This window comes from Microtus oregoni, unplaced genomic scaffold (genome assembly GCF_018167655.1).
Source record: "Microtus oregoni isolate MIOR12 unplaced genomic scaffold, Mior012 000069F_ref0000032, whole genome shotgun sequence".
Taxonomy (NCBI): Eukaryota; Metazoa; Chordata; class Mammalia; order Rodentia; family Cricetidae; genus Microtus; species Microtus oregoni.
The window spans coordinates 3,092,224-3,214,119 of NW_024543976.1; the positions used below are offsets into that span (position 1 = coordinate 3,092,224).

The 121,896-nt window shown below is 45.2% G+C and overlaps 1 protein-coding gene across 1 annotated transcript; it reads right to left on the minus strand.

The window, feature by feature from the left end:
- Positions 1-63,473: 63,473 nt before the first annotated feature.
- Positions 63,474-121,540, minus strand: Sh3tc2 (SH3 domain and tetratricopeptide repeats 2). The gene is made up of 17 exons (XM_041641423.1): positions 121,482-121,540; positions 113,727-113,825; positions 109,331-109,458; positions 106,504-106,609; positions 104,448-104,591; positions 103,214-103,412; positions 102,219-102,292; positions 100,275-100,470; positions 88,263-88,396; positions 85,721-85,762; positions 83,900-85,597; positions 83,626-83,806; positions 71,390-71,540; positions 70,598-70,720; positions 67,565-67,715; positions 65,587-65,783; positions 63,474-64,276 (listed from the first exon to the last, which is right to left on the minus strand). The coding sequence occupies exons 1-17, from the start codon at positions 121,531-121,533 to the stop codon at positions 64,085-64,087; spliced, it is 3,867 nt and encodes a 1,288-aa protein (XP_041497357.1). The 5' UTR covers positions 121,534-121,540; the 3' UTR covers positions 63,474-64,084.
- Positions 121,541-121,896: the final 356 nt, after the last annotated feature.

Below are 121,896 nucleotides of genomic sequence, written 5' to 3' on the forward strand. Positions count from 1 at the left end.
GGCTCATGGGATACTTTGCAATCCTGGAACATGTGAACAGGTCCACTGTGTGTCAGGGCTCACCAGCACAGTCAGGACTGTGTGCTTACTCAGTGCCCTCCAGTCCTGGTTGAAAGTTGAACTGAATTTGACTTTGCCCTCAACCTTACTTTCTTTTTATAAGTTACCCAAGCCAAGGTTGCCACTTATTCGAGAAAACATCTCTTTCTTGGAGCGTGTTGGTAGGACACAGCTCACAGCTGCCAACTGATCCTGCTATGCATGGCATTACAGCTGCCACTCAGCCCATATCCATTCAAGGTAATCTCAGAGCTGTCGACTTGCGTCTCCGTGGAGGACCAGGCTCAGGAGCAGTACAGGGCTGCCGGATCCCCCGGAAGCCATCGGCCAATACAAATTTCCTTAGAAACGCTGAAAATAGCATAAACACCACCATCTTTTCAATTATTTAAACAATAAATTTCATAGAGAGGACAAGGTGTTGGTTGGCCTGTCCCATTGTTTTTCTAAGGCCCTTTATGGAGTCACATGATAAAAGCTGTATATGTATAATGTATCCAGCTTGGGAAGTCTGGAAATGGGCTGTGAGACATAAACCCCTACCTGTGCTGTGCAGCTACCTGCACTAGCTCTGCCACCCCCAAAGCAAAACCTTCTCTCAGTTGATAAGAACCACTCACAAAACAAGCTCCACCATTTGCAAATTTGTTTATCTGTAATAGAGTACTTTTTTCCATCATAATATTTTCATTGGTTTAGGAATTTCACATCATACTCTATGATCACAGTCACTTCCTAGTCCTCCCAGGTCTGCCCCCTATGCTTGTGAACTGCCCTCCCTAAAGAAGAAGAAGAAAGAAAAATAAGTCCAGCTTGTGTTACTCATACACTCACTGGAGCATAATCATAATCCAAGTAGCCAGCCCCTTAAAAAAAAACTGAGTTCTTCCACAACCATACCCTGGACCAGACCCCAACATAAACTATCTCTCTCGACCAGAGTGAAGGTTTGGGAATAAAGACACAACTCACAAGGCTTAATCAGGAGGGAGAGTCTCTGTGATCCCTCATGAAATCCTGAGTTCACATCCTGGAGAATTCCTCTGCTTTATTCTCCAAGCAGCCTTATATATCAAACTATAAACTGAAGGGGAAATTCATTAGCATTCTGTTTCCTAGGTAACCAGGTGACTGGCTTTTAGTCACATGCACATCTACCTGTGTCTCCTCTCTCACATCTTCCTGGTCTGTATGCTAGCTGTCACCTAGGCTGAATTAGCATCTCTATTCAGGCATCCTCCAAATTATAGAGAAAGGAACAGAGCAACATCCTGACCTGTTGTTGGGGTAGCGAAAGCCTATCTGGAAGGTTACCTGACTACTTCAGGTGTTAACCATGGCTTGATAGCCTGGTGGTCACACCTTGTAGAGATATAGGCCTACAATAGCCTCACCATAAGTCATCAGTTCTGGACAGCTATACTTCGGCATCTTTATCATGATATTTAATAGTTCTCTTCAATATAACTATCTAGGCTGTTATTTTTTGGTGGTAGCGGGGAATAGTCAGAAGTTTTCTGTGCCCCTCTTTCTCTAAAGTGAGTCTGCAGTCATTGTTACAATGCAAAAACAGCTTCCTCCTCCTTTACAGTCAGTAGGAGCATGGATCATGGACTTCCATATAGCCTTGGCATCACTGCCTGCCACCAACATCACCATGGTCTCCAGTGGTTGTACAAACATCAAATGGGCCTCTACCACTGCAGGAGTCATGGACACACTCATAGCCCTCAGTGGCATCATAAGCCAAAAGAGTCAACACGTCCTCTGGGGCAACATGGACCATGGGCACCCATATGTTCGCTGGTGGTAGCCTAGCCCACGGACATCAACATGGACTCCAGTGGCAGCATACAACCTGGATAGCCGCATGCTCTTTGGTGGTAACACAGGCCACAAACATCAACATGACCCCCTCTGCAGAAGGACCCTGGACCCAGACATGGGCTTTGGCAGCAGCACAAACCGTAAACATTAACATGGCCTCAGGTGACTGCACAGACCACAGACATCCTCATGACCCTAATAAAGTGCTTTTAATTATAGTCATTCTGCTGGTCCCTAGGGTCATTCATTACTGGTCATCAGCTTACTGTATGCCCCACCAGACACACACACCTGTCCCCACCAACTACTGCTGAGGTCTGTATCCTTCACAGGTTCTTCCTTTGTTGAATCCATTTCTCTCCCTCCCCCGCCATCGTGACTGAGTGTGACTGAACAGACTTCCCTAAGCTTGCAGTCATGTAGAGAGGAAACGTTTCTGAAAACCTTGAAGGCCTCTCCAAAGGCGGGAACTATTTTGGTCATCGTTTAGGAATTTCTCACTGACCAAACCTCACGGAACAGGAGAGGTTGTTGGACTCTCTGCTTCTATGTGCTTGTCAATTTTAGGTGCACAGTGGCATCGTGGGGTATTTGTCTTTCCATCTCTGGCATATTTCACTTTGCCATCATAGAATCCTCCAGCTTCACCCATGGTGTCTCAAGTGAGAAAATCCTTCCTTTAAAAGAATAAGACTTGAGTGTGTGTCTGGGGCAGGGGAGACAGACAGACAGAGGTAGAGAGATTATTACAGTCATCAGGGATGGACATTAGCTTGTTTATGTGTCTTAAATAATGCTACAGTGAATGGAAGAGAGTGCCCATGACTCTTTGAGATCCCAATTTTAATCCTTTTGGATATTGTGATGTTTGGTCTTAACATCAACTTATCACAAATCAGAATCACCTGAGTGTACAGCCTCAGCTGAACTACTGTCTTTAGTGTCTTCACTGATGCGCACAGCACTTCTGGGTCATAGCCCAGATAAAAAGTACGTGGCAGAAGGAAGAGTACTCGCCATCTCTTCAGTTGGCCTTCCTCTCGCCACTGAGTTTCTTTACTCTCTTGCCGCAGCTGCTAATTCCTTTGCTGATCTTAGAACCAGAGTTTCCAGGTTTCCATCATAGACAGAGGGCCAGAAGCTCTCCAGGAAAGTCCCCAGTTTCCACCACTGGGTTGAGACTGCTGAGGCACCCTCCCTGTGAACCGAGAGGCTACCAGGTTCTCAGCATTTCCAGTAAGAGACAGCCACAGTGGGATTATTCTAAATGGCTGAGGCACCCAGCCTCAAGGACTAAGACACTACCAGGTTCTCCGCCTCTCAGGTGAGATCTCACTGCTGATCTCCCCCCCCTCTCTCTCTCTTTCTCTCTCTCTTTCTGACATGACTAATACAGATATATACCCAGAATAGGATTCTTGGATAACACTTTCTATCACTTTCTTTGTACTATATTCTCTACGGACTGTAGCAATATACTCCATCAACAATATACAGAATAAAATAAACAGGGTTTATTTGGGGTTTTAAGGTTTCCCATATATAATATATGTGTGTATGTATGTGTATATACATATATATGTGCATATATATACATATATGTGTATATGCATATTTTTTGAGATGCTGTGTCATACAACCTAGGATGACCTCAACTATAGCCAAGCCAGGCCTTGAACTCCTGATCCTTTAGCTCTACCTCCAATGTTCTAAGACGACAAGGATGCATCACCAAGCTCTTTCTCATTTGGTGGCTGTTTATTGTGCAGAACTGTTTGATATAAATGGTTCTCTTAACGAGTTTTGTTTGGGCTGCCTGTGCTTCTGATGTCATACCTAAAGATTTATTGCCACGTCATTTTTTGTTTGAGACTATTCTTCAGGGAAAACAAGATAATTTAATCAATGTTCAATCGTGAAATTATGATAAATTGACGATTATGAGACAAGAGCAAAGATCCCTGCATCCCCTTCCCATCTCCCACTAGATGAGGCTCAGTTTTCTCAGTAATAAACAACAGTTTGGGGTCCTAACCTTTAGAACCTTTCAAATGACAACATGATTCTGATTTCTAAAATATATAAAGAAGTACTTCAAAAATCAATACTCTAGAAAGCATTGAAAGAACTGCTTTGTAACAAATTTTTCATGGGGAAATACAACATACACATCTACCCACCCCAAAGAGAAACCTAATGACAACCCAAAGTACAGATACCACAAAAGTCCAACTTGGTTTACCCAGCCTATGCCCAAGCATTCCCAGAGACTGAGTAAGCTTTACCTGTTGAACAGCCTGTTCTACTGCTAGATACCCAAAGACAGCATACAACTTTACTCCATTCAAGGAGATAAAATATGCCTTACAGTGATTTCTACAATCAGTGAGCACCGATTCTATCTCCAAGGAACCCAAAATGATGTGAGCAGCTTAGCTCAACTTCAAGCTCTCCACCATGATGCTCTTACTGCAGCCTAAAACCAGTCGGATCCAGCCAAGCATGGACCACCACCACAGTGGGGAGATATTGCAGGCATGTTGTCAGAGCACTGACACCGCGAATATATGTAAAAACCGTCATTATTCAAACCTAGATCTTTGTCTCCAAAGCCTGTATGTTTGACTTCATCACACTACTTCCTGCAGTGGGTTGTGGGAAAGGATGGAGAGGCAGACAACACTTAGGAAGACAAACAGGGGTGTGTATTGGGGGGAACATAAGACAGCTTTGTGAGCTTAAGACTCCCTGCTAAAGCGGCCTGGGAGAGAGAAGGGCCCATTCTGGACCAGCCTACCCAGAGACCTGGCTGCTTGGGGCTCCCTTGTCCATCCCAGGTTTCTTCTCAAACCTGTCACCTTTTACCTGCGACAGGTCTCAGGAATCGAAAAGTGTCTTTGAAACACTAAGAAATTACACTGTCCCAATTCATGGCCCAAATCAGGCCATGGGGTTTTTTGTAAAACAGGTGTCCTAGACTCAGCTTTGTGTTTAACCCCTGGCTTCACAGACAGCTCAGCTGTAACAGAACATCCCTCTACACTTAGACCCTGAACCACAAAAGCCACTTTGGACAGAATAAGGAGCCACTGTCTGTACAAGACCTGAGGTTCCAGCACGTTCTCTTCCACGCAGCCAAAGCGATCTTACTGAAAGGGCAAACCCAATGTCATCACTTCACCTGCTTATATTTGAAACGCTCCTGCTTCTCTCTTAGTCTGTAATTCAATCTAATTCTTTCCATGCACCTCCCCACTTCTTACCAGGCCCTTGGGATCTGCAGCGCTCAGTGCCTCAGTCCCTTGCTCCTGACTTCTTGCCTCGGATTCTACCCAGCACCCATTCTTTCCCCTGGTCCCTGGACTAACTCCTTCTCTTCGTTCAGGTCTCTATCTAAACCCACCAACAGCCCTAAGTCAGGGTGTGCTGCCTTGGTTGAAGTCCCCAAAGCCTCTCCCTTTCTAAACAACACAATTTCACTCATTGATTTCAAGCCAAAATGTTCTGGTTAAGGGTGAGTTCAATCAAAGCAATGGCTGCGTATGTTATGCTCTCCCCAGGACCACAGTCAGCCTGGAGTAATATCTGAGGGCTCTGTAGGCAAGCCTTTCCAGTCAGCCACTCTCTCTAGTTAGCCTATGCTCAGCCTCAGTTCCACGAACGGAAGGGTAAAACGAGGGAGCAGGGCTCAGTAACCTTAGCTGACTCTCAAGCTTCTAATGCTCTAGGTTAAGCTACTCAAGAACATGCACAAAGAGCTTCTGCCTTCAGCAAATACTTCTTAAAGAAATACCCCTGCACAGGAAGACCCTGGGAATAAAACTCCCTCCAGGGGTGTGGGCTGTGTTTACAAAACAAACCAAAGAAATCATCATAAATCATTCCAAGTGGAGCTGCCTGGGTTGAGGCAACAAGACAAAAATACCACTGGGCACAACTCCTCTCGGGGGCCCCCACCCGGCTTAGGAGGAACAAGGCCAGCCAGCACTAGGCAGCTAGCTTCTGTCGCCAAAATGTCCCAGCCTCGCTGAGACCCTCACGGACTCATTTCTATCCCTCAGATTTTTAATTCCTCCTTGGACCTTACTCTTTGCTGGTGTCTTGGGAAGGGGAAATGGCCCACACGGACATGGAAGTTAGTTCCGAGTTGCTGCTTCCTAAGATGCATGTAACCTCTGTAAACGCTTCCCTTGTTCTAATCTGTAGTCTTGTCTCTCCACTACAGGAGTCGAGCATGGACTCCAAAGCACAGAGGTACACGCTTCAAAACTTTAAAGGGCCCTACAGATGTAGGAATCACTTCAGGTCATTGCTTTCAACTTGCTCACTGGCTAGCCTTACTCCCTCAGGTTACTAGAATGGATATCCTAGAGCCTCAGTGTTTTTATTACATTTATATTTATTTATGAGCAGAGTGGTTAATTTCTGTTAACTTGACACAAGCCTGGACTATCTGGGAAGAGGGAACTTCAATTTAGAAAATGCCTCCATTAGATTGGCCTGAAGGTTTGTTTGTGGGGCATTTTCTTGATTAGAGATTGATATAGGAGAACCCAGATGAGTGTGGGCAGTGCCATCACCTGCTGAGGGATGGCTGTTTGTTCGTTCCCAGCTGCTCCAGCCTGAAACAATCATTCAGAAACTATGCTATTTGCAATACTGTTTGGCCAATAGCTTGAGTGTATTGCTAGCTAGCTCTAGAATTAACCCATTTCTATTATTTTATGTTTTACCACAAGGCTCATGACCTACCAGCAAGGTTTTAACTGGCAGCTTGCATCTTTCCCCTCTGGCAGCTACACGGCATCTCTCTGACTCCCCCTACTCTCTCTATATATCTCTTTCAGCCTGGCTTTACTCTGCTAAGCTGTTGGCCGAAAGCAGCCTCTTTATTACCCAATAAAAGCAACACCTATACAGAAGGACTTCCTACACCGACCACCCCTGGGAAGGTGGTCCTTGGTGTAAGGAAACTAAGCTGAGCAATCCATGGACAGCAAGTCAGTAGACAGTGTTCCCTCTGCATCAGTCCCTGACACCAGTTCCTGCCTTGAATTGCTGCCCTGACTTCCCTCAGTAATAGATTGTGACATTAAACTGTAAGCCAAATAAATCCTTTCCTCTTCAAGTTGCTTTTGGTCATGGTGTTTATCACAGCAATAAAAACCAAAGTAGAACTCATAACTTGGGCGAGTCAGTTATCTTCTTCCACCATGTGGTTCCCAGCGATCAAACTCAGGTAGTAGGGCTTGGTGGCACATACCTTAACACACTGAGCCATCTCACCAGCCTGAGCCTTAGTATTCTGTCTCCTGCTAGGGACTGGAAAGCTTGGCACCAGGTCAGAAAATCTCAGACATCTGAGTATGTGGTAGTAGAATCAGCCTAGACTGGCTCAGCTTGCCTTCAAACAGGTGAATTCCATCCTTATATCATCCTTGAGGCAGGACCAGGGGTCTTCACTCTAGAGGAGACCCAAGAGTTGCTGAAGGACAAAAAAAGCCCGGGTATCTGTGACCTCGTGGCTTCCAGTTACGGTGGCTCTAAAGGACTCAGATTTTGTGTTTTATTGCCACATAGGTGTTGGTTTAGATTCTCTTACCAGCTTAACTTTCCTCTCAGAGCTGACCCATTTCAGTATTAAAGATGTTAATGACAGAATATAAAGCTTTTGTCTGTGTAGATGTCACGTGTCACATTGTCTTAGTCACCTCCCTGTTGCTGGGATAAAATGCTACAGCCAGGGCATTGCAGAAGAACGGGTGTGTTTGGGCTGATAGTGTCAGAGGTAAGTGTCCACAATGGCAGAGCAGAGCCAGAGCAGCTGGACCTGGAAGCTGAGAACCTACTTCTGGAACTGCAAGCAGTAAAACAGAGAGAAGGAATTAGGAGTGGCGTGAGTATTTTAAACTCTCAAAGCCCGCCCCCAATGACCTACTTCCTCTAAGGTCACAACTCCCAACCCTCCACAAGTAGCACCACCTACTGGGGACCAAGTATTATCATATCTGAATCTATGGGAGACATTTTCATCTAAAGCACCGCAGGCATTCAAAAACAGTGATGTTGCTACTGTCACTAGTAATGTTGTGTTTTCATTCCAGGGCTAGCATACATCGGCCACATTCTCTAGTCTTGGCCAAATCCCACGAGTTTCTCTCCATATCCCCTTCTGCCTGGCCTTTACCTTTCTTTCATGTCTCTCATTCTTTAGCAACTCCAAGGCAAGTGTGTTCAAATTTACCTTCAACTTGCTTTATTTTATTCAGTATTAATTCAGGACATAACCCTTGGAAACAAAAGCTTTATATTAAAAAAAATGGGGGGCAGAGAGGTAGCCTCTTGATTTAAAAGTATTAGAAACTCGGGTACCATTATGGGGACCCCTGGATATAAAGGCCATGTGGCAAAGGAAATTAATATCTGGGCTATTTGAAATGGAGATTTTCAGCCTTGGCTCCGCTTCTTATATGAGACTGACTTTGAATTATTTAACATTTCCAGATTTTCAGTACTTCTAGCTTTAGAACCAAAACATTGGTTTTGATTTGTAGTCCCTAGGAAAATGCTTTCTTCTACCAATTTTTGCAGAATCCCAATTATACAACATTTAATAGAGTCCTGATATTAGATACAGAAAAGATATAGCAGGCTCTTGGCTGCTTTTCTTCCTAGGATTCAAGAGGTCTTGCCCTGCCCTCTCTCCCTGGGGCAGTCTAGAAGCTTCCATCCACAGATATCCACACATCTTCTTTCCCAGATTCCTCTGTAGACAGGAAAAATAACTAGTCCTTCCTCATGGGCTTAGTTATAAGAATTAGCTGAATCGGCATGGGTAAAGCCCTGGCACAGTGCTTGGGACCTACCAGACATTGCTATTAGGACTTGCAGCCCTGGGTGGAAAGGGATCCCCCAGCAAGGACTCAGATTTCACAGGGGCACCATGGAATGCTCACATATGGAGAGCACACCACACACTGCCAAAGCCTGGTGTGATGTTTTCTCACCAGACAGGCAGATTCTATTGGAAGGGTATGTTTCGTGAAGCAGCACCTCTGAGACTCCTTGATTCAGTTCTGGCAGACCTTTCTAGGAGCTTCCGTTCTCTGTGCCATTGCTGGGTCTGAGAAAGCAAACAGATTGATGCTAGCCTATCGGTCTTTCATGGTTGGTGACCCCATGCATTCATTCTTCCAACTAAAATGTATTACAGACCTACTGTGAACCAGACAACATGCTGAGGACATAGTAACAATCAAGAAGGGCTAGGCTCAGCCCTGGGGACTTTGTCCTCTAGGGGAGTATTGATAAGACACTGTAGTAATAAGAGCGGTGGGGCATGCGTCCCTGGCACCCCATCCGCCTGCTCGGCTAGCTTATGCCCGAAATAACAACACACAAATTGTATTCATTTAATCACTGCTTGGCCCATTTCTATCTAGCCTCTTCTAGGCTAATTCTCACATATTAATTTAGCCCATTTCTAATCATCTGTGTAGCGCCCCTAGGTGCGCTTACCGGGAAGATTCTAGCCTATGTCCACCCTGGGTCAGAGCCTCATCGCGTGCATCTGCCTGGGAGCTAGGCATGGCGTCTCTTTCAGGCATCTGCTCCCGAGAGGAGAGCTGTGGAGTCTGAGCTCACTTCCTCTTCCTCCCAGCATTCTGTTCTGTTTACTCCTCCCACCTATCTTCTAACCAATAAAATGGGCCAAGGCAGTTCCTTTATTAGCCAATGACCTTCCTCCATCGAGACACAATGTACTAATTATACGGAAAGAACGATCCACCGGAGTTGAAGTCGGGAGTTGGAATAGCAAACCAGGACACAGAAAGTAAATACAACCTCTTCAGGACTGGCTTTAAAGACAAGTGAGATCGCCATCCCCGGCACAGTGGGGCCTAAGGGAATGGTATGTTCAGATGTATTTATCTAAGGGATTCCAAAGACACTGCTGTTTGCTTCTATTAATTTGTCCCTGGGAGGGCATGCACTACTCTTTTGGGATCCAACATTTTCCTAAATAGGCTCTTTTATAAACAATTATTATAGGAACATTTGGCATAAGCACATCTTAGACTGATGTTAGCATTAATCTTCTCTTCATGACTAATAGGCCAGCGTCGAGGACTTTTCATTCTGGGAAGTGAATTTGAAAAAAAAAATACTAATTTCACTGGAAAAACATTGAACTCAATTTCCAAAGCTCAGGAAAGAGGTAACAACTGAGGAAGTCCCAAACCAGAACGCTAGGTTCTTACTGATTGAGCTTCTCTCGCTAAGGCACTTTTGCCTTTTTTCCTGAAGCGGAGGCTCCGACACCTACTACAGAACAGGAATACAATGTCAGATGTGACCTGCAGACTTAACATGTACAGGAAGCACTTCTGTTTATATTAATAACTTCCGGACTTTGTTTCTTTCTTTTCCTTGCCCCGAAGCATAATAAAAAGAGAGTCGTTGGATCATTCTCATGGTTCCTGTCTGTTTAGCTGGAAGATGGAAAGACAAATATCTCGCAGTGGCTTTACCGTACTCTCGGAATCACAGTGTCATCAAGGACCCTCTGGAACAATCTGTCTGCAAAGTCCATTCGGACAAACAGCCTTCCCGGCTGCCCCTAAACCCCAAGTGGGCCACTAGTCACTCGTGTCTCCGTCCAGACAGCTTGTTCTACCCCCAGACAGGCAAGAACTTGGAGTGTATGCTGATAGACTCCCTAGGAACTCCCCCAAATCCATCCTTCTTCCCATGCCCTACCTCCTTCCACTCCACCTATCCAGAGCAATGGTTCCTACCCCTCCCCCGCTGCTTTTTCACTTCTGAATCTACGTATCACCTTTGCCGCTTTAGTTTGGTTAAATCTATATGCATTGGGAAATTTTATGTCTATAAAAAGCCCATGAGATGGGTTGGAAAGATGACACAGCAGTTGAGAGCAGGCTTACTGCTCTTGTAGAGGACCTAAGTTCAGTTCAACACCCAGGTCAGTTAGCTCACAACTGCCCGTAACTCCAGCTCTAAGATATCTGATGGCCTCTTCTGGATTCCATGGGTCCCTGCATCCACAGGTACACAAACCCACACATAAACCCATAATTAAAAATAAATAAATCTTTTAAAAACTACCAGAGAACAAATGCCCCATAGGAGATAAAATGAGCCATGTGTATGATTTCAGTATAAAAGGTAACTTTAATATTATATTTAATATTTGATTTATAGTAATAGGAAGAGTTTTTTTAAAGTACTTTTTGGGGGTTTTTTTTGCCCTAATTTTCTTTCTTCCCTCTGCCCTTCCCTCTCTTCTTCTCCTTTCCCTGCCTCTCTTCCTCCTCCTGCCCTTACCTCATCCCTCCCAGCTCCTTCCCTCACCCACATCTCCTTCTTCTCATGCTCCCCTTACCCAGCCCTTCCTGCCCCTCCCTGCAGCTTCTCCAGCCTTGAGTCGTTGCTCCCACCAGAGCCCACATTGGAGAGACGGAGCCAGTGCCAACCAGGTACTTGACTTTAGAGTATTTCTGGGTCTTGAATTTACATTTGTTCAGCCACTAGCCATCGCTTCTGAAGACTGTAAGAGATCCAGAATCCCCAAGGACTAGGAAAAGATAAATGTTTTTCTGACCATCTTTGCTAAAAGGAGAGATAGAATGGCTGTAGGCACGTTAAGCTGTTCTTTTAATATCTGGGCAGTGCTCCACTACATTCCCTCATGGTCTGCATGCACCAGAAGGACTCAGGCAGCCCGCGTTCCTCCCATCCTTCATCTGTCCCAGTCTGAATCTGGCATCGCACCCTAACACTCAATGACTCTCTCCCTCCTGGGATGGGCTCTGAGCCTGTATGGAATACAGACTGGATCCCAATCCTCTCCCCCATCGCAACCCCATGACACAGGGCCAGGAGCAAAGGATTGGGATTCAGACAGAAGCAGGCTTCACTACTGGGCTGGCCACCTTGCTTTTGTTATTTTATGAGGTTGCGCTTTCCCCATGTCCCTCTGCCAGTTCTCAGTTAACAACTCTTCATTGAACACTTGCTATGTTCTGAGTACTGAGGAGGAATTGGGGATGAACTGGTGAAACCTTTACACACTAACAGCTGGGAATATGCATGATGGCTAACAACTGAAATTACCAGAAAACCATACCGATGAGATGGTGAGTCCTGTGAAGACAGCACACAGGAGGTCAGGCGAGCGACAGTCAGAACAGCCCACATCCACACAGAGATTAGAGATGGATTCCCCAGTCTTTCTCAGCCTCCGCACTGTCGTCATGCTAAGGCCAGTATTGTTGCTGAGAAGGACTTCCCTGTGCATTGCATGGTTAACGGCAGTCCTGGTCTCCATCCCCACCCACACTTACTGTGACAACCCAAACGTCTGCAAATATTGTTAATGCTTTCTGGAAGAGGGGGTAAGGGAGCAGGACCACGCCAGGTGAGAGTTGCCATGCTTGAGACTGTGTCTCTCCATGGCTACTTGTTTCCGGTGGTGACTTTGACTACAGTTCCTGAACTTTGGCTTCCGCCAAAGGGGAAGATTGTCTGCAACCTCTTATGGTGTCTTTAAGAGGAATAGGTAAAGACACAATGAGCCACAGTAAGGTGGTCACAGTGCATTTGTTGTCACTGGTCTGTCTTGCTAAAAGGCCCCTTGGTGACAAAAAGGAGCTAAAAGTCACATATCCACCAAATCCAGAGGAGATTCCTTCAAAATTGTTCAACCTCTGAAGTTTAAAAAAAAAAAAAAGTCTAAGAACTCTCTACCACAGAATAACCCAAGGAGATAATAAGTGCCAAAAGAAAGGCTGTGACTTTGAGTTGGCCCCAGAGAGTCCCCATCCAGTCATCCAGTCAGAGTTACCATCTGATTACAACTCGGCTTCTAATGGAGAAGGAAGCAGCCGTTCCCCCGAGCTCAGAGAAGCAGTAGGAAAGCATAGCCCCCGTGGGGTGTGGCTGACGAAAGATGGTATTGCCGATGTCTTCCTCTTTACCCCCTGAACAATTGAAATGGCCTTTCCTTTTCCTGTTTGGCTGGTTTGAAGCCCCCAATTCTCTCTGGCACGTCAGATCTTACCTCCCTGTAGCCTTTGAGGCCCAGCCAATGACTGAAGGACAGTCACTTTCAACGTTCCGTGTCAACCTGGGGTGAGTAGGCTAGTACATGTTGCCTCTTTGGGACTTCCTACGCACCATAGAGGGAATAGTTTCTGTACCTGGACTTAAAGGAAATGACGGTGTCATCCAGCCCCCTTGTCCAACGTTCTCCCTGCCCATCTCTACCTTCTCGCTCTAACGTCCTCACTTATCTTTACAGAGCTCTGAGTAATTCCTCCCTGGAACAGACAAAAACAAATCCAGAAGGGTATCTACGGAGCCGGTTTCCTTTCCTTAGACATTATTTCCAGCGCCTTCTAAGACCTTGCCTGCCCCTGTGCCTGGAATCCCTACCTGCTCAAGTTTCCCCTCTGCTTCCAGATCCTGTGTTGAGCATTTTTTGGCCAGAGCAGATAGGCTTTGATTTAATACAAGATTTTTTTAAAAGTATTTCCTGAGAAAGTGTATGCACGTATGAGAGTCTATTTTGGGGTACCCTGGAGGCTACAAAACAAAACAAGGCACGCAGGCCTACATGACTGACACAGAAGTACCCAGTAAATGTGTGTTGGAGGTGACCATGTCCCAGAAGGACAGGTGAAAGGACAGCCACCTGCTAAACATCTGTCCGATGCCAGGATCTTACACGATAGTCTAGGTGCGAAGGTGGCAAGCAATGAGCCCATGGAAATGCTGAGGTCCAGTGCAAACCGAGAGCTCCAGCCACAGAAGGCTCGATGTCATTTGACAAGGTGGAAAGAGAAGTCATGAAAAAACCAGGGCAGGTAGAAATAGAAAAGAAATCTCAGATACCTGGGGTGAAGGAACGTGTGCATTCTGCCGGAAACCAGAGCAACTGGGCATGGCTTAAATGTCAAAAGGTCAGCAGTGGTGGAGCAGGCAAGATAGAGGGGTGAGGGCTGAAAGTGGGGGGTCTGCACGGTGGACACAGAAAGGAGCTACCCAGCTGCTAGCTCCTCCAGGTCTCCCCAGCTGGAGAGATCTGCCTGCCCTGCCCTGAATCTCTCGGGGGACTGGAGCAAAGGACCCCGTGAATGGCTGGGCCACACTGATCCTTTCCAGTGACAGTAAGGTCTGACCAGGGTGTCTGAGAGCCCATCAGTCCTGCTTGTTCCTTCCAGCCCTGCGTCCTTCCTTTTCCTTTCTTAAATACTTAGCACTGGAAACACCTTACAGCTCCCATTGTAGTGATTGTTTCCAATCCTGCCCACACCAACCTCAGAAAGCAAGCTGCAGACTAGGCTCTGTTCTGTGTCCTGCATAGTTCGGTCCTTTTCCGTCACAACCCAGCCATTCCTGAGGGAGTGTGTCCAGAGTCTAACAGTCTCCGGTACCAGACAGGCTTCCCAGGCCGTGGACCGAGCAGCCACTAGAGAACTGATAAAGCTGCTTCTACTTTTCTCTCCTTGAACTGCTGTTAGGGGAGAACCTTTCTTCAGCTTGCAGATGTTTCTACATCAGCCTTTCTCACCCATTCTAATGCTGTGCCTCTTTAATACAGTTCCCCACGTTGTGGTGACCCCTAACCATAAAATTATTCTATTACTACTTCATAACTGTAATTTTACTACTGTTATGAATCATAATGTAAATATCTGTGTTTTCCAATGGTCTCAGGTGACCCCTGTGAAAGGGTCATGTGATCCCCATTCCCCAAAGGGTTGCCAGCCACAGGTCGAGAACTGTTGTTCCTCATAGAAGAAATCCATCAGGGCTTATTAGGAAAACACGTGATACCTTTCTCCCAGGAGTCCTTCTCAGAGGAGGAAGAGGCCTTATCTGATTGGTCTGTTCAGAACAAGAGGTTCTAGGCTTTCCTTCTCTTCTCCAAGGATGGGCTACCCGAATAAAGGAGGTCACTTCCTTGTCTATGCTCAGAGCCGTGCTGATCAGTTCTGAGCTTGTCTGGAGTTGCCTTCCAGAAGTGGATTAGAACCACTCGCAAACCATTTGACTCCACACTGGGCAGCTTTAATCAGTAATTATGAGAACAAGTTGGCCTTCAACTGACTCCTTTCACTCCTGTTAGTGCAGAGAGAAGGGATTTTACATCTCAAGTCCTCTGAAATGCTCTGGTAGCTTAAAAAGCCTTACTATACCAACTTCTCAGTACTCAAAACCATCTGTTAAATAAATAAATAAATAAATAAATAAATAAATATAAAATGGTCAAGTGAAGGTATATTGTTTTGCCTAAAAGACATAGCCACATGCACAGGAATTTTATCTATATAATTTTACACAGTAATATTTTTCACACAAACTCACATTCAGATGATATACGGAAGCCTTGGGCATGGATCTGTGGACAGAATGATTTAATGGTTGTTTTAAATCATGTGAAAGAATATTGCCTCTGTGGTGAGCCACAGTGTTTTTATGCAGGGGAGAAACCAATGAACCTAACCTCAGGACATCTTACATTAGGAGCTTAGCTGAATAGATTCAGTGCAAGGGCTGTAAGGCTTCTAAAATTAACAAGACGCTTTTTCCCTGTGTACGTGAAGTTGGGAGTTAATAACGAGCTTGGACACTGGAGCTTAGGGCATCACAGAGCTGTTCCTGCCCTGAGAGACCAATAAACTGTCAAAACAACTCTATGATGGCCATTTTAACTGTCCAATGACTCTAGCACCAGGCATGCTGTCCATGGAAGTCTTAGGAGACCTGCTCTGGTTTGCTTTCTTTTTTTTTTTTTAAAGTTAATGAAAATACATTTATTCAAACTTAACTGTAGGAGAGATCCAAACTGAGTTATGTAAATATTAACTGTATGATTATTCAGTTCCTTAGGACTAGATCAGTCATATAAAAATTTCTCAGTATAAATTTATACAGTAAAGTCTAGCAATTAAAGACGTAATTTTTATATTGAAAACTTTTTTGTTATTACAGCGGGATGGATTTATTTGTTAAAGGCCCAGTACAAAAAGTGGTTGAAGAAAGTGACTTTTTAATAAAATATACACTCGTAGGAAAAAAAAAACCTAATATACTGATATTTAGTTAAACAGAAAGGACTTACGAAAACACTTCAATATCTAGGCACAATTGGTCAAGTATTAATGATAATTTCTGTCATTACTTTAAAGTTTAAGCCAGCTTTTCAACTTGACTGTTACTTCTGGTTGGCTTTCTATTGGTGTGTTAAAGACCGTGCCCACAAGCAGCTTGGGATGGGGAAAGGGTTCATTTCACCTTACAGTTTACAGTCCTACATTCAGAGAAATCTGGTGGTTTGGAAGAAAATGGCCCCCAAAGGAATGTCACTGGTAGGACATGTGGCCTTGTGGGAGGGGTGTGGCCTTGTTGGAGGAAGTGTGTCACTGTGGAAGTGGCCTTTGAGGTCTCATACCCAGTGAGACAGACTTCTTCCTGTTGCCTATGGGTCAAGATAGAGATTTCTCAGCTTCTCCTCCAGCACCATGTCTGCCTGCATACCACCATGAAGAAAATGGTCTAAACCTCTGAAAATGTAAGCCACTCCAACTAAATGATTTTCCTGTATAAGAGTTGCTGTGGTCATGGTGTCTTTTCACAGTGATAGAAATTCCAGCTAAGACAAGAAGTTAAGGAAAGAACTCAAGGTAGGAACATGGAGGTAGGAACTGAAGCTGGGGCCATGGAGGAATGCTGCCTACTGGTTTACTCCTCATGGCTTGCTCTGCTTTTTTCTTATACCACACAGACCGCCTGCCAGGCGTGGCTCTGCCCACAGTGTACTGGGCCTTCTCACATCAATCACTAATCGAGAAAACACCCCCAAAGACTTGCCTACAAAACATATGGTGGAAGCAATTTCTCAATTAGACACATGACTCTAGCTTGTGTCAAGTTGGCATAAAAAGCTAACCCGCACATAGATTCGGTATGATATTTTCCTTTAAGTCATGCATCATTGTTTATAAGTATTATTGCCTATAGTAGGAATAAGCATTTTTTATTGTTTCCATATTCCATATTTAATCTAGAGGTGCTATAATTATCCACATTTAAGGATCATGATCCTGAGATCCAGATAGCTTAGGCAATTTTTCCAGGCTTCTACAGCTGGTAAGGGTGGCTTAGAGCTGGATTGCCAACTTTCAACCCAACCCACCTGCCCCACGGTTTTACCAGCTTCTAAGTTTGAATAAGATGAGCTAGGATACTGTGCATTAAGTGCTCTGGTCGGAAACTTCACGTATTTGCTCCATTTCATGGAGCCCTAATTGTCCATCGTAAGACTTAGTGGGAAAAAATGCAAAGGAGTTATGTAAAACTTTTGACCCCTTTAGAAAATACTCGAACACCTTGATCCCAGGTCATGGTCTCTGATCACCAGCATCCTCAATTCTCCTTCAAGTCTCCAGGCCTGCCCAGATGTGATACGTGACCAGTCTTTAGATAAATTAATCACAGAAGTCTACTAAATCTTCTAAAAAGAATGCCACTATTCTTCAAAGTATTTGGTAGAATGGAAGAGGAAGGAACACTGCCACACTTGAGGTTCTATGAGCCCAAGCATAACGCACTGCTGGAGAAAAGAAAAGAGAAAGTGAAATGTCACCCCCACTTCTCTCCCAGCCCTTCCTTCCAGGGCCCCAGCTCCCAGGGCAGATTCCTCCCTTCTGGATTCTGTTCACACATTTGTCCCCGGTCTTCTGGCTGTTCAGGTGTTGCTCCTGTGTTTCATAGTCTCTGGGTTGTATCATTTCCTGTAGGACTTCAATCCCTTGCTGAACACACCCCTGCACTGGTGTCCCTGTTTGAAGGTGTGTTGTGTTTTGCTAAATTATTTCTCATGGCAAACAGTTAGTATAAAATATCCCATGGAGTACTTCAGCTTTCTGTTGCTGTGGCAACACATCTGAAATGATCTACTTAAAAAGAGGAGAATGTTGTGGGAAATCCTGGTTGCTGATAGGATGGGATGTCATGGGGAGGAGGCCTGTTTCCAAAGCATGCAGGATCTCCTACGGCACACCCTTCGTGACTCAGTTTCCTCTTACTAGGCCGCATTCTGGGCTTCCCACTTCCTCCAAAAGGCACAACCCTTTCAAAGCATGGATGCTTGGAAAATACTCAGGCCAGACCCGAACCATAGCATCTTAAATACTCAACATTAAAGAAACTAGTCAGAAAACTATGCAGCCATTTTAAAAATTAATATAAATTAATCTAAATCCATGTATACCAACATGGAAGCTACTTCATGGAAAGAAGTCACAGAAAAATACTACTAAAAAGTTTAACTTGTATTCATTTTTAACCTCAAATACATTCTATGTATTTCTATAGTTTTAGACAACATGCATGTTTCTATAAACTAAGCAAGGGAATATATCACTAGAATTCTAGGACTGTGAAGATAGAGGCAGAAGGATAAGAATTTCAAGGCCAGTGTTTGCTACTCCGTGAAGTTAAGATCAACCTGGCCTATATGAGACTCTGTCTTGAAAAAAATCTAATATATGAATACATATTTCATGGAAAGATTTACAATATGTCAATAGCATCATTACAGAAATGGAATAAGGAGACGATGCTAAAATAAAACATTAAATACTTAAAACCTTTACCATATTATTTTTTAAAAATGCATATTGCATGTATAAGGAAATTAATTTCACAATACAATAAAATAACAACAAAAGAAAATAAGCCTAGAAGTTCGATTGTGACTGCATTGCAAAGCATCAGTCATTCCAAGTTGGGAGTTCATGCTTAAATTGGGGTGTGGGGGCAGCAGGAAGAGTGGGGTGTGTGCATGAGCTGATCTAGACTGTGCTGTGTCCTGGGGTTGCCATGGAGTTAAGTAACCATAGAAACCAGACAGGGAGGTTCAGGATCTGCAGTGGGTGCCATGTGAGACTTGGTGATGGCTGGCATTTCTATCGCTGCTCCAGCCGCACTGACTTTTCCCATCCTCACGGCTGTAGCAGGTTCTCTGCTCCCCAAAGGTTTCACACACACACTTCCTTAGTCCTAGGCCTTCTTTCTCACCCCTCCCATCTTCATGACAATTACAGGTCACCCAGGCCCTCCCTCATCCACCTTTCCCAGTAGATCCTGTCCCCAGTGCACAGCACACTGTTGGTTTTTTGTTTGTTTGTTTGTTTGAACAATACTTGTTAGAGTCTGTAATCACTAAACTTTTTGTCTACTTATTAGTTTTCAAAGTCCAGAAACCTCACGAAGCCAGGGGCCATGTTTGTAGGGTTCAGTGCTCTTTCCTCTAAAACCAGTGGAATTTCTCAACACACAGTAGAGGGGAAAGTAGCAATAGATATAACAGTCATAATAGTCACAGAAATAGTTGCTGCTCACTGTACACATCTTATGCCCATACATGTTTTCATGCACTTCACATATGCTAACACACCCAAACATCCTGAGACCCTTTTAAGTAGGTATAATATTACCCACGGTACAGATGAAGATGCTGAGTCATAAGAGAGATGGAAAAAGCTTGACCAAGGTCACAGGACTGGTAGGTGTCAGAGCTGAGCGGCTGCTTTTAGTATAGCATCAACCCTCGCTGAAGGATTAACGAACTGTTAATGACTTGTAGTATTCCTGTTGTCCTTGCTCAGCTTAATTCCATCAATGGTGCAGTTTGTTTTAGGATAGAGGGGAATGATTAGCCTAATTGATGGTGCCCCGAGGGAGGTACTGGCTTAGGAGGAGAAGGTAGCCATTCTCTTCTGAGAGTCAGAGAGTGGACTTTGTAAGGGAGCTCCTGGCAGAGTGCGCTTGGCACAGATGTGGGGACTCACCCGGCTCCAGTCCACATTACCTGGGCCTTCAGAGACTTTTCTGGGCCAAGACCTATTATAGCCAGGGCTCCAAGTACACATTCTTGGAGCCACAGAGAACTGGCTGCCCCAGGACGGTGCTAAGAAGTAAGCAAAAAACAGCCCCTGACTCAGGCCAGGGCAATTACTGTCCAGTCACTGCCTTTAGAAACAAGAGCTTCCCGGGAGCCACACTGTTCCCTGGGTCCCTGTGAGGTGAGTTACAGCACTGTGTATGGCTGTGTCTACAGCGGTCAGGAGAAAAATATACCAGTGCTCCAAGAGTCAGATTCACCATGTTCTAATCTCTAGCCAGGCACCATGTGAGGGGCTTTTGGTAGACTCTCTCCTGTAATTCTGGCGACAGAATTACAATGATTTTCTTCAACATTGATTCAGCTGATAAATATTTGTTGAGCACCCGCTCTGTGAATGAGGTAAGCACTATTTTTAACTCTGTATTACACATGAGGAAAAAGAAACTCGGAGATTAAGTGACTGTCCAAGCACTTTTCCGATCCTTCCTGCCTCTGTCTGCCCAGTGCTCACATCCCTTCATGGCTACTCACGATTGTCTCCTATGTTGGAGACCACCATTTATCTTTGTTGACTGTTGGCGACTGTATTGTAATTGCAGTTGGAAATTATTCAATAAGAGAATGGTGCCTGGCCTGCAATAAATGCTCCGTAAAATTAATACAAGCTACTCTGTATGTTATACTGTATACTTAGACATTCCAGTAGTTAATTTGTACCTACTAGTCAGGCGTCCATACTCGGTTATTTAGTTAAATGTATCTGGATGCGGTTAGGAAGCTATTTTCTCATAGATAAAATTAAGGTTCAAAAGCAAATTACTATCTGTCCCTACATGTCTGTTTCCAAAACAAAAAAAAATGAAGATGCATTAACATCTCAATTAAACCATTATTTTGTACAATTAAACACACTAATAAAACAATTGACTGAAAAGAAAGTGAGTGTGCTTGGCATTTGCATGATGAATGTCAGATTGAATGGAGATGCCATTGTTGGTCAGAGCCTCCCACGATTGTCCCTTTCTCACAGGCAGCACTGGAAGTGATGAGGAAGGAGTACCTGTTGTGAGCCTATCCCAGGCTCCATCCAACCGCCTGCTGGTTAGAACCGGCCTCGTTCTCGGGCTTCAATTTTATCCTTACGAAAAGGGAAGGCTGTTATCAAAATCAAAATGAAACCCAGGGCACGCTATGGTATTCTGGGTTTTTTTAGCTCTAAGTAAGAGCAGGCCAGGCTGCTGAGTAAACAGAAGCATTTTCTGGGCTCAGAGTCAGAGTAGCGTCAACCCCTGGAGCCAGGATGGCTTAGGATCAGCCCCCATGCACCTCCTGCTGCTGAGAGGGAGCCTGTGATGGCGGAGAGGATGGGATGGCCAGTCCAAGGCCATCTCCTGACCTTCTAAAATGCCTAGTGTTTTTGCTTTCTGAAACAGCCCTGCAAGGCTGGCAGGCTGGGGGCAGTAGTGACGCACACCCCCTGTCACTAAACCCCCCCCACCGCCACCTCAGGGTAAAGTTGAGGCAGAACCCGTCCCAGCTAGAAATCATGTCCTCACACTACTAAGGTCACAGGCGACCACAGCTTAGCTTTGTGATCCAAGGCCAAGAGAGCAAAATGATACTGGCCTCCTCCGTGGCTCAGTCCCTCTCACCGCAGGAGACACAGAAGACTGGAAGGAGAAACTAAGGGAGAAAACAGGAAGTAACAGAGATTCCAGCCCTAGTTACAGCTGCAGGCAGAGCTGTGTGACATTCGTCAGCTATCTTTTGGGTCCCAAGTGTCATGCATCACTTTTCCCATTATCCTACGGTTTGGGGAACAATGAGTGTGTTTTCTATGACTAAACTCAGCCACTAATTCACCCTGTGACAGCCAGCCACTGAGACTTCCAAGTCTCCATTTTTTACCTCTTCCACACTTTGTCAAACACAGGGGTTCCTCAACTCCAATATTAGGCTCCCAGGCTGGTGATTTTGCTACAGGTGAGTCAGCAGCTGCTGGTATCAACTAGAGGCATTTCTTTGCTTCTATTTATTTCAAAACTAAATACTTTATTGCCACATAAATATAAAAAAAAGAAAGAGAGAGAGAAATAAAAAAGACCATAGCCTTTTGTATTCATAGTAAATACATAGGTAAAGTTAGGATAAAACCTCTCAGCCTACAAACTTCCTTCATTCTGTCTTCTGGAAACAGTGTCCAGAGATGATCTTTGAAGACAGCATCCATCTGTTTCACCTACTATGAGCATCCATCTGAATTGCCCTACTGTAAGCATCTTGGCTGGTCTCCAGTAATATGGTTCACTTCTGCAGACTTCCCGTCCCCTGTGTTAAACCAGTTCCCACTACACAATCCCTGGCGGGTTTCTCCATACATCTTGTGAAGTCTGCTTTCCCTGCTGAAGGCAGAGGCTAGGTGTATAGGTCATTACTAAGTTCAAGGATGGCATTCATTCCATAAGGATTACTCTTAACCACGTCTCCTGACCACAACACCTCACCAAGACTCAGACTTTGTACATTCAGAAGGAAATAAATCTTTACCCAGTAAGAAAAAAAAAAGATCTGACCAAAACAATGTTAAAAGAAAAAATGGGAAGGGAAAAGTGGAAGAGATAGAGTGCAGAGTCTCAGAAGGGCTGCGGTGGAAGACTTGGTCAGCTAGAGGGAAGAAAAGAAGCCATCCAACATGGTTTCCACGTGGTTACAGTAACTACTGATGCTTATTTGGAAGCATCATCATGGTGAGCGTTTTTAAGCTCGATTACGTTTAATTCCTACAATCATTATTACTCCCATTTTGCATGTGAAGAAACTGAGACTAAATGACATGACCTCTTCTCTGAAAACACAATTAGAATGTGCAAGACAGGGACTCGAACTGAAGTCTGTCAGGCTCTGATGTGGGAGTCCCCTCTGTATGCTATGAATATGTTTTATTGACATTGGTTAATAAAGAAGCTGTTTTCGGCCAATAGTGTAACAGAATATAACCAGGCTGGAAAAGATAGAGAGAGAGAGTAGGCGGAGTCAGGGAGATGCCATGTAGCCACCAGAGGAGAAAAACGCTAGCTGCCAGGTGTGAGCCTTGCCAATAGGCCACAAGCCTTGTGGTAAAATATGAAATAACAGAAATGGGTAAATTTAAGATGTAAGAGCTAGCTGGAAATATGCATAAGCTAATAGGCCAAGCCGTGATTTAATTAATATAGTTTCTGAATGATTATTTCTCATCTGGGCAGCCGGGAATGAAAAACAGCTTCTGCCAACAAGGCTCCAAGGCCCAGCTTCTCATTCCAAAGATGTGAGATCCCACAGTAACTGCTCTATAGGGCCAGAGCCAACTATCCATTGTCCTCCCCAGGCTCTGTGGCTTGTCCTGTGTCCAGCAGCACCCAACCCTTGATTAGAGTTTTTACAGTCCAGGCCTTATATCTCTTGCAACTGTCAACTTCCTTTTGAGTTTCCCTCTCTTGTGTCTTTCCTGTGCTGATCCTTTTTGTAGGTGCCCCTAGATTAATGACCCCTGAGCCAGGTCTTCATCAGATGCTGCCTCTTCTCCTGCCAAGGAATCGGGAACCTTGGGTGGCCTGTGCCTTAAAGCGCTAACAAACATGGTGATTTTCAATTGGGGTTCTTGTTATGGTTGAGTCTCACAGAGAGATAAACTGAGAAAATAGGTGCCTTATTTTGTTCCTTGTGTAAAATGTCATTTAACAGGACTGACAGTAAGAAACTTACTGACTCAATAGCAGTAAGCACAGAGAGGGGAGGCCCCGACTTTTTTGTGGCCATGCCACTGAGTAGCTCTCTGCAGGACTAATCTCCGGGTTAATATATAAAAACCAGCCTGCCTTGCAGCTCTGATGGAGATCAAAGGAGGGACTCATGTCAACACAGTCAAGAGCATAGGAGAAACTGTATTAAAAGCAATGCTTTCCTCTAAAATTTGTTTATATACTTGTTTTGGATGCCAGGTTTCTTATAGCTCGGTTGGCCTTGAACTCTACATAGTAAAGGATGGCTTGAGTTCCTGGCCTCCCTGCCTCCAGCTCCCAAGCGAATGGATTACAAAGACACATTTCTATGTTAAGTTGTCTCTAGCATTTATAACTTTTTCTCATCTTCTTCCATGGCTGACTTTCACTGGTACCACTCTCCTGTACCTGTTGATTTTTATTGTTATCTTTCTGGTCCCTCCGAACCCCATCTCCTCCCTCCCCACTGATGTGAATTGCATGGAGACTTCAGGTGCTAAATCCGGTTGATTAGTCTCTCTAACGCAGCAGCCTAGACCCCTGATTTGGAGTGACTTCAGGCAACCGCCAGCACACAGACATCTGCCACTTGTTTACCTGGCCTGGTCCTCATCACCCACCTCTCAGAGTTCTGGTTGGCCTAGAAGGAAGAAAGCTGCTGGAACATCTCCATCATTAATCTCTTCCATCCCAGACTTTCACTTGCTGCATGGGAGTGGCTGTGGCTCCGGGAGTCTCTGCCATTTGTCCTGTACTAAATCCGTTGATCTTATAAATGGAAAAAGGATGGGCAAGTCAGGGGCCTGGAGATGAGAGTTCTGAAGGAAATATTTCTCGTCACAATCCAAGTCACTTCGTGATGCAAGATAGCTCTGTCCTAGTCCTCCAGTCCAGGTAGAAGGCATCTTAATCCCATGGGCTCTACTCCCAAGCCAAAGCTACAGTGCAGCCTCTTCAGTAACAATAAATTCAAGGACATCAAACTGTGAGCTACATTCAGGGGACGCTTGGCTAGACTCACCTGTCCCAGGTGATCGGTGACTGTAAATCCAACAACAAATAATGCTTCAGTCTGGAGCAGCTTAAAACTCTTGGCTTTGGAATTTAATTTGTTTTGTCTCCTGCCACAGATCTTTGTCTCCTGCCCAACCCCCGACTTCTGTAGCGATGAAGACTATGAGTCTTTTGCAGAGTTGAGTTCTATGTCCTTTTCGATTCATTTTGGAATGAAGTAGTCTATGAGGCGTGGAGGTGAGTGCTCATTTAAGAACTTTTTGTATTGTTTTGTCTTGTTTTTCTTCTTTTTTTCTAGTTTGTCTGTTTTGATTTTTATGGCTTGTTTGTTTGCTTGTTTGTTTTTTAAGAAAGAGGAAAAAATAAAGGGAGGAAGGAAGGAAAGAGAGAAGCAAGGAAAGAAGGAAGGGAATGGAAAAAAAGGAACACAATGATGTTGGATGGATAGGGAGGTTAGGAAGATCTGAAAGAGTCAGATGGCATAGAGGAAAAAATATATGATCAAATACATATTTTACAAACATGAATACATGTTATCCAGTCTGGGTATCTATAGCAGAAAGCAGAAGGTACTGAAGGCTGGACTCTCATGTCTCCGCTAAGGGGTTGGGGTCTCAGTAGCCTCCCAGCTTTATGACTGTGCATCGCCCTCTAGTGACCAGGATGTGTCACTATAATTTTGTGACATTTCTTGAAAATTGGAGCTCCTTATATTTTCAGGTCAGGCTTGAGTGTAATTAACAAGTATTACAAGCGTCTATGAGCTATATTAAACCCACCAATATCATTTATCATGTTGATGCCTGGCAACTTCATAGACAACATATATCCAAGACAGGACCAGATGAAAGGATGTAGCCATGAGCAGGTCATATATACCCCCTCCCTACCTGAATGCTTGGTAACCACAAGAGGATACTTGGTAACCACACCAAAGGAAGACAAACAGCACTGGGAGGAGTCTGGGGAAGGAAACACACACAACTAATGTGGAATTTAAGAAATGGTGGCTACTATTCAGGGAATGTCTCTGAAAAAAAAAATGCCTCTGGGCAAGCTTGAACTCTATGAGCTTGAGGTATTGAGGGCAGGCCAGGGGTACCTGGAGTAGAGAAAGGTACTTCCTTATTACGTCAGTTTCCCATCTATGTGAAAACAGGCCCGAGAAAAAAATGTGAGTGTGTTACAGTGTCACAGCCTCTGGCGGGGACAGAGATGAGGTCTGGGTGCCCAATGTAGACCCCCCCCCTCAGGACACAAAGAGCAATGGCATGGGAGAGGGTAGCACTGTGGTGGGGGCGTTCATCCAGACTGATACAGGGACAATAGCAACTGGGAGAGACAGGCTATATGGGCCTCCCTGTTCCTTTTGTCAGAAGAGACGACAGTACAGAGAATGGCTGTTTCATAAGCAGTCACTGCTAAGCCCCTTCTCCCACATCTCCTGTGTCCAGGTCCCAAGAGTCAGAACTATGTCTCCTATAGCACCCCACCTGCCCTGGGTTCTCTCAGTCTGTGATGCTTCAGTCCCAGGTCCATCACTGTTACCCAGAAGTTCCAGGACTCACATGTACAAGCTGTGTGTACCCCTCTACTCCTCCCTGCCCCGTGGCTGCCATACTGAGCTTCTGCCTGTGTTCCCTGTCTCCCTGCAGAGCCTGACCACTAACTGTTCTCGTGCCTCCAAATCCTGACGAGGCACCGCTCAGCTCCTACCCTCAGCTTAACACCTTCTCCACCAGATACCCTCCTGACCTTCCCCAGGACCACTGAGAGCACTGAATGCTGGCAGTCTATGTCCCGGTCTTTCTCCGCAACTAGGCTCAAGAGCCCAGAAGCCAAGGTCTGTCTGCCTCACTTTCTCCCAGACAGTTTACGTAGTCCCGATCACTTAGAAGCTGCCCCAAGACCATCTAATCAATGAGTAAGTGAATAAATTGAAGCAAATGGCTCTCCCTTGAGCTGCTGCTTTGTACCATCATGTCTGTGTTTGTCTTTCTAGGTCCCCAACCCCCTTGACTCCTGCCCTCTTGATGTCTAACAGGGGCCTGCTGATTGTTGTAATCTGGCCCAAGAGAAAGAAAACAGTCTGTTCCGGCCCAGACAGTGACTTGTCAAGCTTATTACTTATGGCAGCTGCTGGTGTCTCCTAAACACAGCGGTGGTGGTGGGGGACATGACAGTAAAGAGCTGTTCACATGTAAAAGTTAGATATTCTCCTCTCTGGAATTTATTTTTTGTGAGTAGGAATATAACTGAAATGTTTATAGTGTTCTGAGGCTTGGCTCCTTGAAAAGTATACAAAGTCCCCACAGACCCTAAGACCAAAATGCTCTACAAGGTGTCTCAGGCAAAGTAGCTGCAGGGTAAAGCAACAGGTTTCCTATCCTGCAGCCAAGAAGGATCCTGGCATGCTCATAGATGGCACATATGGATCCTAGAGATGTTTACTGGTGGTACATATGGGTCCTGGAGATGTTCACTGGTGGTACATATGGATTATTATGATGCTCACTGATGGTACATATGGATCCTGGACATACACATTACTGGTACATATGGATCCTGGAGATGCTCACTGATGGTATTAAAGAGTCACTGTGCCTCAGGCTGTCAGATGATTGTGTTGTGAATGGTCAGGCTGTTTCCTGCCCTTCACAGAACTAACAGTCCAGTTTAGAATGTATAATTGTGCAGTTTATTCCAATTGTTCAATGGCATCTGAAATCCAAACCCAGGAGTGGAAAGTCAGAGGGGCAAGAGAACACAGCATGGGCTGCCTGCCCACTCCCAGGAGTCAGGACAGCCAGTGGCTCTGAAGCTAGAATCTCAAGTCTGAGAGCTGAAGAGTGAGCAGTGCTAACTAGAAGTGTGCACACATGTACATGGTGTATGTGAGTTTGGGAGCATCTATCTGCCACCTATATTCTGTGTGAACACACAGTTTTGTATGTGTATATGTGTGTGCACAAGTGTTATGTGTGTTTCTGCAATGTGCTTGCAAAGTCTGTATGTGTAAGGACTCTATATGCCACAAGTATATCACACATAAATATGTGTGCTTGTACACAAACATATGTATAAGCATGTGCATGCAGTTTGCAAGTGCATGTGCCTATGAGTGTCCCAGAACATGAGTGTCTCATGTAGACACTCCTAGATATGATTCATTGTCTCAACCTCCTCAACCTTCTGGCCTCCACCATGACAAGCAGTCAGTCATAAAGCAGACCTCGTGATTTCTCTTCATGGAGCAGTGTTCTCAAACCTCTCTAGCTCACAGATCCTTTCAGTAAGAACAGAGCTACCTAAGCTCCTCCAGGCTGACTGCATGATAGTTATCCTGGCAGACGTGTGATGAAGGGTCCTCCCTTGCTTCTCCTCCAACCCGGGGGAGAAGGGCCCTATCATCCCATTTTGCAGAAGAAACAGGATGGGGGAGGGGGAACCACTCTTTGATGGTTGCAGCTGTGCCTTGAACATAGGTCTGTATGTTCCTGAAGCATGTGCTCTAGCTCACTGAACCATTTCCCATGACTAGTGCAAGGGACAGGGCGGGGACCTCTCCACGATCACTATTCCCGCGACACCCCTAGACCAGTACTCACTGAAAAGGCTCCCGTGAAGTCCCAGCCCCGTCCACCTGTGGACTCACTGTTGCGGGGGGAAGCCCCCCACTTCTTTGTTACCCTGGAGAGTTTCCCACTTCACTGCCCTTATGCATGGACAGCCTAGCTCCACCACCCCCACACTGCAGACAGCTTACATAATCATGCCAAAGCAGTTTCTTCCTCTCTGACATGACTCCCACAGTGGCATACTCCCAAATGCTGCAGAGGGATTAACTGAGCTTGTGACCTCCTGGTGCATGCTCCCATGCCCATGGCTGTCGCCGAGGCTGAGGACAAGGGAGAAGTGCTGAAAAAGCCAGCTGGGGAAGCACTGACTGGCAGAAGTTCTCATGCCCACTCACCTTCTAACTGTGGTGCGACCTTGGCTGAGGTTCACTTAGCTGTCCGACTTTCCTCCACTGAAAATGGGAATTGAAAACATACCCACTTTTTAGGTCTGCTTGAGCGAATAGAGGAAGTGCTCTTAATGCTGTATCACTATTTCTATATATTGATCAAAATTATAAACAAAGATTGGAGTATAGGTTTTTGTTGAGTATTTGGTGTCAACACTCCCATTTAATGTTCCAAAGTGACCCTAGCATATAGGGCTTTATTTATTATCACATGTTACAGAAGAGAATGCCAATGCTCCGAGAGGGAAAGGAATTATCCCAAAGTAACACAGCTAGAAGCAGCAAGCCATGACTGGATTTAACTCTGTCTGACTTCAAGTCCAAAGTAGTGTCTGCCAGGCAATTTTCTTACATCAGGATAGAAGGCATATGTAATCAGACTTCCTACACCCTCTTCCTGAGTTCACCCAGCCTGGCCAAGGTCTGATGTCTGAACCCTAAAGGGAGGAAGCAAGAATAGCAGGTCGTTTGTCAAGGAGCCTTGAAAGCCTCGTGCTAGAACTGAGAACCCGCTAAGATCTGGAAGCAGGCAGGTTGAAGGGGGAGGAGGGCGGACGGCAGAGCAGAGGTTCCAGGGTTGGTCCCATGGCAAATGTGACACAAGAGTCCGTGCCAGCACAGTGCCATGTGACATGGAAAAAGCCATTCTCTTTCTGTTAGGGGACACCAGGTTGCCACTGGGCCCAGAGCCTGGGAATCCAGAAACCCCAGGACTAACTCGTGGTTCTGCATCACGCCAGAGTATGAATTTTCAGAGACTGCATAGAGGAAGTGCCAGTTTCCTCACATCACCATGGAAACTGAATTAATTGGTGCACTTCACTCATAGTAAGAACTAGATGCATCAGTGTTTTCTACTGTGGAAACCGTGAGTGAAAGAAGCTGGATGTTAGGATAAGGATGCCCTCGGCTATGTCAGAACAGCTGGCATAAAGTGCCTTTCCATTTTGCTTCATTCTGTTTTACTTCATTCAGACAAGCTCTCATTATATACCATACAATGGTCTTCAATTTACAATCCTCCTGCCTCAGACTCCAAAATGCTGGGATTACAGGTCTATGCCACCATTCTTCAACCCCTAAGTGACTTCAATAAGCTTTATTAGTTTCCCCATGTGAATAGAGGTGATTCAAGGCTGGAGTATATCCCCCAAGAACCTTTATTTCTTTCGCCCACCTTTTATTTTTTTACATATTACCAGTGTCCCCCTTCATGACTGCAGAAATTCCAGACACCACATCCTAACAGAGTTGCACCCAGAACCAGAAGGGCAAGAACAGAGAACTCTTTCTCACACCTAAATTGCTGTTATAGAAAGGAAGAAAATATCTCCCAGAAGCCTCTGAGAAATCGCCTTTTTCTGCAAGGAGCATCTCTGACCCCTATGGGAAGATGACTAGGAAAGCAAGGTTCTAGCATTTTCCATCATGGTTTGGAGCTGTACTACTTGGCAAGGAAGGGGGAGAAGAAGTGTTGGTGGATGGGCAGCCCTACTTTGCAGGATCATCTTGAGAAGAAAATGTGGGGGGAGTGTGCAGGAGCAGATGGAAGAGAACGACACACATTCCAGACAGCATTAGCGACCTCATGAGGGACAAAGGGGGTAAGCCGATGCCTGCAGGTCAGGCCTAAAGTCAGAAAAATGGAATCCAATAATTTCAGAGAGACCAGGTCTTACTCATGGCTATGGCTGAGTAGAGAGGAACATTTAAAAAAAAAAGTAGCTCATGGCCCTGACCACTAATAGTGACATTATGTGACCTGCTGACAACTCAGGATAGCAAACTTCCCTCTTCATTTTGAGGCTATTTTAATTGATGGCAGAAGTATAAGAAAACACTTGTTCAGAAAATGCCTACATGAGGGCTCGCAATCCTCTCTAACTCCAGTTCCAGGAACTCCAACGCCTTCTTCTGGCCTCCATGGCACCACATGCACGTGACACACAGACAAGGATGCAGGCAAAACTACCGCATACATAAAATACAATTCTTTCTTGAAAGTATTTTAACTCTGGTATAGACCAAATCAAAACCATCTGGTGCCTGGGGCAGCGTGGAGGCAGCCAGTCTGTGACCTCTGGCCTAGAAGAAGATCATCCTTCCTGAGTGACAGGCGAGGGCAACCAAGTACACCCGATCCGTTTGAGTGGCAAGATCCAGGAAACTGAGCGCACTGCCAGTCTGAGCCTTGGCTAATGGAATGTCGAACTGCAATCACACGGCTTTAAATCCAGGCACAGGAGAGGGGCCATTCAACTGTAAGGAGGGTGTTCTCCTGCCTCATTAGTCTCTGCTTTTCCACAGGCAGTGGTGCCTGTGGCTTCAGATGCTGGGTAGCAGCCATCGCACAAACCTTCACCTCCGAAGAGCAATGAGATCACATAAGCTGCAAACCATAATACCACAGAGACAACAACTTTAACCAGTTTCTGGCTTCCTCAGCCCCAAACACAAACTCAAAGGCTCCAATACTGAGTACAGTCATCCTGTGGGTTGTTGGTTCCAGGACCCATGACATATAATAAAATCTGCTGATGCTCAGGTCTCTTCTACAAAATGTAGGATTTGCACATAAACTACAGTTATTCTCTGATATACCTTAAATCACCAAAGCTGAATTCTAATGCCGAATGCTGTCTAAATACTGTGTGAGTGGCTATGTCATCCAGCAAATGACAAGATGCAAGTGTAGGTTCATGCTTAGAATAGACCCAATGCCTTCTCATCTTTTCAAACTGTTCGAGTTCACAGATGCAGAACAGTCAGCCAGGCTGGCTGGGCTGAAGATCAGGACAGTATAGGGGAGAGTCATTCAACTTGGAGGATAGGGACGTGCTGTGCCAGCCTAGCTCAGTTTGAACCAGCACTGTGCCGTGCTGTAGACACAGACAACAGAGAGCCGACAGGGGAAAGACACTTGAGGTGCCAACACCGACCAGTTCTAAACAAGCTAAAATATAACTGATCAGCTAACCCTAGAATCCTCAGGATCAGAACCTCCTGGGAAGAAACCCAGAGGTTCCAGGACTCTGGAGGTCAAGTCCATAGCATAGACCCCGGAGTCAGACACACCTGAACTGGCAGGGTCACAAAAACACTCTAGCTAAAAGTCAATTTACTCTGCTGAAGAGAGGATCATGTGGGGCCTCTCACGAATGGGAAGAGGAGCCTCATGGGAACTGGAAGCAGACTGTAGCAGAAGCTGCTGGGAATCTGGCCCAGACACCTGCAAGGCAGTGACTAAGTTCCCAGGCATTCTTCTGCTCTTGTCTGAGATGCTAAGGACTCCTCGTGCTGGGAGAACAATGCTAATAGGACCTTCCCTCGCACTCTCTAGGTGAAGAAAGTTTCAGGTACCATAGTGGGAGGAGAAGGAATCCTGGTGGTCATACCAGAAAAGCCTTACACGCAGATGATGAGACTGCAGTAGGGAAACCAGAGGCCGTGGGGAGATGAGAACGGCTTCCTGGGACTGTGACTAACAGATGTCTCCTGTTGTGTAACTGCCTTGGGGCTGCCTGGAAGACTGACCATGTCCAAGTATCCAGGCCTTGGCACACTGGCAGTCAAGGGAAGCCCTTAATAAGCATCAGTCTTTTTAACTGTGGCCTCTGATCCTTCACCAAGCAAGAGTCCCCTCTAGAGCATGCCTGCCAAAGCCCTTGCCTCTGAGGCTGTTTCCTTGGGAATCAATACCCGGAATGAGAAGAACAGCTGCCGGGAGATTCAGGAGGTTTTACTAATCACCGATGCATCTCTGCCATCAGAAACCCTGCAGCAAATGCCTGGGGCAGAGCTGATTCCACACAAGATATTGCACAGAATGTATTCAAGTCTCTACCAACATCCTCCATGCCTCTTTACCAGCATCCTCCATGCCTCTGCACCAACATCCTCCATGCCTCTACACCAGCATCCTCCATGCCTCTACACCAGCATCCTCCATGCCTCTACACCAACATCCTCCATGCCTCTACACCAGCATCCTCCATGCCCCTATACCAGCATCCTCCATGCCCCTTTACCAGCATCCTCCATGCCTCTACACCAGCATCCTCCATGCCTCTATACCAGCATCCTCCATGCCTCTTTACCAGCATCCTCCATGCCTCTTTACCAGCATCCTCCATGCCTCTACACCAACATCCTCCATGCCTCTACACCAACATCCTCCATGCCTCTACACCAACATCCTCCATGCCTCTATACCAACATCCTCCATGCCTCTACACCAACATCCTCCATGCCTCTATACCAACATCCTCCATGCCTCTATACCAACATCCTCCATGCCTCTATACCAACATCCTCCATGCCTCTATACCAACATCCTCCATGCCTCTACACCAACATCCTCCATGCCTCTACACCAACATCCTACATGCCTCTACACCAACATCCTACATGCCTCTACACCAACATCCTCCATGCCTCTATACCAGCATCCTCCTTGCTGTCCTCTCTAAGCCCAGCAGACTGAGTGATTTAAGGTTCTGGATTTTCACTCACTCACGCCTTTAGGTGAGGAAAGGAATGGAGGTGCCTCCGTCTCAGACACTTTCTCCCCTCTTAATACTCTACTTGGTCCAGATCAATGTCCTTAAACCCTCACAGCAAACCTAAAAAACTCTAAACTACATCCCAAAGCAGGCACAAGGATGCAGAAACGCCTTTGGCGAATTGATTGGCAGCCATCCGGCCAGTCTGTACCACCACGCCTTGAAGGACATCCTTGGATGGAGAGCAGGTCTAACGCAGTCCTCTGTGTGCAATGCCGCCTCCATGGTGACGTCACAGCTCAAGAGCACTCATCTTCCACTTGGACACTTCTAGCCCCTCCCTAATGAGCAGTCACTCCATCACACGCTCATTGACACACATGTACTGAGACCACCTTGAGCCGGTTTGGGGGTTAGATAATGGAAGGGCTGCTTGCGACACTGCACATTGTCTCAACTCACAACCACCATGCCACTGTCTTGTTTCTCTTTATAATAACTGTGCATGCAGCCACAGCACTAGAAACTACAAAGTTTGTCTGTGTTGCCCAGGATTCAACCTCCAATTTATATTTCCTGGGATTGTTTTTTGTCCTCAGAAAGGTTAACTCATTTTTCTCCCTATTCTTCTCAGAAACCAGGCACTCCGCAGCCTGCCTTCAGCAACTCAGTGAGCAGCTCAGGGGCAGAGCATTTCTGCAATCTCTGTGAGCTGTGTAACTTCCCTATGCCACAAGCACACACTCTCTGAAAGATCCATCCCGACATCAGAGCTATCTCTCTCTCTATCTCTCTCTCTCATTCTCTCTGTCTCCCAGTCTCTCTCTCTGTCTGTCTGTCTGTCTCTAATATCCCCAATAAACCTCTTCCATGAGATCTGCTGCGTGGTGTGATCTCTTTGTCGCACACCTTGGCCCTTCCTTGCCAAGGGTACATTCTGCCACTTAATCCTAACAGTTCCCAGCTTGTGTGGTGTTTGCTAGGAGAGATTCCATAAGCGTCTGTAAAATTCAGTAAAATATTTAAATTCTGGGCACATAAGAAGCATTGTTTGATCATGCTAGGTTTGTATATCTCAAATTTTAATACTTTCATTTTCAGTGTTTGGGGAAGCAATTAAAAGTGCTGCTTTTTCCTTCTGTGGAAATATTGAAAGTTAGCTCTTCTCAGCTATTGCTTGAGTCAAATCCCCTCCCCAAAGATTACCAATGATCCAACACCTGGCATGGAGGAGGGGGCAGAGATGGGCCTTAAGTTGAAAGTACTCTCAAGTCCCCCTCCCCCGCTTCTTCCAAAGACAAGGCTGGTTCTGAAATAGTTAAGGTGACAAGAAAACAAAGTTTCTACCTCTCTGCTCCAAAGGCAACAGCTCTCCACTACTACTAGAAGTCAGTCAACTGGGGCCAGTGGGAAGAGAAAAGAGAACACAGATGCATCCATCTCACTGGGAGTCAGGGATGCTCCTGGCCAGCAGGGTCCCTGGGACCTGAGGAGACCAAAGAGACTGTTGCAGGATCCCAAGCCAAGAAAGCTCAAGACAAGTCATTGTTCCTGGGAAATCTTTCCATCAAGGAGTCTCCTCACAGGACCAGCTGTTTGGCTGTGTTTAAACTGTCACTCAGCCAAGGCAGTTTGGTGGCACGCCCAAACTCTTTTGCCCGCGCCAAAACTTGTTTAAAACACCATTTGAACCCAACAGCCAGTCAATTTAAAAATACTCCAAACGGGAAGCCAATAAGATTTGAAAACAAAGAAACTGACAATCAAAAGGTGAACACAGTCACTGATTTCGTCATCTGCTTCTAATTTCAACCTTGCCTTTTCCCAGATAGAATCTAAAATGTCATACAGATGTTCTCTAAATTTTTACATCATAAAAAGTATATATTATATAAATAATAAATATATATATTATATAAAAATATATGCATGTGAGTGATACATGTGTGTAACATAATAGGAGAGGAAACTGAGACATGGAGAGCTAAGATGCTTGCCAGAGTCACAGTAAATGGTAGCACAAGAATGCCAAAGAGTTCTCTGATCCATATGTGAGGAGTGGTGTGTGTGTGTGTGTGTGCGGGCGTGCACACGCATACATGCATGCACATGCGTGCGTGTGAGTGCTTTGTGAACCTTAGTATAGGAGCAGGGGCTTTTCTTTTACTCTCCACCGTGAAATAAGCAGTTACATCACAGTATGTTCTGCAGTCCTGCATTGCCAGCATCGGAACCATGTGTTGATCTTCCTGGGTACCACCTGCTGCACTAGACATTTCAGATGGACAGGTTTGCATTTCAGTGATTATGGCTCAGTGATAACCACTGAGTGTTCCGCATTCAGATAAGGACTCTTGTCCTTCCAGGTGTGTTCAAAGCTGGAATGAAGGTGCACAGAGATCACTTGTCTCTGCTTTTCCAAAAGTCCAACTGTTCCTGGACACCCCCACACACTATTTTTGTCGTATGTTGATACCACGTTCATGTATTCCTTTAAATGTTCTTATCCACATAAGTACATTTGTTATAAGAGAAAACTCTACACCACTTCCTTAAGTGGAAAACTGGAATTGCTGCAGGCAATCATGAAAAGAAATACTGTGCCCCAGAACCAAAGCAGCATGGTCACATTCTCCTTTGGCTAGATGCCTGCAGTTCCAGGAGACCCTGCAGCCAACATTCACTGCTGCTTTGTGACAAGAGTGGAGGCCATAGCTAGGTTAATAAAGTGCTTGCCAAGAACAAGCAGGAGAACTGAGTGAATCCCAGCACCCATGTAGAAAGCCACATGATCATAACACACCTGTAGTATCAGTGTTTATCAGTATTGAGCAGATGGAGACAGGAAGACCCTTGAAGTTGCTAGCCACACAGTCTAATAGGCAATCCCCAAGTCTAACAAAGGACTCTGTCTCATAAAAAAAAAATAGAGAGTGATCAAAAAAGACAACTGATGACATCATTCCCTGGCCCCCACACACAAAAACATACTCACAAATGTAAGATGGTAACTTAGCACCAGCTCTACATAGGCTGTCTCCTAAATCCAGAGCATCAAAGAAAACAGCCAGCAGGTACAACTTTCTACAGCATGTTTTGTTTTCATCATGCCAAACATCATGGGGCTAGGTCAACTCTCTCGTTACATAAAGGTGGCAGAGTCGAGAGGCACACAGTGCTGGATCAAGGTCTCCTGTGGACATGAACAGCAGAAAGAAATCAGCTTTGGTGTTTCTTGGCCAAACACATCCTGCTACAGGTGGCTGCTGATCACAGAAATAACATCTAAATAAACTCTGACGCTTGTCCTTTACCATGATAAAAGACTAGTCTGCTTTCGATTAGGACCCAAAATGACAAATGTAAGGGTGCCCTGGTTAATAAAGAAGGTTTCATTTCTTCCAGCTACCAACTCATTTTCTCTGTGTCATAGTCCTTGCAACCGAAATAGCCACTGAGATACTAAGCAAAGAACAGTTTGTAGAGGTTTACCCCACACTGTACGCAGGATGCTCAGATAACTTGCCTCAGTAGGGATGAGGAAAGGGGGCTGTGGCCCCTGAAATCCTAGTGTGTGTCCTAGGCTCAGTCCCTTCACCGTTAGTAAGTAGTCTATGTCATTAAACCAAACTTAACAGATAAAGGAGAGACATCCTCTCCTGCCTAACAGGTCCCATACAGTTTGCCTGCCCGAATGCACCTCAGCCATGGTTTCCAGGGAAACGAATGGATGTCAGGATGCACACAGCCTCCAGTCCCAAGGCAGCAATGCCCTGGTGGGAAAAGTGGTCAGGTTTTCTGTGCTCCTCTTCCACGTCAAGAGAAGGCAACAGGTAGGACCGTGAGTGAAACCTGGCCACTTCAGCTCTTTCCTTTGGAGCTGGTACAGGAAAATTGCAGGGCTCTTTTAGAGACACTAAAATTCACAGTTCCTGGGGGTGATGCCAGTTCAGCTTCTCCCAGTCTCCGAGCAGGATTGCTGTTTGGCCTCTCAGGCTAGACTGTGCTGCCCTAACTTATTTGAGCAGCAGGATAACCCGGCACACTCCAGGGCTGGTGCCCGCAAACACCCATAAGCAAAGAGAAGGGGCTCTTGTTCCCAATGTGGAACAAGCCGTACTTCCTCCAGTGCAGCTGGCGTTTCCTCAAATAGAACAGGATTTGAGCAAACGGCTTTCACTGGGCCTGAGCTGGCAGGAAAAGCTGAGCGTGGCTCAAGGTTTCATTAGTGGTGGTGACTCAGACCCTCACTCTCGCTTCCCCATCCTTTGTGGCCCCAGGTTTTTCCCCGTTGTCATGCTCAACTGTCAGATTCCGTCTGCCAGGACTGTTTTGCCAATGTCGGATGTCCTAACGGCTTAACCTCACTGGGGATTGGAAAGGCCACACCCCTGTCTTTCTTTCCTCTTAGGTCATCTACACTCTGCTCCAGATTCTAGTTTGAAATTGATTAGACCTTGATCGACAGCTCGGGTTCACTTCCAGAACATCTTCTGGCTGGCTGTACCTCCATCTGGGAGGGACGAACATTTATGTTGGCCTGAGACAGAGGCAAGGCATCTTCTGGAACCGTTTGCAGCTTTTGTACTAAGGCTAAGTTGTTATCAAAATTAACAGGAAGAAAGTGTTTTGTGAGTGCTGACTCAGCAAGGATTCCTGAGCCGCGCTCGCTGCATTCAGCTGGCTCCATCCCCCCCAGTCTCTATCTCTACCACCAGTAACTCTATGAAAACTTTCAAAAATGTATTTATTGCGTATTTGTCCATGCATACATACACATGCAAGCCATGGCACTTATGTAGAGGTCAAAGAACAAGTTGGGGAAGTCCATTTCCTCTTCCCACCATTTGGGTCTCAGGGACCAATTCAGGTCACTCGCCTTGACAGCAAGCACTTTTGCGTACTGAGGCATCTTGCCAGTGTCCTCCGGTCATCACTTAGAAAGCCAGGAACTGTACTAGGGTCATAGATACGGAAAACTCGGTTCACCCCCAGGATAGAAAGGACCACGACAGCTGTTCTTAGGACACGGAGGGAGTCTCAGAGAGAGGGGGACCCTCAGTACAGCTCCTGCCCCATCTCCAGCTTAGCTTACAGCATTCGCTTCTGTTCTGGGTCACATCACTGTTTCTCTTTCCTCTTTTCTTTCCTCTGCCCGGAGCAGCCTTTTCCCATCTCTTCCCTTGTCTAGATGCTACCATCCAACAGCCTCTAACGGTCTTCCCCAGTCATCCATCCTCTCCTCTAGGCTCCCCACCTATACTCCGACAGGCCTTATTACATCACCTTTTCCCCCAAGACAGAACTTCCCCATCTGACATGTCTTGGCCATCTATTTGTGTGTTACACGTTGCCTGGTTCCCTCAAGCAAAATTTAATCTGTACATGCAAGGGTAAGAGCTTTGAATCTGTGTCCATCGCTATAGCCTCAATGCCTAAAAGGGGGAGGGGGGAATATATATATATATATATATATATATATATATATATATATATATAATTTGTGGAGAAATGGGAAAGGCTCAAGAAGGATGCAGGATGCAGCTTTCAGAAGCAGGGAGGTGAATATTGCTCAGACAGAAACAGGAAGCATAAAGGACTGGTAGGAGTGAATGAATGGCAGGATGGAGATTTTTGGACAGTAACTTTGCCTGGTTTTGTTTGTTTGTTTCTTTGTTTGTTTTATAACTTTTATTGAAACCTAATCCCTAAATTTACATGCTGGTGGTATTTGGAGGTGGTGCCCCAGGAAGCAATTAGGCTTAGAAAGGGTCATGTTGGGTGAGGCTCTTTGTGATGAGACTTGCAGAGAAAGAAAAGGACGCGGGCTGGTGTCCCCTGGCTGCCTTGCCCTGTGATACCTTCTGTTGCATTATGGTACAGGCCAAGGCCTTCACTGGATGTTAGGCAGATACCCGTGCCATTTTCTTGCACCTCCTAGTCCCCAGAACTGTCAGTTAAATGAGCATCCATTCTTAGAAAATTGCCCAGGCCTCTGTATTTAATTATGGCAGCAAAAGTTAGACTAAGATTAGCAGTGGCAAGATCACTGATCAACTAACCTCAAAGGAGATCTTAATCATGTTTCACAAGAGTTCTTCTGCATACGTAATGAGAGAACAGAGGAACTGACGTACAGTGTCCTGGGTTCCGTGTCAGCCCTTGTTTTAATACCATTGCTACTGCTTGCTGCTCGTCACGTGGCAAGCATTTCACAAGTACCATCTTGTTGGACCTTCACAACATTTTTAGAAGACATCTTATCTTCCTCGTTTGGCAGATGAAGCCAGGCAGATATAAAGCAGCAAATAATTTGCTTAGAATCTGCTAGGTGGAATTTGAACCTCGGAGCCCTGTCCCCCCAGCCTTCAATTACAAGACTGAAGTGCGCTTTCTTACAGTTCTTTCTTATGGTTCCAGATACGTTGCTATGCCTCAGATATAGGCCTGGAGGGCAACTGTGGAACATCATCTGCCTGGAAAGAACATGGCTTTTTGTCTTCTCTCCTTTGTTGCCTTCATTCTGGGGACATTTGCTGGGGGAGGGGAAAGTATGATTAGAATTACAACAAGCATAAACAATATTAAGCAAGGAACATATATATGTTAAATGTTTTAATAAACATTCTACCCTATGGAGTCTAAGTCTTGTATAGGAAATGGCTTGAAATCCCCGATGAACTTCCTTGGGTCTCAAATGAATGCCTTTGAGAGTCACTTTATTCAATGACTCATCTCTGCCTTCAAGGATGTTCCAGGGAATTATGAAAATAAGGAAAGGATAAGAAGGCAGATGGGAATCTGTGCTAAGGAAGTTTTTATACAAAACCTCTGCCAGTCCTTTGGCTGGCTGGACAATATTCTTAGAGGAAAGGCAGGGGCCCCTGTCAGGGCACTCCCAGATCATCCTCCATATCCCCTCCGAGTGGTTTAGAGAAGCTCTTTCTCTTGTGTCAAATTCCTCTCTCTCCATTAGGCTCTCAGAGCATCCTTCATCTCTTTCTTGGCCCTTGACCCAGCAGAGCTCTTCAGTTTATCTGGGTGATGATCTGCTCAGCCTCTTCCTAGCTAGAAAGCAGGCTCCTTAAAGAGAGGCCAGGTCTGCTTCTTCTCAGCACTGCAGTCTCCAGGCTCAGCCCTGGTCCTGTTCCGACTGGCTGTCCTACAAATAGAGACTGGACAAGCACAGGGGTAGAATCAGAAGGCAGTGCCTGAGAAGGGACAGGGTCCAGTTATTTAATCCCTTTAATATCCCCATGTGTAGTTTGTGTAATATCTGTTTTATGTCCTTTGCAAGATCCTGAAATAAAACTAAGTGCTTTTGTAAATCATTAAGAGATCAACAGATCATTTCTAATTAGGATTGAGAGACTGCCTGGACCCATCCCTAGAGTTTCCAGCACTTTCAGGAAAGCCAATACACAGAGCTGAAGCGGAGGTGATCAAGAAGTGTTTATGCCCTCTCCTTATTTGAGAGGCCTTGTTTCAGTGGCTGCAGTAACCTGGAAATTTAGTCACTACCCTGTTACCAAGGCCATCTGTGGACCTAGGCATCTCCTCAAGAAGCCATTACTAAGCTGGGCAGTGGTGGCGCACGCCTTTAATCTCAGCATTCAGGAGGCAGCGGCAAGTTGATCTCTGTGAGTTCAAGGCCAGCCTGGTCCACAAGAGCTACTTCCAGGACAAGCACCAAAGCTACAGAGAAATCTTGTCTAAAAAATGAAAAGAAGAAAGAAGAAAGAAGAGAAGGAGGAGGAGGAGGAGGAGGAGGAGGAGGAGGAGGAGAAGAAGAAGAAGAAGAAGAAGAAGAAGAAGAAGAAGAAGAAGAAGAAGAAGAAGCAACCATTACTAAACTGTGGAACAGGCACTGTGCTCTTTGCAATTAAACCTAAGGGCTCGTGGTTGTTGTCAGAATGGAGAGCCTGTATGAGCACATGATCTGGAAAGGAGAAGGCAGACACCCAAAGGCATATCTCCGAGTCTCAGTAGTCTTCAGAAGGGGATGCTCTGATGGGTAGCCAACTCCAGATATAGAAATGTCCTTGGAGTTGTCAGAGTAAACTTATCACCTTCCGAGGAGATTACTCCATCAATCAGCTCCACCCGTATTCAATTAGTGTTAAGTAATTTTAATTATCAATCTTCTCTACTCACTGAGACAATTTCTGATTTCCATAGACCTGGTAGAAAGAACCCCAGATTTTAAGGCTGAAAGAAGGGTGTAAATTCTAGAAAATTAGCTACTAAATGTTAAGCACCTGCTGTGTGCCAGGCGCTGTGCCAAGCACATGATGCCATGGTGACATGTACTGCCCGGGCAATCCTTGAAGAGAAACCACTCCCATTTTATAGATAAGGATAGGAATCCACATGCCCACCTTGAGTGACATAGCTCAAATATAAGCTAAGTCTTGTTCACCTGTCAGCAGAATGTGAATAAACAGCTAACAGCAGGGTAGTCATGGTAATCAAATACACACTTGGGTCAATGTCATGCAAGGTTCAGCTCATCAGAGCAGCAGCGTTTATATCACCTTAAAACGTGCTAGTCACGCAGAATGCAAAATCCCATTCCAAACAAGAGAATTGGAATCTGGGTTTTCTCCTTGGTAATGTGTGTGCACATTTAACTGTAGAGGGCCTCCAACATAAGTGGTTGCTGGCCTGGGGGTGTAAGTTACAGTAATAGACTTCTGCCTCGTTACGGTCTTCTCATTCAGCTGGTGAGAGTCCATTTCTCTCGTCACTTCTATGTTCTTTTCAGCATTTAATGTGAATACCGATCAGCTGAGGTTTTTTTTTTCAGTTCGCAAACATTTTATTGAAAAAAAATTTTTTTAGATCAAAACATCCTGTCCTATAACCTTTTTTTTATTTTTTAATTTATCTATTTATTAAAGATTTCTGTCTCTGAGGTTTTTATGAGAGTGCAGATTCTTGACAGTGGGTCCTGCGTGGCTTCCAGACACTGTCTGTACTCTTGATACACTCCCAGGTGGTGAAGGGGGCCCTGGATCATGTTCTCAATGAGAGGGGAAGCTGTCAGGCTAAATGCTCTAATCTGCAAAGTGGAAATGAGACCTTGTACTTAGATGGCTGCTCTAGGAGACCAAGGCCTCTAATAGGTCACATCCGGGGGCAGTGGCTGCAGTCATGGACAGCACCTCTCTACTAGGGCACACCTAGGGGCAGATGCCTCTCTGGCCCCTTTTGCTCTCAGCACCTTGTTCCCTGTCCATCACAAAAGAAGTTAAGTGTCAACACCGGTTAAACAAGTTGATTATAATCAGCTCTTGCCTTTCCCCTGCCTAATTGTGACTGATCCCGTGACTTCTAGACCCCAAAACCCCTACACTACACTCAAAACCTTCAGAGTCCTTCTGACCTGACTCTTTCCTACCCACCCTCCACTCCATCCTGGCACCTGACTTTCTCCTGTTTCTCAAATGCTGAGTCTGCCTAGAGTCTTGGTACCTGCTCTCCTCTGAGCCCTGAATGCCCTTCCTCCTGCTTGTACACAGCTGTGGACACCTGGCCCTTCACAGCTCAGCTCAAATTTCACTTCCTCAGCAGGCTGCCCATGACTGCCCTGTCTAACGTGGGCCATCCATATCTCATCCCCAAACTAACATGCGGCTTTTTCTTTCTTTTCCATAGCCACAATTAATTTTTTTTAAAAAAATGTATTTTTAGTTACATGCCATTTCGCCTATCCATGCTCTGATTCTTTGTGAGAGCATCGATCTCATCTGCTAGCTCTGATATGCAGTCGGTGCTCAGTAAATAGCTACGCATACATGAGTCATCTAACATATTCGCTTCTGGTGCAGAAGCTAAGGAAAGGGGAGACTGGGTACCATGGAAAGGAAGAAGAGAAAGTCATAGATGTGGAGGGAGATTTTCCAGCAATGGCAGGTGGAGCCAATTGCTCAGAGCAGAACGAACAGTGTGGCAGGCCTGGAGGCTTGGGGAACAGGGCACACAGTTACCCAGTGGAGACTGTTCTGCCCCATTCCTGCCTTGCCCATGCCTCTGGGCAGGACAGCCCATTTAGGTGTAATACCATTGGCAGGAAGAGTTCTGCAGCTTAGTAAGATGAGGTCACTGTCTCTCTCAGGCAAGTCCTTGTCAAACACCCTCAGCCCGGAGGTGACCAGTCTTCCAAGAAGGTCAGACAAGACACTGGGAGGGGGCTGTGCAGATCCGGAGTCTTCCACCAATGTCTGTCCAAATGTCCAATGTAAGCAGCAAGACAGAAGACTCATAATACAGTTCCCCAGACTCAGTGCAGAATCATTCCCCCTCCCTAACCCAGGAAGTTGATAAAAAGCCAGCGAGAGTCCAAATTAAAGAGGTGTTCTAAGCTGAAAAGCACTGAAGTAGACAATGAGTTGTTAGTCACGTGCTCAGTGGAGGTCATTCACTCTTACCCCAGTCCTGGCTCCTGTCCTGAGGTATCAGACTGACGTGTGTGCTTTTGACACCAGTGCATTAAGGGACCTGGATGGCTTTGTGTGCCTCTAGGTGTCTCTGGAGCTATATTAAGGGGGATTTTAAAGTTCTATCCACATAAACCAAAACTTCAGGTCAACTCAGGCCAAAAGTATAATAATAAATAAATTTATCAGTAATAATAACTAAGATGTTTATGAGCTATGCAATACGCAGTCATTTTGAGAGGACACACGGTCACTTTATATGTGGTCCTGTTGGCTCTTGAGGATCCCAGTCAGGGGAAGGCAGACGGAGCAGGCCCTTCTTCATCTCCTTTATGCTCCTCCTTAGAAAACTTTGCAGCTATAAATACTAATTAGTGGGCTGGCAAGCTGGCTCAGTGAATAAAGAGCCCATAGGATGGAAAGGGAGAACGGACTCTTGCAAGTTGTCTTCTGACCTCCACACAAACACTCACACATACACAAATAGATAAATATCTTAAAACAAGATAAAAAAAAAAGGCTACACCAAAAAGCCATGTCTCAAAAAAAAAACCAAGATAATAACAGAATATACAGAATTCTATGCTTTTAAAACAGTGGGAAAGTCTGCCATAGACTGTTTGTGTATATAGAAATGTGCACACAAACAACAAACAAACAAATGCTACCCATGAATACAGAAAATAGAGACCAGGGGCAGAAGGAGTTTTGTGTCAGTCTGTTTAACCCTGATTCAGGCACTGTGAAACTGCATTACATGTTCAGGGAAATTATTTAGGGTACTTTTTAAACAAAAACGAGTCGTTATGAAGGAACCATGTGAAAGGTTATGTGAAGAAGTTGTTTTACGTTGTTGTTTGTTACTATAACACACTACCTGAGACAGTCAACTTAAACAATTAGAAGATTAGGTGGAGAGCTCCGCCCCTTATTGGACTGTTGCTGTAGAGCTTGTGGTAAAGTACCATGTCACAATGGGCATGCGCGGTGGGGCAGAGTTCATCTTAGAGTGACCAGGAAGCAAAAGAGAGAAAACAAGAAGCCATTGTGCAACAATCCCCTCTGACACCACACCCTTAGTGACCTGGTCCTCCAAATAAACCTGACCTTTTAAAGTTTATGTCACCTCCGGAACCGAGACCACGCCCCCTTTAGAGCAGAAGATGCTGGCCCTGAATCCAAATCAGCATTGGCGATGACTTGCTATTGACAGGTTCCTCTTCAGCTCTTCCCTCCCTTGGGCCTTCGTGTTCCTGTCTGTAGGATAATAAGAAGGAACTTTGAAATAAGAACTTCTTATTTAAAACAACCTATGATAGACTTTCCCACTGTTTCAAAAGCATAGAAGTAAATAAGAAGGGATTTTCCAAACGCACCCTGTTGCTCTGGCCTCCTGTTGTCTGCTTTGACCAGGCTGTACTAAATAGGAGTTACGTCATATGTTCTATATATAGTACCGATTTTTATGTGATCCCTCTTCCTCCCTCTCCCTCCTCCTCCCTCTTTTCCTCCCTCCCACTCTCTCTGCTTGTCTTTCCTGCTGAGAGTTCTCTCCTGGCCTCTGCTGAAGAGTAGAACCTGGGTGTTGAAACCTCTATGGCCTGGAGGTAAGGCTGGCCTCCTGAATGAACAAATGTGACCCAAAAGGAGACAGTAAGAGGCATAACAAAGCGAATTCCCTGAAAGTAGACACGTGTTGAGTCTTTGCACTCAGTTTCCTTGGTGACTGACCCAAGGAGCCAAGTGACGCTTGCTTCTTGCTAGCACAGATAGCACATACGTTAACGCTGACTAATCTAGGTTTTGATGACATAAGGCCCAGACTGGTTTCGTCTGGCAGAAGTGAGCCTTCCCATTCCCGTAAGGTCATTCCAGTTTCCTAGAGGGGAGTTACCTGATCCTCATCACAGGTCCCCGTCAGCATTCTACCCCTGCACCCAAGGCCAAAGAATCAAAGTCCATTTCCTTGCGCTAAAAATCATCTGGTCCCAGCCTTTGCTCAAGCTGCTGGAGAAGCGCTGCCAGGCCAAGGATGGCATGGGAGATGCGGAGATGCTGGAGCTCCCTTTGATTTCAAGGGGCTGAGAAACAAAGAATGAGAGCAGAGCCGAGCTGAGACTTGGCGAAGCACTGTCACCGACTCTTGGAACCACCAGCTTGGTTTTAAGTCACAGGAAACTTCCTTCCTTCCTGCTTTCCTCCCCCAAGTGAAAAGAACCTGTATACAGTTTCTAGTACCTGGACAGTCACATCTTTTCCAAGATGGGGAAAACTTTTAAGCCACTATTTCTTTAAGTGGGCTTTTTGTCTCTTTCAGACTTGCTTCTAAATTGTGTGCTTTGCAGCTGTTAGCTCTCTAGACACCCCATAAATGCCATAAGACACCCCATAAATCCCATAAGACACCCCATAAATCCCATCAGCTGTCTTCGTTCTTCTCTCCTCTCTGCGGAAAATATCCGGATCGTTTCAAATGCTCTCTTTGAGTTCACCACTTCTTTCTTCTGCTTGGTCAAATATGCTATGGGAGTGTTCTATTGAATAAACCCCGTGAATATATGAAATATGTCAATTAAAAATAAACATATTAATAAATTATGTAACATTTTTAAATAAATTAAGTCAGAAGTTGAGCCAGGGAAAAAAGACATTAAAAAAAACCCCACATACAAATGCCAACTCCAGATGACCCAACATGACTGAAAGATAAAATATCTATTTGTTTACTTTTATTTTCTTAGAGATAGCATCTCATATGGCTCAGTCTGGCCTCAAACTCTGTTAGTAGGCAAAGCTAGCCTTGAACTCATGACATTCCTGCTTCTGCCTACCCAGTTCTGGAATTACAGACATTCTCATAACCCCAGCCTGATGAGCTATCTTGAAAGTAACCTCAGGGCCTAATCTGGGCCGTGACTGACTGGTGAGGAAGGTTCCTGGGAGGAAAGGGGATGTGAAAATGGTATAGACCTCAAATGACTCTTGACTCAGGCCCTGCCTCACTCAGCCTCGGGTGGGGTTTTGTATTTTCCAAGCCCTAGTCTTTCCGTTTGGGATATAGGAAATGATTCAACGATGCGGATGGCAGAAGAGCAAATTCCTGTATCTGTTTCAAGGATTCATGGACAGACACTTCTGCCCTCATAGAGCTGGGCTGCTGTGTTAAGTTTGTCTCAGTGCCGGGGTTCCCTGAACTCCTCCTCTGAAGGGAGAACCTGGGTGACCTTGAGTGCTTCGTGCTCTCTGTGCTCCTCAGACCTGCAAACTTTGTAACCTGCAAGTAGAAAATCAAGCTTCAAGGTTCAAGGCATGTGGAGTACAGAGGCACCACTTCCGTTTACAATACAAGTAACAGGGAGCAATCCTTATAGCAATAGGGGTCACCTTGCTGGTTTCTAACCTGGTTTTCATGGTCCCCCAAACTGATCCGACTGAGAGTGTTCTTAAAGAAAGCTTTGTTGATTCTTAGCCTGCAGGACACCCCTAGAAAATAAATAATAAGGGTGGGGTGTAGTGGGAGGCTGCTTATTCATTTCCAGCCACCCAGACCCAAATAATAACACAGAAACTATATTAATTACAGCACTGTTTGGCCAATGGTGTATGCATATTCTTAGCTAAATCTTACATCTTAAATTAACTCATTTCTATTATTTTGTTTATCACCACAAGGTTGTGGCTTACCATGTAAAGTTCTGTCTGGCATTCTGTCTGTTCAGCTGCTACATGGCATCTCCCTGACTCCGCCTATTCTCTCTTTCAGCTATATCTCTTCCAGACTGACTAATTCTGCCCCGCCATAGGCCCAAGCAGCTTCTTTATTCATTAACCAATAAAAGCAACACATATACAGAAGGACTCCCTTTTTTCTGAAGAAAATAAAAGCTGTTCACTTAAAATACTTTAAAACTCAAACAAGCAAATATATATCACCATATTTATTAGCATATTTGTTTATGAAGTTAGAATTTTCATACAGTAAAATTTGTGCTATTCAGATCTCAGGGTTCTCTGAGTTCTGACAAATGCCTCCTGTCTTGTCAATCACTCCACCATCAGGACATAGAACATTCCTGTCACTTCACACAGCTTCTTTGTGAACCCTCCATGACTTCCAGCACCCAGCGACTATAGCTCTATTTTTTTTGAATTTGTAGTTTTCCAAATATCATATGAGTGAAATCAGATGTGTGTGTAGCCTTTCAAGTCAGACTTTCCCCAATGAGCATGATGCTTGGAAGCGTCATCTACACTGTTGCCTGCACTGCCGGCCATTCCTTTTCATTACCGAGTAGCGTTCCATTACACAGTATGTCAGCTTGTCATTTCACACTGAAAGGCACTGGGGTGTTCCAGTTAGGGACGGCCATGAGCAGTATAAACATATTTATACAGTTTTACTAACTGTTAAAATCTAAAGGAATCTAGAGTTTTTCCATTAGGTCCTACCTCTGTTAGCATCAGTAAAGAAACAGGGGCCTTGAGAGGCCAAGATCACACATTCCTACACATACCTACATATACCTACACGAGCCTTCACATATTTACACATACTTACACATACCTACACATATTTACACATACCTACACATACCTACACATGCCTACACAAACTTACACATACCTAAACATACTTACACATACCTATACATGCCTACATATACGTACACAAACCTACACATATGTACACATATCTACACAAACCTACACATACCTACACATACCTACAGAAACCTACACATACCTACACATACTTACACATACCTACACATATTTACACATATCTATAAATGCCTACATATATGTACACAAACCTACACATATGTACACATATCTACACAAACCTACAGAAACCTACACATACCTACACATACTTACACATACCTACACATAATTACACATGCCTACACATAACCTATACATGCCTACATATACGTACACAAACCTACACATATGTACACATAGCTACAGAAACCTACATATACTTACACATACCTACACATACCTACAGAAACCTACATATACCTACACATACTTACACATACCTAGCTCAGTGGCTAAGCTACATGGAGAGCTCGGGACTCATGGCCTTCTGCCCAGCTGTCCTACACAGTTATCCTCTCCAGGGTGCTTTGAACTTCGCTCCAATGCAATCCACTTTAAATAAATACAACTTATGGCCAGTCCTTCTGCATTGGAGCAACCAGGAAACCTAAGGTCACCTCAGTCACCGCATCTCACTTCCCTTCTAGCAGCAGGTCTCATCTGCATTCTTGTCCCTGCAGAGGTAATCCCCTGCAGGTAGTTAATTCACGCTGTTGTCTATGGTGCCTGGCACACAATGGGTCCTTAAAAATGTAGACTGAATGATGATGATTAGAAAGATGGAGTTTAATTGAATTATTCACACTCAAGGGGGTTTGACTAAATTACAGGCACCTTCTTTGATAAGACTTTTAAGCCTCTTGTTTTGAAATTTGTAGATCTTGCAGCCAAAATTAGAGCATGAGAATTGTTCAGCCGACTAACCAGGGACACCTAAATCCCATTGCCATGCTGGAATCTCCCAGCCCTGTTCTGTCTTGCTTCTCCGAGAAACATGCTGTATAAATGGCATCAAGTGCTAACTTGCTAAATTGGTTACACCCAAAAATGTTGAGATTATTTAACAATGCCAAAACATGAGGTCATATCTGAGTTCTAAGGAGAGGCAGGCTTTCAAAGACTCCAGTTCAATGCCAGGGAACTATTGTTTAAGAAATAATTTTTGGAAAATTAAAAATTAACTCAATAACAAATCTCTTTCAGGGAAATTGCTGATACCTAGTTCTCTAATTTGAAATTCTGCATTTTAGATCCATTCCAGAATCATCATATTAGTCTAGCTCTTTAGAAGAAATATATGAAATAATTCGGGGTTTTTTTTTTTTTGAGATAGGATTTCTCTGTATAACCCTAAAACTCCCTCTGTAGACCAGACTGACTTCAAACTCACAGATAGACCTGCCTCTGCCTCCTGAGTGCTGGGATTAAAAGCTAAATTTAATTATTTTTAAAGGCTTATTTTTTTATGTATAAGAATATTTTTGTCTACATATATGTAAGAGCATTGCACGCTGACCCAATGCATGCAGAGGCCAGAAAAGGGTGCTGGGTCCCCTGGAACTGGAGCTACAGGCAACTGTAAACTGCTCTCGTTAGTGCTGGGAACCAAACCCAGGTCCTCTGCAAGAGAAGCAAGTGCTCTTAGCACTAAGTCATCTCTCCAGCCCATGAATTTAGCTGAACTTCAACCACTATGATAACCCGTCTGTGCAGAGAAGGATGGTCATATTTGTCAGCCGTCTTTGTTCTGCCTAAATATCCACCGCTGGTATACTCAGGGTGCCCCCGGGGGGTCTCATTCCAAGGCAGCAACCTGGGTTTTTATTCACTGAGCTATCTCTAGAGACTGAAGCAACGCCAGGCACTTGAAGGAATTTAGTACTTTCTGAATGAATAAACCTAGAGAAATACGGACTCAAAACCCATGACTTATCCAAAGAGAGCTGAGACTGAGCATTCAGAGAACTGCCCTCTTGCTGAGCAGAACTCTATACTCTTATGCCCATGGTCTCTGGCACTGTACATGAGACCACTGGGTTTCCCAGTCAAGCTAACAGTGGATATTTTTTTTCGAGAGCATCATTAGATGCAGATACTGAAATAAGTGCCAGGGATAACTATAGAAATAAGGGGAAACCTGATAATATAAGAATCTGAGCTGCTCTGAGCAGATCACTGGATTAAGACTTAGAACATAGTTAAGGTCACTCCCACACACAGCTCACCAGTCATGTTCCCTATGACAAACTGTGCTTCTTCAGAACCTGAGCTCTCTCCTAAGACTCTCTGCTCAGTGAACCCAGACTAAGCTCATGATGAGTTTCCCCAACAGTGAACAGAAGGTTGAGTTTGTCTCTGCAGGTGCCTCCAGGGCAGTGCTGAGGTTGCCCCTGCATCCCCTTCTAGCCAAAGTAGTGTTATGCCTATCACTGGCAGACAATAGGGTCTTACTCTCTGATTCTCATAGCCAAACAAGAGCAGCGGTGATACCCTGGATTATTTGGGGGACCACTGGGACCTTCCTGAACCAACAATTGATAGGGAGTTATCCCACACCCAGCTTCTGGGAGGAGCATTTGTCCATTTGTGGTTAGAGAAGAGGCATTTTCTTTAATGGTGTAGATGCTCAGAAGTTGCCCATGATCAAGTAACCCTAATAAAACTCATTGGTTTACCAAGTTACACTTGGCAGGATTATTTCTTTGGTCTATTGCTGGGTTCTTTTCTCTAGGGTGAAAGATGTTCTCTTCCTCAAGAAAAGCTCACACAAGTGCTTGGTAAGCCTAGTCAACACCTCCAACCAACAGATGATGAAATAAATTTAGACCACAAGCTTAGGGGTGGTTTGTTATATAGCCATAAACATCTGGAACACTGTGTCTTTTCAAATTGCATTTATTGTAAGACCGCTTACACACACATGTGCCAGATACTGTCCTTCCTTAGCAAACGCTCACAAAACGATGTTTAAAATATTTCAAAACTTGGAAGCTAGGGTTTGTTATTTCCTACTGAAATTGGAAAGATTTCAACTGTATATGAAATAATAAATCTGAGATTTTTACTATAAGGTTAGTTGATATGTCCATGACAATGGATCTATGGCTCTTAAATAGATCCATTTTAAATATTAAATTTTAGAATATTATCTTCCCAGATTGTTTTATAATAAACTTTCCCATAAATCACAGCACATGTTTAATGTGTGGGTACAAATGTGTGCACATACATGTACATGTGGATATACATGTGTGTTGAGGCCAAGAGTTGATGTCGAGTATCTTCTTCAATTGCTTTCCTAATTATTTGGGGTAGGGGTGTATGTATGTAACACGTGTGTAATGTATGCATGCGTGTGTGTTCACACATGTGCATGTGTGCGTGCAGAAGTCAGAGGAGGTCAGCAGGTATTCTGTTCAATAGCTCTATGTCTTATTCTCTTGAAACAGGGTCTCTCACTGTACCTGGAGCTGGGCTGGCAGCCAGAACGCCACAGTGTCTCTACCCTCCACTGCTCTGGGATTACAGGCATACACGCAGCCACACCCAGCCTTTCACATAGGTGTTAAGGATCTGAAATCTGGTCCCCATGTTTTTAATGCTCTCACCCTCTGAGCCATCTTCCTAGCTTCCCTTTCACTTTGTGAGACAATCTCTCACTGAATCTGGAGCTAATCCGTTTCACTGGACGAGCTGGCCAGCAAGCCCCAGAAATCCTCCTATCTGCCTCACCAGTGCTGGGGTTCTAGGCATGTACCTCCACACTTGTTTTTTTTTATGTGGGGGCTGGGACTCAAACGCAGATCCCCCTGCTTCCAAGGCACACACTTTACTGAGTCAACCACAGAAACATCTTGACAGCTATAATTCTGAATCAACACTCTGAAAATCACAGAAAACCGTAGGTCAAGCCCCTTATTTATGATAAGTGACCACAGCAAGCAAAAGGCATTCTGTCCAACCACAGCTCTAGTACTCAAAAGATGCCTTTTTTTCTTCCCCTTTGGATTTCAGATGCTAGTTATCCAATCTAGTTGTGCCCCCCCCCCCCACCGAGTCCAAAGAGAAGGGACCCAACCATACATTCATGGAAATCCACAGAACACATATATAACAAGTCTTGAGTTGCAGAAAAATTTGCTGACCTCATTGTTCTGCGATTTATTTTCTTTGTACGTCTTGGCTCCTTCAGGAGTCACTGACTTCCTTCTTGACTTTTTTCCCATATCAGAGGCTTATGTCACACTCTTAGAGAGAAGTCTAAAGTATCAAGTATATATTATATTCCAGCCACCACTCTAAAGGGATTAGACATATCATTACATCACATGTATGACAACTTTGCGATACAGGTGTTCATTATCCCTACCTTACAGTTGAAATAGTCATAGCTCCAAATGCTGATATGGTCTCTTAAGGACCCACAAATGCTAAGACCAAATTAAAACCTATGTACACCTATTAGACAGCATACATGGAGTTACTGGGAGTCTCTGAGTTTACACACACCCCGAAATGATGTCACAGTAGTTGAAACACTGGGCAAAAGTCATAGATGAGTCAACAGAATAATATGAATAATATGTCCTAGGAAGTCATACTAAAAGGACATACACACACTTGAGGCTTGGAGATTACCCAAAGTGCTAACATCTTCCAACGTCTTTTTCATATTGCTGGTCATTTGCTTAACTCTGTCATCTGAATATCCCTAATGGCTTCTGTGTGTTATGGCATTCCGTACTGCCGCTCTAGTGTGTGAACGCTGGAACTAGCCATCCAAGGGGATGTGTGCAAAAGAGGAGTGATAGAGACCAAGGAGACACACATAAAAGTCAGCGGGTCCTCAGAGTGAGTATGGAGGTACAGATATGTACATACCTTTTTGTATGTGTTGGTGAGCATGTCAGGTGGGGTGAAGACTACTTCTCGTCTATGAACTATGCCTAAGCAGTCCTAAATTCTGCAAAACTCCTCTGCTTTAACCACTCTTCTCTGCCTTCTCCTGTGGGTTCAGCACTCTGGGAAAACTCAAGTGTGAGGAGGTTTCATGGTGCTGTGTTCTAGGGTGTAGTAAAGCCTTGCTCTTATTCTTGTCCCTGGTCACACTTTCTACACCTACTGTCCATATGAAGTATGTTCGTTTATGGTTAATGGTTCTTCTTTGGAAATGCAACTAAGAAACATCTTAGTTTGTTCCCCTCACAAGCAGCATGGCCTTGTCAACACACACACACACACACACACACACACACACACACAATGCTGATTGGCTGAAATGAGGGGATTTGACAGATAATCAGGAGTTTGAATGCAATTGTCCCCATAATCTCATAGGAAGTGGCACTATTGGGAGATGTGGCTTTATTGGAGAAAGTGCGTCACTGTGGAGGTGGGTTTTGTGGTCTCATATATGCTTAAGCCACACCCAGTGACTCAGACCACTTCCTGTTTCCTGCCAGTCAAGATGTTAGAACTCTTAGTTCCTTCTCCAGCACCATGTCTGCCTGCATGCCACCATGCTTCCCAGCAGGACAATAATGGACTAAATCTCTGAACTGTAAGGGAGGCACCCCAATTAAATGTTGTCCTTTATAAGAGTGTCCGTGGTCATGGTGTCCCTTCACAACAATAGAGACCCTAACAAAGACTTTAGTTAACCTGGAAACAGCCCTGCTGATGAACTCAGAGGGCGAAGGCTCTCAGAAGCACTTGCCAGTGAAGGGCATTGTCTCTGGAGCCAGCCCAAGTGCCCATCTCCTCCCTCCACTGCCGCATGCTGCAGAATCTTGAGCAAATCCCTGCTTTCCTCGACTCAAACTGGACTTGCTAATAGTTCTCACCTGAGGTTTTGTGAGCCCAAAATGAAATCATGGGTTCAAAGAGCTTATCCAATGCCTGGTGCACAGCAAGACCTCAGTAAACACTAACTGCTTTTATTTATTTTGGAGTTTACATGGCTTAAAATATCCATTATTATGGAATATAAATTCCAAACACAGCTTGGGACTATGTACTTTAAAAACAGAAAGTATTATCCTGAATATCCCATTTAGCAGATGGGAAATCTGAGGCCCAGAGGAGTTAGGTTGGGTCCCTAAGGTTCCCAAGCTACTAAGCCTTGGTATCTGTGACTGTCTAGACACAATGTGGTTCAAGTCTTGAGCTCCCAAGTCAAGCCTTCATAGAAGCTTCACCCCAAACACAGAATTAGAGCTACTTCTTAAATATCTATTGACACTTCCCTCAGGCCTTTGGGGACCCCAATCCCTCTTGATCCCTAAACCTTTAGAATGGCCTTCAGCACACCAAAGGTTCCACTGTGAAAGGATATGGCATATGACTCACCCCATGGAGAGGACGCTGTCTCCTGCATAAGCTTCCACCCACAGCACCACACTAATGTGAAGGTACATCTACGCTCTTGGGGTGTTCGTGCCCTGATATCTGAGTGGTAGGATACTACCCAGAACTGAGCACCGTTCAATCTTTCCCAACGTCCCATTTCATGACGCTTGACAATGAACACAGTGGGCACATTTATACCACAGAAGTTGGTACATGCCAAAAATTCTAGCTCAATTTACAGTTCTTCTGGTGTTCTGGAGCTATGAATGGTATGGCAGGGCAGGCCGTATGGCAGGGAGGGAAAGGCACTTGCTGCCAACCCCGATGACGTCAGTTTCATCCTTGGAACCCACGTGGTAGAAAAAGAGAATCGACTCCCACAAGTTGTCTCTGACTACTACCTGCAGATGAAGATGCCTGTGAGACACACACACATACACACACACGTAGTAAAATCTTTTTAAAGAAAATGAATAGGATGGCAATTGTGTAAATTATGCATAAGACTCTGGCACTTCCACAGCTGCTCTCAGGGACAAACACAATGAAACCGAGACAGTTTATTTTATTTCTCATGTAACAGAAAGTCACTCACCTCATTGGCAAATGGGTGATTTTTTTTAACATCTTTATTGTTCTACTTCCATCTTAATTGTTCACAAAAGTATCCACCAACATTCATGTCAAAGCTATGTTCATAATCCCACGGCAACCTGAGTGAGCCTAGACACAAGACACACACAAATTAGCATATGCATTGTTTTAGAATTAATTGCCAATTTGAAAATTATGACTGGAAGTTTCACTTTTTGGAGTACAGGCAAGGTTTTATGGGAAAAGAATGGAACAGCTCCCCCAGCAGGGAGATGTCCAAATGGATTGCCTATCATTTTGTCATTTGTGAACAATGTACTGTATGTTCTTTATAAAAGGAAAATTTATACAGCCAAAACTAAGACCGCACGCATCCACAGACATCCTTCGGAAGTCTCTCCATCTGTTTCAAGAAGCTTCCCCAGCCGCCAGGTTTTTGGGCTAAGTGAGGTCACGGTGAGCTAGGGAAGTGCCTGGAAGCTCCAGGCCAGAGGAAAGGAAGGCTGGTGTTTACAATGAGGGCTGGCTCCAGAACAGCTTTTGTCTGTTCAGGGCCTTTATTTATTTTCAAATCAGCCTAAAGCCTTTGACCCCAGTTTGAAGTTAAAGGACAGGAAGAAAGGTCTTTTTCTTTTTTTAAAAATTGTATTAAATTTTTTTTTCAGGAGCTCTATTTTGATCACGTTCTTTCCCTTCCCCCACCTCCCTACCCATCCAATTTTATATTCTTTCCACATATACATATTGATTTTTTTTAAAATGAAAGGTCGTTTTCTTTCATGGGAATTGGCCACATCATCGCTGGAGAATTCAGGATACTCGGGACATCCCAGGACCCTGGATGGTTCTGTTGAAACTGAAAAGCAAATGATTCACACACACGCTTTCTTCTCCTGGAAGCTGCACATCCTTCAAGTCTACAGGATGCTTGTCATCCCACAAGTGCCTCTCTGTTTACAGTCATGCTGGCATCCTATAAGGGACGTCTTTATTTACTTCATTGTTTTATCCATGTGTAAATAAAACATACGCAATTCATTTATTTGTGCTTTTATGCAATAAGTAAACCCTGAGCACCCCCACCCCCACCCCCACCCCACGGGTCAGTCCATATTCTAGCACTATGATTATAGTGGTGACGTGGATTGACAATCTCTGATGCCATGGAACACAACTAAATGGAAAATATGAACATACTATGTTCACATTCAGCTAGATAAAAATCTCTGTCCATATCATCTCTGCACACTACAAACTGAAATCATTACCATCTTGACTCAAAAATGCTGTTATAAAATGGCTGTTAATGCAGCAGTAATGGGCTACACGTGTTAAAACTATATTAACTCACTTGGTTTTCACAGCAATCTCATCAACGCTGTTAACACCTCCACTTATCAATGATAAGCTTCATGACTGATGTGTAATGGAGCTGCTCAATGGCACCACTAGCCAGGGTAGACAGATGAATAAGATAGTTTAAGCTTGCAATTAAATGAGAGTCTAGTTTGCATGTTGGGTAATACCTACAATATGGTCCAGGTTTTGGTTAGTATTCTCCCTCTATCATTTTTCTACCTGTGGTGCTGTGGACAAGATCCCATCTTTTGTTTCTTTATATGTACCAGATGGCCGACTATACTATGCAATTAATTCCTGGGAAGATGTTAAGAAGACTCAGTGTTACAGTAAGTACAAAAGATAGTACAGTGCCTGGGACATACAGGTTCAAATATAAGTTGTCCTGGAGATAATGATAGACTCCATCAGAGGGTCCTGGCCTGCCCAGAAGCCCACAGACTCCTGGAGGTCAGTATCTGCCATTGTCTTTCTTGCTCACTAGAATATGAGCCTAACACACAAGATATGGTGAATATTTGTTGGTTAGCTACTTGGTTGGCTGGATGGCTGGATGGATGGATGGATGGATGGATGGATGGATGGATGGATGGCTGACTAGTTAGCTAGTTGACTAGCTGGTTAGTTGACTGGCTGGTTAGTGGGTTGGTTGGTTGATTGGTTGGCTGGCTGGCTGGCTGACTGGGTAGCTGACTGGCTGGCTTGCTAAGCAGCCTGAATATGGTCAACTAGAATCATATTTTATTCTAGGGCCTCCTGAAAAATTTGTTTCCCCCAGCTGTGTTCTCAGGTCATCAAATTTTTGACCCAGTGACAGAATCCCTGATCTGCTTTCCACCCAACGTTGCAAGCTGCTGAAAACTTTGAATCTGTCTTCCATCTGTGGCGATATCCATCACGCTGTCTCTTCCAGCTCCCTGTCAAAAGCATACAAGCATGGAACAGCTTAGTTCTATGATCCTAGCAGTAGAAGGACATGGGTTCAAATCTCATCTCAACCACTTTACTACTATGGGCTTAGAAGCGCTAGTTCCATTCTCTAAGTCTCAGGGTAACTAAAAACAATAGTATCTCCATCAAAAATGTGGGGTTCCAGGAAGGGACCCTAACTAGGGTTCTGTATGACACAGAACATCCACTCCATGTCAACTGTCATTGTACACACACTTTAGTCTCAAAATGCTGTCCATCAAAAGACATTCAAGAACAAAACCAGCCCTTTCTCACAAGAGACCCTGTGGCCAAATGACAGGTCAATACATGTCAAACTAAAAAGTAATCTAATTAGCGTATTATGTATTTTTTTATTTCTATATGTGTGCCTGTGTGAGAGATACCGAGAGAAACACACACACACACACACACACACACACACACACACACAGAGAGAGAGAGAGAGAGAGAGAGAGAGAGAGAGAGAGAGAGAGACAGATTTGGAGTGTTCTTGGAGACCAGTTCCCCTGGAGCTGTAGTTACAGGTGGTTGTGATTTGGAGATTTAAATACATTATACAGTCTTTGGGTACCCTGTATAGGAAGAGTTGGAAAAGACACTTCTGCCCCCTGCTGGACATCTTGATTTCCACAGAAAATGGCCAGCAACTGTCTTCTTCTATGGAAGCTCCACTGGAAGAGGATCTACTTGATGCTCTGGCCACGAGTCAGAGGCAACCTTAGGAACAGAATGTGCAGTTTCACCTTTAGAACTATTTTTAAATCACAGTGCCTTCCTCTGGCGCCTTCAGACAGCCTGAGAAACCAAATAGAGTGGCTGCAGCACGGAGTCTTAGTCATGTGTGTCATTCTTGGCCCTATCTCTGGCAATCTCAGTTGGAGAGAGTCTCCAATCCAAAATCCCCACTCCCCTCTGCCTCCCTGGGGTGAAGACATGCCTCTGAGGTACACAAAACAATGCCAAGTTCTCAGAGCCAGGGTGCCCAGCAGCCTCCATCTGCTCACCCACTGAGTTCAAAAGATGGGCGAGGGCTGTAGGTACCATGGGATATACGCTGAGAAAGACGACAACTCACAAGGCAAGACTTCCGTGGCATAGGTACATAACACACCTATACACTGTGGGTGGGAAAGAACCTGCTTCCCTGTGACAGTCCCTGGAACGGAGGGCTCATACAAAGTCACCCACACATGATGCTGTACCCCAAGCTCCAGGCAGAGAATGAACTCTTTAGAGGTGTAACACAGCTGACTCTGGTCCCCCTGTAAAGCTGTCTTCAGTCTCAAGTATCCGCACATGACGGACCAGTGTCCCCAGCCACAGCTAGAGGGTCACGGCCTTTCTTAACGTCAAAGTTTATAGCAGAAAGAAAGAGGTGCATAATCCAACTGCAAAGTGGCTGGAAAAGCCCAGAAAGAGAACAAATTCAAAGCTTAACTTTAAAATAAACGAACCGATGGGTGGAGTCAATAGATTCCCTTCAAAAATAGTCCCATTTGTTTGTGTTCTAGATGGGGTTTCTTTGTTCCTTAGGTAATGAGCTGTCCCAAAGATAGATCTGCTTCAGCCATTTCCTTGTCGATGAAATGAAGAAGGCAAACAAATCTTTATCAGCTCATCTAAAGTTTACCCTCTGTGCCAGGTACTACATGTACTGGGGACTTTTACATGTACTGTCTGACACAGTTTGATGGCTCTTAGTTTAGAAACGTGGTTGCTGAAGGTCACACAGCCTGGAAGAAGCCGATTTGATGAGGTTGGTTAATACCACTCTAAACTCTACCCCCTCGCTCCACCCTTGCTTCCCCGTAAACCAGTCTCACGCTGCTTCCGAAATCTGCTTTCTAAAGTACAGAACCTCCATGTCACTCTCAACGACCTCTACCCTTTCCGCAGCTTGCTCCTGTCCTCAGGGTGAAACCCAAACATCTTCAGAGCAACTCCCCACACCCTCTGAGGAACTTCTGCTTTTGTCTTTCCTCCCATTTCCCTCACTCTGCTCCAGTCTCCTAATGGACTCCTCTAGTGATGCTGCAGATTCTGATGCTGTAGATCCCGATTCTTCCACAATACGTCCCATGCCCCTTTCCTCTGTCTCGGAGCCTGGTCCCTGCTTCCCAGCTTCCCAGCTTCCCAGCTTCCCTGCTTCCCTGCTTCCCTGCTTCCCTGCTTCCCTGCTTCCCTGCTTCCCTGCTTCCCTGCCCTGAGAAACACGGGCTTGGATGGCACTGACTCTAGCCATGAGGATGGGAGTCCTTTTTGCTACTTCTTTTTCTCAGATAGTTCAGAAAGAACCTGATCCAAGCTAGGTTGTCTTCTACGCTTTTTCATTTGTCAATTTCTCTATCTTTTGCCCAGTGAAAGATCGGGCTTTGGCAAGAAACTTTTAGTAAGCCACAGGACTGGGTTTGAATTCAGTGCACTTTTTTGTTCATTTTATTTATTTGTTATTATTTGGGGAATTCGGTTGAAAAGCAATACAACTCTGGGTGTGCATGTGTGTATGTGTGTGTGTGTGTGAACAACAGTCATCCTTTATAGAATTAATTTGTGAGAACAAAGGAAATGAAGGGGGGAGGAAGGAAGGGCCTACTAAAGATCCCAAACTAAGTAGGTATCAATAACTGACAAACGGCTCTTCAAGTGATAAGCATGGGCTTAAGCGTATGTGTGGACACAATGACCCACTGTAAAGGGGATTCTGAGTGGCATCTAAGTCCTTGCTTCAGAAACCTTGGAGTATTGCTGTGTGTGTCACTACCTGTGTGGCTGGGAGAATGACATTTTGTCTCAGTTTATTCACCTGTAAAAGGAAGGATAAAGTCAGGGTAAACAGAGATCTGCTTTCCTCCCACAGACGACAAGATGACATCTCCAGACCTTCTCATGCAGGACAATGACAACAGCCTGTGGGAAAGGAGCTGTCAGAGGAACTGATCTCAGAAGTCAGAGGTCAGAACTTCAGAATCTCCCTGCAATTAACATCAAGTTGAGGTTTCTCATTCTCCCGTGTTCTGTTCCATTCTCCCTTCACCTTTTCACATTCCCTCCCCAAATAAACTGCTGAGAAATGAGTTACATTATATTCTCTTAGCAAAGCACCTATACATAATAGGTATATCCAGGGACACACATACAAATATCTGTTTCATGATTCTTAGACATAAGAAAAGCTCAAGAATGGTAGTTGATTTCAGAATAATAGTACTATTGGACAGGGAAAAGGGGCTCTTCAGGAACAATTCGGCCTTTCTTGTAAGAGACGAGGGACCTGGAGTCAAGCAGCCCACAGAAGTTTCAGGAGGTGGTCTAGGCTAACAAGGAACTTAAGCCACGGCATATGCAGATCAAACCTGCTTCCTTCTTTTTTTTTTATTTTATTATTATGAAGGTTCTATGATGATATGCAAGATATTCGTCAGTATTGCTCTAGGATAGGGTCATTTCAGGTTCCCAATCCTCAGCTGCCCAAGGAACTAACTGGGAACCTCATCTTGGGCACTAGGGAGCCCCTCTAGGATCAAGTCTCTTGCCCACCCTAAAGTGGCTCCCTTAACTAAGAATTGTGGTTCCGTAAACCTGCTTCCTTCTAATGCCTGTGAATAATAGGAAAAAAGAAAAGAAACAGAAACACAATTCTAGAAGAAACTAACCCTATTGCTTAAGATTTCACACACACACATTTAACAATTGTTCTAACGAGTAACTTGTACATAATATATAGTGATTGTAATTGCCTGGTACAATGTTTTGCTTGTTTAAAAAAATGGCCGGTGTCTTAGGGTTTTTGTTGCTGTGAAGGAACACCATGACCATGGTATGCAGGCAGACATGGTGGCTGCAATAGCTGAGAGTCCTACATCTTGCAGGCAACAGGAAGTCAACTGAGACACAGGGAAGTATCCTGAGCATAGGAAACCTCAAAGCCCTCCCCACAGTGACACACTTCCTCCAACAAGGCCAAAACCACTCCAACAAAATGGTGCCTCCTAATAGTGCCACTCTTATGAGATCATGGGAGTCAATTACATTCAAACCACCACAGCCTGATTCCTGTCTTGAGAAATATAGTTATCATTATATGTGACCTGGTTACAAGCAAATTTACTAGATTTACAGATAAATCAGAATGCACAGGGTTAAAAAAAAAAAAAACTTTAGCCAAAACTTAGGAGATTTAAAATCAGTATCCTGTCCTTCATGTACACATGCATCACACTAGAAACCATTGAGAAATAGCTCACGGGACAAAAAGCTTGATGTGGAGAATAGGACATGGCTGCTGGGGAGATGAATCTTAATAAGGCTTAAAATGTAACATCAAATCATATTAATCACAACAACACCCCTTTATAGTCTTCAGATCCCAGTCACCATCAAAGGCCTCAGCAGCTCTGAAACGGCTCCAGCTCTGACCAGAGGCTAACAACCCATCAGTGGGAAAGGGGAGAGATTGTAACTTGAGTCAGATGGGGAATGACTGCGGCACAGCTTCTAGGCCAAGATAGCCTTCTTCAAATATAAGATGTGTAACTGCTCCGGAACGCGTGTGCCCTGACCATCCCTCAGGAATGTTTTTGCAAGGACTCTGCATGGGGAGATTAGACCAGCTAGCCTCAACCACAGCATTCCTCCCAGCCTAGGGAGTTTTACAACTTGTAGCGGGAGCAAAACTGCATGTATTTCACACAGGAGTAGATCAAATCATTTCATTTCCTTTCTGGGGAAGAACACTCCAGAGTAGAGAACTGCTGACCGGGATTGAGTCTCTCAGGGGGGAAAAATGTGTTGATATATCTATAACCTTGGTGACCAGATGTCGTGGTTATTCAGTGCACCATCCCTTCCCACTCCTACCGCACAGACAACAGCATCTAGCCAACCCCCAAAGTCTAGAGACAAGTGGCATGTGGTCAGTCAGTCAAATCTAGGCTACTGTGTGCAGGTGGAGAGAGTGATGACCAGACCTCCTCACGTGTGTTATGCTGCCAAGAGCAGGTGTGAACCTCCTGCCTCCCGATCCCTGGAGCCGCTCTCACAAAACGCATGCTACGGGAACATGTGACTCACTGAACCAGAGTTATGAGAAGCAGGAACCAAGAGTTCAGGTCAGGGAATTAGCCTGCACACCGCCTGGAACACTCCCCACACCTCAGTACACACTTGAATGGCTGGGGGAGTTTGCGAGAGGTAGAGAACTGAGCCCCAGGGGTTTCCACTCAGAAGTCTCAGGTACACACTCAGAATTTACACTTCGGATATCAAGCAGTTGACATTGACACTGTGGTCAATAGAACATAGTTTGAGCTCACTGCCTAGTTCCGAATCACCAAAGAACTCAGCTACCATGGTGAGAAGTTCCAGAAATTATCTCAGTGATCCCTCCCCTTCTGACTTCTGTGTTTTTGCTGGCCACCCACTCCTCTTTTTGTGTAAGCTGATCTTCTCTGAGGAGCACCCCAAATGATTGCTATGCCATAGGGGGCTCTGCAGATGTTGTCTTATGATGGACACAATACACAAAGCTAATGGGTACCACCTCTCAATTTGATTATGGTCTCTTTTGCTTGGTCTCTCTCTTTGTCTTTCTGCCTTGCTCACTCTGATGATGGGAGTTATCAGGGATGGCCTGGTCTACATGGCACCAGCTGTGGCTAGCTTCTGGCCAACAGCCAGCAACCACCAAGCCAACTCCTGCCAACAACCTTGCGAACCAGTTAGAAGCAGTTTCTTCTCTAACTGAACCCAAGGTGACTCCTCCCTCAGCCAACACCTTGGCTGTGGTCTTGTAAGCCATCCTGAGCCTGAAAACCCAGCGAGGTCACACTTGGATCACTGCCCTTCAAGCACAAAGAGATGAATACTCAGTGTTGTTCCAAGCCACTTGGTGTGGTGTGTGGTTACAGATAATGCACAGAGGTGTTTTATAAAGGAACCACTCTGAAGTAATAAGGCATCTTGGTATTTGATCCATAATTCAAGCCGGTCGGTTCATCTCCCTCCTCCCCCATGATAAAGAAGACGAAAAGCGTATATAAATGTAAATAGCCAATAATTAATGATATACAGTATTTACAATTAATGTATGGTATAATTCTCAAGCCTCAGCCGTGGGAGAGTTTCACTTGATTCTCTGGAAGGCTGTACAAGAGCCCTGCTTCCAGGTAGAATGGAGAATATGGGTCCCAGTTAGACCTCTGTGCCTTTCACCTGGTCCTCCTTGGGCTATGTCCCTTGAGCTACAACTATGCTGAATTTCTGTGCCTATAGTCCCCATGAGCATGGAGTACTGACTCCTTTGGTTCCTCCACTGGAACTGAAGAGTCTTTCCCTGAGAACACTGATGAGGGCACCAGGACGAGCCTACTCAACCTTTCCCCAGCACAGTGCCGGCCTTCCTCACTGTCTGCAGAGCTGGGTTGAGAGAAGGCATCTTTGAAGCTGTCTGTGTAGGAGTCACAGTGACCTGGGCGGAGATCCAGAAGTGAAGCATGGGGCCAAGATGCTCCTCCCAGAGCCCCTCTCCTTCCGGGCGTTGCTGCTCTTCTCCATAAAATGAGGGGAAAGCTTGAACCCTCCCAGTCCAGATCTAAGAACGTGGGTCAGGAAGGCAGCATCTCGCCATGGCAAAGTGGTCAGGAAGAAGATGGATCTCTTCAGAGGGCCAGGCTCCCGCCACTGAGCCACCGCGCCCTCTCTGAGGAGCACCCCAAGGGATTGCTGTGCCACAAGGGACTCTGGCAAATGTTGTCTAGTCTGTTCTTAATGGTGTTCTGAAGCTCCTCGTCACCCAGCAGGACCGCAGCTGCTAGCGCCAGCAGGAAGTATTCAGTAGCATCATGAGCATCCTAATCCCATGGGGCAAAGAAGAGACAGATATATTAGCAGCGCTTCCAGGGCAGCGTTAAAGTCTATGCTGAGAACAGTAATACTTTTCAATTACTGCTTCCCTACATCCCAGGGCCTCATGGAAGTTCTTTCCCCTGCTGTACTCTGGCTCCAATGGCACCATCAGTTATGGTACCCCTCCTCCTTGGGCACAGAAGTGGCATCTTCCCCATGTCATCCAATCATGACACAACATTGCACTGAACACAGTATTTGAACGGTGTTTGCGTGACCCAAACCCACAAAAGGACCCAACAAGGAACACTGTCCATGTCCTTTTGGAGATGGGATGTGGCAAGGAGTGAGGCCAAGAGACACAGAGAAGTAGGAACACACCGTGTCAAGAAGGAGATGAGAAGAATCCATGAAACTGAAGGCAAAACGGGGTCCAGAAGAACCCAAAACTAAGTCTATGCTTCAGCTTCCAGTTACAACTGCTTCCAGTCGTTCAAGGTTTTTCCCTTTGCAATGCCTGGAGTCCTCAGCTGATGCAACCAGGTGGCACATTCTCTGTCCCTGAGCCACTTGCCATGGCACTAAGTGGGCCTTCATTCGCCTGTCCCTCTCTACACAGTAGGATGAGAAACAGATGCTTCCTCAGGCAAAAAGAGATGCAAAGGATGCGAAAAGAGACACCTGGTTCTCGTTATCCTGTATAATTATTTCAGGCCAGAATCACAGTTTCACCAGTAAGGTCAGCAGAGCCGCCCCGAATCTCCCTTTGAGGTCAAAGTTAGACAAGACTCACAAGCCACTGAATTAGGAGATTAAGGGTTATGCTGGGGTGACAAGGACATTTGGAAAGGGAAAAACACTTAAGGGTACAATTTTGGTGTCAGAGTTGTGACAGGGTTGCAGGCTACCAACTCACTTCCAGAAGGGAGGAACTGGGTGCTGTAGATTGAACTCCAGGAAGAGAATCAAGACAAAGAACTTTCTTAGGGTTTAGAGATCCTTATATCCAAGGTTCCATACATGACTATCTCAAACATACTTTAATCCATGTGTGTTTCTTATACAAGGTAATTTCCTACAAAATGTGGGGCACTGACTTAGAACATTTGATAGACTTCTCCAGTGGGACTTAACAGAAGAAAACCTCATGTCCCCAGTGAGACCACCCCTTCATTCATAGCCTCTGAATGAAGACTGATCATCTCAGTCCACTGGTCCTGTCACCTCTGTTCCAAAGTCCCCTTACTATCTTTCTCAGCAAAGAGCGGCTGAATGGGTAGCTCTCAAAAGTCCGCCATGGAAGACCAGTTCTTACCTTCAATTGGTAGAAAGTGAGGCGGCCCAGGCGATAATACACCTTGGCATAGTACAGGGCCTCCCTGGGACTCTGCAGCCATCCTGGGCAGAGGGACAGAGTCCTCAGGTAGCAGTCTTCAGCCATCTCATACATGTTCAGAGAGAAGTACACAGTAGCCAGGCGGTGAAAAGCCACCAGCTCCTGCTTCTGATCTCCTGGGAATTACAAGAGTAAGGGGAAGTCCTGCAGTCAGCACTGGGCATTACTCACTCATTCAGTCCAGAAGACTTTCTGAGACCACTAGATATCACAGACGAGGAGCATCAGAAAGAGCACAGAGGAGGTCCCTGCCCTCGTGGGCTCAGTGTTTCAGAATGAGGAACTCCTTAAGTGATCCCACAAATAAATAGACCCATGGAACGTGCTACCAAGAGAGCCACAGAAATGCTGAGCTGTCCTATTTCTGGAAGAAAATGTTCTCTGTGCTGCTGATGATACTGTAATTCAGTACTGGGGGTGGGGGTTGCTTCTTAAAACCCGTGATGAGCTGTGATGAGAGGACAAGCTTAATTAAGCAATTAGGAATGGCTTCCAGTGAAGAACACTGGGTAGCAGACGTCCTTTCCACATGAAGTTTCTCCAGAAAACCCAGTGACCTCCCAGCTCCTCACCAACTCTCCGTTCCGAGGACTCTACAGAGTGCCATTCTCTTTCGGTCTAAGCTTTCATAGAAGTGGCTTTGTGTGCATCTGGGGCTTGAGGTGTTTGAAGTTTGTGTGAGTTCATGCTTTTAATAAATGACCATTTTAATACAAAGTCCTTTTATTAATACAGAGAACAAAAGCTCCTCTTCCAGTCCTGTCTTTGGAATGCTTGCAAGGTAGCTATTTGATGACATCTTTAAAAAATAAAAAACCTTTTAAAAAAATCTCAAACTTCAAAGAACCAAAAGTCAAAATTATAAAACACACACACACACAAAGAACCCACAATCCCAAAGAGAGAAAATTCTCTGTTCTGGGAGATGTATAATTTTACACACACACACACACACACACACACACACACACACACACACACGCCTGTGTGAGATGAGGCCAGCCTCCTTAAGCTCCATTCCAGGAAGCAATAGAGACAGAGTACTCTGACTGAGCTGCCCAAGGTCCCTCAGGCCCTTCCTGAGGTCAGGGACAAAGCTCTGATAAGCTTTCGGGCAGTTGAAGAGGAGGAGAAGGGCAAGGGTCCTCTGGCTCAACAAACAGAACCCACCGCCCTCCTGCACCGGTTGACCTTGAAAATGGCTAGAAGTCCCTTCTAGAACCACGGAGGAGGTCTCCATCCACTCCAACATCGAATCAAGGCTTCTCTGATCCACACAGCTTTTCCTGAAGTACGCACACTCAAGACTGAGTTTGTTTTCAATCGTTTTAATTCACCCTTCGCTCCCTGCCAATGGCTTCCACTATTTCCCACTAGCTTTCCCCATAAGTGAAAGCTCTTTCAACTGTGTCCTGAGTTAGGCTTATGGGAACCTGACCTTCATTTGCGTTTCTGCTCAATGGGGAAAATGTGCTTTTGCCTAACTATCAATCAATTAAAATTTGGTGCAAAAGGTCTTTATGCGATAAAGATGTTACATGTGCTTAGACTAAAGTACCATTTACCTCATGGGGGAATGTTACCAAGTGTGATATAATAGTTAGCATTGGCAATTGACCTCAGAATTGACTTGCGCCCCTCACCCCATGCTGCCATATGTTTATAGACAACCATTGCTCTTCGTAACAGAATTGGATAGAGACTCATTTTGAAACCTCTGTTGATGAGGAACAAAATTTGTGGAAATTAAATCTTGCTCAATTACAGTTCTGATTGCTGAACCTGGGATTAGAGCCTACAGAGCCCGAGTCCGGAGCTGGTGCCTGCTGCCTCACTAGCAATGCCTGCATAGTGCTTGTTCCTCCCGCACAGGCACCTATGGGATAGGATCACCTACCTGTGAGGACACTCAGCCGGGCAGCCAGGGTGGCAAATTCCAAGGCTTTCTCATAGCCCTCGAGGCTGATCTGTAGCTCGGTCAGTTTGTTGAAGATCCGTAGCTCGGTTCTCACTGCCTTCATTCTCCTTGCTAAAGGAACGGCCCCAGCCTGAGAACCGAGACACAGCAATCTTAATCCACAGACACACCACACTCTACAGGCCTGGCTTCTCCTGGAGGAATTGGGGTGACCACTGGGCTCCCATTGCTGCCTTTTCTCAGCTATTCTGCTCTTGGTGTATTACCTAGGTATAACTGGAGGCCATCGGACCTTCTATAATAGGGGACAACTGAAAGCCGAAAGGAAGTCAGCTTCCTAATGATGAGGATAGGAGATAAAAAAGAATTGGCTAGGCAGGGCCCCCAAAAGTGAACAGTTCCATTCTTGCCCTTAGCCAGAAGCAGGGCATGTCATCCTTGTCTCCCAGCCAGGAGGCAACTCTGGCTTGTCACTTCCTGAATGAGTATCTACCTGGGGGCCATCTTAGGGGTGAAGACTTGCAGGCACTAATCACTTCTGGTGAACAACTCTGCAATGGGATCTCTAGATTTTCATGGTGAAAATGGGTTATATCCACTCCCCGATTAGAGCCCAATCCTAAATGATTTCAAGGTCTCAGCTCTTAGGAGGGAATGGCCATTGAGAATGCCAAGGCTCTGCTGAGGCCCCACTAAAGAATGGAATCTACCTCTAGCCCTGGATGAAGACATGACATCCTAACCTGCTCCACAAACTAGGGTATTTCAAACAGAGTTAATCCATCTGAGCCGGTCAGTCCTCCTCACCCCCCTTAGTGAGCTAATGTACTTTCCCTCCACTGCCAAGCCTCTGCCAGGTAGTCTGTTCACTTTTCTGAGTCCTAATTCAGAAGAACATAATGTTTCTCTCTCTCTCTCTCTCTCTCTCTCTCTCTCTCTCTCTCTCTCTCTCTTTTAGCTATTGGGAAAACTTGGACTTACTTCTCCTGGGGCTCTGATCTTTCTCAATCTTTCACAATATCAGGCCCCTCCTCCTCCACCACCAGGCCCCTCCTCCACACCCGACTACTTCCACCCAGCATAACTTTCTCTCCTCTTTGCTTTCTCCTCCTGGTGCTGCCAGGATTTACAGCTTGCCTGCCTTGTTTTTCTGTTAAACTTTAATAAAGTTGTCTTTGAGCTTCTTTCTAGGTCCATTTTCACATTCTTTTTTTTTTTTTTTTTTTTTTTTTTGGTTTTTTCGAGACAGGGTTTCCCTGTGGTTTTGGAGCCTGTCCTGGAACTAGCTCTTGTAGACCAGGCTCATTTTCACATTCTTTTATTAGCACAACTAATAACTCAAAAGAGGGAACTTCAGTTTCCCCAATAACATAAGGCACCCAGTATGGGACTCCCCAGAATGTCTAATAACTCTGAGGTCCCCTGGGGAGTCATTTATGGCCACTGATATATGGAATACCTAAATGAACAGGTGTCTGAGGATCTTCAGTAAACAATGCTTTCCACTGTTTTCATAATGCTAGAAGTTTAAGCATGTCACTTCACATCTTTACGCCTTAGTTTTCTTTTTAATTTATCCGTTTTTATTTTATGTGTATGAATGTGTGCCTGCATGTATGTATGTGCACCACATGCATGCAGTGCCTGAATGTGCCAGAAGAGGATATTAGATTCCCTGGAATTGGAGCTGCAGGCACTTATGATCCCCCATGTGGGTGCTGGGAACCGAACACAGGTCCTCTACAAGAGTAGCAAGAACTCTTAAACACTGAGTCATTTCTCCAGTCCAAAGACAGACAGATATATATACACACACACATGTATGTATGTATGTATGTATGTATGTATGTATGTCTTTTGAGACAGAATTTCTCAGTAGCCAGTCTAGTTCCAACTCACTCTGTAGACCAGGCTGGCCTTGAACTCACAGAGATCCGCCTGCCTCTGCCTCCCAAGTGCTGTGATATTAAAGGCATGTGTCACCACCACCTGGCCATAATCTTTTTATTACCCACAAAACCCATCTGAAAATAAGTATCTTGATGGTCAGTAATATGTTTCCTACTCTCCCACCTAGTCTCATTTTTCTATCTAATCATGTATGGTGAAAAAGCAAGCAGCTGAGCAAAGATTGCACACCCAAACAAGCAAAGTTTTAAGACCAAATATTTCCCAAACATCAGTCAGGTGACTAACAGCAATTCATGTATCTGCTAGACCTGGACATTTATTTAATTAGTATTGTTCACTCTCTTAATTTTCTTGTGTCCTCATTTGAAACAATAACTGTAAAATCATGATTTGATGAGCTGGAGTCGTGCATCCTAATTATTAAATACACTTTAATACATGCTTATTAGAAGCACAGTAGCATGTTTTTTAGTGTCTGTGGTGGTGTGAATGAGATGTCCCCCATAAGTCTCAGGTATTTGAATATTTGGTTTCCAGTTGATGGCTGTTTGAGGAGGACTAGGAGGTATGACCTTACTGGGGGTAGTATGGCCCTGAGAGTGGACTTTGCGGTTCCCAAAGAGTCACCATTTCGAGTTTGTTGTCTCTTGTAGTTTGAGATGTGAGCTCTCAGATGTCACTGCTCCTGTGCCTGCCTGTGGTCACATTTCTCTATTATGACGTTACTCATTCCTTTGGAACCACAAGACCAAAACAAACCCTCCTTTCTGTAAGTTACTTTGGTCATTGTTTTATGCAGCAATAGAAGAGGTAGTCAGAACAATGTCTACCGTTGCATCCCTTTAGATCATCTTCCATATGCTACATTAGTAAGAGAACACGGATAATCTATGAATGCTACCACTGTAAAGTGCTGTACACACAAAAGACCTAATTGAGGTTCATACCTCAAGCCAAAGAGTAACTAAGTTGATGAGATCCTTCGCTAGGTTAAAGATGGGGTGAAGACATGGGTGCTGGACAAGGAAGACAGAGAGGGTCCAGTGGAACTGCCCACATCTGCACCAGGGTCTGCCTCAGCACAGGAAGGCCATGGCTTACCCGGTAATACTCCACAGCACGATGCCTATGGCGGGTCCCATTGAAGAACACATCACCTGCTTCTTCGTAAAGCTTTAGAGCAAGGGAGGGTTCCTCTGACTTCAAGGCTGTCTGGATGGCCGCCTAGTGGGACAGAAATGGCTGTCAAAGGCAGAGAAAAGGTCATAGAGTTCTGTGAGACAAGCAGGGGGAGCATCCAGATTACCTAGTCAGAATTCTAGAATACCTAGTCATCGTATGGACTTGGCCTTCACCCATGAGGCTGGCAAGAAGACTCCGATGCTCTGTCTGGAAGCTCCCCTATGTGGGAGGAGAACATTCTTCTGATGGGACTTAGGGAGATCTTAGTAGCACACAGATAAACAGTCTGTGCTTCCACAGCTAAATGTTTATTCTATTATGCTTCAGGAAAACCATTAAAAATGAGTCAAGCCAGTGATTTGAGACATTATGTAAAGTTAAGTGTTTTTAAAGGGTTGGTTTGAAGTTGAGTCCAAGAAAAATAAATAAATAATGGTTCAGAGGGTACGTGGACTTAGCAATGGCACCCACTTAATGTATAAATGACTGAATTTGGAAATGTGGGGTCCACTCCGGCGAAGAAAGACAGCAAACCTTGGAACACATTCACAACTCCTCCAAGCTCGCATGCCTAGTCAGTAGCAGCAAATGCTCTGTGTTGGGTGCCCCTCCCCCAGCAGCCATGAGCTCTCCTCTCTCAACTTCCAGCCAGCTTAGAGAAAGTACAGCCGCCTCCCCAAGTGGCCAAGACAGGAGCACACCCCAACCCACCTGCAAGTACAACTCCACCACTTCGTCCTCCTGCATGAGGTAGTGCAGACGCCCAGCCCCCAGCCAGGCCTCAGCTGCCTTGTCTCTCTCCCCTAGGTCAACGAATATCCGCAGACTCTCCTTGATGCAGGTGAGGGACCTCCTGAGGGACCTGAGGACAGATGCGCGGACCTGTGAGCTTTGGAGAATCCAAGGGCTCTGAGGTCCCTCAGCCCAGGAGGACTTGGGCTTCTAGAAGAGAACAAGCTTACTGAAGACCACAGGAAAAGCAGGGCCTGGTGTGACCTTGAGACAGTGTATTACCTACCTGTACCTCTGTTTCCCCATCTGTAAAAGGGGAACGTAATTGTCCTGCCTTTGAAGGTTAATGTTACGACTGAGAAACATAATACATCTAGAATGCTCAAACTAGTACCTATGAATTAGTAAGTTGACGAATATTTAAATAGTATGACCACCATTACTAACCCGCAACCTTTAGACTACGTTGCTGTGTGTTTTTCATGGGCACCCTAGAAGACACCAGATGTACCTATATGAAATTAATGCCTGAGTGTCCATCATGCTAATGTGCAGTGGTAAAGATGAAATCATGAAGCTTTTGATGTTTCAATAAGAGAAATCAAAATGGACAGAATTTCTTGAAGTTGGTATTTAATCCTGCTTTAATTATTTGGAAATTCCTTAATTAATTGCTACACTTGAATTATTTGGGGGCAAACATGTCACGTAGACTATGCAATTTCTCCTTGACAGCCATTAATGAAAAACTGGGATGTGGATGGCGTGGTAGTGCAGACCCAGAGTTAGAGAGCAACAGGGCACACTGGGCACCCTCTATGCCACAGATATTACCTCCAGCAACAAGGAATCACGTGGGAGCTTTTAAAACAAACACATGCACCATGGTATGTTAAAATGTCACACTGGCTGGAGCCCTGGGCAATCTCAGACAATCTTGGTTATAACCCAGGCACCAGAATTTTGTCATAGCCTGTGTGACTCTGCTGTACAGCTTGGCACAGCTCTGTACCAAGGCCAATCTGTTTAGGCTCTAGAGCACTGGTTCTCAACCTGTGGGTCCTGATCCCTCTATCTCCAAAACTATTTACATTACAATTCATAACAGCATCAAAATGACAGTAATGATGTAGCCAATGAAAATAATTTTATGGCTGGGGAGCACTACAACATGAGGAACTGTATTAAAGGGTCACAGCCTTAGGAAGGTTGGGAGCCGCCGCTCCAGAGGAAACAGCTCCGGAGATGGAAAATGACTTCACACGGCTGTGCAACACACCAGGAGCAGATCAAAAATCAGAGCTTCACCCACAGTTTTGAAAGTCTGAACTCCCTCCCCTGACCTTGGCCTCCACTGCGTCAATATTACCTGAGAGCTTCAGAAAACCTCAGAGGCCCAGAGACACCTGGGCACAATAGTCACAATCCATAAATCCGAGTTCCTGAGACACACTCTGTTCACATGCACCAAAGTCCAGAACACACACACACACACATCTGTGAGCACGTACACAGGAAGTCACATCAAACACAGCTACCACCTATTGGACTTTTGATGCAGCTTGTCTCACGAAGGTTAATGTGTTTGAGGCTTGATCTTCGCCGTAGCAAAACTGAAAGGTAGTGGGGCCTAGGAGACACAATAGGACTTAATCCAAAGTAGTTGGGTCAGCGGTTACCTGGGGCCACTGCTCACAAGAGGGATTACAAGGCTTTCCTGGGACCTTGGTTAGTTCCACTGAGAGTGAGTTGTCCTGAAGAAACAGAACAGCTCTAGTTTCTTATCTCACCAAACATTCTTGCCTTTGTGAAGCCATCAGCCAAGAGGCCTTTGCCAGACCTGAAGTGAGGACGGCTCCAGGCCCTATTGCCTAGCCCAAGGTATTTTGTAATAGCAATGGAAAATGGATTAATACGCTGGCTGGCCGCAGACAACTCAACTGTCAGGCCCGTTCTCCAAGGAGGGATGCAAACACTGCCATGACTGGTGATCTCTGATCTGTTTTGGCAGGGAAGCAGCTTTGGGCCTTCTGAAAAGAATGCCCAGGCATTTGGCCAGTGTAAGAGCTAGGAAAGAGCTCTGGTTGTCCCTGCTGTCCTGCCCTTGACATAAGATGATTGGCATCCGGGATGAACATGAGATTCTCTCAAGAATTAGAGACCTTAAGCTTGGACAACGCTGAAATCTGAGAAACTGCATACAATGCTGTGTTGGCCACTGTCCTCCCTGATCGTGTAGGACACCTACAGCCTTTGTAAAGCCAGGGCAGCTCCGACCTCCTCTCTGCACACCTCAACAGGGCTAAAACACCCCAGGCCAGGCTCCGCCACTCTCCTCAATCTGACTGAAAGGAATAGTGAAGAAAGAACTCATAAATCTTCTCTTGATCCTATTTCCTCTTGGGTTTTACTACCACTTACAGACCTCAAATGTCCTTGCAATGAAGTTTCTGTCTCCAGGTCCTCAGAGAACAAGATTTAGATTCTCAGAGGCTAAGGCAGAGTTAGCATTAGATTCCTTGCTAGGGAACAAAGCAATAAGCACCCTCTCTAAGAAACTCCCCAGGGTAGGGGTGGGAGGTGAAACTCGAGGCTCCTGAGCATAGACGTCCAGACTCCACTTGAGTGCGGGATTTTCACCAAGACACACATTCATCTTTTTAACAGTCTAAATTGAGAGGTGTGCCCAGCTGCCTTGGGGCTTTTATCACCTCTTACCAGCACCCCCTCCCCCGTGACGATAAATCCAACAGCTGTGCTGGGTCACACACAGGCTTGACCTGGAATGACCCAGCATCCTAGTTCCTCTTGCCACCACCTGAAGGTGCTAGATCTGGTTTGGCTTTTGAATAAAAACAGGGGGAAAAAAAAAAAACCCAAAACCTTGTGGGCTACTTATGTGACTCTGCCTGGCCAATGTTAATGGTTTTGTTTTAACCATTTTTCCTGTCTCCAAGTTCACACTGGGTCTCGGGACTTGTTTCTTCCTCCCTGTCAAAACAGGTAAACTGTGGCAAAGTGATACCAACACATCTGTATTTCTAGCAGGAACCTGCCTGACCTTCAACAGAACCTATCCTCCAGGGATCTAGTCTGACCCTTTCCTCTGGTAAGAGCCCTACTTCAGAGGGCTGGCCCACTGCCAGGTGGTGGGATGTGCATTTCCAATGCCCATTCTCTCAAACAGATCTTTGGATTTGCAAGGTGCTTAGCTGATATTACAAATAAACAATGCCCCCCCCAAAAAAGGGCATTCCCGCTGGGCGATGGCGGCACAGGACTTTAAACCCAGCACTCAGGTCGGCAGAGGCAGGCAGGTCTCTGTGAGTTCGAGGCCAGCCTGGTTTACAGAGTGAGTTCTAGGACAGCCAGAGTTACAAAGAGAAGTCCTGTTTCAAGAATATATATATATATATATATATATATGTATGTATGTATGTATGTATGTATATTCCCAAGTATTCATTTCTAAAGCTTTACTTTAAACTCTCTGTTAATTATTAGTGGCTGTGGCAAAAAAAAAAAAACAAAAAACAAAAAAAAAAAACAAAAAAAAAACCTATTACCTGGAATTTACTGGGCATTTAAGCATTCCCTGGACATTTTGCACACATAATCTCTTTAATCATCACAATAGCTCCAAGAGAGCAGCACAATTACTACCATACCCATCTCACAAAAGGGAAAGCAAGGGCTAGTGAAAGAGATTAAAGCACTCGTCACCAGATGTGAACATCTGGGTTCTATCCCTGGGATCCACACGGTAGGAGTAACCTGACTGTAAAAGTTGTCCTCTGATTTCCATATGGACACCATCACACACATCCTGTGGACATCTCTCCTCTCTCTCTCTCTCTCTCTCTCTCTCTCTCTCTCTCTCTGTGTGTGTGTGTGTGTGTCTGTCTGTCTGTCTCTGTCTCTCTCTGTGTCTCTGTCTCTGTCTCTCTCTCTCTCTCACACACACACACAAGCAAATAAGTAAAATAAGTAAATGTAATTAAAAATGGAAAAATAAGGCTCAGATAAGTAACTGTGGTCAGGCAATAAACCATGTTTAACCAGAATCTAATACTAAGAGTCTAACCACATATTCAAGCAACCCTTATTGGACTTCTGGCTTAGCTCTCAGTTGTGGGAAAGCTTTGATTATTTTTTGCCACTTAAAACAAGCAAACAAATAAACGATAAAACCCTGAAATTGTTAAGGATCCAAATAATTGCAAACCTTGAACAAAATGTCCTTATCTGCAAAGTGGGTGGCAGTGTACCACAGCCTTGGGATCAAGTGTGGGCATAGTAAATATGACTGTGTCTTCATCTAGGATTGCAGAACAGTTACAGATTAGTCATATTGGTTATAGTGGAAACCAGATGTTAGAGGTTTTTTTTTTTCTGCTGTTTCTGATGTTTGTTGTGTTGTTTTTATTTTAATTCCACAGAAGCAAGCAGAATAGAATAAAAGTAAAAGCTGGGAGAGCAGACCCGAAGCTGGTATCGTCTTCCCATGTAGACTCCTGGGTCTCCACAAGGGCCTGCTGCACATGAAGCTCTCCCTCTTTCTAGCTAGTGTTATGTGGAAGCACTGACCAGTTTCTCCCACTGCGTTAGTGACCGTTCGTTTTCTCTTCCCTTTACTCTTCTGTGAGCATAATAAGCTCGCTCGGGGGACTGTGATTCTTTTGTCTGATTTCCTGATCATTGTCTGAGCCATAGCAATTGATTAATAAATACTTGTTGAGTGGATCCAATAGAGCCACAAGGTCCTCCTGAGCCCTATCTGGCTCAGCTCTAGAGAAAGGGGTTGGTCTGTATGGTGGTTTGAATGAGAATGCCCCCCATCACCACACAAACACACACACACATAGATTCATATGTTTAAATACTTGGTCCTTGGTTGGTAAAATGGTTGGGCAAGATTGAGAGGTATGGCCTTGTTAGAGGAGTTGTGGCTTTGTTAGAGGGGTGTCTCTCTCTCTCACACACACACATACACACACACACACCATTGCAATTCTGAGATGTGTACTGTCAGCTGTTCCTGCCACCATGCCTTCACCCCGCTGTCATAAGCTCTACCCTTCTAAAACTAAAGCCCTATTAAATGCTGTCTTCTATAAGTGGCCTTGGTCACAGCATCTTGCCACAGCGATTGAAAAGAAGCTAACACAGTCTGTATGCGTTGGATCAAGACCCAGAATGAGATCCACAAAGACTTCTCCCACCCCAAGATTCCAGTCTAGTTGTCGCCTGGAAGGCAGAAAGGACATTACTCTGTGAGTACTGAAGAGTGAGCCAAACTTCTCACCACCGACTTTAAACTAAGTGATTATAACCACCAAAAAGGTGGAAAAATAGGGTAACCACCTTAAATAAGAAAATCGGGAGTTTGAGATAAGCCCAGTGTAACGGGATGGCATGCTGAGTCTGGGCTACCGTGAGCAGGGACAGGGCCTGTGGATACTAAGCCACTCTCACCCCTGGAATCCCACAAGGTTTCACTGCAGAGCTGTCTGCAAGGCTTCCTTATCTAGGGTGAGGACTGTTAGCAGAGAAAACAGAGCACATCCAAAGTCCTTGGGTACACGCGCTAGTGACTAAGGGCAGCAGACTCTGCCCCGGGTGCCAAGAGCACCCTCCCGTCTGCTTTTGTGAGTAGCCTCCTTGGAATGCAGCCACACCCATTTGTTTACGTCCTGCCCAGAGCTGTTTTTGCACCGCAGCTGCAGAGTGGAGGAGCGCTGACAGAGAACATATGGCCCACAAAGCCCGAAAAATTTACTATCTGACTCTCTTTTTTTTTTTTAAGCTTGCTAATGTGGGATGTGGTAGCTCAAGCCCATAATCCTAGCACTTAGGAAGTGGAAGCAGGAGAATAAAGGTTCAAGGTCACCCTGCTCTAGGAGATTCTGTCTCAAAAATTAAAAGACAAACAAGTTGGCCAATACTGCCATAGACTCCATTGGCACCAACCCCGTGCTGAAGGCCTCAGGCAAGACACTAGGCCATTTTGGCTCCCTACGTCCACAGAACTTCCTGCCACATGTGGTTGCCCCGAAACAGACACACTGCTCAGAAACAGCACATGTTCAATGGAAGCTTTCTGCTAGTCCAGTATTTTCTTTATGGATGCTTACTGTAAGTTCCGAGGCCTGCTGAGAGGTGACCCCCCCACCAACCCCATCTGACTCTGCATCCTTTGTTAGTCAGGGGCTTGCATCTTCTCTGCCTGAGTCCCAGGGATCACCAATACCTGCCTAACTTACTCACAAGACCCTATCAATTTCTGGTTACTATTCCATGTACCTGAGAGGCCATTTGCTACCATTCTCCTCTTTTCAAACATCACACTCAGCCCTTGGCACTCTCCTCAGACTTTTTATCCTGATGACTTCTGTCACCCAGACCTCCCCATCCCTACTCCCAGATGACTTCTGTCACCCAGACCCCCCCATCCCTACTCCTAGATGACTTCAGTCACACAGACCCCCCCATCCCTACTCCTAGATGACTTCAGTCACACAGACCCCCCCATCCCTACTCCCAGATGACTTCTGTCATGCAGATTGACCCCCCCCTCCCGACTCCATCCCCCTTAGAAGTGATCTCTCCTCTGAACCTGCCTTTGCTTGCTTTACCTTCAACTTGTTGAGAATGGAAATCCTTTAAGAGGAGCTGAAGAAATCAATCCATGACAGTGGTTCTCAACCTGTGGGTTGCAACCTCTCTGGGGGTTGAAACGACCTTCTCACAGGGGTCGCCTAAGAGCATCCTGCATATCAGATATTTACATTGTGATTCACAACAGTAGCACAATTACAGTTATGAAGTAGCAGTGGAAGTAATTGTGTGATTGGGGTCACCGCAGCTTGAGGAAGTGTATCAAAGGGCTGCAGCATTAAGGAGGTTGAGAACCACTGGTCCTTGACATCAAGACACACTGAGTAAATTCTTCCTGGGAATCAACGCCAGGAAAAAATTTTGCTCTGACTGACACATTTGTTCGTGTTCCTGTATGTGACAGTCAGAACCTCAGAAGGCTTTCCCCTTTCTGCTTTACCTACCAGGAAGTTTCAAGAGAAATTAAAATTGGCCACACCCAGGGGTGAGGAGACACCTGTTGTTCTGTCTTTGTTCTTTGTCCTTTTTCCTCTCTTTTACAAGCTCTCTATAGGACTGGGTGATCCATCCGTGCTAAATATGTGCAGCATTCCTGCGTGTCCTCCCAATGAAATGACTATTTTACAAATGGACAATAACCTTCCATCTGAAGTCGCTTCCTGGGACACCTGAAGTACTTCTGAATCTCTTAATGTCACTGGTTGTGTCTGGGGAAGGGAATGTGGTTGGTTAGTGAATTCAAATAGAATCCTCAAAAACATGAACTACTGAATATTTAAATTAAAAGACCGTGGGGTTGGAGAGATGACTGGGTGGCTGAGATTGGCTGCTCTTCCGGAAGAGCAGAGGTCAGTTTCCAGCATCCACATGACAGCTTATCATCATCTGTAGCTCCAGTTCCAAAGGATCCCATGCCCTCTTCTGGTCTCAGCAGGCGCTAGTCACCTAAATTGTGTGCAGACATACATGCAGGGAAATAACCGTACACATAAAATTAAAACAAATAAAACTGTGCAGACTGAAAGAACCCTGAAATGAGCTTCTAGAGCAACAGAGCAAGGACCTCAGGAAATCCAGGCCTCGAGAAAAGCAATGAGAACGTGAGCAAAGAATTTTCAAATTAAGCTTTTCCCTGGAAAATTGGCTCAAATCTCAGCTTAATTTTATTGAGATGGGGTGCTTTCTCACCTAGCCTCGATCCTTCCTGCTCACCCCAGACCTGCGACAAACATCAAACCAAAGCCTCAAAGTCAGTTACTGGGAAACCCTGATGGAGGAGGAGTCAGGAAGAATTTGTATCCCCCAAGTTTTATCCCAGAGGACTGTCAGTTGCCCTGGGGATGGCCCCTGAAAGCCTATACTGCAGCGCCTATTTTTACTAGACAATACTCAGAGCTTACTCATTTAAAAGAAAACAACAACAACAACAACAAAATGGAAGGATAATTAAACATTGCCTCTGGGTGATAAAAAGAAAATATTTGGGACAAGTAGGAATCTAGAGCAGAGCATATAGATCAGTTGAAGATTCTCTTGGTATCCGTGAGGCCCTGGGTTCAGCCCTTGGCATCACTAAAAGGAACGACATACAAGGAACTTGGCAAAAGCACATAAAAGCAAAGGTGGAGGAATATAACCATGCCCACATGGGGCTTTGTGAAGCTCCAGCCTCTCCAGGAAGGAAGGCCAAGCGCATGTGCAGAGCTATGTGCGCTCAGAAGAAACTCCGGAGAGTGACACAGATTAATATAGTAATCACAGCCCTTGGGAACCCACTGAGAAAATAACTGGAAGGAAGGAAATGAAACAGTGTGCTATAAAATATTTACTTAACATGAGATAAGCAGTAATTTGGAAGAAATGAAAGTTGCAAAGGATATGAGACAAAACACAAGCAGCAAAATGATAAAACGGCATCTAAAAATGACCTGAGAGTGATTATTAACTGTGAATGGGTTAAACACTTCAGACATAGGTAGACACTGGCAGAATAGATATTTTAGATGACCATAGTGTATGCACACTTTCGACTCAACCCCTAACCAAGAAGCTGTCTTCAAATGACACCCACTGGCAAAAGGAAAATCACTTTTCTCCCATGAAGTCACAGTAGGTATATTAACCCTGCTGCAGGACAGGGTCTGTGCTCAGTAGTAGCTGGCCAGCACAAAACTAACTCATTGTTTTGTTTGTTTTGTTTTGTTTTAGGGGTTTTTTTTGGGGGGGGGGTTCTTGTTTGTTTGAACCCTGTTTCATTTTGCTTTGTTCTGGTATTTTTTGAGTTATTAGTCTCTTACTTGTCTGTTTTGATGTTCATTTGCATAGGAGATTTTTGCATTCATTTTTGTTTCTTGAGGACTCATATTTTTATTTTAAGAGAGAGAAAAAGAACATAAAATTGGTTAAGTAGGGAGAATGACAGGATCTGGGAGGAGCTAGGGGAGGGAAAATATGATCAAAATATATAGTATGAAAATTTTTTCCAATAAAACAACTGATTTTGCCTCAAAAACTGCTGCCTCAGCATTCCATAGTCATCCTTTCTAATAAAAAATTGAAGCATTGTATAATAGACCTTTTATCATAATCCTACATATATAACTAAGGTGTGTGTATGTGTGTGTGTGTAATATTTAATATTCCTAGAACTTAATACAGAGAATGGGATATGTAATCTTTCATATGCATGAACTATTTACTGATATTTTTTAAACTGTAACTAGTTATTTCTGGGGAACTTGGGGCATAGAAACTTGCCAAAGAATTCTTGTTTTTCAGTGTATTATCTTCAGTGTTGGTAAATTATCATGTTTTTACTCTAAGCAATGATTTTATTTTAGGGAGAAAAACTCCTTATTTGGGGCCCAATCATTGTGTCCCGGTGTCTATTCAATACTCGGTTCCTTGCTTGTGAATACCCCTTAAGGAATGCTCCAAGCTGTTCTACGCCTAATAGTGCATAGGACAGGATCCAAAAGAACATGTAGGATGAGCATCTGAACGTCCCTTGATGGCACTGACCACTAAACTTGTCACTAATCACGAGAAAGCTTGCCTCCTTACTCCAAGCCCCTTTTTTCTCCTTACCTAAGCCCTCAGCACCCCCACTCTCTCTTAACCATCGGAAGCAGGAAGCACACAACAGCAACAAGAGGGTGGTGAGTCCGTGGGCTAACCAACTCGGTTACCACTTAGCTGCCCGCACAAACACAGAGCAAGGGCCTAGTTCTAGGCTTGACACATTGTCTGCCTACAAGAATTCTGACCATACTTTGAGTAATTCAGACTCCCACCCACCCACCCACCCCTCAAAAAAAAACCTTAGGTCTCTGACTCTTTGCCCCCTATCTAAAAGGCCCACAGCTTTAAGAATCTGCCAAAAAAAAAAAAAAAAAAAGCAAGCTTCTTTGGAGGAACTAGGAACCTGGCAGCCCTTGCTATAGCTAGCTGGTCTCAGACTCAACTGGAAGATTCCTGATTCCAACTGATTCTATGAACACAGCAACCAAGACAGTGGCTTGTTAAGGGCGTGTTATTAAGTCACAGCAGGACTTGGTTTCTAGACTTATAATTCCAGTAGCTGCTAGCTTCTTGTGATCCCTAGTTCGCATCTCCTCTATACCATCCGTGTCATCTAAGAACAGCAATCCTCTCTCCCTCCCTCCCTTCCTCTCTCTCTCTGTCACGTTCTCTCTCTCCACACACACACACGCACACACACACACACACACACACCTTTAGGATCTCAGTATTCTTGACAACTAAACCAGAGCTGAGAGCACAGGATGGCCGGGAGCTGGGAACAGGAATACTCTGAAGCCAAGAATACACGGTAACATGGACATCCTTGCTTTAGCTGTTAAAAACCTGACTTTCCTGAAGCCAAGTTCCAAGATGTATATGACTATGCCATTTCAAAATTTCATTGAAACCCATCTTTTGGATCTGTCCAGAGGCATTCAGACTCCTAGGATGTTCAGAAATGGATGCAGAACAGGCTGGACAGGCCTTCCTTTGACACCCCCACCCCCACCACATGGTGTTTGTGTCAAAATTCTCTTCTTAGCACGTAAGGCAAAGGCAGTGGGGAGCTCAGAAGATGTCTGATTTTTGTGAGAGAGAGGGGAACAAAAAGAAATACAGCAAGCAGGGAGAAATACATAGAGAAAGAGATCTCACCGTGTGCTTAACCACTGTCTGATTGACTACATACCCAGAGTTACCATGGTGCCTGTGCTGGCTAGTTTTATGTCAACTTGACACAAGCTAAAGTCATCTGAGAGGAGGGAGCCTCAGTTAACAAAATGCCTTTCTGTAGGCAAGCCTGTAGGACATTTCTGATTTAGTGATTTATCAAGGAAGGACGAGCCTATATGGGTAGTGCCACTTCTGGGCTGGTAAGAAAGCAGGCTGAGCAAGACAAAGGAAGCAAGCCAGTAAACACCACTCCTCCACCAGTCTCCGCATCAGCTCCTGCCTCCAGGTCCCTGCCCTGTTTGAGCTCCTATCCTGACTCCTTCAGTGATGGACTACAGTGTGGAAGTGGAAGCCAAATAAACCCTTCCCTCCCCAACTTGCTTTTGGTTCTGTTTCATCTCAACAATAGAGACCCTAACTCTGGCTGTGCCTAAAATACAAAAGCTGGCCTTGAACGAGTTTCCCCTGAAATGCCTCTCTGTTCATCCCTAGAAAGCATCTCACTTCATTCTAGGAGCTGTTCAAAATGGGGAATGGAGTATCAGAACACGAATCTTTTACAGAGTGAAATGAAAGGTTTTAAGACCTCTGTGGGGTTTGACGAAATGTGTCAGGGCTTGGTAGAGATGGGACCGCTGACTGCCCATGAGTAAAGGAGAACCCTGGTGCCCTGGACTGGTGAAAGCAGGGAGCTCAAGCAAGCAGGCACCAAGGCGCATGGATGGGACTGAGTATCAGGGATCTAAAGGATGCTTGGACATATTTGGGGCATATTTTTGCAAAACTAAAGGTTTCTCAGAAAGCACCAACCAAGAAGTTAATAGCAAAACAAAATGCTAATGTCCAGTTTTCCCACGAAGCTAAGGGCCAAGGGACCCTTCCGCTACCTTGTGGTCATTCTGAGGCTCCATGCACGGTGAAAGTAGACGTGATTGCCTGAGTCCTGGGTAAATTTTAAAGATGAGGTCCCAATTAAGCATTTTTTTCACCATAAAATTTTACACATGCTTCATGGTATTGATCTATTTTGTATCCTTTCCAGAATCCCAGCTGTCTTCAAGTAGTGAAGATCCCCCTGAAGGGGCCAAGGTCCTCAGTATAATTGCCCTCTTTGAATTATGCAATCTCAGCCAGTCACAGGATAGTAAGAGTGACATAGTAATAATCACAAAGCCTGGCTGTATTTCGGGGACTTTAAAGCATTCATTTCTCACAGTGATACTGTAAGATAAATACCATTGTTATCCACCTCTGACTGAGGCCACATAACTCCCAGCAGCTAGGGCTGCATGGTAGCTGCAGGACCCACGGTTTTCCATCACAATTTCCCCGTAGCATGCACATTTGGACTTGGTTTCTTGATAGAAAGAACACCACTTCTCCCTAAGGCAGGGACTCACCTGGATGTATTTAGGTTCCGATAAAGCTGCCCCAGGGACTCCAGTAACCGCCCCTCCATCTCCCGGTCCCTGAGCTGCTGAGCCAGGGCCAGCCAGTGTTCGTGATATGTAATGCACGCATCAGGGTTTGGGGACACCGAGCTGTAGAAATGGCAGAGGGATTTGGTGACCTGAAGCTGACCTGAACATAAAGCAGGGACATGAATGAGACAAGGGCAAAGCATGTGCCAATGCTTTTCTCCCCGATGCTTCCAGCAATATGAGACATACTCACTGTTTAAGTGCCGATGCCTTAAGCCAAACATCAATGCCATTTCGTAACAAAGGCGGCTGTGGACCAGCTGCTGTCCAGACACCAGAGCTTGGCCCAACCAGAGTAACACTTGTATCAACTCCATATCTGTCTCTTTGCTGGCCTGGAGTTCAGAATACAGTCGGACAGCTTGCAGAAGATAACCCCTGGCTGACTGCTGCATGCAGGACTTCAGGGTCAAGTGGCCGAGATTGGCCATAGACACGGCCTGGTTCCGCACATTCCCCATCTCCCGAGCCCTGATCAAAGCTCGGAGGTAGCTCTTGGCTGCCCTGTTTGTTCGGCCTTCGTCTTGAAAAGCAAGTCCTAGGAGGTTATGGACCACGCCCCTTTGCGTCATGCATTCTGTCTCCCTCAAGCAACACAGTAGTGGTTCAAGGATCTCCAGAGCTCTCTTGGTCTGCCTGGCTAAGAGGTAAGCCCAGGCAAGACAGAGAGACGATTCAAAGGCTTCTTGCTCACCTAGTAGCTTCCCTAACGCCTGGGCCTGGCTCAGATAGTAGATGGAACCATCAGGAGACCTATACTGGAGGTACATTTTGGACAGGATGAGACATAAGGTCCTCTGGGTGCTCGGGTCAGTCTGCTCTTCACAGGCAGCCAGGGCCTGCCTGAGGGTTGGGCAGGCCAGTGCAGAAACTTCACCCCAGCTTGAGGAAGGAACACCAAGGATCTTAGTGGCATTCTGGAGAACAAAATAGGCCTGCCAAATGGAAACAGACATCCCCCGGGCACTCTGGGGACCACGTTTCTGAACAGAGGCCACTGCAAGATGTGGAAGGTATTTCTTGTCATACAGAAAACTCAACATGGTGACTGTAGCCTCCGAGGCAGGAGGGTGTCCAGAGAGCAGCTGCAGGCGCTCGGCAAATGGCAGAACTTCCTCATGCCGGCCAAGGCTCAGGAGCAATCGGATGGCCAGGAAGCAGGACCTGGCCTCCAGAGGGCCGCTCCCCACCACAATCCCTTGGCGCAGCACATAGGCCACCACATCAAGCTCGTTCTTGGCACTGAACTCACGGTCGGGCAGGCAGGCTAGCAGGGCACCCGCCTTTTCAAGCAAGGCTGGGCCTTTATGCCTCAACCTCTGCCTCAGATAGATGGCTGCCAAATTGATGTACAGAGCAGACACTAGGGAGAGGTCCTCAAATGCCCCGTCAAGGACCCGGATGGCCTCCTCAAAGTATACCCTGGCCTGGGAAAGTTTGATCTTCCTGATGCTTAGTCGGCCCAGGAGGAAGCAGAGCCGGGCATGGGCCCACGTCATCTGGCTCATCTTGGCCCACTTTCGTGAGGTCTCTAAGTAGGCTACTAGCTCATCCTCCTCAGAGAAGCTGTAAAAGGAGGAAGTAAGGAAAGAGAAGGAGAAATCATAGAGGCTCTTAAAGTGGTCGCTGTAGCCCTCGTGATCCAGAAAAGCCAAGATGGGGGCAAAGTGCTCTGCTTCATCCTCTTCCAAGCTTGTGCTCAGGTCCATGAACAGTTCCGGGTCATCAAGGTCATCAGGCTCTGGAAGGTGATAGCTGTCAGAGGAGGCTGAGAGGAGCTCTTCCTCGAGGCTGGAGTCCACGGAACTGCTGGAGCGTCTGGAGTTCGGGGTCTGCCGCTCCTCCCAGGTCCCACCAGACCTGGCCTCCTTGAGGCCCTCAAGCTGAGATGCTGTAAGGACAGGCAGAGTTGAGCATCCCTGAGTGTCTGCAACTAGGGCAGTCAGCTCCTGGCAAGAGAATAGATGAGCTGACCTGAGGACAAGAGGTTGGGCTCAGCACGGTCACTACTCACCGCTCAGATCATTCTGGAGATTCTGGGTGGATTCGAACTCACCTAGGTAGAGATGAAGGACAGGCCTAGTATTAGGTCAGAACACGTCACCATGCCGCTGACCCCTGAGGAGCTTTTGGGTTGAGGTAAGGATAAGAATGGGCAGTCTTTACCCCCTCAACACCAGCTTCAAAGTTCCCATCGTCCCATTTAACTCACACACTCTACAGTGGGGGCAGGTCAGAGGAGAAAATGTGGAATCAAGAAGAAAATGTGAGCATGCAGAGGGGAGGGCGGGGGGTGTTAATCTGGGGAGATGCAAGGCTCAAATCTCTCAGTTACTTTATAGCAGAGCTGGAAAGAACCATCATCACCGGGCACCTCCAACAGGCTGTGCTGCAGGGTACCATTCCGGCTCCCTTCCTGTTCTCCCTCCCCCACCTGCTTCTTTACTCCATCCTCCCATCATCTACCCATTTGACAGACAGGCGTTCTGTGTGCATGAAAAAGTGCCAAGACTGGAGACCACGAAAGCTCATGTTAAAGGAACAAAAATGCACCTAAGGCCCCCAGTTTTGTTCCCTCGAGTAACTTGACCGGATACACTCTATGGTTTTCAATGTTTTGACTTTGAGCTAGTCGCGGGTGAAGGTAGAGAATAAAGAAGGTCCAGAGCCAAGGAGGACAGTGGAAACCGCAAATACAGATTTGTGGCTCACACCAAAACACAAGGAGTTGGCCCAAGTCCCAGAACTGATGTGAGCACACAGGTGAAGGATTTCAAGGGGAAAGGAAAAAGTTGGGGGAGGGGGTGTGTTAATAGGCACATCAATATTTCCAGAAAGAAACACAGAAAGCAGAGAACCGAGAGAATCATAAAGGCAGGGTGGCTTATACTGGTTACCCAATGCTCCCAAAGTGGGAAAAATCTAGGTAAGAACCAAGAAGATGCAGGGAGTAAAGGCAAGGGAAGCATGTTCTTGACTAAAAAGCCCCCCACTAATGGGGCCTGTGGTGGTCAAGGCCACACAGTTCTCAGAACAGCAACCACTAGAGGGAAGAGCCCACTTTTCCCTGAGAACGTAGCAGCAGTGTGGTTCCCACACCTTGAAGCAGTAAACTCTAGAGCAGCGGTCCTCATCAAGCCCAGCTTTTTCCTGCTCTCCTATGGGGAGAGCTTCTGGGCTCCTCATTGCAGATACTCCAACATGCAACTTAGAAAGGGTGAAAGGCCCCACCGCTGAAGCTGAGAGAGAGAGGAGTTTGACTTGGGAAGCTGTGTGCATGCCCTAGCCTCTCCAGTGCTGAAAGGCACATACCCATCTTCATGTGGCCGTTTCTCTCGGGGCCAGGACATTGAAAGTGCATGCTGTATCATCACGAGATGGGCGCAGACTCGGAGACTCACTCCTTGCCCAGGGCATCAGCCCTAAAACAGCTGGCATTGGCTAATAATCTGGTGCCCCTACTGGCTGCCTTGAAGCTGGGGTCTACACAAGCATAAGGCATAGCCCACAGCCAGCCAAGTCGACTCCTGGTCTTTATACAAGCAGTGACAGGCTTCCTGGGATCTGCTTTTGGATCTTCCGGTCAGTGGACCAGTAGTAAATGGATACCTTGGATCCAAGTCTGTCACCAACCACTACTGCCCTCCCTGCTCCCTGAGGAAGTACTCCTTGATGTTCAGAGCTCTGCTTCCCCCACCAGGAGGTGCTCAGAACTTCAGTGTCCTGGCTGAGCCCGGCAGATCTGCTACAGTGAGAATATTTGGGTTGTGTACTCCTCACAAAGGCTCCTATACATGAAGAGAGCCTCGAAACCCCTCTCTTCCTGGGAACTGAACTGCGAGTCCCTTGTGGAGAATCTCTGGCTAGTGCTAAGAAATGTCAACCGTCTAATTCAGCCAAGTGGAAGCAGACATGCTACTACCACTGAAACGTAGGAGAAGAAGAACCCTTCCTCAGCCTTATCAGCGAGCGTAACTGCACTCCTTCACACAAAGCAGTGGGCCTTTCCCATCATAAGGAAATTGTTATCGTTTATTTGTTCATTATTCATTCATTCAGCATTGCCAAAAACTATGCTAGGCAAGACTGATACATCCAACAACTCAGGGTCATCTTGTATCTGGGGCAGTGTGGTAAAATAGGTTGCCCTGGCTAGCAGTTGTCCTAGATCATGTACTAATATTCTTGGGCCTCAGTTTCCTAATCAGTAAAACAAGGGTCAAGATCATCTCTGAGATCTCTTTCCAGTTACTTGTGGGATTTCTGAATTAGTACCTAGCCAGCCCTGTGACCTTTAGCCATGACTCGGAAAGTGCTTGCTTTCCTTGGGATAAAGAGTCAATACAGCTGACCATCCAGGGTAAAGGCAAGTTGGTTTCGTGTGTCACAGTTGTGAGATAACACTATGTATGATAGCCAGAAAGCTCTGAAATCCACAGGGAAACTCCGCTAATCAAATACAAACCAAATGAATAATGATTGCAGCCCCAAATTCCTAAACAGGGTTAGAAAGTAGAAAGCCTGAGCCTTCTCAGGGTCTGAGGAGCAACACTCACTAAGCAGATAGACAGAAGCGATGTCAGTGTGAGCAAGCGCACGTAAGAAGCCGGAACACTCAGCCTTCCTGTCACTTCCCGGGGCCCAGAGAGAACATCTTTCCTCCTCACTGAAAAAGGCAGAGTTCTTGCTCCTGGAGGAGGCAGAAAATAGACACAGGTTAGCGCTGGGCTTTCCCACCTCCCTCTCTCCACACAAGGGTGTAGTAAAGCTTAGCGAAGCGGGCTCATCCATGGTTGGCACCAACACCTCACTGGTGGAAGCCGTGCTTCACTGCGGGAGAAGAAAGGGAAGTTGTACGGTGGTAAGTGGGTCGAGCAGAGGTTGAAATGCCCCTTCTATTAAAATTCCATCTCCCCTGAGAAAGAAAGTCCTGTCCCTCTAACTCTGATGGCATCAGTTTGAAATAGGAGTGACAGGAATTGAAACCTGAAAGGTTCTTTTCTCTGTTTATTTCCAGGAAGTCAGGCACAAATGGTACCTATCTAGAAGAACAGCAAAGAAAACTCTCTTGTGATCAGAAGGACCCCTACCCTGTTGTTAAGATTTGACTCCATGACGGAACAGCACTATGTGCCACTAGGAAAGGAAAGAGATTGCTAAGGGACAGGGAGGGTGGAGAAGAGGAATTACTGGGGGACAGAGGGAGTGGGGCTGGAAAAGCAATTATATCCTGAAGATCTCTTTGAGCGCAGCCTATGTGTGACCTACCTGTAAGGTCTCATTTGCTTCTTAGAGGTGATTTTGAAAACTACAAATGCCTGACAGGGCACGTCCCGTATTTAGCTAGTCATGCTGCAAGATCCTTCTCAAGCTGGTGCACGACCCCTGAAATCCCAGCACTCCTTGGGAGCCTGAGACACAGGAATGCTTTGAATTCAAGGTCATACTGAACTACGTGGTGAGTTCTAGACCAGCCAGCCTGGGCTACAGAGTGTGACTGAGAGAGGAGAGTATGGCAGAGAGCAAGGTCAGGAAAACCTTGGGCAAAAGCAGCAAAGTTATTATAAGAAAAAAAAAAACTGGCAATGAGGAAAGCCAGACGCCCTCACCCACGTTCCTCACACCCCACACCCTCAGCCAAGGCCAGCTAGAACTGGTTGGAACCACTGTTGCAGGTGCAGAGGCACACCACAGTGTCTGAAGGTGACCAGCCCGCAGCTCATTATAAACTTCATATTAGCAGAGAGTGTACACCAAGAAGCCGACACTGCCCAAATGACTCCCCAAAATACATATGACTGGGGTGTAAAGAGCCCCATTCTTTGTGTCACACATCCTTTCAGAGGCTGCTCTGGCTGTCTTCCAACCTTGAGAGCACATCTTTCTCCTTCTGCTACCATCCACTGCACATGCCTGCTCAGTTTCCTGTATTAAACCTAAAAATCCCAGCAGATGCCTCTGAACCCTAATAGTCACAGAATCATTGTGCCCAAACAGAATACAAAACACAGAAAAAATTATATATATACACACTATTATATTTATACACACACATACACACACACACACACACACACACATATATATATATATATATATATATATAGAGAGAGAGAGAGAGAGAGAGAACCAAACAATTTAAGACCAAATTCTTCGAAACCCCCAAATGCACAGCAGCTAATATGTTTGAAGGATGTTTACCACACTGTCATTTAATCTCCACAGTTGCTCTTTAGGCAGGGACTAGTCTTACAGATAAAAACCTTACAGATTAAAAAAGAGTTAGAATTGGTGATTGAGGAGCGAAAGAGCCTCTCTAGTCAGGGCAGAGATCTAGAGGGACTGGGATGAGTGGCTCTGATCAGGACCTCGCTGTCTGTCCCCATAGCCCAGGCAAGAGCAGCTGGAAAGCAGACAACAGGCCAGCGGCTGCAGGACAGCTCAAGGTCGCTCCCTCCTCCCTGGCAGACTGCACTAGAGCCCTGCTCTGACACCTGGCTCACAGTTCTTCTTCCACAGGTGTGAGCCCCACTCATGGCCTGGTCTCCAGAGTCCTCTTATTAACCTTAATTTTCAGCCTCAGAAGAGCATACGACTAAAACCTTGGGTTGAGATATGAATATCTCCAAGGGGTCTAAAGCTATGGCTCAGTGGTTAAGAGTGCATACTCTCTCCATACAATCTCAGTCCAGTCCCCAGCACCCACCTTGGGTGGCTCACAACCACCTATAACTCTAGTTCCAGGGGATCCAACACCCTCATCTAGCCTCCGTGAGTACCAGCAGGCACATGGTGCACACATGTTCACGCAGGCTCACACATGTATGCATAAAAAAAAATAAAGGCTGGAAGCCGGGCGGTGGTGGCGCACGCCTTTAATCCCAGCACTCAGAGGCAGAGGCAGGCTGATCTCTGTGAGTTCGAGGCCAGCCTGGTCTACAAGAGCTAGTTCCAGGACAGGCACCAAAAACTTCAGAGAAACCCTGTCTCAAAAATCAATCAATAAATAAATAAATAAATAAATAAATAAATAAAATAAAGGCTGGTAATGGTGGCACACACCTTTAATCCCAGCATTTAGGAAATAGAGGCAGACAGATCTTTGTGAGTTCAAGGTTAACTTGGTCCACAAAATGAGTTCCAGGACAGCCAAGGCTGTTACACAGAGAAACTCTGTCTCGAGAAACCATCACAAAAAAAGAAAAAAAAAAAGGAAAAGAAAATGTTTGCGGGGCTGGAGAGATAACTAACTCGTTAAGAGCACTGACACTGACTCATCTTCCTGAGGACCCAGGTTCAATTCCCAGCACCCACATGGCAGCTCATAACTATCTGTAACTCCAGTTCTAGGGGATCCAACACCGTCCCACAGACCACATGCAGAGAAAACACCAGTGCACATAAAATAATAAATCATTAAAAATAAAATAAATAAATTTTAAAATATATATTATATATGTGTCTATATTATATGTGCTTATATATTGTATGTGTTTATGTATGTGTGTGTATATATATATAGTTTTTGTAGACACTGTAAATGTTACAACATATTCTGAATTTATCTGATCATTTGATATTCATAACAACTCTTTGTAAATTATTTTTAATCCATGTTTGCTGATGAATATGACTCAGGAACATGTTCAGAACTGTACAGTTGGAGGGTGGTAAAGTCAAGACTAAAAGTGGTGTCTTGTCGATCAGCATCCATGTCCGTTGCCTCAGAGCTGATCTGCCAGCACCCTGACTTCCTGGACTTTAAAGAGAATCCAAGAGACAGATCAGCCTACATATTATGGATTTCTAAACACAGAAATGGGGCTAGTGAACATGGCAAAGCACCCAGTGGCATGGCATGTGTTCCTAGGTTACTCTACCCCACACACATTCAAAACCTGGAAGACCCATGAAAAAGAAAACTAGTTTAACAACCCCTTAAAGTTTAAAAGAGAAAGGAGAAATCTCAGAGATGCAGGATATAAGGATGAGAGGAAATAGCAGGTGTCCCAGAGATTCTTGCAGTTTAGCTGAGTTATAATCACCCTCCCTCACTAGCCAGGGACAGGAAACTTGATCTTGACTCTGTGGATGAGGGAGTTGGACATAAGTTCTTTCCTAAAGCCCAGTCTAGAAACACAGCAGTTTCCTTACACGGGACTGCAAAATGTCTTAACACCTGCCATTCTGGTCACACCGTCCACCTCTGTGAGTCCTGCAGCCCCAGTGCCTACACCATTGGAGGGTGTGGCATCCTAGCGTATTAGTGTGATGCAGGCACTGCAGAGACTGCAACGTTACAGGACCTGGACCATGAGCAGCTCAGATTTCAAGAGAAGCAAATGTAGAGACGTCTCCTAGCAAGGAGGTGTTCTTTGCTGCCGGATTCATGCAAGGCCCATGTTTCAAAAAAAAAAAAATGTTGAACACACTTCACGTAACAAAAAATGCAAACCAAGAAATGTAAATTATGAAAGAAAACCAGAAGAATCCCAAAGTTAATAAATACAGCTAAATTAGAAGCCACAGTCATTTGAAGTGTGATTTACAGTAAGCCTGGTTAAAACAAAGAAACAAGAAATGAAGAGGTGCGTCTATGAAGGCTGGATGGTTTTCGGAGCCACAGCCCTCGGAGGCAAAAGCCACTCGGTAAATGGAAAGCAGAGACGTGCACGTTAAGGGTGGCAAAGATGAGTTAGATGGCAGCTCAGTTGTAGCAGAAGAGAAAGTTAGAAAAACTGAAGAATCCCCCAGGATGTGGCCTCCAGTGACAAAAAGGTGATTGAAAAAAAAAAAAAACCTGATTCAGCAAGATTGATGACTGACACGTCCAACATACCTCAGCCGGGATTCCAGGAGAGAGGCTAAAAGATTGAGAGGGGGTAATATTCAAAGAGAGAAGATCCCAGAATTGGAGAAAGACATGAGGAGTCTTCAAACTAAAGAAGCACACCAAATCCTGGGCAAAACAAATAAAAATAACACTTTTAACAAGGACTCCATTTCTTAGACGTCTTTCCAAGGATCCACTTCTTGTTTGTTTGTTTATTCTTACTTATGTGTTCAACTATCCACAATTTAAGTATTCAATTTAATGGCATAAAGGAAAGATAAATGATGGTGGTACACGCCTTTAATCCCAGCACTCCAGAGACAAAGGCCAGCGGATCTCTGAATTCAAGGCCAGCCTGGTCTACAGAGTAAGTTCCAGGACAGTCAGGACTACATGGAGAAACTCTGTCTCGAAAAAGTAAAGCCAAGCCCTTCCCCAAGAAAAAAAGAAAAGAAAAGAAAAAAATATGAATGGCAAGAACACACACATATGAAATAAACCAAAGGAAGAAGAAAATAATTAAGTCAAATGTTATAATCAACAGTGCAGAAAACAAAGATAGCCAGCAAAAGAAAACATGGTTTTCTGAAAATACTAATAAAACAGACAAAGCCTCAACGTGATGTGCTTGTATTTTTTTTCTTGATACTTCCGCACACATACATTCTTTGAAGATGCTATTCTATGCCTAGGCAAATTATCATTCAAGAGTATTTAATCCAAACAAGGGCTGAGGACTGGCGGTCTTGCAAGTTGTGGGATCGGATTGTGCCAGTAAATGCCAGAGAGTGAGTATGAGCAGACAGCAGGGGTTAATCTGCTATCAACACCTGATAGGCACTGCTCTCACCTTGGCAAAACTGTAAAAGGCCAAGTTCTGAGAGGAAAAAAGACTGCCTACCTGCCAAGAAACAGCCGTGACACTAACAGCATAATGTTGAGCAGCAAAAGTCGATGTCACGAGAAATAGAATTATAAACAGAAAAACTATAAAGTGTAAAAGAGAACACAACAAAAGATGCAGTTTTTAACACTATGAAATTCTGAGTTCTCCCCTACTCTCTTTTTGCTGGTTCTGAAAAACTGGTTTATCAGTCTCGCTTACTTTTTCTAGTTTAGATGTTTGGGTGCATTTCCTGTTGTTTGCACATTGTTAAAATGGACTATACCACAATGGGAACATAATATTTACTAAAAAGAAGGAGGAGGAGGAGGAGGAGGAGGAGGAGGAGGAGGAGGAGGAGGAGGAGAAGGGGAGGAAGAAGAAGAAGAAGAAGAAGAAGAAGAAGAAGAAGAAGAAGAAGAAGAAGAAGAAGAAGAAGAAGAAGAAGGTCGTCAAAGTGCTTGCCATGTAAGGCACCTGTTCCCTTGTGGAGATCCCCCTCCCAATGCACTCTCACTAAGGTCCAGTCTGCAAAGACAAAGGTCAATGTGGAAGAAAATGTTCCTCCCCAAATCCAAGCAAAGTCATGGTCCAGCACTGAGTTATCCTCGAATAGAAGATCCACTGGTTTAAAAATGGCTGAGGAGACAGAGGCTCTGTTCAAGCCCAGGTGACCCTTGAGGAGCAGATCCTCAACTGGATTTGACAGTAAAAAGTTAAGTGCCTAATTTTGGCCACCTGTTACCTTAAACACTCAACAGGAAAGTACAACCAAATATTAAAATGATTGGTCGATTTCCTCCCTGAGGAACAATCCAAGGGACCACACTCACCAGACATTAGGCTTAGCTCCATATGTGATGCCATTTAGGCAATTATTTGTCACTAATGATTTTTTAAAGACACGGTCTTGCTCTGTATCCCTGGCTGTTCCGGAACCTCCTTTGTAGACCAAGCTGACCTAGAACTCACTGGGATCCCCCTGCTTCTGCCTCCACCTGTGCCTCTGCCTCTGTCCCCCAAGTGCTGAGGTTATAGTGTGTGCCACCACACCCCACTTAGTGATTTTCTTCTTGAAAAAAAAAAAACTAGTTCCAGGATAGGCTCCAAAGCTACAGAGAAACCCTGTCTCAAAAATAAAAAAAAAAAAAATCTACCCAGATATTTAGACTTTTGATCAATTTAGCCAAAATGAGCCAGGCCCATTATTTTAACCTACAAATTATGGTGACTAAATTATTTCTTCTCTTCCTCCCTCCATCCTCAGCCATCTGGGATGGACCTCACACTGTGATTCTAGCCACTTCAGCACCTACCGAAGTGCCTGAAATCATCCTGAGTTCTTGCATCACTCTCAAGTCCAGACTTGGAAAAAAAGAAGAGGGAGAAGAAGAGGAGTTCAGTAGATGGATGAGACGGAAACTCTTCTGAGCCTCAAGACATTCTAATGCTCTTTGATTTGGACAGTTTATAAAGTAAGCTGTGCTCTGGTTTCTCCTGGTTCCATGTCTAGGATTCGTAAAGCTCATGCCTCTTTCCTTTACTTCTCCCTCACATCTCTTCCCCGGCACCAACCAAAGGCTTCCTTTCCTCACACCTGACAGTTATCCAAAGGAAGCAGCCGATGCATTTTTTGGTATCTTTCAGATAAACCCACTGGATGGAGTACCCCACACGCTACACCTGACACCCACATCCAGCTGGAAAAAGCCAAGTCAGTCATTGACACAATTCCATAATGGTAATTGGAGTTCCCTCTTCAGAGGGAAGTGGTAAGAACAGGAACTAGAAATTGGCCAATTTGCCTAAATAGGTTAAAAAAAAATCTCAAAGAAAAGTAGCCAGTTTCTTTCCTGGCTAAAATCAAATTTCCTTGGGTTCTTGGCAGTATTGTTCCTGCTAGAGACCAGAGATGCCAGAATTGTTTGGAGGTATTGACCCTTGATCTTGTTTTTAAGTGATTTTAGGGTTACTTATTCAGAGTAGGGAATTACAGTAGCAATAAAGGCCCATTAAGAAAAAAAGAAAAAAGAAAACTTCTGGAACTGGAGAGATGGTTCAGTGGTTAAGAGCACTGCCTGTTCTTCCAGAGGTCCTGAGTTCAACTCCCAGCAACTACATTGTGGCTTACAAGCATCTGTAATGAGATCTGATGCCCTTTTCTGCCCCGCAGGCATATATGCAGACAGCACACTGTATATCATTAGATAGATAGATAGATAGATAGATAGATAGATAGATAGATAGATCTTTTTAAAAAACAAAAAAGAAAAGAAAAAACTTCTGAGTACTGCTGCAGAGATGGCTCAGCCATTTAAGAGCACTCAATACTTCTCCAGGTGGCCAGGTTTGATTCCCACCATCCATACATGGCTCAAACCATCTATAACTCCAATTCTAGGGGCTCCAATGGCATCTTCTGACCCCCACAGTCCCAAGGGATGGACATGTTAAACAGACATACATGCAAGCAAAACACCCAACCGCATAAAATAAAATTATAAAAGTTAAAGATTAAAAAGAAAAATAAACTTCTGGTCAAAAGAATCCAGCCTTTGGTCTAGTGTTCCAGTTGGGCCAAGTCGATCACCTGGTCATGGGAGTAGTACCCCAAGGAAGGCAGGTTCTATTTACATCATGCTGAAGAGATAGGCAGAAGAATTTATCCTTTAATGAGATCCTGTCCTTTTTCCTTCTCAGAATCCCTGCCCCTTATGCAGGAGTACACCAGGTTCAGCCATGCAACTTCTTTAAGTCTGTCCACTTTTTTAATTTATCCAGAAAAGTTTAACTTCTTTTCTTCTGTCTGTCTCTTTTCTAAGTATGCTTTCCCTTAGGATTTTGGTTTCCTTACCCTTTCTCCAAAGTTCCCCTCCCTTCCTCCACGTGGCTGACTTCCATGCTGGCTGAACTATTACTGGCTTTATAACTTGCCTGCCCTGGGTTCTGCATTCTTTCAAATGCAAATAAGATTGTTCTTGAACTTAAATAAATATAAAATAAAATAGATGCTTGCTGCAAGTTTTATAGGCTCGTTTACTAGCTGCCATTACCGTGAATCTAGGCGGCTGTCATTAAAATCCTGTCAAAAGAAACTGCATCCGTTTGCTTCCTTGGACAAGCACCCCTTGGCCCTGTGGTGAAAGCACCAGCCAAAGGCAATTTGGAAAACAACCCTGGGGAAACATGATTCTCAACACATGGACAACTGGCTATGCATACAGACATGTACGCAGACACATGCACACACCGACACCATAAAACTCCTATGCATTTATGTTCCCATCATTTATGGGACACTAGGAAGAGTGTGATGTAAGCAAACACTGTCGTCTTTTTCAGAAACCCTTCACAAATAAACGGACACAGTCCAAGAGCGACACCCTGTGGCATTGACAGGCACACTGCCCAGGGATAACACACAGGAACTTCAGCAGTGTGCTGATGTGAGGCCAGATTGCTAAACTGTCATACCTCTGATCATGACGTCTAAACTTATGCCCCACCCTTCCTGTGGTCCAGGGACATCTGAAGTCAGTCCAAACAGTACTTCTAGGGATATAAGGGTGCAGGGTCCCCCTACGTCTCCCACTACTCCGATTCCTGAGTCTCATCCCCTACCTACCAAATTGCAGTTTCTGATGCAATGGATCCCACAATGACCAGGGCACTGCCACATCCTTTGATGTGGACGATGCTGTTCCTCGGTGAGAGAGGGTGACCTTATAGCTAAGCACCAAATCAACTTAGTGAGCTGAGTTGTCATCTGGGCAGTGTCTGAGTCACAGAATTCCAAATACAATGGGTAAACCTGAAAACCAACCTCTAGCATCCTATTAAAACTGAACCTCAAAGATTACCATGCGCAATGGTGACAGCAAAGCAATAACAAAGCCAAGACATCAAACCATACCAGGTTTGCATGCTCTGTGTGCGTGATCTAATCTCCGCTCATGGAGACCCTAGCAGGTAGAGCTAACATCACACACATGGAGACCCTATCAGGTAGAGCTAACATCACACACATTTTACAAATAGGAAAAGTGATGGCCGGAAAGATAACTCACTGTGTGCAAAGTCACGGAGCTGGTTAGTTCTTGGAGACATGAGGTTCACTAGCTACAGATATCTTTTAGCCAGTCTAACCCACAAATCTGAAAAACAGTAAGCTACTATACCTCCAAATCCTTCCTGTTGTCAGCCACAAAGGCCATTCCCTAGCCAGTCAGCCTCACCCACCAATGCCAGCATCTCCTGGGCGGCTCCTTTTTCAGGGGCCCCCTTCTGCAGTCTTTCTTCTTCCCTTCTTAGCTATGGAAATGGTTCTTTTCTCACTAGGTCTCTGCTCTTTTCCTTCTTTCTCCCTCTCATCAGGACCTCCGTTACAAGATTCATACACTTCATGCTGGGACTCTAGGTACAGAGCTTTGGATTCAAGCCCTTTCCTGGGGTGTCCCCACGCTCCTCCCCCTGCAACAACATAAAGTGGTTATTTAGACCGGCATCTTTTACCTGGCTGCCAGCTAGCCCCACCTTCTATAAGTATCATGGCCCAAGCCCTTCTCAGAATATTTAGATGGAGTCTTTGGGGGCAAGACACAGATACCGATATGTCCAACTTTCTCAGATTCTTTAACTTCCTGGTGGTTGCTACTCAGCACCAGAGTCTCCTCCCGCTCGGCACACCTCCTCCAGGATTCCAGCCTTAGCCGTGTCCCCGGACTCCTGCCTCCTAGTCAGTGCCCTGTTGATATATGCCTCACCCAAATCCAGGCAGACCCATCGTCTCTCAGCCTCTGCAGACATTCAGACACTCAGCATCCTCTATAAGGTCCAGGGAACACCTTCCACAGTCTCCCCACCTCCTGCCTCAGGGAAAGCCATGCCAGGTCTTGGCTATACCAGTGTTCTCCAGGTAACCTGTCTCCAAGAGGATAACTTGCCTTTTGCCCATGATGCAAAGCTTAACTCAAAAGTCGCCTTTCTCATAATAGCGCTCTCTCTCTCTCTCTCTCTCTCTCTCTCTCTCTCTCTCTCTCCTATGCCTTCTTTGTATTTTTCTTTTTTTAATTTTAATTAAAATATAATAACATCATTTCCCCCTTCCCTTTCCTCCCTCCAACCCCTCCCGTTTCCCCTGTCTCCTGCCCCTCCCATTTCCTCTGCCTAACTCCCTCTCCTGAGAGTTCTGTTGACAGCCCTGTCCACTTTATAAATCCCTACTGTCCTCCACCCCTCCCAAGATGGCAAGGAGTGCCTTCCCTGTCCAAGGGTTCAGATTTTGCACTTCTACATAGAAAAATGGCCTATCTCCTCTCCCTAGAAATGGCAGATCACAGAGGGAGTTTCTGCCCTCTGTCTACTCTCTTAGTTGACTCTTTTTCATGAGAGAGGAAATAATCCTGGTATAAATACTGAAAGCATTAACTAGTCCTTGGGTAGCCTTAGATAGTCCTTATATAGCTGTAGCTATCTATTTCTTATGCAGCAAGATATTCCTTATGTAGCCATAGGTGTTTTTAATGTAGTCTTAGATATTCCTTACAGAGCCATAGATGTTCCTTAGATATTTCTCGTGTAGCTGTAGTGACTCCTTATGTAACCTTAGATACTTCTAATGTAGCCATAAATGTTCTTTATGTGCTCACAGATACTTCTTACATAGGCTTAAATATTTTTCATGTATATTCCTATTATTCTTAGGTTTGCGGACAATGAGGCCTACTGAGAACTCAAGAACAATGGCAATGGGTTTTTGATCCTACTGCACGTACTGGCTTTGGGGGAGCCTAGGCAGTTTGGATGCTCACCTTACTAGATCTGGATGGAGGTGGGTGGTCCTTGGACTTCCCACAGGTCAGGGAACCCTGATTGCTCTTCGAGCTGATGAGGGAGGTGGATTTGATCGGGGGAGGGGGAGGGAAATGGGAGGCGGTGGCAGGGAGGAGGCAGAAATCCTTAATAAATAAATAAATTTAAAAAAATAAATAAATAAAAAGAAAAAAATATTAAAAAAAATATTCTTCATGTAACCTTAGAGACTCCTCAGATAACCTTAAATATTCCTTATGTAGCCTTGGTTTTTCCTTTGATAGCCTTAGATAATCTCTGTGTAGCTTTAGATATTCCCCCACTGTGGACAACTGTGGCCACAGCGACTTGGTGTGTGGAGGTAGCTTTACCTTTCCCTGTGTGCTTGCCTGAGCCTGACTTTCTGCTTTCCAATTACCTTGGGAAGCCCACCCAAACAGACCAGGCGGTACTGCCCGCCTCTGCCTTTCCCAAGAGGAGGTGGGTTGGATTGACTGACCACCTGCTGCTAATTGACCAGAAGCATAGGTCTGCTCCTCAGAACCAGCCCTTCCAGAATCAAGACAGAGAGGAGGAGAAGGTACCTCTGGGTTCTCCTTGCCAGGACTGACTTCACTAGTTCAAATTTTAGCTGAACACCAGGTGTATGAACATCTCCAAAGAACCTGCCTCCCTGACCTACAAAGAATGTCATTGACCAAGCCAGTAATCTTCTGCTCTCTGTTTAGGTTCATCCTTCGACTGGACATGGTAAGTGATGGGATCCAGAACCTTGTACTGCACCCTTGGTGCAGAGCCTTTGGTCTTGAGGCTCTGCTTCTCCATTTGAACACAGCGAGGCCTTAAAGAACATCTATTGAAATGAACTGAGATGATTCTTTTTCTGATTGTGCCTCCTTCCTAGAACTTCCTGTGTCCACCTTGGATGTCAGAAGGAGACCCTCTGGTTCCACATCCAGGGTACCCCCTCCACCCTCTGCAAAGCTGCTTAGAGGAGAAGGGAGCACTGGGGAAGGCATCTGGGGCATCAAACATACTCACACTGGGGAGCAGGAATCTGGATCTATGCTCCTGGTGGGGACAAAGCCCACTTCTCCTGAGGTCACTGACTTCCCAATGAACCACTGCAGCCCGGGGATAACAAAGCCAAGGATCTCAATGCTTTCTCCCTGGAGGAAGCTCAGTTCATCCTTTTCCTCTTGTTTGTAATCCATCAGGGCCTTGCACCGTCCTCTTCCTGTAGAAAACAACATACAGGTCAACTAGAAAGATATATAGGAGTGAACCCTCCCCTGTCTATCAGTGTGATACAGGCTAGAGTATCCCAGCCTTAGGGAATTTTAGTAATTTAGTCAGATCACACACACACACACACACACACACACACACACACACACACCCCAAAATCAAACTGGTAGGAATGGCCAGGGTTAGTAGGTTTTGCATTTTGCCAAACTAGAACAATACAAAAAGAAACTACAATCCAAATGCTTTTCACTATAATTTTTTAAAAAGAAAAGGCACAAGTATAAGAAAGGCATTCTCAGAATACAGAATATGCATGCCTTTAAACTAGATAAGCTTATAGGAAACTGGAATGTTTCTTATATTACCCTCAACGGATTCTGCCACCATTGTACATATCATCACCATGCTTGGCACAAGACCCCAGAGCAGTGCTTTAAAAGCTTTACAGCAGAAGATGCCTACATCTCCTTCCAGCTGCTTCAGCCACTGTGACACCTGATGCTTCTCAATACTAGAGTCAAACGCAAAGTGCACCATGCCTGGTACCTATTGGACTCTCCAAAGATGCTACTGCACAGTCGTTGGCAGCGCAGAGTGCTGCAGGGAAGCCAGAGGGATCTGGGACTATCCTTAAAGCTGTAGTGATTACCAAGTTTGATGAATGGCTCACCTAGGATCCAATAACAGTGTTTCTGTGAGTATGGAACTGTCCAGTTTACAAAGCACATTTCTATTCTCAGGTTTTCCTGGGGGCTGAATGCCAGGCAGAATACCCAGCAGAATTCCCTCTTCACAAATGAGAAAGCCAGAAGCAGCATTGAGTGATGGGTCTAAGGGGCTAACCTGCAGTCAGGCTTCCTGGCTACTGCCACCTCTCCTGCATATCTGCTTAGTTCTTGGGACAGCATTTGGTGGCTTGATTACACCACTTCTTTATTGAGAAGGTAGAAGCCCAGTGAAGGCAGGGATTGCCGGCGTGAGGTTGTATAAACCCCAACAGATTCCAAAGCCCCACAGTTCTGACTGTACACAGGTTATGTTTCTTCAAATGCTAATACCCTTGTTTATGGCCAATTACGCACAGTTCTAATATTTTGATTCTGTGATTCCTCCTAGTTGTTTTAAGTGTCATAAGGGTTTGGAACTTGTAAAACTATTTTTTAAAACTAGAGATGCGTAATAGGAAATGTACTAGAATACAGGGAGTTTCAAGGATACAGTTTTTCAGCGGTGTATTTTAGACATTTTGTTATCTAGTTAGCACATAAACAGCAGCATGTGTGTGTAGACAGAGATTAGCTAACCTGTGGTGTGTGTGTGTACAGGTAGGTGTGTGCATAGTTCATTATCTATTTATCCAGTGTTTCCTGGGCACTCAGAGTCCCCCTAAATCACACTATGCTATGGAAAATCAGAAAATGTTTGGGTAAAGAGTTGGAAACTGGTGGCCTGCAGGTCACATTTGACTCAAAATTGTTTCATTTGGCCTATGCAAGCCTTTTTTTCTACCGATTTATCTTTAAAGCTCTCTCACCCACTCCATTCCCTAACATCTCTCCCCCGGCCCTCTCCACATATGTGTGTTCTGCTTGTTCACATAGTTAGGAATCTGTTTCCTCAGCCCTGGCCAGAACTTTCACTTCGCATGCAGACAGTAACCGGCTTCCCACATCCCATCAGTGAGACCAGGAGGCAGGACAACATCATTGCCCTGACAATGCTGTTTTCATCTCATACCAATATGACAGGAGCCTGTCCAGTCTCTCTTCCTGGGAAGATCACAGATTCCTGGGTAATTCTTTAGGAACCATCTGCCAGTGGAAACACGGAGTTTTAAGATGTTATAACAATGAACAGAATAGTCCCGTAGAAAAAAATGATGGTGGTGTTATTGTTATTTAATCTTATTTTAATGGCAGCAAACTTATTTATTTTAATATTAATATTAATCTTATTTTAATAGAACGTATGTTACGCTGTGAAAAATGAAAGTTTGGGGTGTTTCCTAGCTCTGCAGTTCTCCTGTCAGTTAAATGACTTACACACAACCTTTAGTATCCTCACTGCCAGTTCTGCCAGGATCAAGTAGAATGTGTAAGATACGAAAAAATGGTATAGCTCTATAATCTCAAGTTTACCGTATCCTCCAGTGGGAAGAACATACCTGAGGAGATAATCTAAAATGGAAGTTTCTGGGCCAACACCAAGAGAATCAGAGGAGGGTTAGGGAGCAGAATTCATAATAACACCCTCAGCTGACACTGATTTAAGTGCCTTAGTCTGTGCATTGAAAAGCACTTCAAGAGGCTGGAGAGATGGCTCGGTGGCTAAGAGCACGCACTGCTCTTCTAGAGGACCTGGGTTCAATTCCCAGCACCCACATGGCAGCTCACAATTGTATGTAGCTTCAATTTCCGGGTATCTGGAACCATCTCAGACATGCCCGCAGGCAAGACACCAATGCACATAAAATAAAAATAAATTTAAAAACAGAAAAGCATTTCAATGGAGGTCATACATTTCATCCTATATACTATGTTCATCTAAAACTTAGAGTTTTTTCCACTTGCATCAAATAATACAATTAAAAAAAAACAGGATATTAAAAAGTCACCCCAATTGTGTCCTCTTCCAGGCACCAGGAATACTGTAGCTAAAAGGATATCTATTCTATTCTGCTCAAGCTTTGGTCTGCTCCAGGACCCTCCCCCAGGGAGTGGGCAGCTACTCACTGATGGAAAGGGACAGACAGGGGCTCCAGGGCTGACACAGGCACCAGGCCCCTCTGACCCGTCACTAAAGACACGCTTTCCCACTCAGATTCGCCTTCAGGGAGCACGGAGATTAGCTCATTCTTGCACAACGTCAAATATTCCCCTTCCTTCTCATCTGGCTGAGCCACGGAGCAGGTGGCTCTGCAGAAGAAGTGGCCTGCAGAGAATGAGAAAAACCTTCCAAGGAGTAGCTGGAAATGGGGGAACCTCCTATAAGGTGCCACTTAGAAGCAGAGCCCAGACAACTTTCTTCCCCTGAGTAAAGTCCACTGTCCAGGAGGAGGCACAGGGTCTTGAGCTGTGATCCCGAGGAGTAAAAACACCCCTGACAGGAAGTTCCCTTAAAATCGATACTAACAGATCTGAGCAATGTGGGAGAATACGGCTTACTTGGGCTTTACCTCAAAAAAGAGAGATGAAATAAACCCCCCATCCTGGAAATATGTGTGCATTTACTAAACTCTGACTGTCTTTGCAACCCTGTGCTTTGTTCAGAGACAGTAAGAGGAAGGAGATCAGTTTAGATGGATGTGACAGCTGCATGAACTTTGCATTGGTACAACACAGATTCCATCAAAGGGGTTTGCAATGGGATTGGAAAGAGAATCGCTTTTGTAAAACTATCATGAACCAATCTGGCTTTCGATATGTAATAAGGGATCAGACTTGACCAACTGCCAGTCTGACAGCGTCTGCCCTTGTGAAAAGGTCAGATAGGGTGCCTCAGCTGGCTTCTCAGCATTCTGCTATTGAATTTCATGAAATAGTTTGGGATTTCCAAGATTTATAAATTGACTTTACAATCAAATTACATCATGTGTTTATAGAACCGTCTCTCAATTCTGGAGATCATTAGAATTACATGGGAAACTTTATTTTTAAGATGCCAATCAATGCCAGGGTCCCCACCTCCAAGAACTCTACCAGCTTGGGTAGAGCCTGGCAGCTCACTCTCCAAACCTCCAATCAGCCTGAATATGAATCAGTGAGACCAACTAACACAACTGTTTTGTGACGCCGGGACCAGGCTGAGAAGGATGTTTGAAGTTTTGTTACAACAGATAGGTTGGCTAATATATGTTTTTATCTTTCAAAGATTTTTTTTACCTCTTTTGGTATCTTAATTATCTGAGGGACTCCAATAACAAACATCTCAATGAGGCTCCCAGCCCAAATCCTATGCCAGACTCACCTTCCTGCAGCAAGAGGCCCAGGTATATGTTCTCCAAGTGACTGTCATCTACAGACACTTGGATCTCTGTGTCATCCACCAGCCTGCAGTTGAGCCAGTACTTGTGGTCAAAGAAGAGCTGTTCCAGACATGTGGACACGTAGCCTAGAGGTCAAACCCACACAGCTGAACAAGAGGAGTTCTTCCCTGAGCGACCGCCAAAGACAAAGCAGGTTCCATCCTGCCTCAGACCCAGACCCATCATTTAAGAGGAGCAGAGTGCTAAACAGACACCTTTCTAGAATGAACTGATTCTTCTCAACATCTGCTAGGAAATATAAGTTGAGTTTAAGTCGTGTTTACCATTCTAAGCATTTCATGGTCTCTATAAGTGCATATTTATCTTTTTAAATCTTTCTACATTTATTAATTTTCTGTCTGTCTGTCTATCTGTGTATGTGTGTGTGCGTGTGTTTGTGTGTGTGTGTGTGTGTGTGTGTATGTGTGTGTGTGTGCGCGCACGCTGCGGGGGGGTGGGGGATAAGCAAATACACTCGTATACCACAGTGCATGAGTGGAGGCCAAAGAACAGCTTGCAGAATCAGTTTTTCTCCACCGTGTGGGTTTCTGGGTAGAACTCAGGTTATCTGATATGTGTCTTCACCACTGAGCCATTTCATTGGCCCTCAGTTATTTTTTCTAAATCAACAATGGAAGTCCTCCAGTTTGCTGTGTCAACTACGAGGGTTCCTAGACTCCCCTTCAAGTTCTAACCTGAAGCTCAAATTTCTGTACTCTGATGCTTCGGAGGCTGTGACAGCCCACGGAGTCAGAATCCCGTTCCACCATCTTCTCTGATTCTGCCCTCCCATACAGCCTAGGATGCTCTGCCTTCTTACAAGCAGAAACGGCTGGGGATGTGGGACAGTGGTTAGAGTACTCACCTAGCATGAGCAAAGCTCTGGGTTTGAGTCTCAGAATTGAAAAAAGAGAGAGAAAGGAGGGGGAGAAAGAGAACTCAAAACTATATAAATTGTAAAAAGAAATTATTATTATGTCAATATTCTTCTAAACATGAATTACTCATATTGAAATTTTGCTTCTTTTGAGTCTTCTTCACTATTCCTATAATACAATAACCTGCCATTCTCCACCTTCATTGTCTACTATGAAAGTCTTCTTAAACTTGGAAGTTCACAACCTAGGAGTGTGATAAAAATGCAGAGACTAGTTAGCAGGTCTGAGTTAGAGCCTGGACTTCTGAGTCTGTAACACCACACACTCCAGGGAGTGAACAAACTGATCCACAAAGTCTCAATGCCGACCATTTGTAATGGTCACAGGCCCTCCATCCCAGAGAGCAGGAAAATCACCATGAATATAAGACAAGGTTCTCCCTCCAGCTGAGGGTCACTTTAACCCTTAGCCCAGCTCAGCATTGCCCTCTAGGTACAACTGCAGGGAACCCAGTGTTCTCTGTAAGGCAGCAAATGTTCGACAATTAGGTGACTTGGCTTTGAAGCCATCAGTTCCTGCCAGATGTCTTTTGTCCTGGGACAGAGGATGAAACACTGCCCACTACAGTGGCAATGTCACTGTGTCCTGACATCTCTAACTTTCTAGAAAACTCTAAAGACTGGGGCCACTTCCCATTAGGGTCTCCGATCTCTTTCTTTGACTCTTACAAACACACAGGACAAAGTGTCTTCAAGCTTTAGTATTTTGAGCAGCTTCCCACTCTTCCTCAGGAATACTCGTCTTTCTTTTTAAGGAACTCAACATCTATCTCACTGCTTCCAACTCAATAGCTCATCAAATGGGTTGCCCAGTTATGCAATTCTTAAAAAAAGCTCTACCTGGACATAGGAAAATAAGTTTCTTCGCATGACATTTTAGAGTAACAGTTAATATTTATTTTAGAATTAGCTTTAGAGATTTTATGATATTTCAAAAGGCCAACCATCCATCTCAGGGCTGCATCTCTTTTAACTCTCAGAGACCAACCAGTCCCCTGATGTCAGGCTCAAGAGCTGGCTAGATTGAGAAGCATGTTCTCCTCTACCCACCCAGAGCATACCTAAGTTCAGGTAGGTGGAAAACTTCCAGATTTCTTCCACGGTCTTGAAGGTGATGAGAAACTGGTCCTTCTGGGACTGGACGCTCACCAGCCTTGCAGAGAGGTCCTGAGCAAGAACAACAAGTCAGCCTGTGGTAAGAATCCTTTAAGGAGGTCACGTGAGGACTCAGCATTAATCACCAGCAGATGAGCGGCTACTAAGCAGGATGCTGTAAACCATCTCTCACGGCAAGGACTGGTCTACATTATGTTTACTGCTGATGAATGCCATTCTTTCAAATCTTTCACATTTGGATGATTTTACAATCTTATTGCCCTAAACAGCCCTGGGATAACTACCTCAATAGATAAATCTTTATGCACATCCTTGCTTGTACACGATTTTAAGAAGCACAGTTGCCGGTGGAGAATACATGCATCGTCTATTCAAAAACTGCAGCCACCCAACAACCTCCAAAAATATTTGCCAATTTGTTTGCATAAGAAGAACAAGAAAAGGCCTGGGACCTCCTTGCTGTCTAAAATGTAACAAAGTAGGCTTGAACCCGTGGCACTTGCTTCCCCTCTGACCATCCCACTCCAGGGTCAAAAACTGCTAGACCAGGTCCTTAGGGAGTCTGCAGGGAAGAGAATCCAAAAGAAGAGCCCCAAGCCCAGTGGGAATCTGCAACCTGTCAACACCAGAGACTCAGAGGCCACAGGTCCTAAGTGGGTATAGACCTCGAGGACAAGCAGAGCTGCTGGGAAAAAAAAAAAAAAAAAAAAAAACCTTATAGTGAATTTGCTCAATGTCAGACCTTTGTAAGGCCAATCTTCACAACACTTCATTCAGCTACCACAATAAGTACCTGAAAAGAGTGCAATAGTGGTATTTAATCCACTCTAAAACAGGTTTTTGTAACATCTAACCGCTTCTTAAATAAAGACAAGGAAGTGCGTCACCCCGCCTAACGGACCAGATGCACTTTCTTTCAGATGTACACGCAATAAGTATAAACGTTATGATTAATAGTATCATGAAGCTAATAGCATCACTCCAGTTTTGTAAACAAAAAAGATGAGGACACAGAGAGGTGAGGTAAATTCCCTAGGGTCATACTCAGCTCAAATACGATATAATCTAAGGGATAGCTCTTGCCATCAAACCCTGCTCCTGCCCACAGCAAAGGTGGTTTGAATCAAAGGGAAATTCATTAAAGCCCATTTAAATCAAAGAGAAATTCATTAAAGCCATTGGCAGCAGGTGTCTTCACTTCCTGAATTCCAGGGGTTAAAATAGGATAAAATAAAATTTAGAAGCCCAGGGCAGGAGAAATGGCTCAGGAGGTAAAACCACTTGTTGCTCAAGCATAAGGACATGAGTTTAGGTGACATCACCCATGTAAGAAAAGCCAGGTGTCATCCCCACACCTGTAACCCCAGTACTGAGAGGTTGGTTGGGGCAGAGACTGGAGGAATGCTGAGGCTTGCTGGCCATCAGCCTGGTGTGAGTGAAACTCCATCTCAAAGGAAGAGAGAGAAAAGTGACAGAGCAGGACACTTAATGTCCCCCTCCAGCCTCCTTGAATGCGCAAGCACGGTGACCTGCATGGTGCATGCGCATCCTCACACATATGCGTATATGCACATGTGCATACACACACATACGCATGCACGCACATGCGCATGCACCATGATCACACACAGGAAAACACGTTTCCTTTTAACTTTTAGCTATTAATTATGGAACAGGTACCATGACCATGTACCTGCTTTCTCTACAGGCATAACCTTGCTTTCTCCTAAAAAACTGCCACTGTCACTCTTACATGACAGCCACAGTGCTTTTCTTCTTTCAATTTGTAACAGATTAAGGAGGAAATAAAAATAATAAGACATATTAGTTTATCATGTAAAGCAATGCTTTCTTTCCCCACCACTGACAGAAACAAGTTCTCTTTATTTCTGATTCTCATTTTTTGATCAGACCTTTTGTAATATCAAATATAACTTAACTATTAAACATTTATCTACTATGAAAATCCATTTATTTCATTGTTTCTCTCATCCCAACATTTATAGTTATGGTTTTTTCATTGGCAATATTATTACTTTAAAAATATGTGCTTGGCCAGGCAATGGTGGCACACGCCTTTAATCCCAGCACTCAGGCGGCAGAAGCAGACAGATCTCTGTGAGTTTGAAGCCAGTCTGGTCTACAGAGCTAGTTCCAGGACAACGAGGACTATTACACAGAGAAACTTGTCTTGGGGTAAGGTGGGAGAGAAAGAAAGAAAAGAAAAAAATAAAATATGTGCTTGCCAGGTGATGGTGGCACACACCTCAGGTGGATATCTGTGAGTTCAAGGCCAGTCTGGTCTACAGAGTGAGATCCAGGACAGCCAGGGCTACTCAGAGAAACTCTGGCTTTGGAAGAAAAAAAAGAAATAAGTTCAACCTTTACCAGGACCCAAGGAAAAGGAGAAAATGAATAGTTACTTGTGGCACAGAGATTGAATGTGGAGGGATGGGGATAGAATCTTCTGGAAACAAAGATAAGTGAATTGTGCATTTTAAATCACAATGGGAAAATACGTGAATGTTATACCCTAGTAACAAAACAAAATTCAAATGTAGCACGTTATGGGGGAGGTATACTTCTGAGGTGGTTGCTATAAACATCCCCATTCTGCATTAGTGCAAGTAACTTGACCAAATTCAGGGGCCAGGAGGAGGGTTCCTCTGGTTTAGGCCACTCATTACTGTTCGGCAGCCAGCTGTTTTGGGGGGACGTACTTTGTCCGTGCTATTAGGAACCCAAGATCCGAGAGCCAGCCACCCAGCTCACCTTAAACAGTGCACAGACTTCATGGTCTTCATTCTCCAGGGCCCAGAGTCGCCTCCGTGCAGCCTCCTGCAAGGGCGCATTGACACAGCTCCTGGAGCGGCTCTTCACACAGAATGAGAGCACCAGGTCTGCAAGAGAACAGAGAGAGATGCAAGGCTGCACACACATTGGACGATAGTGGAGAGGCAAGGCTGCACACACCGTGAACGAGAGGAAAGGAGAGAATGTTTCGCCTACGAGCCCCCAATTGCTATCCTCCGCTGATGAGAGATCAGAGTAAGCTAAAGGATTCTCCATGGTCCCTTTTCAAGTGTCCTCCCTGGGTCAGCAGGGCTCTGGAGAGGTGCACAGTGGTCACTTCTGCTCAGGTGCTGACACAGAACCAGCCAGGGTGGACATTTCTTCCAGCAGATGATGTGTGCATGTCCCAAACAAAGACTACATTATCCAAACTAAAGGGAATGCATTTATGCACAAATTTATTTTCATTAAACATATTTCTTTTTTCATTTATTTTTATTTTGTGTGTATTTGCCTGCATATGTCTACATGAAGCTGTCAGATCTTGGAGTTACAAACAGTTTTAAGCTGCCATATAGGTGCTGGGAATTGAACCCGGGTCCTCTAAAAGAGCAGTCAGTGCTCTTAACCACTGAGCCATCTCTCTAGTCCCTACACACAAATGCATAATAGGTAATAAACATTATCTTATGAGTTGTTTGTGCACATTTTCCCAACCTGGTTTTCATGCTCCAGGACTAACGTTTCTTATGACAACCAGGGAGACACTGAGAGTCAATCTTTGATTTCTTCAGAGTTCACAGTCATTTAACAAACACTCCTTGAAGCCTCCTGGAAGTCTGTTTAGATGCACTCATACAGCAAAGAACAAGGTTAGCTCCTGCTCCCATGAGTGATGCTTGGACAGAATTGGCCTGCCAGGGATTTCTTCTCATAGAGAAAAGAACTACGGAGGGAGGAAAATGCAATGGAATCAAGAAACAGTTATATGCATTTGAATACGTGAAGAGGCCACACAGGATGCTACAAAGGACAATTTGCTACACAAATTGTCCTTTCAGAAACGGTTTCTTCAGATATGAAGTACCAAGTTTGTTAATAATATGCTAAAAGGAGAAATAGAAGCATTGGGCTGGATTCACAGAAACCGGCTCCTTATTCCAATTTGGCTTAAGCCAGGTTATAGAGATGGCCCTTATCCTGCAGGTGGAGTCCACAGGGCACACGTGAATGCACACGTGAAAAAGGCCCATTTGCAACCCAGAGGTGCTGAAAGTATTGTCTGCGGCTGCAGGTCAGCTCCCGCACACATTCAAATGACCTACATCTAGGTAAGAGGCCATTTCTTTCACTCAGGTCCTCTCTGATCCGTGTTCCCTCCAGTTTACCCAAGTCTTTCTCCCTATCCATCCATTCTCCCCAGCCTCCATCTGGCCGTCTTTCTTCATGCTAACCCCCCAAGATAGCACAAACAAGAAGCCAAGGGAGGATTCTCAGAACTTCAGGTTCAGGGATTAGCTCTGCTCTCAAGCCCGTGCCACCCTGAGCAGTTAACCACCTCTATATGCTTGATAGTCCTGTTAGGAAAAAAAATGGTTTCGGTAAAACCTATGACTGGGCTTTGAAAGGGACCTTTCCAACAAGCCATGCATGTACCTCTTTTCTTAGTTCCTGGTCCATATTAAATGTCCAATACATGTGAAGCTTTTGGACCATCCCTCAGTCCCAATACCCCAGTAATTCTGCTCACCAATGTCCTCATCTGCTGATACTATTAAACTTGACAATAGCTGATACTGCTGGCTTCTGTTCTGCTAAACTCCATCTCTCCTGCCTTCCAAAACCTAATGCAAACTCCCTCTTAGGATCTCTTCCAAAATCACTGCTGCTCACTGGTGGTACCCTCAGTGTGACTCTTCATATGATGTGTGAACCCATGTGTACAAAATGGAGAGACCCTGATTTGAATAAAGCATCCCTTAAGGTCTTAGTTGCTACTGAGAGCAGAACCTCTGGGCAGGTGGGATCCTGTCATACCCCAAATCACCACACGGGGCAGTCAGTCCAGTTCACTCCAGTGCAGACTGCAGCAGGCTGTGTCCTATTTCAATCTTTCTGGAAGCCAGGCCAAGAATGTACTGATTCTGTCTGGGATTGGCCTGCATAAAGCGAGATTAGAAGCTAGCACCAAGTCTCCCACTTCCACTCCATGACCTACCTTCCTGCAAGCTCAGCCTAGAGATTCGGTTTCATCTAATGATAGTCGTTGGAAAATTATCAACTTTCACACACTAGTAAGACAGTATGCTGGCTCCAGTGTGGTTCTGGAGCAGCCAAAGGCAAAGTCAAAGGGTTTTCTGGGACGGCCCAAGCTTACAGATGTCAAGCAGGTGAATGACCCAAGAGCAAGGTTTTTCTCCTTACTGCTGAGATGGCCCAGTGGATAAGGCGCTTGTAAGCCGGATGGCCTGAGTGTGATCCCGAGACACACATAGTGGAAGGAAGAGAACCAATTCCCGAGTCCTGATGTGTGTGCCCACACACATACAAACACACACATAAATAAACATGATTTAAAACATTTAATTAAAAACTAGCATTTAGACACAATTTCCAAAGGCGAATAGACAGAACCTGGTTTGATAATCATACAATATCGATTTACACCATTTACATACTCAGAGATACCAAAATGTAACTCTCCCACAAATCTTCCGTCACAAGAGAAGGTATATTTTTGGAAAAGTGTGGACCGTGATGGTTACAAACAGGACAGAAGTGATGGCAACTTCGTTGGCAACTCGACTACATCTGTCGGTAACTAAACCCCAAGCAGCTGGGGACACCTGTGAGGAATTTTTCTTAATTGAACCATCTGACGTGGGAAGATTCACCTTGAATTTGGATCTTTTGAGGTGGGAAACTCCACCTTAAATCAGAGCCACACCTCTGGCAGCATCCTGTATAAAGGACACGGACGAAGGAAACTTTAGCTCTCTGCATGCTTGCCCTCGCTCTCACCAGCAAGTCCGTCCCTTCGCTGGCATGAGAGCCTATTTCTTCAGGATTCCAGTGTATACTGCGGACCAGCTGAGGCTTTCAGACTGATAGACTGAACAATTACTTGATTCTTGGACATTGTGTTAGCATAGTCATTGTTGGACTAGCTGGACCATGGCCTATAAGACCCTCTAGTGAATCCCCTTTCTATATCCTATCAGTTCTGGTCCTTTGGAGAACCCCAACGACAAGAGTTCAAGCCTCTTCCTTGTCACATAGTAAATGACAGTTGAGTCGCTGTCCCTTCTGAGATTCTGCTTCCCACTTTCCCATTTGAAAGGTAGGGACTTGGGTATCACCAAAAAGAGGAGATTGTGTGAAAAGAGGACCATGTAACAGACCTCCTGACCAGGATCTGCTCTCAAAATGGTCCCCTCTATTCAGATACTTCTAAGCCCAGCGTGGTGGCACACGCCTTTAATCACAACACTAGGAAGGTAGAGGCAGATGGATATCAGTGAGTTCGAGGCCAGCCTGATCTATAAAGCAAGTTTCAGGACAACCAGAGATAACGAGACCCTGTCTCAAATACTAAATAAAAAAGAAAAAGAAAAAATGGTCCCTGCTACTGCTCACCAGAAGCTGTGCTACAGAAACCATACGTCCTCTATGCCCGTCATCCGGTTTCTGCTGTAAGATTCATCTCAATGCTATCATTTTCTAATGAGAATTCTCTCTTTGTGAGTTTCACCGGAGCCTCACATAAGAGGACCTTATGAGATATTAATGAAAATGGATATCTTCCGTCACATTGATTTCCAAATCATTTTCTGCTTCTAAAATATTCATTCAGATACTTCTACTCAGCCAATCTTATTCTATACACTCAGGTCTTCATTTGACTATTTATTTGTTTCAGAAATATTTGCTCAGAGCCTCGAATATGAAGAGACTGTGAGTGTTATATAGAACAAAAACGGGTCCTCCACATATTCATTCCTCAACCTGTGTCTCTGACATACATTTTCTAAACATTTATGTACTGCATACATACAAATGCACATGTTGAATGCACTTTTTTCAGTTTAATCCTGTCCCTATATCACCTTATAAATCTAATAAATAAGCTGTTTCTCTAACCCAGAAATTATATATGGAGTTCCTGACACATGCTGGATTCTAAACAGCTTTAACTAACAGTCTGGGAGGTTTGTGTGTGTGACAGGATGATAAAGACACACTCACAAAGATACACATGGAGGTAAGAAGAAACGAGGGCAACAGGAATGGGGGGTCTACAGAGGGAGAGATGAGGAAGCTTCTGAAATACCCAAAGGTATTTTTTTAATTGAACTTATCATTGTGATTCCAATACCTTGAGTCATGTTCTGTGGCAGGAAACATTTTCCCTTGTTTTCAAGCGAGGCTGCGTCCTCACTTGATCCAGGTGGATCCTTGGAAGGAACTTCTTTATCTGCAGAGAATAAAGCAAAAGATCAGCTGTAAGAGTATACGCAAGTCCTAAGTATGGACTGGAGGGTCCTACCATGTACCAGTGGTAAAACCAAGACTAGGGCCTTAAGAAAACTATTGTCACCATTACCTTATAATTACGTTGTAGCCAGCTGTTATCAAAGACCCGCCATGTATGCTATCTCAATCCTGCAGCAGTCTGGGTGCACCCATTTCACTAAATATTCCCACCCAGAGGTCAAACCCAGTTCCAGGGTGCAGTCCACTGACAGTGCTCCAGGTGTGTGGAGCCTAGGCAGATCATTCTGGCTCTAACTGCAGCAAGGCCTAGGTCAATGCGTAGGCATGGGAGGACTGGAGCCGAGTGAGAAAGAATGGTGCCGTTAGAGAGATGGCTGAGGAACCGGATGTAGCTCCCCATGCGGTCCACCTAGCTGCCCACAAGACAGGGTCCTGTCTAAAATCTCTCTTCCCATCCCTTAAAATAGTTCCTGTTCCTGTGGCCACTGAAATGGAGCAAAGGGTGTAGGCCGAAGCTGTCAGAAGAGTGCCTGCCTTACATGAACAAGGTTCGGGGCTCCATCATAAGCAGCCCTACTCCCGCCATAACAGAGCTCAAAGAAGAAAGACTGTGGGCTGATAGATTGGTAAGATGGCTCAGTAGACAAAGTCCATCAAGTTTGATAACCTGGTTTCAATCCCCAGGAAAGAACTGATCCTGAAACTTATCTTCTGACCACACACACACACACACAGAGAGAGAGAGAGAGAGAGAGAGAGAGAGAGAGAGAGAGGTGTTAAAGGGGGAATGCAGATTGAAACGCAGGGTGGAGACGACCAGGGTGAAGCTGGAGGAGTGGAGGAGTGGTATTTTAATTGTTTAAGGTTGAAAAGGGAGCAGAGAGTGCAGCTAAGAAGAACAAGGAAGTAGAAAGGGCAGAGAAATTCGCTCATTGCTAAAGACGCAAAGGTGTGTCCAGCCACCACCTCTGGGCCACATACAGCCCAGGGTCCTTCTTTTGTGCTATAGTACCATGAATCACGCTCAGAGCTTGGACAGCACCGAGACTACATAGCCTATGACGGGTCTTTCTTCAGTGGAAAACCCAAAAAGTTGGAGAGCCCTCCAGGACTGGCCTCTTTCACAGTATTTTCCAGATACAGAGGAGCTCAAGTCTTCAACACATTAATTTTGACAGATGGACTTTGTCCTCTCAGCCACAAAAATTCTCAAGAACTAAACCACTGGACCAGAACCATGCAGCATAAGCTCCTCCCAGGGTAGAAAGGTGGACAATCTTGTTTCTACTTCTACTACTCTTTCCAAGTCATTTACTCTTCACAGTTACCTGTAAAATTTAGGTCAGAGATGTCCAAGCCCACTGTGTCTTGCCATCTGGACCTGCAGTTTAATGGCACGGCCCAAGCATGCAACAAGACTCAAGCAGTCACAATCACCTCAGTTAGTGCCAAACTCTAGCCCTCACACTGCTGTCAAAAGGGTTGGTCCCTTTCCACTGTGGGCCTCTATGGTGACACCTTGACCCCGGGGTCTCTCTACCTTTCTTCATGGTGGGAGCAGTTAGCACCGTTGATGGACAGTAGGAACAAAATTGATTTCAGCTTGAGTAGGCAGAAGGAAGTGCCAGGTCTCTGTGCAGAAAACCCTGCGAACTTCTCTGGGCTGAAAGCTAGCGTTTGTAGGCAGTCTGGCAGAAATGAGATGAGGCCATCATTATCACTCGGCAGTTCTGCCCCCAGGAGTCAGAAGTAACTGGGGGGTGGGGCACTAGCTGGAAATCATGAGACCTCTCCATGGACTGGGCAGACGACATTGGACAAGGCATTTGACCTGTCCATTTCTGGGGTCTTTAATTTCTCCAGTTATGAAAGAAGGGGTTGACCAGATCAGAACTTCTGAACCCTGGCTATTTATTTGGGTCCTCCAGGCTAGGTTTAATATTTCATACATACATACATACATACATACATATGCGCATTACGTGTGTATATGTTGTAATGTATGTGTATATTAAATCTATATGTTAAACATACATAAATATATTGATGCTTAGGCTTCATCAATATGGATTCTTACTTTTGTGATCTACAGGGCAGCTACAGGGGTCACAGGTACTTTTGTTTTAAATTCCCATATGATCACATCAGTTTAAGGCAGAGTTCAGGCACAAATCAGTTCTTCTTTGTTGTGGGATAATACTCTTGTACACTGTAAAGATCTGTCTCATATTAGTTTAATAAAACACTGATTGGCTAGTAGCCAAGCAGAAAATATAAGCAGGCCAACCAGACTAGAAGAATTCTGGGAAGAAGAAAAGGCAAAGGGTGAGTTGCCAGTCAGACACAGAGGAAGCAAGGTGAAAATTCCTTACTGAGTAAAGGTACCAAGCCATATGGCGAAGCATAAATAAAAATTATAGGTCAATTTAGGTTGTAAGAGCTAGTTAATAATAATCCTGAACTAATAGGCCAAATACTTTATAATTAATATAAGCCTCTGAGTGTTTATTTGGGACTGAATGGCTATGAGACAGGGCAGGACAGAAACTTCCATCTATACTTTTTATATGCAGTGGGCACCTAATTGGATTGTTCCTGGGTATTCTGCTCAGAGCTGAACCCTAAGGTTTTGCGTTTCTAGCGTTTCTAAATGGTGTTCCCATCACTGGCCCAAGAAGCATGTACCATGTGGTGGCTGCTCTTTTATCTTATGACAAACTTAACCACAAAGTAAACCCACAAACATCTTCTCCCCCCCCCCTTTAGAATGAACTTTTAGTTTTAACTGCTTAATGCCATTTGGAAGTCAAAATGTTTTATTTACCCCAAAATTCTTGTCTTTATTTTGAAAACTGGAAGATTTATCACCCAGGGCTTTCATTCTCAAACAATCAACAGAGGTGAGTGGCCACTGTCCCAGGGAAGTACAAGCTGTTCAGTCACCACAGCCCAGCCTACCTGGTCACTCTTTGTGTCCTTGCACAGAAAAAGATCTGACGGCAGCCCCCTGTGAAGTGAGCCTTCCTTCAGGAAGGAAAGTCAAAGGCAATGCCCCTGATGTGGAACACAGATTTCATGGCCTGAAAAGGAGATGTGAGGTTTGGAACGTGAGCCCCAGTGTTTGCTCGCCAGCCCCAGAGGTAGGGAGGATGGGACATTTTAAAAGATGTCTCTAAAAATGATCTTGCAGAAACTACGGCTGACTATCTGTATAATTTAAGCTGTTAATGGTTTTCTAAGCAGGATTGGAAAAGAGCTATTCTTCTCCCCACATCAATAATAATAATAATGCATAGACTATAATGCATTAAATTCAAGAATTTGTGCTAATCAAAAGGTGTAAGTGAAAGAGTGCTGCACAGCTGGCAGAGTAAAAGAAAACATTAGCACTGCAGACAGTCATCAAAGAACTTGAACCTAGAGTATACAAGAAAGTACATGAGAAACCTTCAAGGGGTCACTGGAGAGATGGTTTCTCAGTTGAACATACTCGTTTTATTCCTAGCACCCACACAGTGGGTCACAACCATTTGTAACTCCAGTTCCGGGGGACCCAATTCCTTCTTCTGACCTCCCCAGGCACCAAGCGTGCGTGTAGTACACATACACACATGCAAGCAAAATACATAAAATAAAATGAACATCTTTAAAGCTCTTTTAATCTGTAAGAAACAAGCATGCAGGGTAGCGATGAGCTTCGTATGCGTATATGGTAGCAAAAGTCAACCTGCACGTGCTGGGCAGGTGAGTGGCCAAGCTTGGTAAATGGAGCAGGGTCAGGAGAGAGGAGCACTTTGTGGCAGGCAGAGGTGGAACGGGTGGGGAGCTATGGGACATTCTCAGCAGTGCAGGGGCTCAATCAAAGTGATCGCTTTGCTAGGAGAAGCCCAGGAGGGACACAGAAGGAACCGGAAGGTTCAGGCCAGCTGGAAGGCCATTAGAAAGTCAGGGGAGGGAGTGGGAGACTGGACTGTAATTTTATCAGTGAGAAGTAAGAGAGCGGAGTGAACAACACTGTGCCTTAAAGTAAGAGAGAGAGAAGGACCCCTGACCTGCCAAAAGACTGACGCTAAATATGAGGGGGAAAGAAACATCACAAAAAAAATGAATGTTGGGCAGTTTAGGCATAGAAATGAGTGGTGAGTTTACCAAAGTTACACAATAACTTAACAGAGGTCATCCAAATCCCTGGGGACAGACTTGGTTATTTCTACTATAGTAGCTGACCTTGGAATTCTAAGGTCAAAAGGTCTCTGATAAGGAGAGCATCCCAACACAGACACTTGCTGGAAGTGAAGCCCCGCCCCCTTCTCCTAGCTTCTCTGCTCCAACCCTCTCTCCAAAACTTCAAGAAAATCGACCTTGAAGGCTCACTTGCATGTTCTTTATTACTTCACCCATGTTTTTTCGTTTGACCCAGAAGACACGCCATCAGCAGTTTTGGTGAGCTAAGCCCACATCTCCTTGCTGGAAGAAAACACAGACTCTTAACTATAGTTACATCCATCTATATGGATGTATCTCAGAGTGCAAAGTAGCAGCGGGGTCGGCAAGCAATCTGCATAACAATAGCATTTTGTTGATGTTGAAAACTGTAAACTGTTCTTTGCAGTGACGGAGTGTGTGTGGAGATGGAAGAGGGGAAAAAAAACCCACAGAATTCACAAAAGTGATTGGTTTTGCTGAGTGAGTTGTGGGAGTCAGATTGGAAGGAGCCATCCAGGGGATCCTAACTGTGGATGCAACTTTTTTATTTATTCAAAAGGAGAAAGAAAAGAAGTCCTGATGGCACAAAATGATAAAGTGGATGGAACTCATTATTCCAACACTGTGTGTCATCACTGTGTTCAAATTCAGAGCGGTGTCCTGTTGATTGCTGTGTGCGCTCCCCTCCTCGTGTAATTCTATCAGTGAGTTGGTCTTAATAGAAAGGCTGAAAAGAGAGCGATGGTGTCTACAAAAAAAATTCTCCTCTCCATCTTCTATGTAAGAATTTCTGCCAAATCTCTACAAAGGGGTGTTGGGGATACGGGACAAGAGTTAGGCGTTTCTGCCATGACTTCCTTTGTGATCTGAAGTGGGCACTTGTTGGTGATTAAGAACAAGAGACCCAAAAGGGAGGAGTCAGAGGCCTGGCAACTGGCCAGGACCCTCCCTCTCACCACATGCTAGTGGAAGAATTCTGTAGAAAGCAGAAGACTCAACCAGAGGAGCTGCAGGAAGGGTCTACAGAGCCTTCTTCTGCAGAGGAACAGAGCTTGCGGAGGCAGCCCAAGCCAGCTTCCATTACTGCTACACCATGGCAAACCTGGGCAGCCACCCAGGGTCCTACATCATCTCAAACCTTCTCCCTTGCCTCCCCTATACACAAGGACACATGGTTTGGTCTTCATTGTTAACTCCCACGTATACAGACCCAATAGCAACAGCCACCAAAGAAACTAGAACACAGACCTCTCTCCGGTAGAGAATAGTAAATTAGAGAAGAGGTGTGGCCCTTATTAGCTAACAGCAGAAGAGCCAGCCAACACAGAGAGTCACATCTATGAGACACACTGTCCAATCTAATCCCTCCCACCACTCAATGCAGCCCACAGTCAGATAACTGCTACCCGAAGGTCCCAGAGACTTCCCTAAGGTCGTGAAAAAGTTGTTGTCCAGAGAAGGGTCTCAGACTCTGTGACATTTCCCTAGGATACACCGGGAGGCTCGGATGGAAATATTTACACCATCTGGCCTCAGATGCATCCCTAGCGACTTCCCTCAGGAAAAGGCTGGTGGGTGGAGAACAATACAGGAAGAATGACTGGAAGGCTGCGGCAGAATAAATAGTAAGCTGGCTCCTGGAGAAACAGTAAATCCAGGGGCTGCCAGGGGCTGTGCTGGGGAAAAAAAAAAAAAGCAAAAGGGCGAAACTGAGGGACGACAATGTCATCAAACTTCAAGGATGCCTTCGGAGCCGAGCAGTGGTGGCGCACGCCTTTAATCCCAGCACTTGGGAGGCAAGGGCAGGCGGATCTCTGTGAGTTCGAGACCAGCCTGGTCTACAAGAGCTAGTTCCAGGACAGGCTCCAAAACCACAGAGAAACCCTGTCTCGAAAAAACCAAAAAACCAAAAAAAAAAAAAAAAAGGATGCCTTCGGTATCAGTCCGAGTTTCGCACCACTGAACTCGTCCCAAATGGAACCCCATCAAACAGCAGCCGAGTTCCTCCCACTGAAGCTAGGGTCAGTGTCAGGGGCCTCAGACTTTCTAGAGGATCCCATGGACCCCAGAGAATGTGATATTTGAGGGCCACAGAAATAGTAACAAGGCCTGACATCTATTAGGCGTGAATAACCGTGTGCTGGACTGTTTTCTATTTTGAATGTATAGACTTGAACCCCCAGAAATTTGGAGAAACAAAATATGTCACAGCCTTTTGTGGTATTTGGAGTTTGTCTATGTATAGTTTTGGGTGGGGTTCATGGTGTCCCTTGTCTAGGAAGAAGTCCTTGCTATAAGTGTCAAAATGTGTAGGCCAGGACTTATGGCTTACTTGGGGTTTGCTTTAAAAATCTCAAGTCTTTTTTGGAGCCAAAGTCACAGACCATAGAAGAAAGCAATAATTCAGAGGAAAAGCCCTTAGCTAGCAGAACCTCCCAGCTATGCTCACCAGAACCATGGTGACCAGAACCTTGGTGGTGCTCACTAGAACCTTGGTGCTCACCAGAACCATGGTGGTGCTCACTAGAACCTTGGTGCTCACCAGAACCATAGTGGTGCTCACCAGAACCATGGTGGTGCTCACCAGAACCATGGTAGCTCTCCAGAAAGAAACGTGACCCTAATAAAGGTGCAGACCGATGCTATAGAGCAGTGTCCCTCCATCTCCCAAGTGAGTCCTCCCCCAGCCCAACCCCGCCCTTTTCCCCTAGAGCCACAATCGATCCGGATGGACATCCTACAGTGTGACCACAGGGCTTCCTTCAGCTGCTGAGCTATGCAAAGCTGCAGGAGTTCCTCAGCAGTATGACCAACTGCCCTGGTTCGCCGTGGAGATCTGGGTTATAGAGCTGACCACATCCCAAGAATGCCCTCAGTCTCAAGCAAACCAGGAAGACTGGTCACCTTGTGTCCAGATTGCTGGACAGCTTCTTAGCATAACTTTCCATGACCTCGACTCCATAGGCTGGGCCACCGTCGTAGGTAAGAGAAAGGAAACAGCCCTGCTTCCTCTGCAGCAGAAGCCCTGATGAAAATAGCGCTGAGTGACCCCAAACAAATTTATGATCGTTCATAGGCCACAGAGGAACTCACTGTGGAGCCTTCTTCCTGTCCTAGGGAATCTTGGGAAGAAAGGAAGGAAGGGCTTAGTCACACACTAGGAGTGGCTGCCAAGAGCAGCCCTCACTCCCTGTTCACAAAGCGCAGACCCGGCACAGGACCTACTTCTCAGGTAAAGCAGAATTTCCCAGACTTCATTGCCTTTTTGCACCCAGAATGGGAAACACCAAACTAGAAGGGGATGAGAGGCAGGCAGCCAGAAAGTACAGCCATCTCCCAATCTTTGGAAGGAGAGTTTCTCCAAAACACCAACTTCCCTGGACCAGCACTCTCGCTTAAGACCCAGGCCAGATCCCCTTAGGAAACTCACCTGGGCCCCAGGGCAGACTCCGCTCCCCAGGGATACAGAAGCAGCCACCCATGTGTGCACCATCCTCCCTGGGCCAAGGCCCCTGGGAACGCCAGTCAGAAGAAACTTGGGAGCCTCCCATCGGAGGCCCTCCTCCCGCCTCCTCCCTGGCACGCGAGGGACCGAGGCTGCTCAATGCACAATACAGCCTTTGATATCCGGCCTGCAGTGGGGAGGCCAGGGAAGGTGGGAGGGGCCACTCAGCCTGCAGGCCAGATAGTCCTTGCTGTCAGGCCTTGGCCTGGGGAGCAGCTCCTCCCTGCCTTTCGACAGATTGCTTCACGCCTATCAGGCTGTGGCACATTCCTCGCATTCTAGGATCCAGACACAGTTCGGGTCTTGTGAGGGTGGCCAGGGCAGAGGAGGGCAAAGAGCA

Excerpts from the sequence above, each read along its gene's own strand:
- Sh3tc2 (XM_041641423.1), bottom strand. The coding sequence starts at position 121,533 with ATGGGTGGCTGCTTCTGTATCCCTGGGGAGCGGAGTCTGCCCTGGGGC. Across the intron at positions 85,598-85,720 it reads TCTCCAGAATGATCTGAGCG|CATCTCAGCTTGAGGGCCTC; the intron begins GTGAGTAGTGAC and ends CTGTCCTTACAG. Across the intron at positions 64,277-65,586 it reads TCACTTTCTACCAATTGAAG|GATGCTCATGATGCTACTGA; the intron begins GTAAGAACTGGT and ends CCATGGGATTAG.